This window comes from Paralichthys olivaceus, chromosome 22 (genome assembly GCF_024713975.1).
Source record: "Paralichthys olivaceus isolate ysfri-2021 chromosome 22, ASM2471397v2, whole genome shotgun sequence".
NCBI classification, from domain to species: Eukaryota; Metazoa; Chordata; class Actinopteri; order Pleuronectiformes; family Paralichthyidae; genus Paralichthys; species Paralichthys olivaceus.
Window position 1 is genome coordinate 12,392,230 of NC_091114.1, and position 121,896 is coordinate 12,514,125.

A 121,896-nucleotide genomic window follows, 5' to 3' on the forward strand; every position below is an offset into this window, starting at 1 on the left:
CTAATGTAACCGGTCCATAAAAAACAACAGGGTGCTGTGAGGGAGGCCATTTGGGACACAAGGAGTGTGATCTCCTGGGAAGAGGAAAAGAAAGACAGGATGATCCTTGTCAGTGGGGAGAGGTGGTGCTTCATAGGCCTGGCAATATTGATCTTGGATAATTTCCCTTATGATCAGTACTGACTTGGAAAAAACCCAGATTAAAAAAAACCTCTTACTTACATTCAATAAGTACGGAACCCCATTTCTACCATTCTTGTATCTCATTTCATCTTGCATCTATTTCACATCTTGATCCAAAATGGCCACATTTGGGCAGCTGCTGCAATGATTGCATTCCACAGCAGATAAGGTTGATGTTTGCTAAATTGCTTGGCCCCTCGAATGAGTCAAGCTCCAAAAATACTGGACATTTTCCAGAATGCAACCTAATAGCATTTTTCAGTAATTCCTTTCTAGACTGTTAAAGTCTGACTTTTCAAACTCCTTCAGATTTTGAACCCAGGCTTTTTGTTAATAATGTTTACTTACCAAGGTCAAGCGGAGATAGCCCGGACATCACTGTGACATCACCAAGGTTACGTTTTCAGACTTGATAAATCTCTGCCCGATTACACTGCTGTCATACCTTTGAGAAGTACTCCACGTATCAAGTACCTTGACCTCCATGGGTATAATTAGATGGAGTGCCCCTTTAACTTGGTGAGCGCAGTCTAATTATTGCTAGAAATGATGATGAGCATCTTCTAATAAACCAGAAATATCTTCCGATGAATGGAGGTTGTGTTAAATAATCAGGGTCATAGTATTAAATTCTAACACATTTAACATCTTGAGTTAACGTGGTTGTTTACGTGGTTTGTTTGGTGCAAACCCTCTGACTAATGAGAAGCTTTACCATGTCCGACTAAAAGCTCCTGGTCATTCATGCTGAACTTGAACTTTCTTCTTTTTTTTACCATTAAGTTTCTGGAGTGTATATGACTGGGAGGAAATCCAGCAAACCTCAAATTATTCTCCTCCTTTTCCTTGGTCTTTTCATCATTTCGGCTCCCTTGCAGACCGTTCTTTTACTCTCGGACATTTTACCCACAGTTATATCTGTTCTTGCTCGCACATTATTTTCTTGCTTTCTTCTTCCCTCCTCGCTCCGGTCTCTGCTTCTGCCAATTTCATGCCAGGCCAGTCCTTGGAGAATCACCAAGGGCACTGGAAACAATCAGACGGCTCTTCCCTCCTCCCCAGAAACAGACCCAAGTTCTTCATAATCAACCATTTACATTTTTTCCCCTGTCGCAATTAAAACACTAGATACAAATTATTTTTAGACATGGCACTCGTTTCCTATTTCGCTTTTCACAGTTCAAGATTATTTATCTAAACACAGCACTGTGCGAGTGTGCATTCTGTGGCCCGGAGCTATTTTCCACATGGGCAACCGTGAAGTCATATTGACACTAAACATATGGTCGGCCCTGTTTTGAGATACACTTGCAGACTCCCAACGTTTCACTTGTCTTAATGAATAATACCATGGTGGATTCCAGCGTCTGGAATCAGTGGAATTTTTCTACAGCACCAACAATGCTTTCATGCATGAATTAACGCTCTGCATTTCCATTTTTACATGGTGCTGGGGAACACAAGGGTTTGTAATTTCATTTGCAATATTGTGAGGGCGGGCCCTAAAAGGAGACCCATCCTGCTTGTAATAAGTGGCCCATTTTATGTTGATTTCCATTCCAGTTCAGCCAAGTACATCCCAGCACAGTAAAGGAATTGAAGCATTTGAGCAAAATCAATGATATTTTACGGTACTGAACCGCCAATCCTTAGTGATACATCCCTTTGTTATTGAAATGCATCTCTTTCAGAGAACCCTGGCTTTGTATCAAGAGCTATTTCCGTGCACAAGGAATGGAAGAAACCTAATACTAAGTGACAGGATAGGAAACGAAAATAATGAGGTCTCATAAATATAGTTTGGAAGACAAACTGTCTACCGCTGCTCAGACAAAAGGAGATATTTCTGTCCGCAGGCCTAATTTCAGTGACCTCTGAGATGCAGGGGCAGCGAGAGAACGAAGGGCGAGAAGATTTGTGTATTTGTGCACGAGTATGAAAGGCAAAGTTGTGCTTTTTTCTTTTGCTTATGTTTGTGAAGGTCATGTTAAGGGGCAGAGTGACGTGGTTACATTCATCTCAAGCTGTGTGTTTTCAGACACTCCAAACAGCCGAATGGAGATTTGTTGAATAGATGAGATGAGCTCACGATCTAGAGTTGTTTTGTTTTTAATAAGGGACCATCCACAACATTGGACTGAGCAGACAAACAAGACTAATGGCACAAATACACTCTTTTGGAGCTGTTTGTTGCAGAGTTGAACATCTGCAGAACCACCAACAATGATCTTAAGTGGTGGTCTGAGTGACGTCAGATGGTTAGAAAGAAACTTTTATGCATGAAAAAATGCAGCTCCTCCTGTGTTTTTTAACCACATTTCAAATTGTCAGCTTAAATGATTTAATGGCACAAACCCTCTTGATGACATTCCGTGTTTAATGTTCTCAAAGTTTCTCTTCGCCAGCTCAGTCGATGAAACTTGATGATGTCAGTGGACTGTGTTTTCCTTGATCTTGACGACTCATAACTCCGAAACCTTATTATGGTTGATTAGCAGTTTGTTGAGCTCATGCTTCTGTGTGCATTTCTGTCACGCATAAATCTTGACAAATGGCCTCTTGGCTCGCCACGATATGCACAATGTCGTACACACAGATTTCACAGCTCTGCGGCCACAAAGCCTGCTGGGTTTAACTTTGATAAACTTGACTGATTAGATAACAAAACTGTAGAAAACTACAAACTGAAGGCACAACTTGGAGCAGCTGCTGATTAACTATAAAAGCAAGTGAGATTACATTACTTATACAAGCTATTTGACACAATCCACACCATATTGCTTCTATGTCTTCAGAATCCAATCACAAAAACCGTTATGAATACCTCACTATCCCATCTCCCACAACACTACAGCTGCAAGCATTGCAAAAGTCAAAGCATGCAGCTGACATTTCCAGTTTAATATCACCCCACAAGTTAAATTTTCAGTGGGAGAAAATTGTTATGCGGACAGGTTTTGAAATTAAAATGAGATTTACTAGACACAATGGTTGTGACCGTAGATGTAGTGCTGCCCCAGCAATCCACCACAACTGAGGAAATAAAACATTAGCAGTTTGCATAATCAAGTTGAAATTCATATTCATTTCTTAAACGCTCCGAGATCCAATCATCGCTAAAGTGTATCTCATGCGAGCCGATAAAAACAAGTGGAATGGTTGAGGTTGACATTGAGGATGTATTGATTGAGTCAAATCATCAACTCGTGCAGCACAAGAAAACATTCAACTCAAAACTCACTGGGAGCTGATGGTAGCTCCAGCTTGGTGAACTTAGTATTTTTCCTGTTAATGTTAACTTGTTAAGATCACAGACTGGACTGAAAGATGGACGTGATCACGCCCCACAAGTGAAGCCATCTTTCGGCTGGCTGCAGTAAAGGTCATTAATCCTGCTTCCTCCATGTTGTTGGATGGGAAGTGGGCCAAACCAAAAAAGGTTTTATGGATTTCGTGTAGTTTTAGGTCGTTTTTTTTTTTTTTTAATGTTTGTTCAAGGCTGTAATTAGTACTACAAAAAATCCTGGTTGACCAGCATGAAAATAACATAATTAAAACACAAAATACTACAGGAAAAATATTACACGTTAATGGAATAAATTCTCCATTTGACTCGAGACTCTGAGATGAGAAGGCGTCAGCTCGGCTCGTCCTCTGTAAGTCATCTCATCCCCCAGACGTTAGATTGGTGTCGGCCCTGCTCACCATATGCTTCTCAAAAGTTTCCAGTCAGACGCAGCTGACTCGATAACCCCAGAGCTGATCGTAACTCCATCCTGAATTCTACTTCTGCTCATTAAGAAAGGACGACAGAGCTGGTACAGTAAAGTTTTGAGAGACAAGGAGCAAACATGAAGGTGCAGGTTACGTGACGGGCCAGATGGCCTGAGATTTCAACCAAAGTCACTTTACCTGGTTGCACTCTTCTCACCTTGCTCTGGCCATACTGTACTCCAGGTGCTGTACAGGCAAATACACAGAGTGCAGATACGCAAATACTAGATTGTACAAGTTTTATGGTCATTTTTAGTTAGAAATGGTGTGAAAACAATATTGTAGGAATTGGGAATATTTCATTCTATATGATAAAATGATCAGTGTGTCTTTATTAGACGAGGCTACATTGATAGAGAAGCAGGCAGCATTGTGAAAAATCAGTAAAAGTACTGGTACAGTAATGTAAAAATACTCCACTATCAAAGTTATTTGTTTAAAGTTAAAAGTACACACGTATTATCGACATAATCTACTTGGAATATCAAAGTAAAAAGTACTTTTACGCTGGGGAAAATGTTTTCTGTTACTGATATATATATATTACTATATATATATTTTATATGACATTTCTACATATTGGCTGCATAAATGTGTGAACAGTATTTACTGCTGGTCAAGCTGTATATTGGCTGTATATTTTACTGCTTAAATTAGGAAGTTTAGTCAAGTCATTCCCAACCTAGAGGTCGGATCCACTCCACAGGCTCACAAGATAAACCCGAGCGGTTGTGAGATGATGAATGGGGTCGGAAAGCAGGAAAAACAAAGATATACAAATATGTGCTTTTCTGTAATCTTTTCTTTTTTTCTTGAAACAAATACGTCTCTGTGCCCAAAACAGTAACGTAAGTAAAAGCAATGTACAGAAAATAAATCTCCCTTTGGAACCGAAACTGATAACCCCCAGACATTTGAAAAGTACTATAACAAGGGGCCCAAACAATAAACTTGAAAGTTATATTTGCATTATCAGTAAAATAATTGTTTAAATTCAGTGCACGTTGAAACATTATTGATGTCGGTTTGGTTTTATTTCAGACAGTGGATTATTTTTTTACAATGTTAAATGTTAATTTCCTCTGAGCTGTTGTGAAGTAGAAGGAATTGGCTCTTTCCTCATTAGAAATAACTGACCCTCACAACCTGCCTCATTACTGCGGCGTCTCATATGAGGAGTATAAATGACAATCTGACAGTTTCACATGATTCTGAGCCATTTTCTATCATGTCCATTCAATTTGTTAACATTTATCAGATTTTCCAGACACAAACATTAAGCTAATGACTGGAGCCGAAAACCCCCTGCAGGTTTCGCCACTGAGTATGAATCCTAAATGCTCAGAGCATCATAACACCGTCCTGTCTTCCTGGAATATTTTCCGATTTACTCATGTTTTTTTCTCTCCTCTGATATGTTTGATTGATGGCTGGGAATACGTTATTTATAAGACAAAAATAATCAAATGCGGTGCACCAAATCTAAACTTTCTGAAGTTACTGTAAGTTTAAGGTTTCTATATATTTTTTCTCACAGTTGAGAAATTAAAAGGCTTGAAGACAGAGTTGTCTGGCTGCAGGGGAAATAATGCGCACACCCACAGGTTCTAATGCAGACAAAGACGGTCTAGACGAGTTCCGAGAACACATTATCGCATTGGCAAGGTTCGTGGGATGCAGAAAACGGGAGGGCAGTGTCTTTAAAGCAAGCGGTCACGGCGGAAACTCCCAGTGCATATCAGCGCCGAACACTCTCGCCCTCTCGCGCGGGCAAAGTGCATTTTACTGGCGAGTTTGCTTTAAAGATGAAATCATTGCTCTGTGTTTCTGTGCAGAGCAAGCACTTCACTATCTCTGCCTGGTCAGAGTGATGCACACACATAAACACTCTTCTGCATATAGGCTCGAGCACAGATGGATATTGATGACAGTGCAATACCAATTGGTGTAATTAATGCCCAGGTTATATTGAAAGGACATGGACAGCGATGTGGGTCATTTATCACCGGTGGGCTTGCTCACTCTCGCTCCATTGAGCCATTGGAGTTGGCCGGCTGAGCAGAATCTTAATTATGGGCTCAACCCCTCACACCCTACTCCCCACCCCCCGCAATGCACGAAGACAGGGGGACAAGACGGGAAAGCCAAATAGATAGCCAACCCTCCCTCCCCCTCCTCCTCCTCTTCCTCCTTCTCTCTTTCAGTCCTCATCACTTCTGCACAGCATGCAACAGGGGAGAGGAGGAGAAATACATGTGTGACGGCAAGAAAGGCAAACACACTTACACGCGTACACACACACACACCAACTGCTGGATAAGTGAGTGAGATGGGTGGGGGGTCCGTCACACACACGGCAGGACTCAGAGTAGATTACGGAGCTCCCGAGGAAATATTTCTTAGCCCCCAAACCGACAGTGGAAGAGGATTGACCTCTGCCATGCCACAAAATAAACACTGACATTTCTACAATACACAACATCGTGTCAAGAGATGGAAACACAGAGCAAATCAAACCAAAACCGCAAAGAAGAAAAAAAAATCACATTCTGCCAAATGGAAAAATCGACAGGGAGCTTGCGGTCTGCATTTACCCCAATTGGTGCGAATGTCAAAGTCATTTTGAGGAAGATGTGCCATTTAAAACGTGTTTCTGCAGGAGAAATCCACATGGGCTCCACTTCCAATATCACCTGGCTGTCTCTCACAACACTTTTGGAAAAGTCCCAGGGGGTTTTCCAGTTAATGCATTATTTTTTTTGAGGAAGTGGTTTAGTCGGAAGCGGTGCGTGACCTACGAGGGCAAAACAAAACATGTAAGAGAGGTGGAAGAGCGGGCACGCTGGGAATTCTGAGGATCATCCTCACCGTGTTTTGATGGGGCGAAGGGGGAGACGACCTGTGAAGGAGGAAGGAGGCAAGGAAGCAGAGGAAAGGGGGAGAGTCAACATGCAGAGGCCAGAGAATGATGTGAATGAAAATATTAAGAATGCAGGGAGGGAGCTTCTGGGAAATGGCAAGAGGTGATACGCAGTTGACAGGTGGCCGCTGAGGGACGTGTAGAGACAGACACCATGTTTGCACAAACGGCTGCGGTGTGTTTCCAGAAAGTCGTCGGCTAATGTGCACAGGGAGATTTTAGCCAAATGCTTTGGAGCCAGAAAGACAAACACACTCCTCTCTTCATTGTTTCTGCACGTCGTCACATCTCCGTCGTGTTGTTTCCTCATCACTCCGCAGCCCCAGTGACTAACTGTCCAAGTGAAAAATGCAAATATTTCAACTGCACTCCATTACGAGATGCATCGCAAACAAGAGGCCGCGCCTCCCCCAGCCCTCCCTCGCCAAACCACTTGTGTCAATACAGGGGAAGGGGGAGAGATATAATATTATAAGATAGACTGCTGACCTTTCTCCGTGATCAGAGGCGTTGGCGGGATGACAAATAACCCGTTAAGTCAGGCACAGGATGCTGACGGTGAGCAATACTGACGCCCCAGACTTTCCACTCTTGCCTCGTTCACTCTTAAACACTGAAAGACGTTCAGTCTGTACTTCCATGCACAAACAGAGAGAGAGCAGGAGAAGAAACGAGCTCAGACAAACTCCCCGGCTTTGTCTGAAAGCTAATATCCAACTATGACTAACTATCAAATACTTTATATATTTAAACACAGTTTTAAAAAAAAAGGATTGGTCTCTGCAAACTCTGCAAGAAAATAATACAGGAATTAACTCAGTTTAACCCCAATGTCAGAAACTATTTCAACAGTTGAAATAATTTGCAGACGCAAGAGGTTTGACAGTTTGACTCAAGATTACAGGTCATTTGTTTTCTTCGTGACCTCATGCAAATCCAAATAATGGATTATTTAACCCCATGATTCTCTGCACACAACATTCCTGACGGTGTGGAAAACTAAACCATGCCAAGCTCGACTTCTCTCACCACAGCAGATGGAGGGAGGAGACATCTGCAGTGTGAGTAACGAGTGCACAATGCATCTCTAACTTTCTCCTGCTCACTCCATCCTCCCAGTGCGTCTGTCCCTCCAACCCTGCGGCTAAACACACTCCATTGTATTCCTCGTGTTGACTCTCAAGAAAAACTGTCACCAGCGCTCCCGTCCTGTGCCATCGTCTGGCTCCTCGGAGGAGGAGTGGTGGCTCGTGTTGTTTATACATGTGTGTTTGTGGGTGGCTGCCCCCCCCCCCTGCCCCCCCCGTCTCTGTTGAGGTGATTGGCATGGCAGCAGTGAAGGGAGACGCTTATCTCATGTGTCAGGTTGAAGGCGTCGCGCAGGCTGCTATCACTTCAACAGAAGTAATGCTGCAGCAGTTAGTCAGGTAACCCAATAAATGACACAGGTGCTGAGGGGCTGCCACTTTTACGCAGGGGCCGTACACCGAGGAGGCAGCTGTCTGTTAGACCACAGGGTCACAAGTTCAACTCCAGCTTTTGTCTTAAAGTTAGGATCTTATTTCTGGACACTATCCACAGATCTGACAGGTGAAGTAAATGTCTTTGTACGTTCTTATTTATTCTCATTTCATTCTATCTCTACTGAAAACAGCTATAATCAACATTTTTGTTTATGCAGTATATGAAAACACAAAAGATTTTCACTGAAATCTGTCGCTCCACTCAGCTATACAGAGCTTTATGTTGAGATTGTTCTTCCGCGCTTCGTCTCCAACAAGATGACAACGTTAGCGAAGAGCAGGTGATCATAGACATTTCCTGTCGGAGTTGGCAGAGACCAAAACCAGAGTTAGAAGAGGAGGAACATTGGATTTAAATTCAGCATGTGGCCGGAAACATACAACTTAAAATGAAAGATTTTCAATTAGCAATAAACTTAAAATGTGATGATATGACATAGTTGTGTTGGCAACTTGTTTCCACTGCCTCCTGCTGGCTGAAAACAACACCAATAATTGCAGCTTGAACAAAACCATGAAACTGTTACGATATTGTGACAGGGAAAACAGATGCATTCAGAATCAACATTTTGAGACATTTGCAGACACACGCAAACGTTTCCTCATTATGCAAATCTATAATCTCGACAAGGCAGCGTGACATTTCTTTGTATTTGCTGCTGCAGATTAGTGGTGAATATAATCTCACAGCTGGCGTTCACTGGCTGAGCCACCTCACTCTCAGCACATTTTAATAGCGCAAAGGTAACAAATATTAATACAGTAATTCAAGACTATTTGTATTGTGATTATGCATCGTGTATTTATAACATGTTGGGGATGCACAGAAATTAGAAAGTAGATATTTTCGGGGGGATTAATAGTAAACCGGAAACTATTATGAATTATGAAGATATGTTAAATTTACAAAAACTCATAAAGATATTCCTTGATCTTCCCCTTTTCATACTCTCACCAAGGTTTGAATTGAAATTTTGTTCAGTAGTTTTGTGGAAAAACCTTTAAACATGTCACTGAAAGTATCCAACACATCTATTGATCAGGTTGAGCAACACACTGCTGCCTTTGGTTTTTTACATTTCCTGCTAATATGGCAGAAACCCTTCGCATACTAGAAGGCGCCTGGTGATTTTCTAGGTTGCAAAAAATCGACACATGAATTAAATATTTTTTCTCAGATACTTCCCGTGTTACCGCAGCACTTTGCTATTAACAGCCACAGTTTTTAAAGTCAATGCAGACTCGCTCACCTCAGTCTCATACCAGCCTCCCCCCTGTGAGACAGTTGAAATTCATAGAGGAAAGCTTTACTGAGTTATACAGTATATTATTTTTCCCTGCTTTAATGCACTCAGTTCCGTGCAGTCACTCAGACTCGAGCACAGTGTTATATACTCTTGGAGATCATGCAGCAGAGGAGGTGAAAGGTCTCGCTCAAGGGCACGCTGGCAGCCGTTGTCAGTGGTGCAGCAGATCCCCCTCCCCTTGCTTTATGAACAAGGTGTGTGAAATATATGTTTTAAACCCGACGACGTAAATCCTGCGCATTCCAGTGAAGACACAGGTGATTTTATCATGCGTTTTTATCACATGTGCCCCGACAGCGCCGAGATAGAAACATTAAATCAAAACAGAAACTGAGGATCTCGCGCTGGGAGCATGTGATTAATAAAAGAGGGCAGGAGCGCGGCTGCTGACATTAGGTGACATTGTGCACATAAACATCTGTTTTGTTTAGTCAAGACAGGATGCTCCCTGGGGTTCCAGCTGCTAGCATCATCAAATCCATGTGGATTTAATGCGTGTGCGCTTGTGTTTCTGTCTATGTGTGTGTTGCATTACTATACATGCAAGAGAGAATTTGTATGCGCGGCGTGGGCACTTGTGCTTATGTGCAATGGGCTAATTAACTGTAGCTCCTGCACTACGCACACACATTTTCTCCTTGAGGGATGAAAGCAGCCAGCAGAGGTTTTAGCAAAGGGTCCAGACTCCTGGCCTCTCGTGGGACACACTGTGTGGCTCCCAATCGCCCTCTGCTCTCTTCATCTCACGAGGTGCAGCGAGAGTGGGAGAGGCAAGAAGTAAACAAGGCGGCCACAGGGACCGCACGGTTCACACTTGGACTGTGCGAGTGTGGCTGAGGAAGAAGAGAAAGATAGAGAAAGGACGCAAAGGGCAGATCTGATGGGAGGTAGATGTTGTTGTTATTGTTGTTTTTTTCCTCCAAACTACCTTAAATCACCTATCCTGCCTTTAGAGTGAATCTGCGGCAACACGGTAGATGTGCAAAGCAGGGAATCATGGGAAGGACACCTGGAATAACAATGTGCGGCAGTCCTGCAACCCCAATGCATCAATCAAAAACAACCAGTGTGATTATGGCGTGTTAGCAACCTTTTGATGTAGCACATGAAAATGGCCATATATTCCTCTCGTGCTTTTCTTCCCAGCTTCTAACCTAAATACTTCAACAAACAAGCCAACCCTCTTCACAGCGCAATCATATCTATGCAAATCAGCAAATAAAACATGCACGCGAACATGCTTGACTGATTACATTTTGTTTTGTTTTTTTTCCTCCACAACTTCGCAGTGTCTCACCACGATCAGATATGTGGGATAATTATGCAAAAACATGCGTGGGAAATGTAAATACAAGGAAGCCCATCCACGGTAAAACATCAAAGACAAAGTGCCGTCCTTGTCAGAATAATTCATGCGTGAACAAATATTTTATGTACATCACAGGAGTATTTTGTTCGCTGGTGACTATATAGTGGAGATTCACCACACAAAATAGGCAGCGGGCCAGAGGCCACTCTCCCTGGAGATTTAGCCTCCAGATCTCGGCTTCTTCTCCCGACCCTCATTCGATGAATTGTATTAGCGTGCATGGATAGCCAAATCCATTGATCTTGGCAGAGGCTGAGATTAATTAATTAGTGCGGGGGACGAACAGGAGACGGACGGCTTGATGCACGAGTCATCCACAAAAAACAAAGACCCATCTCGAAGTTGCTCCTGTCCCCGCGGAGCCTTCAGGTCGTGGCTGTGCTCTGTACCTTATGTAAATACACCTCCGATGAATTATTCATCGGCCGAGTGTCTTGGACAGTGTTACTTTGGTATGCAAATTAGATATGTAAATAGACGGCAGCGTGTCGGACCGGTGGTGGCTTTAGGAGATCACTGAGGGATCAATAGTTGAACGGTATGGAGTGAATATCATTGTTTATGTATGTACACATGTTCTTGTCAAGCATCATACATGTGGGCGTGAATCTGGTGACGTGGATTGCAGTGGAATTTTAAAAAGTCAGTGTTGTTGATGGAAAAGAACGATGCTGTGAGCAAATGTGTTTTAAAGAACAATTTGATTCCAAACGGAACATTTTCTTTTTAAATCAAATTTTGCTTTTTTTTTTCCAAAGCTTCCTCTTTTTTTCTGATAAATATATAATTTAATTCTGTTCCTTTCTGAACAAAAATGAAAAAGCACAAAGTTTCCAGTTTGGCTTTTAAGCTGCTAACAACCACCCACACGTTATTTCACTTGCTGCCTTGTTAGACCTCTTCCAAGGATAATATGACGTTTCAAAACTGAATTTGATCGACATCTCCCTGCGTCTCCATGGGTGTTTTTACACTTGGTTTGTCACACCATATAGTCTATACATGTTTTAAACGGACATAGCAGCATTGCATTTCTTCTCAATTTAATTTGTCAACATTCAGCCTGGAAAAAAAGGATGTGAGATCATATTTTCTGATAAAGATAGTCTCAAAAATTGATCAGAGGGATAACGGGCTGCAGCAGAAATGTTAAGGTCAATAAAATCGAAGCTATAAAAATATCTGGACCATAAACTCTACATAAAGACAACAAAATGAAGCTGAAGCATCTTGATCACCATATATATAGGTCATAAACCCTGCCGACTCGTGATTGGTTGAGCTTTGTTTGTCAGAATCTCGCTTCTGGAAAGTGTGAAGTGGAGACAAGTTGTCCATCTCTATGTCCAGTCTATGATCTGGACGCACTTTGACTGAAACTATCCTCGCTCTTTTAGCTATTCTGAACTTGTTTGTCTCTTATTCTGTTATTTGATGCTAGATTTATTGCAACTTTTTGCCATTTTGACTGATGCTGAGATTGAGAGTTACTCTACGAATCAACCTCACCACGAGGGTCATTCCGTAGGAGTTCCAGATCTTTTGATTTTAACCCACACCAGCTTCCTCAGGAGATGAAGCTTGTTGAGTTGCACTTTATATTGTTGCTATTCAAAACTTTCAGTACTTCTGAGGACTGTAAAACTCATTTAAACGCAATTTGTGGTGAAACTGACTGATGTGTTTATTTTGACCAAAAGATCTCCTGGTGTTTATGTGATGTCCGTCACAAAGCAAACTAATGATAATTTATTATATACACAGTGTCGCGCTCTTTTATTTCCATTTCCCTAATCATTTTGCTGTCTTGCTGGCATCCTTTGGTCTAGCGGTAATGAGAAGTGCAGCGGAGTGGCGGAGCCGACCCGGCACAGTGGGATGGAAATGGCTCGGTGTCTATCAAAGTGTCAGAATGGAATATAGCCGGGCTGAACCCTGTCCTCGAGCCACAGGGTGAGTCAGGGATCCGGCGCACACACTGACACGCACCTACACTGTAAGGTCAAGACAATCACTGCTGAGTCAACCCCTGTATCCGTGATCTGCCATTCGAGTGTGAGTGAGAGAAGAAACTAAGAGACACAGACAGCAACAGCTTGAGAAGAGGTTGTTTCTGTTAGTTCCTGAGCTAGAGGGCTCTCGAGACGCACATGGAGAGTGCACTAATGTGTGTGTGTGTGTGTGTGTGTGTGTGTGTGTGTGTGCGTGTTAGTTCTGGCCTTTGCACACAGTCGCCCCGTATGTTTTACATTTATCCACATGGGAAAATAATGAGATCACTAAGATCATTCTCTTAGATAAAAAGGAATTCATTGGGGGTTTTTTTTACAGCCGGTGCCCCTGTGCACATTAACCGCTCTCTCTCTCTCTCTCTCTGCCCCCCTCCCCACAAGCTTCGCTTACATTATTTTTTTTTCCTCTTCTCTTGCTCTCGCTATCACCTCCGGTTTGGCTCAGTGCAAAAATTAGAGCATATGTAGTAAACGCATGAAAACTCCACAGACAATAAATACGGGAATGGAGGGCAGGACGGTAAGATAAAGAGAGAAAAAGAACAGATGTAAAAGCTTGTCAGATTTCCACTGAACAACAGGAGCAGCTGTACAGATTTTAATAACCTGTGGATGTTAAAGATAAAATAACCCTAATGTTCAGAACCAAACCACTTTTATCAAACCATCTGTAAGTTTTGCAAAAGTGATCGCAGTCGTAATTTCTATCAAAATTTTAGTTCTCAATACAAACATTCATTATCTGTGCTCTAAAAAATTATTAGCTCCACTGCTGCTCCCTGCTTAAAAGTTAATGAGCAGCCATTGTGTTGTTGCAGGTCCACACTGATCTTAAAATGATTCATACAAATCTGGAGTTTAAAAAAGGCTTTGAAGAAAATAAAGATGTCCAAGGACAAAAGTAGAACACATCTGCCAATATCAAATGTTGAATACGATATTGAATATTGATTTATTGAATCAGCACAATTGTTATTTTAATATATGTTATTTTATCTATAATTATAAAAAGTAAAAAGAAAGTGGGGAATCAAAATGTGTTTTTATGAAGAAGGAAATGCAATTAGTCTGGTTTAAGTGTCCAGGGATATGGAGAATGCAGTTTGTTGAGAAAAATAGAAACCCTTAGTTCAAAAGAAAACTCCACAGGGTGTGTTAGACTCCTACAATGGCATTTCGCATGTTGAAGGTTAATCCGGGTATAAATAACTCTGAACTTTTAAAACTGCATTACACTGCACACATTAAGAAATAAAAGCAGAGACTGTGATCGGCTTGGATGAGAAAAGCTTTGTATCTGTGCAAAAAGCCCCTGTAATTACACACAAGATGCCAATTCAAAGAACTCTCAGTCGGAGTGTTGCATCCCAAAAAGCTGAAAAGATGAAATAAACAAAATAAAGCTTTCAGAACGGCCTTTACAGAGAGGGTCCAGTCTGCAAAGGGGTCATTTTCTTTTATATTTCGTATTCTTTATTTATTTTTAAAAAGCACTTACAGAGCGTTGGCACCTGCGTGATTGTTTGTGTGTTTAATTTCTTAAGCAATCAATCATTTAATTAAGAAAGTCGGTATTCGCTCTCCAGCGTTACTCAGGTTACACCCTTGAGATTGGACGCTCTTCTTAATTAAGTAACCGTGAATTAAATCTGAAATTCGTGTTCATCAAAAAAAAATAACAAGAGCTTTTCAAAAGCACCAGCTGCCTGAAAAGGTTTTCGTCACTTACCACTTTCCATTTTGAATAGTTTCCCATTTATTTCAGCATGCCTGATTCAGTGGGCCTTGAAGTTACGATGTTGTGCAACAGGTCAAAGGTGAAGGTCTCACATGTTGTTCAATGAAAGTGTAGTTTTCTTCTCAACAACACAGACACAAGTCGGTTCTTACTGGATTTATGAGCGCACATGGTACATAATATCTCAATACATGTATTACGCTGAATGATGCTTTGCACCAACATTAAACAAAGTACATTGTACAGATTAAGTACTTTGTTGGCCACTTATTGTAAAAAGTGGTTTAAAGAACTTCCTTGGACGTCCTTTGATCCCAACCAAAATAAAAGATGTGAACAAGGTGCCACAGACCGATGGATCAAAATTTAGTTTCGTGGTCCAACACAATTAACAAAATGAACCAGTTTGTTGATTTCTCCCATTTAAAACGGAAAAACTTTCTCCAGTGTCAAGTAGAGGAATACACAGGACATCGGTTCGTGAACAAAAGTCTTCGGTCCAATTCCTGAATTACAATGTAGAGACATGAAACTCAGTTAATGTTTCTTGGTTTCAACATTCTCGTCATTTCTGTTCATTTATATCAGATAGAATATGTCTACGTTACACTTACATCAAATGTATTATTTAAGACTTCATTACATGAATTATTTGTCGGTGTATCATGAATTTAAAATAAAGCAGTTAACGGTATATTTTCTCCTTTGAGCCTCACTTTGCAAATTCCTTGTTTGTCTCTGGGTTGTTCGAGCTCTCATTTCCAGAAGTAAGCAAATTTTGAAAGTGGGAGTTTGGCTGCGATAAATAAATGTATTTGTCAAGGCTTATTTTTTGGAACATGACGTCTGGGTGTGAGGCGTGAGGGAGGCGTAAGGGTGTCGGATAGTCAATCAAGCAGTCACCTTTTTTTTCCTCAATCCCTTTCGCCCACAGTCTACTGCCATCTATTTGTCATTTCTCCGCCTCCTCCAGTTCTGTCTCCCCCTTTTTCTTCTCACCCGCTCACTTTCTCTTAAGTAAGTAGTTCTCATTAATCACGGCCCGAGCTGCGACTACTAAGACTTGTATGGATTTTTTTCAAATTGCTTCTGCCACATAAATCTCGCACATATAAATTTGTGTGCATTCAACTCGCAACTGATGTGTGATTAATGGGCGCGGGTGCATTTGCCTGTTCCACCGCAGTTTCTCGGGCCTGGCGGCGAGGAGCGTTCGTGCCTCGTCGAGGTGGGAGGGATCCCGTGAGCGGCTCAGTCGTGACTGTGGGTCGCTGTGGGAGATCTATCATGTGACATTCGGGGTCACGGCCAGTCTTGATGGTAATAACGAAGTGACCTGTACACACTTTAAAGATATCACTCATACCTCCTCTCTGCCAGTCCACTTCCCACCATCTCTGTGCCCTCGTTCGCAGGTGAAAACTCTTATTTTGGAGGAGTGAGTGCAAGAACTATGAACGATGGAGGGACTTCATGTTGCAGGCGAGAGTCATATGTGGATCAAAAGTTAAAGACTATTGATTCATATTGTTTTAATAAGTTGTCAAGGCAGCGGATTGTACTGCTGCTGTAGTTTACACACCGTCAATGCACAGCAACTGCAACAAATCCACTCGAATTAATGGATTTCCATCAGAAAACACTGACTCCAGCAGTTTGAGTGCGATCGCAGGGGAAAAGCAGCGACTACATTTTCTACACACGTGTCCATCTCTGCTTTCAGAGCAATAGAATCAACTGTAATGACTTCACCCTCCCGGGCGTCATCGCTGGTGAAAAAATAAGCGTTGATAGAATTTATGTGATCACAATTAAATCAAAGTTATTGCAGGAGTTTCCTTATGACTTTTTTTTCTTTCTTTTCCATCCACTACACATAAAAAAGTTCGCCCTCAGTCCCTCTGCGCATCGCTAAAATAAATATGAAATAGAAATCAATTTAACATAGCCCTAACTGCTATTCCTCAGATGCCATTTCCTGTGGTTGCGCAAGAAAAATAAAATTTAAAGACAATAAAAGGGTCATAAATTGTGGATATCAAACGCCGTCCTCTAGGTTTTTACGGTCGAGTTCCTCTCGCTGATTTGATTCCGAGTCGTTATTTCGCACCGCTGAGCATAAATGGGAATGGAATTTATATTAAAGTGGTATATTTCATGTTTGATGTAGGAGAAGTGATCAATGATTCCATTAATTAGCTTTACATATGGAATAGCACCTTTGATTTTCTCCCTGACTCCTTTGCCCTATCGTACACCGAGGCTGTTCCCGTCTTTATCCTGCTGCGCCTGCACTTTTATCAGCCCGTCCGTCCCCCGCTATCTTCCCTCATAGGCTGGAACACGACGCCACTGCAGAGCGGACCTTTGATTCAGGTGAATACCTGATGATTATCGAGACTTCACCTACGCCTCTGGTTTCCCTGTTCTCACAGAGGAACCTGTGTGGGAGGTCAGTGCACAGCCAGACCTTTTTGTTTTTTTGCACACGGGGCCTTTTGCATCTTTGCATGGAGACCAACGATAACAGGGCAAAGTCAGATACAATCGCTGGCGATTGCTGCCAAAGGGCGTTTGTGTCTGCCAATGAAAAGAGTATCAAGGTGCTGGTGAACCTGTTGTGCGGCACTTTGTTGTGATGCAGTTAGAGAAACGCTCCCGCCCACACTGTGAGAGCAGCCTGACCTGAAAAGACCCGTTTCACAGTTTGTGGGAAGAGATGAATATTTTCAGGAAAAAGTGCCAAAATTACTATAGGTACCATTTAAAAATTAATCTTTTATGCAAAACAGCTTTATTGCCTGTTGCTCCTGCCATCCAGAGATATTAATCAGTCGTTAATTCCCCACAACTTCCTCTTATTTATGGCATTCATCTCTCGCAGTCACTGTTTTATTCATTAGAAAAATCCTCACAACAATTCATTGGTATGTATTGCCTAAACATCACATTAATTACATTCAAATCCATCCTAATTTGACTTAATTTCCCCCTCTCTCAACAGAAAAATGAACACTACCCGCTAATTATTCCACGTCAGGCGACTCAAAATGCTTCAGAGAGGACAAGAAAACGAGCGAGGCTATTTGCATATCAACATGATTCAAACCTAGCATTTCTTAGAAGTGGCATCTTCTGAAGATAAACATGCAGATCGGGGGAGAAAAGACCCCGTAATTGTCAGACTTTTGAATTTCCAATTGAAAAACGAAAAACGAAACTTCTCGGCCTTGTGGAAATAAACAATGCTTTTCAGGTATTAATGCGCTGGGCGACGTGACACAACACCCCAGCGTCTCGTGTTCTTACCGTGCACCCTCTAATTTTCCCGAGACAGCCGAGGTGGAGAACTCTCTCCAAATTATCGAACAGCGGTGATGTAATTTTACAGTGCATTGCAGTTTCCTATTAAGACGCCATTAGCGGTTTGAGGGTGCAGGGAGAGACTGCGGCTCGCTGTTAATCAGAGCGTAGGGAGCGGAGCAGAATAGATCTCTAATCAGCCCGACTGTAATCGCCTCATACATCAACGCGGACATACAGGCAGGACGAGACACGCTCAAATAACTGAGAACACATGCACACGTGTCAACAAGTGTGCACAAACAGTGAACATACATGTACAGAGCAGATTGTCATGTTTGGACATGAATGCTTCAAATCAATGTCATTTACTTGATCTAATAAATTCTGTATAGTTGTCAAACTGTAAACACTCCTATTGAGTTTATATTGTTCTGCTGCACTAAAGCTGCACTAGTTAATATACAGATATTTATAAGTGTATTATTTTCAGTTCTAATGATCTTATGTAATTTGCTACTTAAATATCTATATGTGCAATCCTGTTTTCTATAGCTTTGCTATTTTCATATTTCCTAGTTTATTACTTTTGCTAGTTCTTGCAAATGTAAGCATAGTGGGACTACGTCTGTCTGAAATCTGAAATATTGATGAACCCTTGACAAGACACTGATTCTGATGGACAGTCCTTTCAGTCGTTGCTCATAGATAACAAATCACTGTTAGCCAAGTGTATGTAGGTTTCCGTTAGTTGTCACTTTAGCCTAAACTGCCTTGTAATCAGAGCGTGTTGCTGTTAGCTCTCTGCCCCCAAGTGAACAAACATATATAGTGGATAATAGTAGTGGATATATATAGGTAGATAGGAAATGAATCTATGGATATGGATTTGTATATCCTTGCATATACAGTATTAGTGTACTTAATGATGTATATTTTCATTTGGGAGTAAAATTGAATGATGAGACAGTTTGTTAAACACATTCAGATGTTGCTTGGCTGGAAAACAGTGTTTACATATGTACAACGTTTTAATTTGTTCTCTTATTTAGATTACCAAAACCATCCAGCTAATGCTGCAGTTCAAAGTGATTAGAGAGAAATTAGCCACAGTGACCTTAAATAATTACAGTTGTTTACGTTTCTGTTTTAATGGGAGCATAATTACACCCAGTGCTTCTTTTTAAAGTTTTTAAAAAACTTGTTTTAATCAGAAAACAAACACCAGTAAAAAAGCTTGAAGGAAGTTATTTGTTTTAACATGTTATATTTTAATTTCTGCAGAGACAAAAATGACAAGCAATTTATTTACACAAACCTGTACAAAAGCAAATTAAATTATGTAAAATATCTCATAAATAGAAGTGGACTTGCGTTCAATACACTTTGCCATGTTCAGCTAAGCTGCGTGCATAGTGACTCATATTAAACGATGATAAATTTGTTCCTCAATTTCTATATCAACATCCAAGTCGCAGGACAAATAGTAATGGTTAATATTACAAATCTCATTACACACTGTGAATGCTATATGAATAGAGGTGAGCACAGACTGAACACACACCCCGGGCAGCAACAGGATACAGACATTTTGATGGCAAGTGTTGCGTATAAAAAAAAGAATCTGACATAACGCCGTCTGCTGCTGTTCAGATTTCTGCAGCGTTTACCTCAGTGACAATCAGGAAAGGAGAAATTCGCTGCCAGTGCCTGGAAATGAACTTGTGTTCAGCCGAAAGCACAAACATGCGGCACGTTTTCTGCCATTGCCTCTTTTTGTCTGAGTCTTTATTCTCACTTCATCTGATCTGGAAAATTCAAAGCATCACCTTGCAGTATCGTAGCAAACATCATACCCCGCTCATGTGTTGGACGGGGTTTCATCATCTACTGATATGCATATACTGTAAATCTGTGTGTGTGTGTGTGTTAGTGTGTGTGTGTGCATGTGTGTGTGTGAGTGTGTTGTTGTGTTGCTTGGCACATCCTGAGGTGTGTGCTCTGTCAGCTACTCTCCTTTGCAGCCCCCCCTCCCCCCTCCCCCCTCCCCCCTCCCCGCACTTCCACTCTTCCCTAGTAAACTGTCACATTAGCATTTTTATCTCTAGGCTCCCTCAACTCTGAGCAGTCAAATGTCTCCAAGCAATTTTTTCACACCACCCACCCTCCTCCGATCCTTCTACGCTTCTATATTCAGTCCTAGAGCTTGTTTCATGCACAAAGTAGGTTACTTGACCTCTGATGTCATACATGTACATGAGTGGAACACGACAAAAAAAGAAATTCCTTTATATCATTATTATTACTACCAACAAGCAACTTTTGAATGCACCTGTACTCATTCAGTAATGCACTAAGCTAGGAATGGATACTTCATTGAACCCCAGTGTGCATCAGCCACTTGAAAATATTGGACCTATAGGCTCACTGACATTTGACTGGTCGTCCTCCCAGAAGCCTCTGACATCACGGGAATTCACCCGAAGATATGCAAATGTATTTTCAGTCCGTTCTCAAATTGCAACCCTGTCTACTTCAGTCAGCGTGTCATTGTTTATGCACCATTCCAAACCAACATTTCATCATACCGATTGGTATAAAAAGGCACAATTGCATATTTGCATTCACTCTAGTATGTTTTTTTTGTTTGTTTTGTTTTTTCAGAAGCACTCTAAATATACAAAGTGGCACCAGATAAAGAAAAAAAGTCAAACACATAGTACATTGTCGTGATCATTTCCATGGTTTTTGACCGTTATCGTGTAACAAATCAATGTGTGGGATTACAAAAGAAAAATACAAAGTAAAAAATTGCAGTTGTCATGGTAAAAAGTTGATAGAAATGAGACATATGAAAGATTTTGTAGTGATGTGAGAGACAACGGTGAACTTAACTATAAAAAATGTAAATAAAATCATGTATGTGGAGTCTTAACTGTACTAAGTTGTCTAGTTAATGGCTAATGTCTCTTCAGGTATAACAAAAGCAAGCAACAAGGTGGATTTCCATGTTCACAGCGATAACATTTTTTTGTACATTTTGTTTTACAGTTTTTTTTTCTTCTTCCTTCTCAGTAAGTGAAGTAAGTTCCCATTAAACGTGCAGTAAAAAGTAAATATTCATGTATACAGTTGATAAGTATAGGAGCACTTTCTTTCGAACGACGAGTACTACTTACAGACTATAGACGGCCGGAACGCTGGAAAAGGCAGCTCCGATTAAACCAAAGGGGTTTTTGCTAGCATACAAAAAGTTCCATTGCATCTGATATTCTTTTGCTTTATTACAGTCGTGAGAGTTAACGCCTCTGCAGCAGCGAGAACAGAAAAAAAACCACCGTGGACAAGGAGGCACAACAATCTCAACAGTTCAGTGTATGTGTGTGAGTGGTCATCAAGCGTGGATGTAAAAGACACCACAATCGTATCTTTCTAACTCAAGCCTTCAATCAAAAGGAAATCCCTTGTGTAATGTTAACTGAAAGCAAACTTCTCCCAGAAAGCAATTTCTGTGTGTTAATGGGGGGGGGGGGGTGCTTCATCCTGCAAGAGAAGCTTTGGTTTCCCCTTTGACACCATTTTTTTTCCCCGGCCTCAGTCTGTACCCCAAAAAACGTCCTGGTGCGATATCTACACGTTTTTTTTTGGATTGTTCTCCATTGAGCTGATTCTTACATTCGTGCTCAAAGACGCCATCATCATGTTCTGTGGAAAGCAACATCTACGAGTTCCAGAAAAAAGGGACTCTGGGTCGGCCGAATGCGGGGTCGACTTACGGAGCAGTAGTGAAAGGAAGTTGATGCTGGTTGGTCACGTGTACGTTATGATATTTATTGCTCAGTCTATCACACAACAACAACAAAAAAAAAGGAATGACAGTAAAAAGCTGTCCTTGCAGCTGTTGTAGGACCAGCTTGGCCATGTCTACGTCCTCCTAAGCCTATAATTGGTCTACAGTATACACTGGCTATGGCCTATACACACATACTAAACAGTACACCGCATATCTGGCCCCAACACTCATACATTTTCAATTGCGCCGCCGTAATTTTAATCTCGGCATGCCACAAACTGTGCTTACCCAGGATTTTCCGTCAGTGCCACTGGCCTCAGTTGAATGAATTCACTTCTCTGTGTGTTTGAGGGAAAACAGAGTAGGTGTGTTGACACACACACTCACACACACACATGCTTTTTCTAGCCAGAGCGATGACAAGTCATGGCTCTATAGATCTTGCATCTCTTATAATAGGGGTTTGTTTGCCAATTAAAAGACAGAACGAGAGACTGAGGGAAGGTATCGAGACGAAAAAGGGGAATGAGAGCAGTTAGCGTTGTTGCAATGGTTGCATGTTTATGTACAATGAGTGACTTGTCACCTGTGAGGAGTGTTCACACTGGTAAATCAGAAAGAGTCATCATGTGTTCATCATAGTTCCAGTGGGGTTGTCGTCTGAAACAAAGGGTTGTTGCAGCAAATTCCAATGTCTCCAATATCCATCCATTTCAAGGAGGGACTGAAATAAATGTCATTTTCTGGGCTGAGTAATTAAAGCTTAGTCTTTTCTGTCCTTGTCAGATTTGAATTGTCTGCATATTTAGCAACTTTTCAGTCAAGTTGACTGATCATCATCATGTCCATCATGTATTGTCGCAGCCACAGAAGCCGGAGCATTGCCCAGACTCGAAATAAAAAAAAGGCATAACCAGACACGTTGAAGTCAAAATAGTTCACATGTACACCTTTGTTTCTATAAAATTCATGAACACAAAAAAAGAAATTGTCTTCTATATAGTGTCATCTTCAGGGAACAGGGCCAGGGACCAGGGGGTAATGCATGCATGTACTGAATATGTAAAATGAGTTGATTATTGTACAGATTGACTGTCAGGCAGCAGATCGTTTCCCAAGAGCCCGACTCACCAGTAGAACAGCCTCATCCCAAATCTTAACAGTGCCTGCAAACACTTCTTCCTCCTCCTCCTCTTTTCTTCCAGGTCATAGCTGGAATAAGCACTTTAAAAGTTACTTTGTTTTGTCTATCCACTTAGATTTGTCGTTAAGGAGCTGTTGTAAAAGTCTTTGGAGAAAGTTAAATCCTACCTTGTGCAGGACAATGGAGGCTAAAAGCTTCAAGAGCTGTAATGGTGGTTGGTAAGCAGCTATGCTTAGTGTTGTATTTTAATGCCATACATGGTAGCACAGCAGGTGTGTTTAGCCCAACCAGCTCACAGGTACACCTCCCGCCGCGTCAGAGTGCCACAGGATGTGGGCTTGTACTCCCCAGTAGGTGCCAAGGGGATCTCCTCGGTGGGGTGGCCCAGCACCTCCTCTCCGCCTCCCGGGGAGCCATAAGAAGGTGAGCCAAAGGCCTCGTAGGAAGAGGAGGAGGTGGCCATCTTCTTGTTGAGCAGGTTGCGATTACGGTCGCCCATCATGTGAGCGACGGTGGGGTCTCCGTTGGCCATGGCGGCCATGGCGAGGGTCTCTTGGCTGCCGGGCTGCTCGGCGCTGCTGCTGCCGCTGCCAGTGCCGCTCATGAAAGTGGAAAGCTTTGGTTGTTGGGGGGTGGTGGTTGACTTGGATGGCCGTCGTTCAGGCGACGTGCGCACAGGCATCCAGCAGGAGTCCGAGTGGCCATACTCGTCACATTCCCGAGTGCACTTGCCAGTCATGGCTACGTCAGGCAAGGGCCGGGAGTCTAGAAGAAGCAGAAACGAGAAAAACAAAGTAAATTATATTGTTTATTTCTCTAATTTGAGATATTTAATGAAAAACTAACACTTTTGACTAAAAGAAAGAATCCTAACGCTAAGTGTTTGTTGTGATATGTGTTATGTTTTATGAATTCCATCATTAGATGCGTGAATCTGAAGTTTCTTCCTAATGAGGTCTTCACCGCATCTGAATGTTAATGGAGAAGGTTAAAAAAAATATAAAAACTGGTCACAATGGTTACCAGGCACCTGTTGTTCAGTTCTGAATTTTATCACTAGTGAGTGGCATAAAGATTTTGCAGATAAAATTTCTTTTCATGCAGAACCCAAACCACATGACAGCACCGGTAACAGAAAACAGCAATGAAAAGGAGATTCCACTGGCTACGGCAACAGCCTCAAACTAAAAAACAGTGGCGTGAATCAGAGTTGAAATAATGTCATGCTTCAAAACGTGTTTGTGCTGAGCGGGGAGAGGGAAGGGAGGGGAGGGGAGGGCCAGCGATGGAGAGAGTAGGGAGGAGGTCAGCTTGTGTTTTTCAGTTTGCCCTCATCTAAAATTTAAGTCGCACAATTAGGCCATAATGTGTGTGTGTGTGTGTGTGTGTGTTTGTGAGATGATTGCAGCAAAAACACCCTGTTTTCTTATCTGGTGACTGACAGACGGCAATCATATTCTGATCTAAGTAGCTTAATAGCTTTGTGTGGCTCAAGCGCCCTGATATCCTCTTAAATCCACTAATAGGGGTCTTAACCAATTACCTCGCTGGGAGCTGGACTTAGATTAAACTACGTCTCTTGTATTATTGTGGAAAGCAAATTAGATGCTTACAAATGCTACAACAGGACAGTGATAGTTGCCCTACACTGTCAATGCAATGTGGGGAAAGATCATTACTCCAAATCCAGAAAAACAAGACTTGACGAACTGAGGCAAAAAACTACAGCAGGAGGGAAAGGTGGAGTCTGCGCCACACAGTGCCAGATTTAAAAGAAAGAGTGCCAATGTTATAGAGATGCTATGTTAGATGTAATATATTCATGACCTGATGCGAGGTATGGAAAAACCAAAATCAAGCAGAAGCGAGGGTGAGTGCAAACCAAGCCAAGCATGCCTTTGCCCAAAAATAAATAAAAACAAGAGTTTGGACCATGGCTTACTTTTAATGCTCTTTTTCTCCTGTAAAAGAAAAAAATAGAAATAGAAATCACTCTTTTATGTCTTGCACTTATATGCAATAATATGTATATATATTTAATACTGTATGAGCAAACTTTGAGCAGCATTGAAACTATGACTAAAAGTCACGTTGACAAGAGCACCAAAAAAATGCAGACACATGACTGAGGACGCGATGCAGCCGAGACGAGGACAGCAAAGAAAGAGGAGACAAAACGAAATGAGGGTTTTTTAAAGCCCCTAACAGGTTTGTGTTTTTAATCAACAAATTAATCACTTGTTTCACTCTGAATGCCTCTCAGCAAAACATTCAATATTACTTCAAGAAGTGCCATTCATACGCTGCTAGAATTCCTGTTTCTGCTAAATACTTTGCGGAATCCATTGTTTTTGCTGGTGTCACAAATTACCTTTGTAAAGCATCCGATAATGATTGTCAGTCAATGTATAGCCAGTGCCTCAGGGAGCAACTTGCGCTCGATGGGAAAAATCAAATAACTTTTTGTCATTATCGAGCCAAACAACTGCACAGTTGTGTTTAATGAAATGTAAATAGCTGAATGAAGGCAAGGAAAGGCAAGAAAAACAATAGCAATCGAGAGGTGTAATGGCAAACGGTTAACATGCCAGCTGATGTGGTGAAAATGATACCGGCGAGGAAAACAAGCACCTCCTTCCCTTTCTCTCCATCGCAGCATCACAAACGCAGCCGTCAAGGAGACAAGCGGATACCAGGTACTGATTGTCTTGCTCATTTACACCTACGATTGAGCCATCGGGTAACCCCTCTGGAGGCCGGGGCGGCAACCCGCTCTTGGATGCTCATCCAATTGCCTCGATGCCGCCGCCACATTCAGACTAACTGGTAAAAAATCAGCAGGGAGGACCCCTTGCTTCCACCAGCTCTCGCAGGGTAGGCAGCCAACCTTCAGCATCGCATCTCCACTGTGTTGTTACACGCTGAAAGGAGGCTGATTATTTCCAAGCCACGGTCCACTGACTCTGCAGGCTTGCTCGGAATGAAGACGTTTCCCACTGAGCTAATGAATTGAGTTGCTATATCAAGGCAAAAAAAAAAAAAGCTTTCTTTTCCATTTTTGAAAGTGTCACCTCCCTGTGAGGTTGGGTTATCAATATGAGAACTTTTAAAACCACTTAAACCATGTGCCCTTAAGCCGGGATGGGGTTTTTGGTGATGGTAAATTCATTTCAATGCAATCCGCTCAACATCAAAAGATTATTTTAGAAAGAAATGCAAAATATCATGACTCATCCTTTGACCTTCAAAGTTTACTCAGAGTAAAAGCAGACACAATTACAATATGGCACAAAACAATCAACTTTAATTGTTTCAAACATTTCTATGGAGACGACACGCACCGCTGCTTCCAAACGTACCCATAAGCCCTTTCAAGACTCCCATCTTCAAAGAGAAGCCCTCAGAGCACACGCAGCACAGTAGCAGGCTTTTGTTACTTATTCACAAACAACCCGCAAGCCCTAACTATTAACCACAACATAACATAATACAAGTGGGTCACTCCGCTGTGTTAGAAAGCCTTCCTGCAACACTGAGAGTTGAACAAGGAGGCCTCTCCATCCCCTGGGGGGGGGGGGAGCTCAGGCTTTTGTTATTTGGGGATCTGGAGCCAAGAGAACGGTGACACAGTCTGGGTGCCATGAGCAGGTGCCCGCTATCTTTGTGCCGTGCTCATAATTCAAACCATTACCCTCTTTTACATAACTCAAAAGTTAATTCCAGAGGAGCAAACAAAGGGATGTTGTTGGTGGATCAGATTGATTGGCAGTTGAGTTAGAGGCATAATGTACAAGCGGAGGGTTTTTACAGAGATGTAATTCCTCCTGGAGAAGAGTCACGTGCTGCTGAGGTGGTGATTACGCCACCGTGAGGCAGTGCTCCAAGTTATTTGCGCCTCACACCGAGTGTGTTTGCTGGTTTTTCTTTAAAGACTCAGTATAACGAAGACTTCTTTCTTCATTTGTGCGAGGAAACAAGCTGAAAGTGGGACAGTAGCTGCACGGCTTGAGCTGCGGCTTTCCTTAGCTGGCTCTACTCAGCCACCCTATCAGCTGACTCGCTTACACTGTGGGATTTTTCAAAGAGCCTCCACTGCCGGGATACAGTAGCGATTCGATGCGGTTTCTTTATCCCTCGCTAAGAAGTTGCAGCGGTAGGGAAAAAATGAAGGGGTTAGACTATCAATGCTGCTGGGCATATGCAAGCTAATGTCTGTAGCGTGGGCATCTCTGAGCAACACAGTTTAGTGTGTTTGTTTATGTCGTTGTACTGCACGAAGTGCTTCCACTGTAGCATGTCAGCAAGGCCACTTGCCAGCCTGCGTTCGTCTATGCGACCAACTCTTTCACTTCTGATCTGTCTCGTCCTCTGCACTATCGCTCTGTCCTTCTCTTTTTCTCTCTATAATTCGCTACAAACCAGTGAAACAGACTGAAGCTCCATAACCTTTTGGCCCTCTCTTTGCCGGCCAGCGGATTCAACCCAAACAGCTGAGGCGTTGGGAGGAAGGGATGGAGGGAGCGGCAGAGAGAGAGAGAGAAAAAAACAATCAGAAGACAAAGAGAGAAGGGGAAACATGAGGGAGAGGATGAAGACAGGGATGATGTAGAGAGGGATGGAGAGAGGGAGAATGTGTGAGCTGAGTATAGCAGGGTCAGGGCCTGGGAGAAGGGAAACAGCAGATTGAGTGAAGAAGACAGCATGGCTGCCTCTGGGCCGTCACAGGCCAAACACACTGCCAAAGAGAGCAGTGGAGAGGAGAGTCGGGAAGACAGGACGGGCGGAGGAAGAATTGAGGACATTCACAAAGACAGGGGAAGGAGAGAGAAGAGTACAAGAGGAGAAAGAGCGATGATATAAGGAACTTTGATAACAGAAGATGTACTGTACTGTAAATAACTCCAACATGTGTTCCCAGGTCAGCACGACTCCTGTCCCACATGCTCACATTAACCTATCAATCCAAAGACCTCGATTTAGCCTCGTTAAGGTCTCAATTTATTTTCTTTAACAGTATGTCCTGTGTCCTGGGAAATGCCAGACGCCACTCACCTCTCCATTAGTTCAATTTAATCTACTTCGATCACATTCTGCACATTAAGAAAACTAAAAGAACACACTTTAACCTCCAAATGTCATTTACACCCAGCCGCACGGTTCCAATTTAGAGTTGAACATCTTATTCTTGATCAAGATGGAGAAAGTTTTCAAGGCTCGGATGACGTGAACGGCGAGTGAAGCTTTGAAATGAGCTTGTGATTGCCTTGAGCCCCTTGTCAATGACTCCACTGTACGGACAGATCTATTTAGCATGGCGGAGCAATCAGTGCGGAGATGACGGAGTGAATCGCTGGGTGTCATACAGATTACTCCACACAGCTGAGGGGGAGAAGATGAAACATTTATCCCCAGGAAAAAAAACAGGAGGAAGAAAGGAGTCAAATACGAAGAGACAGAAACAAGAGGGGAATGAGATCGGGATGAAACTTGAACCAAAAACAAAACCAAAGAGAGCAAGTTCTTCTCTCTGCAGTCATGTTTCTTGTTTCCCCCTTCTACTCATTCACACCTATAATAAGGTCCCATTTAATTAGGTGAAACTTGCCGGCAAATTAAGGCACGAAAGTGATTCTCCCCGTGTTCGTCTGTCTCGTGTTTCAGGGCCCCTGTGGCAACGCCTCGCAGCCGAGATGTCCTCAGCATCACAGACAGACACTGAATACATGCGCACGAATGAATGTGGCCGTAGGGAAGGAGAGGAACGAAACTGAGAAAAAAAAGAAGCAAAAGGGAAAAAGGCCTGCGAGGAGAAAAGAGACTGATGGGAGGAAGAGTTCCTAAGAGAAAGGCGCAGCAGGAGAAAAAGAATAGGTGCTAAATTATTAAGGCCGTGATGGCGAGTTCAGACGGAACAATATCCACAGGAAAGAAAACATATTTATCCTTCGCTTGCTGAGATGTTTGCCAGACAATTACTAAGGGGCGGGAGAGAGGATGAAATTGAGAACAAAAAGGGAGTCCTGCAGAGGGATGACCTTTGAAAAGATGTAAGTCATGGTGTGCACTTAACTGATGGCATTAATGTCAGTATTGGAGATTTTCTCAGTGGCACAGTAAATTCAATCCAAACCTCACTTCCGTCCCTCTTGATAATTGTTGTATGCATAAGAAATGTCTATGCATCTGTGACGCTTCAACACAAACCACAACCCGTTCTCGAGTCTACTTGACCCACATTTGCCCTTTGTCACAACCTGACATCCTTTCCACGTAGCGGCAACCTTTTCGCTCCAGCAGTGGGAGGAGTGCTGTTGAAAGTGGCAGCGGATGATCTATTCTCTGCCTCCTGAGCTTCTTGAAGTATTTACTGCCTGGCAAGGGCAAGTAAGAGAATAATCTGGAACCCCCCGCCAGGCCTGGAGAAGGGGGGGGGGGGCACAAAGAAAAGCGGAGCAAAAGATACCAGGCTCTGATCGAGTTTTGTAATGAGCTGTCACCCCGGTTTCCTCGCTGTCCAACCTGTGCTTGGAACAAAGCCGAGAGAAAAACACACATGATGCCACCGAGTGCTTCCAGGAGAAATTTTTATGGTAGATGATGACATCATATCCTTGTGCATCTGCCCAAATGCTGCAATTTAGCATTATGGGTACGATAACAGCTCTGTTCTCTTTCAGCAGGGTCAATACTCCTTCTGGAATAATGAATGTACTGCGGCCTGCTCCTGAGGTAATTAATTGAAGAGAGATTAACTGGCATAATTTCATTCTGGTGACGATCTCTCTGCCAATTATCAAATGCGGCTTGCTCTCTCCCTCTCCTCTACACATGTCCTCTCTCTGTGGGTCCCTGCCTCTCTCTGCCCATTTGGGACCCCATAAATAAAGTGTCCCCGCATGTCAAGCTCCCTCATTCATCTTCCCCGCACACGCATGTCGGAGGACATACAGCAGGTGGTCGCCATGCTCTATGGAAGCATATTTTCTCTCTATCCGGCGTACATGAATGCAGACCGTGTCCTCGGAGCACTTCTGACCCCTAACCCTCATCTATAAGTGGAACAACAGCAGCATGATGTGGAGCGGAGGAGCAGTGACTCATCCACTCTGCTAATAAGAATAACGGCACTTCCTTCCTGCCGCACACACAAACCGACTGAAACACTTAACTAAAAAACAAGAAACAAAGCAATGTTCTGAGAGCCACAAAATCTGAAAACAAAAGGATTTTCTCATCAGGCTTATTATCCCTGAAGCGCAACACTTATATAATCACCTTTACGAGCCACAACTCACATCTTTATTGTATGCATAAAATAAACACACTCATACAGAGTCACTGAGCTTACACAGTACTCAGAAGCCCCTTAAAGATTTGCTTTAGCTGCCCTGCCATGGTGCACACATGCAACACTGCTAGAAACCGATAAAACAACATGGCAGTTTCCGCTCGTTTTCACACCACACAGGTGGCGCCACTTTGGCCACTTCTTAAATTAACCATGCAGTGTGTGTGTGTGTGTGTGTGTGTGTGTGTGTGTGTGTGTGTGTGTGTGTGTGTGTGTGTGTGTGTGTGTGTGTGTGCGTGCGTGCGTGTGCGCGTGCGTGTGTGCGTGCGCGGACGCTCGGCATTGCCCCGCCACAGACAAGCAGACAAGCACACAGCATTATTTGATAAGACAAATAAGACAAACACAGAATTGCAGATGAAGGGCGGTGGGTGTGCAGAAAATGGTAGGGCTTACTGAGCTACAGTGAGTGTGTGAGCGAGGGGTTAAAACTGCTTTAAAAAATGTGTTTTAGTTATTGTTTATTATTACTCTAAATGCTTCCTCTCGCACACATGCACGCCATCCCTCAGCCGCTCTCTCTCTCTCTTCTCTCTCTCTCTCTCTCTCTCTGTGTCATTGCTTCTCCTCTGTTACTCTTATCGCACACTCCCAGGCACACTCGCACAATGGCCTGTTTTACACCATTAAATGGTTATTTGTCAAAATACAATTTCAATTAAATCCTCCCTAAAATAAAAAAGTCAAGAAAAAGAAATGCGTCTGTGATTTCGGCTTTTTACCGATCGTACTAAAAAGAGGGAAATGTCTAAGTCGTGTGTTTGTTTGAGGAAAACGATTGTTTGAGGGGGAGAATAATTTGGTGGAGTTTTTATCTGATTTAGTTAAAATGATCGGTGGCTGCACATAACATACTTAATGTTCAGCTCGTGTTCTGCCCTGAGCAGCACATGAACTATGCAGCTGTAATAAAAAGTATGATACTACTTAGTGCAGGGACTTGTAACACTAGGAGCTAATTTGCATCAGAATTTCATTGTGTCCTGCTTACCAGAAAGATTTAGTATGACCTACTTCCTACAAACTGTGTTCATGCATTACATAATTTTTATTCCAAAATAAAAAAGAAACCACCCAACGATTTACGCCCTCATTTTACATTTCAGATAAAAGAATGCACGGCAAAGTAAAACAATCCTGCGCTTCCAAATGTTCTCTCTCAGCACCTGACGTCTAAAACAAATGTTCCACTTGTGATAAGTAGGTAGCAGCGGCATGCTAGCTTGTTAGCTTGTGAGTCAGCCAAATAACACCTACTATATACCATGCTTGTCACCCTGAGTGTAGCAATTAGCACTCAGCTGCTAACACATCCTACGTCAGGGTGAGCTGGGCATGGTGAGTCACGACCTTAATGGAATTTGGTGCTGGAAATGTGGTGGGGGGTAATTATGTTGACCTCCAGGGACAGGCTTTCAGTTTTTTTTTAACAGCACGTTGGCGCATAAACAGCCACACTGAGCTCCACTCCAGGGCAGAGGGAGGCAAATTATCTGGGTCTATGCTTTCCAGAAGGATTAGTTTTGTGTGTTTCAGCAGCTTCGGGGTGAGCTTGATGGCCTTTTGTGTTGTACTGCAAAACAGAGTTGATCACGTTTGTATCAAGGTCAGTTTTAGAGTTTGACTCAAATGATTCACAGTGGTTCCCATTTGGATTCAAGATATTACACCTGTTGCAGTAGCCTTGCAAGAAAGAAGCAGTTTAAACCCTCATCATGGGTCTATTGTTGTTGTTTGTCGCTTCTAAAATGCTGCTTTTCAACACACACGTTTATTTATTAAGATATTGGGATGTGCCAACACTCCTGGACACAGTTTTACGGTGCACTGTCAAGGCAAACCTAAACAAGTGGGCTGACAGGTTTTAGAGAATCCTTTCTTCAGGACTGATAGAACCCCTTGGAAGGTTAAAAACAAACTGCTTCAAATGGCACTGCACAGTCCAGGCCCTCATCAAAGTGCTGAGAGGATGTGCCAGTCTGCAAATAGGTTCTCCAGCACCTCTTTTAATGTATCTTTGAGTCTAACCAGGATGCCTCCGCTGTGTCAAGCCTCCCACAGCGTTTTCTGTGTTCTGTGTTGGAAACAAAGCCGTCGGTGACAGCATGAAGGCCCCATCCTACACAATGACTCTTGATCAGTTCAATCTGCAAATGACTCACATGTACAAAACATGTCTCTATATCCCACATTATGACATAATGTCACCATCTCCACAAGTGGAGGCTCAGTGAGCTCAGTGAGAATGTGGATTTCTTTGATTTCGTCAGTGCCTTAAACAGTGTCCAGCCACTCCTGCTCAGGAAGAGGCTCAGAGTGATACGGCCTGATAATGCCAAGGTGTCCTGGATTACAGACTATCTCACAGATAGGCTGCAGTTTGTTCCCTCCTGGAGGAGTATATTGGATTTGCCGCTGCAAAAACTATGCTGTCACCTTCCTTATTCGCTCCCATTCTCTGACTCTAGGCTCCGTGGTCACGCCACCTCCAGATTTTGTTCTGTCGATTCTTTCATTACGGTATACATCCACGATGATCCGCATAAGGGTCTGGTGCAAAGATGTGCTGCGTGGAACAACTGATCATTAGTAAGATAAATGAGAGGATCAATTAGGCTTGCGACTGCACATTGTTTTCTTCTTAAATTTATTCACACTTTCGATTTGAAATGTGTGCATGCATGTGTCAACACAAGCACATTCCAGCTGTGAGTGCACCACTCACGGCCGCTCCCTATCCCTAAGAGGATTTGCATGTTGGGTCGGAGCGACACGGCAAAAGGTCCACCTGAACATTCCCACGATCCTCTCCTCCTTGATTTGCGTCACCAGCTAAGGGGTTGCACACCACATCTTAAAGATTCATCAGTGCATGATTCTGTTTCCAGCAACAAACGCCACAGGGAGACAACAAGGCTCTTTTCAGACATCACTCAGAAGTCGCTTCTCATCCTCGAGGCACCAAATCTAGATATGAATGTGAGTGGACACTTGAAAGCAAGTTACCCATTAACATTCACATGGATCACACGGATGAACAAGAAAGGGAGATGATTGGAAGTGAAATAAGCTCTGGATCTGAGTCACTAACCACTAACCTCTTTCAAACCACAAACACACGCCCTTCTTAACAGGCCAGTTTAGCAATATAGAACTACAGCACCACGGCTGGAGCCATACATAGTGCATTATTTAAAGCACCGGGGGCCCAATTTGTCACTCTGGCGGGCTCATCACAGGCGAACATCCTTTATGAAATGCACTTTTCACGCTGCTTGTCGGAGGGATCAAAGCAGCAGCAGCCATGCCCATTTCTCCCTCTTCAGCTCAGATTCCCACTGACAAAATGAATCAATTTAAACCAAATGGATCCCCTATCAAAATAACGAGTGTGAGCGAGGGAGGTGGACGGGGAGAGATTCATGTTGTGGGTGGGTGAGGTTTGGACAGGTGGGCACTAACTTGAAAATATGGACACTCAAAGACTCTTATGTTGACTGGAAATTGTAAGCCACAGGAGACAAATGCCATCAGAGTAGTGGACATGGAGACGGTTTTCAGCTAAATGGAATTAATGGTCAGATTTAGTGGGGAGAAAAATAAGTGCGCTAGAAATTGCTTCTCAGCTTTTTCTATGATAGCTATTTTCTAAGAATGTATATTTCTAAAGACAAATTCTGAGGAGTTCACTTCAACATAACTTAAAGGGTATTTTCAGTAAAGTGGATCCCTTTAGGAACATGTTAGGGGCGAGTTCCAGCACATATACTGAGCCAATTAATCCTGCATGCTCCAAATGATTTAATTTCTCATTAGCTAAAAAGCTAATCTAGCATTGATCAGCAATACTTCAGAACCCCTGCTGATATTTTGAGGGAAATATAAGTGATTGCACTTTAAAGAGTCACTTGAGGATGGTTGAGTTATACTTCATACGCTTCATGTTTGCCTCAGCATTTCTCATATGATGCTCAAGTTAATTTGATAACAAATATAAACCATGACTTGACCGTGACTCTTCATTGTCTTTGACGGACAGAAGACATGCATCGTTATTCACACTGCTCAACAGTCCAAACCCCCAGCCCCCTCTGTTCCTTAGCTCCTCTACACCAGCATCCCACCCCCTTTTTAGCAAAGCTCTCCACCAATTGATTTTTCCTCTCTCCTCTGTCTGCCCCCCCCCCCTCCACATCCTTGATTCTAATGCTTCTGAGTTGTGGGAAATATTTATTCATATTGATCGACGACAGGGCTGACGGGTCTTTCATGAGCGTCAGAGCTCAAACTGTTTTTGTCCCGCTGACGTCTCCAAATATCAATCACCAGCGGGAGAGGAGCAGGCCCGACTGCAGATTAGGCCAATAAGGGCCCAAAGGCCAGACTCATTTTCCTACAATTGAGAACAGACAAATATACACCAGACACCGATAGTCTGACCCGCAATGGGGTGTTTGTGTATTCTATGATGCTTCACAGGAGCTGCCATGCTCAGAGATGGTGTTTTAACAGACAAATAGATCCTTTCTACGAATGATTGAAATACCTGAAGCAGATCCAGACAACTTCAGCCTGGAGGTGCAATGACATTTGAGTTTTGTGCGTGACACGCTGAGGGCTAGGGAGCGATCCGGTTATAATTCCTGCATATTCCTCTGTGTGGTCCCTATTAAAAATGCAGCGCCAAGAGGATATTTTCCGCATCAAATTTTCATAGCATCAAGCGGTCTTGACGGCTCAGTCTTATGCACACGCTGACACGTAACAGTGATAAAGTTCTTAAAGCCTATGTACTGTATCTGTCCTCCTTCCCTGACTGGATGCAGAATGACTTATGCATGAGGGACGCAGACAGGGTATTGTGCCATGGTTCATAGAGAGTGGTATTCCTCAAGGGCCTTTGCTCGTAAATGCGTGCTATCCCCCAGATGTGCACCTTCAGCACTGAGTCACATCACTGTTCACTATCTCTCCTCTGTGCCTACATACAAATAAATATGCCCCTGTGAGGCTGAATTATCATTTTCCCAATATTGACAGAAAAAGATCTCACAGTTGTCTTGGTATCTAGTGACAGCTTGTCAGTCGCACAGAGAGAACAACACATGTGCTGCAGCCTCCATAACATGAGTGACACATATGTACATTTCAAGAGTCAGCAGCCCACACATACTGTACGGTCCGTTGATGTAACTTACAGTACAGCCTGCATCCAAACTAGTAAACACATTATGTCTAATCCTCATGAATATCACGACCTGCACTGACTCAACTGCTCTTTTCATATTTTCATATTCATATTCTGCTGTCACATCCAAGCTAAAAGCACATCATTCCAGCAAAAATAAAACTCTGCGTATCTCCGCTCCACCAATTGCTGCATGCAAGGTCATATGTAAATAGGCTTCTCTTGCAGCGGGGGAGACAGAGGCATCACCGTCCGTGTTAGCGTTGTAAAAAATGGCAAAAGCCGTGCTTGATAAATACGCCCGGTGCACTGTCACACACATTCCCTCAGCCTGAGCAAATAGTAGATCAGTGAATAGAGAGATGTGGAAATTTCATGGGCAGTGAAGAAATAAATCTTCATTATCAGCCTTACAATACGTGCTCCTACAATCTATTGTCATGTTGATCAGTAACAGCCCAATGACTAATTTTCTAATATAGTTATACTCTTAAGCTGCTCTATGGCTCTGAACTCCGGATAATCCCGACATATCCACCAACCCACTATTAATCGTGCAAATGAGCTTGTTGGTGACATTTCTAATGAGCCATAGATGTAATACTGGGAATAAATAAAAAGAAAACAAATATGCCAGGATTAAAAAGATGTCAAGCACGTGGAAGATTCTGAAGAAGATGTAAAATTGGAATTAAAACAAGATTCGAGAGCTTTTGTCAAAAAGGGCAGACGCTAGTGTCAGTGTCCTGTAAACTAAAATGTGATTTCCAAACCACCCCTCACCGGAACTAAAGAATTTCCAGCGGTTTTGAAAAAAAGTTAAGAAAGAGGTTGTAGTAAAATTATACTTTCTATGCACAGAGCATTAGAAAAAAAAGAAAAAATCCTTTTGATGACTCCTTACTTAATCCCAGCAAAGCTGACAGAGAATTTGCTTTCTCTCCAGTTCACTGGTTGAAAGATTAGCATTGTCTCTGTCCTTTGATGAAAATAAATCACCAAGAATAGGACAGGCCAGATGAGGCCTCACATAGGCAGCAAAGTAGTGAGTGAGTCATATGAGGGTCCTGAGCTGTGGAAGGAAACACTATGTCAGAACGTGAGTGTGATTTGGGAAAAAAAAAAAAAGCAATAATATGTATTTACTTGCTTTGTTTCCTCTTGAGAGAGGAATGGGAGGGGGCTCGCTGAGCTACAGTGGAGTGTGCCACCAAATTAAGAGAGAAAGAGAAGTATAATCAGTGAGTGGTATAAGTGCAAGTGTGTATGAGAGAGCGACGGAGCGGGTGAGGAGGAGAGAGAGTGACTGGTAATATGCTTGGGAATTTAATAAGGCTCAGCGCTCCTCAATAATATCACCCGCTTCACAGAGTCCTCTGGGAAACATGAAATGTGCCGATAAAGGATGATGCCTCCCTCTGACAAACGGGGTGTGCTAAAAGCACTGTAGGAAAGAAAAAAAAAAAACAGCCACACAGTGTGCCCCAGGCTACACTTTAAAGAATTATTCACTTTCTTCTCCTTATGCTGCGATTCTCCAAACCTCCCCTCTTTAAGGTCACACACACTGCATACTTATTCTGACTCCAGCCGAACAGTGTCAGCTTTCTTCACAGGAATGAAACTGGACATGGGGCGTGGGTTGAAGAGACTTCCTGTTTACAAGTGTTTTTGTTTTTGTGTGTGTGTGTGAGAGAGCAGTTGAGGCTGTCCAGTCATTTTGGATATACAGAAAACTGCAGGAGGATTTGTCACATAGATTTGCCTCTGGGAACGATAAACTTGACTTTCACAATAAGAAGCCATGGTTATTCAAACCGCACTGTTCGGTATGCTGAATGTCCAAAAGTATGTGGACAGGAATGATTCACACAGTATTTGGAACAAACTTGATGATGTTGTTGAGGTTAAAGTCTGAGTTCTGCACAGTCTTCAAGCACTTTTCTTTATGGACTGATATCCTCAAGCATCAAAAGGCCTCAACTGTTGTGTGTGTGTGTATTCAAATTTTTCTTATTCCTGGAATCAAAGATGGAGAATGCAATTATAATATATTGCGCTTGAAATTCTGTGAATATCTCCTCAACGTATTTTAGCTGTATGTTCTGTGTGTATGGACAAGGGAGAGGAGGAGAGGAGAGGAGCGATCGGGGGGAAAGGGGGCAGTGGTAGTATTAGAAGGAAAATCTAGCACTTGCTAAAGGATAGTGCCAATTTAAGGATTACCAGGGAAAGGACAAGGAGCACCGTCTCCGTCCGACTGCTTGGAGTTTTGAGTGATTGAGACAAGAGAGCAGCAGCAATGTGAAGGCAAGTGGACAAAAGGGTCATCTGCTGACTACAGTCTGCAGGTGCCTATATAATAAAATCACAATCCCATTGTCGTGAAGGAGAGATGGCCAAGAAACAGCCAAAGTGAAGAAGGTCAGAAGGACAGAAAACCAGACAAGGGCTACTTTAACACTAGCAAGGCTTTCTAACCATGGAGGCTGCACAGTTGGAATGGGAAAGAAATTAAGCCCTGTACTTATCTACTGGGACCAACCCCCGCCCAAATGAAAGGCACAAAGAGAGGGCCAGTAAAAAGACTGACGAGCCTGTAAAAACTTTATGGATATTGTTGCAGTGGCCCACCGGGATTTGTCCCAATCATCTGGATGGCCACTCTGAGAGTTGAAAGGCTTGAAGAGATGACGTGTGCGTTACAGAGCCAATAGGTCTGTATCATTTTATCCCATTTGCTCATGTCTGTGATCGTTAATCCCAACTGATTTGTTTGCAAGGAGCCGTTTTCGATAAATCACATGCCCACAAACATTCATCTCATTTTCTAGTGCGATGTTAGATGTAGTAGCATGGGGATTGTGAGTATCTTTGTCTGCAGCTGGTGTGCTGGCTCTGATAAATGATTACATCCACAGCAGCAGTTTGCTGCATCACTATTTGCTCTATATTCTGGTGTTTGCTCGTATAAAGTGCAGAGGTTCTTATGACCATGAAGATGTTTGATAGCACAGTGGATTTACGCAGCTAACGTCACCACGGCAACATACAGTCCTCTGGATTGCGCAGTTTAGTAATAAATATTTGTACATTTCTGGGCGGAGCTGGCAGGTCATGGGTGGGACTTATCAATGACCTCACAACCCCGGGTGCATTAAGTGCTCGTGCACATGCTGGACTTTTCTTTTGCTGATCAACCACAAACAAATTTGAACAGGATCGTTTTTGACAAACATGAGCTGGCTGCTCTTGGGGCTTCCACTTGAGCTACAGTATCCAGTGATGCTGATTTGTTTAGTCAGTCCTGTCTTTATTTATATGCACATGCAGATGTTTGGGAGTTTCCATAGCCTGAGCAAAGAAGCCATTTCCCAGTCAGAAAAAAAAAAACATCCCCTGACCAGTGTTGTCCAGATACTTTTGGCCAAACACTGTAGCTCTCATAACAAACTTGTACTTACAGTTACATTTGCTTCTGTATTTGTGATTTTTCTCATGCTACTTTTCCGGAGTTTTTCTGAACTTGCATCGAAATGCCTCCTCCTCACGTATGTCAAACCCAATGTGTTCATGTTGACACCAACACAACCAAAGAAACACACCCCATGGCCTGTCATGTTCCGTCAGACGAACAGAGAGAGACAGCCTCTCGCTCTGCTGAGTCCTATGACATTTACATACCACACTGCCTGGTAGTGCAGGAATCGCCCTGAGGCTGTACCAGGCCCTGAATTTAGGACAGGCACTTTTTCCGTTTTTTCGGCCGCCACTTCTGTTGTCACTAACTCACCGGGACCTGTTCACGCTTGACAAAAAAAGAACCTCAAACATGTACCTCGCTCCACTGCAGCCAAAACGGGCTGCTGGCTCGCGGATGGGAGACATAAAGTGTGAAAGGGAAGAAAAAAAAAAACATGGCCCATTCGTCTCCTCTCTCTCTCTTTCATCCGAGCAGACATTGATGTTCACATTCTTTCTTTCATGGCATCTCTGTCTATCGAGGCTCACCTGCTCTTTTGTTTTCACTAATCTGCCCTTTTTTTTACCTTCAATACTTTTGAATATTTCCTCCCCGATTTGTCTCTGTAGTCCCACACCCCCCTCCTCCCCTTGCCCCTCACCCTACCTCCCTCTCTCTCTCCCGTTATCTGTCTATGTCTCAGCTGATCGGCCAACGACTCCCTATCGGCAAATTCATGAGATTGATCATTTTTTACACGGGTGGGTGGATTTGCTAAAATGGTCCCCTCGCCTCTCTCCTCTCTCTTTCCCGATACACCCCTCCTACATGCACAGCACGCTATGTGGCACCCACGGCCCTGCCCCGCAAGACTCCGAAGCCCCTATCACTTAGCATGCACTGGGCTCAACTCCCAGGAGGAGAGGGAGAGAGAGCGCGAGAGAAGCTATGGGAGAGCAGTGGGAGAAGGAGAAGAAAGCAGAGTAGCATCTGAGTGGAATACTAATAATGATCAGCACTCGAGAAAAAGGGAGCGGGGGGAAAAGACGGGGGCAGCATTCCGGTGCCACAAATTTGCCACTTAATTTGATTCAACACTGTAGTATCTCCGTTTTCTATTCTCCATGTGTTTGCATGCGTGAACGTGTGCATCACGTTTATGTGAATATGTGTACGACTGTGTGTAAAGTGTGCCCACAGGCATGAGAAAGATACAGAGTTATAGAACTCTCCACTTAAGATATTCATATGTCTTCGGGGGCTTTGGGCCCTCCATTCTTTCTCCCTTCTTTTCTTTAATGTCTGTGTGCAACTGAATGTGCATTCACACCAATATGTGTGTGTGTGTGTGTGTGTGTGTGTGAGAGAGAGAGGCAACTGTGTGCAGAAAGAGAGAGCGAGAGAGACGTTGCATTAGCATGATTAAAAGGACAGTAACAAATGACTGCTGTCTCCGAGAAGCCATGTGACTATCACAACAGGATATAGGCCAAGTATATCAAGACACACACTCTCACACTCACACACACACACACACACACACTCCCTGATGACTTGACATTCCTTCTTAAATCAGAGAAGCAGGGAATTAGCAATGAGGAATAACATTCAAACAATAAAACATCTTATATATGGCAACGTTGAGATTTCACTCATATGCATATGCTGTGTATAGTATTTTAAGAGGCTGGGTGGGACCGCATGAGTTGTGTGTATTCAAATGCATCAAATATTTATGGGCACATGGTCACTGGTTGAAGCCTCATTATCACAATTTCTTCTGGGGGAAGAATACAGAATAGAAAGTTTCTTTTATTGCTACAACTGCTGAGTTGCAGGCAAAGGCGGCCTCTAAAAATAGCCTCAAGGTTTCCGTGTGCCGTAAACCCGTTTGCATCTCGGCACACTGGAGGGAGGAAGTGGAAGAAGTGTATTTTTACACAGGTCGGCTTATTATTATTCACCCGCTATATGGACTATTTCTCTTCATTACAGCTTTTAATCATTTAGCCCAAAATTGCTTGCCTGGTGCTGGAGAGTTCATTGGCTCAGCTTGCAGTAATACCCATTCTGAATGGATAAAGTCATTAATTCCTGCCTATCACTTGGCTAATGCTTACACATGGCTCTGCAATAAACCTTACGCCGGCCAAGTGTACTCTTTTCCAATTCCACTCAGAAAGAGGAAGAAGCAATAACCTTGTTCATGTTAGCATAGTGGAAAGAGCATGTTTCTATCTTTGCCCGTGGCAGCCTTCAACTGGCATTCATTAATATTAGAGGCAGAGGAAGAGTGGGAAAAAGAAGATTCTGTGGTACATTAGCGGCTAGATTTATTGACGTCTTTGCGCTGCGAATGTGGCAGGTGCTCTTAGGCTACATGTGAACAGCACAACTCCCCTCAACTCCTGCCCCAAGAGAGAAGTTTGGAGATACAACATGTACACATACACATAGTGCGTTCTGTCAAGGTTGCTGAGATGTTGCAGGAACTTTATGAATGTTCTCTGTCTTGTCAGGGCACAGTTTGCAGCCTCTCACTGACAGCAGGCACAAAATGATGGAGGGCCTGAGCACGGCGTTGCCAACGGCTGAAAATCAGCTGCTAGACCTGTGGCCAGACTTTGAGAAAAGACTTTGAAACACTTTTGCAGCCCTGAAGTCATATTTTAAATCTTTCCAATCATAATGGTCATCTGTGAACAGCTGCTGTGAGACTGAGGTTTAAACACAAGGACACATTGTTCTGGCTAAGGACAAAGACAAATCAACAAACCACCTGAGCAACACAACCTTAAAAAAAAAACACATTAAGATGAGATATCTTGTTGAAGCTCAGGTTCTCAGCTGTAGATCAATGCGTAGCTGCAGTGGAATTTTGATATTTTTTCTATTACTATTCTTTTACTTTTTCTAATACCTAACCATGTAGCTAGTTAATCAATCATGAAGCCTCTGTTTGACTGCCTGTCTCTCTTAATCAAATTCTTCATCAGGTCTACAGACCCATAAACATACTGAGCACCTCTTTTTTTAAACCCAACTACATACAGCAAAAGCAATATTACATCTCTGTTATCAAGCGTGCAGTATGCTTTATGAGACACTTGTGGTTTTATATGGTGTCACTATATGAATCTGCAACAACATTCCTGCTCAAATTACAAGAGCAGGCATGAAAATATGAGATTGTTGCCAGCAGATGAATGTAATGTACTGTATACAGTGCAGGTTCTATAATAGTCTTGGGTTTCTTACATGGGAGCACCGCAATATTCATTTCTTGGCCCTTCCCCGAGCCACAATCAAACCTTTTCACCCCAGCTCATATGTCTCTCGCAGGCCTGTGGCAAACAGCGGGCTCCATCACTCACTGGACGGGGAAATGATGTATGGAACGACGCATCGGTTCGATACCATTTAATTGTATTAGGCCTAAAGTATGAGATTAGTCTTAGAATCTGTCCAGAAGAAACGGGGATGCGATGTGAGCGCCGGCGGTAGCGTATTAAATTGATGTGAATCCGACACAGTCGGGAGGGGAAAAGCCGACTCTGGTCTCAGGAGATAATGACTGCCTGGTTTGTTTCTGTAGGTCAGCCTGACCATTGCAAGGCTCGGAAAGGTGTGGACATTGATGTGTCCAAACAATTTACCCCCACCCACCCGTCACTAAATATTCCATGCAACTTGATTTCCAATCCCATACCTTGCTCAAAGCTGACCAAGCTCTGAGACAACTTGTCTGGTATGATGGTTCTGAAATAAATTAGAAAAGGGAAGGGGAGAATAAATCACATTTTCATTGGATTTAGTAGTGAGGGATCCTAGGCGAGAATCAAAGGAACGAGCTTAGGCTATGAAACACCATCTATTCTTGGATTGTGTTTGTCCTATATTTTGGGGAGTTGCTCTGTTGCTGCATAGCATAAACAAATATTCTACGGTAAAAAAAAGTGCTATATGAAAGAAAAAGGAAAGGAGAACAAGCTTTTCTTCACAGTAATCTCCACAGAGCCAAAGTACAATACTTAAGGATCCATACAGTGCTACCTCATTTATCTGTTGCTTTATTTCTCCTCAATGCTTTATACAGAGCACATTGTGTCATCCTTTCAATTGCCTCAAACAAAGCTTTTCCCCGTTTGTGTGTTTGCACGAGTGGGAGTGCGATGACATATGAACGTGCCAACCGGTCTTCAACGCCATGCACAGATTATGTAATTCAAACACAGGAGCATTCCGGGGCCCTTAATCTTCACCAATCGATTGGCGCTGTGGATATCATAGCAAGACAGGGAAACCCACCAAATATTTAATGCATAACAAACATATCAGCCGCTAACAGCTGAGTATGGATTAGGCCATCTTCCTGAAAAGTGAGCGTGTATTTACTGACACAAACAAGCTAGGGAGCATATTACCGAGGTACACATTTCTCAGTGCCAGCACATGAATGTTAAATTGGACTCTATGGAGGAGCCAAATGGCTGCGGCGGTGACATTTTTTGAAAAGAGAGAAAGTAAACAATACTGTGTCATTTGAGGATGCTCAGGCAAAGATTACCAGATTTAGAGGTTAATCCCAACCCTAAATAATGCTAATCTTGTTTATTAGGGTTTGAAAGGCTAAAAATGTGTTCTTTAATGCTAAAATGTATTTAGTTACCAATTTGCAGTAAATCTTTTGCCATCTGTGCAACGGCATTTCTTCCCACGTTGGCGTTTGTTTTCTTCTTTCCCTTGTACTTTTTCTCTTTGCTATTTGAAGGCATTTTGATAGAATAGCACCCGCCACTGGTAAACAGGAAAAACAAATGGGCTCTGAGCTCATGGATGTTGATGGGTATTGTTTTTTATTGATTTCCATTGGCTGAGGAGCCGGTGACAGGGAGTCTCCACTCATCAGGACAGGTTATCGATTGGCTGAGGAGGAGCAGCAGGGGGTGTGCGAGGGGTCGAGCCTGCAGGGGGGGAAAAGAGCTGGAATGCGGCCGGCTGGAAAGTGCAAAGCACAGCCGTGATCTCTGACACCGGTAATTAACGTGTGAAATGTGGTCGGTTTTTCCTCAGAAGGAAAAGGGCACCTGCAAAGTCAACATTGTGCTTGTAAAAAGAAATGGTCTCACATCCATGAGCATTCACAGGATCCACGTATCCTGCTGAAGTCAATCTACCACACTGACTGCTACATCAGGTGGATGGTCACACTTTCTGCTCTGGTGCCCGTCTTCATTCATGAATAAAATACAGGATTTGATGCAGTACCTTACTCGCTCATGAACAGTGCGTATAATAGCTTTAGTTTTTATAGAACTCCATATATAAATCCATATACCGGTGTCCCTCGGAGTAACCATCACTATGTTGTAGAAGTCTGCACATAGAGGACATTGGTACACTCAGAGGTAGGTGAGACAGATGACATTTTGAACCCCCGCAAGGACTGAATCATTACAAGCACCTCCCCACTTGAAGTGTGGTGGGATCAGCAATATTTCACACTGACAGAAGGACCTGACAGCAGGCGTCCACACACAAGCCCGACTCCTCTTCTCCCTGAATCTCTCCCCCCCCTTATATTTTGGGAGTTGCCAGATTGGATCAAAAGAACAGCTAATTCAAAGGTACTCTTTGACACTATCACAAACTTTTCCACTTCACATACACACACACACACAAAGAGGACGCAAGAGTGTGATTAGAAACTCCACAGATTGTCCCGACATTCGTCTTCATGTTTCTAATCAGTAGCAGAATGTAAATGTGTCTTTGGCTCCAGCTGGAGTGATAGGACCAGAATCAGTATGTGTCTGCTCAACACCAGCGTGTTTAGAATGCCCGCTGAGTGCCCCTCTATCTTTCTCCCTCTCTGCTCTTCTTTCTTTTCCCCTGACTTGGTTGCTGATGTATGGGGTGAAGGCACAACATTAGGGCTCTGGTTCAGCTGATTGAACCCATTAGCTGAAGACTCTTGCTTTCATCCCGGCACCCATTTGATAATGCCTTATCGCCCCAACAGCTCGCTTGTACCGCCCTTGCATTCCACAAAGAAGATGAGCTCATTTGCCCTGAATACTAGGATCTTACTGCATTTCATTCTGTGCTGTATTTATTTTTATTTGGGCCAAAGCCTTTCTTCTACTTCAGGACCCATGAATAGTGCATCGTTCTTTGCTGTGAGCGCTTTTACGAGAAACACAAGGAGCCTCGGAAGTTTACACTTGACTCTAGACCCACCACCCGCCCGACACCCTGCAACCCACGCCCCCCCTCCCTGACTCTCACTATTTTCTTGCACCACAGAAATTAAATGAGTTGGAAATAACGGCTCTGTCTTTGGCAGCGTGTCTGTACATTGTAATTCTCCAAACTATCGAGGCGTGTTAGCTTTGGAAGCTACTGACATGGAATGATGTTTGTTGACAGAGATCACACTAAATCACTTAGGAGGAGACCCTTTTTTGTCTCCATTGCCAAGAAGAGGGCACCATCGCTTGGGTGGCCTATATCGCCCTTTGAATTAAGGTTTGCATTCAGTCTTTCCAGGGCTGTCTTGCCATTTTCAGACTAGAAACCTTCAACAAAACATAAGGCTGGATGGTATGAAATGTTTGACAGATTAATTTGAGGTTGTGTTTCACTGAGCTTATCGTGTCATAACAACTGGCAAGAACTGGCAAGGTTCCTAAAGAATTAGTTGCCAAAAAAAAGGAAATAAAATATTTATTCATTCCTGTTGGTGTTCAAATGTAATTTTAAAAATTTGCCAGCACTTCAAATCATCCTTATTCATCAGAACTGTTTGAAATTAAGCATTTAAATCATTCTGCACCCCCCAAAATGATTCCACTATCAGCAACCATGAGCGGTGACTAATACCATTTGCTGGGATCAATTAGGCTGATTGGCTTAGGCTCTGTCTTGGCCAGCCCAGGGGGTTGGCAGTTGCAGACAAGTTGTCCAATTAAGTGAGCACAAGCATTTGCCAATAATGGCTGAATAATGGGCCTTAAGGGGAGCGTGATTCATCTTGAATGCTAGGCACCGGGGAAGCAGCCATTGAGTGTGTAAAAACCATAGATTTCTCTTTTCAGATCACAATCAATATCACCCCCATGGATTTGACAATGGCCTTGATGAAGGATTAGACTGTAAAGATGTTGGTATCCGGGGTTGAAGCCAATAGTTATTTTCAGACCCGCTCCACGTGTGCATGAGTCGACAAATGTCAATCTGCTTTCCAGAAAAGGAAGACACAATAAGACTCTGTTTAGCATTTTTTGCTTTGAGTGACAGATGCTTGGGATATTTAGCTGTCACATGCTACATTTGACTACCTGTAAATGTAATGCATGGTTATTAATTTTAAGAATCACATATACAGAGCAAGAGCTGGTCCCTGTTTCCAAAATGGGAAAGAAGGATCGTTCCAATTGTTTCATGCTTGATAGGCAAGCTGTCTGCCAGTGACCCAAAACTGCCTCAATGTTACTTTCTCAAAAGGAAAATTACTTCTTTTTCTATTTCTCCCTCAATCTTCTATTTCTGAGTCCAGAACAATAGTCAATAAGTAGTTGAAAGGCTTTAATTTCGCCTGACATCACATCCAGCTCCTCATTTCCCACCCCTCCCTTTCACTCTCTGTATCTCTTTTGTTGACGTGTCTAATACTGTCTAATGTCACATGTGAGTAGCTGTAATTTAATGCTTCGGGTGTGGCGTGTGACATTCGCATGATTAATCTCTCCCTGTCAAGCGCTGGTTAGTGCCACCACCAGATCGTAGCCCCCCACGGTGTGGGAGATAACAAAAAGATGGACAAAAAGAAAGTTATGGGAGAGAAAGACAGAGACGAGCTGGATGAGTTTTCTTTTCCCTTCTCTATTTTGGCACTTGGCTGAAGTAGTACTACACATTCACTTCACTTGTGCCTTCTTTCGAATGGAGCACTCAAACACCTGCCTCTCTCTGCATGTTTAAAATGCTACTTGGTTACTTTTGATTCTGCCCTAAATCTCTATTTACAGGACCACGGGAATGCACACTTGCACATTTGTGTGAGCTTGCCCCTTCCCCCGTGCACACGTTCCCTCGCTGATACCAACGCTGTCAATCATGATGGCCTGGGAAATGTGAGGTTTCAGTACAGCAACAGGTTGGAAATAATACAAATCCTCTGTGCAGCTGAAGACACCCCCAACCCCCTCTCCACTATCCTCTTCTCCCCTCCATCCATCGCTCACCATCCTCTCTACCTTCGCCTCGACCAGACATTCTGTCCTGTCTCCTTGTTTATCCTCCTCTGGAACATTCTATAATCCCTCTTTCACAAGAGGGTACTTGTTTCTTTATGTACCTACTATATTGGTTGCCAGCAGATAATTGTTTAGAAGACACATTGTCGTTTTAGTGAAGATTTAAAACCCAACACACAGTGGGGAGAGAGGCGAGCCGGTGACATATGCAGCCTGAATCTCATTAGATATATTTGAACGTCAGGGCTGCATGAGATTTTGCTGACCATAATGCCATGCAGTTACCAGCGGGTCATGATGGGAGAAAAAGCAATTTGCTGCGGCAAGGCTCAATGGCCTCATGAATCAAGCCAATATGGACAAGGCGAGAGCAGTTAAGAGACCAGTACACGATGCCTGGAGATTTCACTTAATGCTGTTATGCTGTTGTCTCAGTGTCGAAAAAACAGCTCACTCTCCACAGGTTTTGGTGGTTTGCAAGGAAAGTTTATTGATACAGATCATCTTTAAATGTGTCAGAGGAAGTATGACACAGCAGGAGGATGCACTGGCTTGTTTGCCTCCAAAAACCTGTTGGCTACTGGCTGTCAACAAGACCTGAGTTAAAACACCTGTCATACCCCCACTGCCAATCCCTTCCTGGTAGGTAGCAGTGCTACTCAAGCTGCTAATGATAATGATGGCAATCAAAACATTGGCACTAATGCTGTTAATAGCGATGATGGCGCTAATGAGGACACTACCTGGGAGGCTGTTTGCTTAAGCTGTTTTCCTGGCTTCCCCTGTGGGACCAGAGAAAGAGGGCCTGATATCCAGTTGCAGCAGTCCCCCGGTGGTCTCCTGGATGTCCTGAAAGGCCCTCATCTACGCTGGCTATCTGTTAATATGCGCCGCTAATGACAAACAGGGGAAATGAGGTAACACCATGAGTGTCACACAGGGCTGGGATATGCACCCCTGACTATGTTCCCTCCCCTGATGCAAGCCCTGAACCGCTTCCTCTCAGGAGGCTGACAACAACTTTCTAAACAGCTATTTTCCAAGTTTTCTTACTGATGTGATGGTTTTTTATTTGAAAACACACAAGGCTGAGGAAGTAGGAAGGAAATAGGCATGTTGTTATTCTCTCTAGTGCTCATTCTCTCTGTGTGGCAATTAAAACGGAAATATTAGTCTGCAAAATGTCTGCTTAAATCATCAATGTGCCAGTGGAGAGGCGAAAGCAAAAAAGAGACAGAAAAGAGCTCTGAGGCTTGTCTGTGTTGATAAAAGCTATTTATACTCTGTATTTTCTGTCTCTTAACAAAAGTGTTAGGGAGGAAAGGGGTTGGGAGATTACATTGTAGTGGGACCACCTTTGTAATGCTAAATCCCATTCCTAATCTGCCAGTATTGATTGGCCATCACAAGCACCCATTTACAAAACAGAGGATTGTGTGGGAATCAAGGATTGGGGAGAGGGAGAGAGAAGGGAGGGTGTACGAGGCAATACAAGGCACTCCCAAATGGCAAACACTGGATCAAACCAAAGCCAGCTTCACTGAGCCTGTGCAGAAAGAAAACAGAAAACTGAGGATAATGCCTCTCTCCTACTCTCATCTACTGTTTCCACTGTCACAGGCATAAGGGAGAGCATAATCACCAGAGCAAGACAGACCTTAAAAAAAGAGAGAAAAGGGTAAAAATGAGCCCTCCTGCCTCCATTTTGGCGTGAATATCTGGCAGTTGCCCTTTAAGAGTGAGTGTCTGCAGGGTCCAATTGGAGACTGGAGCCCAAAATCCCCTGTTTGGTCATTAAAAGCAGTTTCTAGAATGGCATCCATCTGCTGCTCCCTCATTACTGCTGTGAGTGATGGTGGTAATGTTCCTAAATACAGCGCTGGCAAATTGTCATCATGACCCTTGACTCAGGAAGTGGACACAAGCCGGCTAATGATGCCAGAGTGTGGACAGAAGTGAGCTGTGGGTTTGTGACTTGGACTTGATGCAGGTGGTGCATGCGGTCGCATCATTAAGCCCGAACGACTCGTCCTTTCCGTGGCGCTCCTCTGCCACGGTGTTTGCGCTCCGGGTCGATTGTGCAGACACCTGCATCAACATGAAAGGGTCACTAACGTGCAGGCGAGGATTTGCCCATCGCAGTCAGAACGTCAATCAATGCTGTCTGGTTCTCTTCCTACCGCCCAACCCCCCCCCCCCAACCCTGCGGACCTGATTCTTTTCATCGCCGCCTCTGACAGATGGAAAACTCTCAATGTGTGAAATGAGTAATAAAGCGTTGCTAAAGAGCTAAGCTGTGACTCAGCAAACGGCACATTCACAGCACAAAAGCCTTTTTCCACGGCAGCCATTTTGATTTCACATCCACGATGTGAAGTTGAGGCTGGCGTATTTGCTCCCCGACAGAATCCAAATCTCTCCACTGCTCCACCGAGTTTTTTTTTTTTCTCAGCTCTCCTCTAAATCAGCCCCCTCCTGCCTCCGCTCTCCACCCAGAGCTGCAGTGTTCACTCCCATTAATTACCTGCTTACAGAGGCTCTACATCAGGCCTGCCAAGACACCAGCAGAAATAGAGCGCCAGAGAGAGTCACCCATGTTTTTTGGGGCTTGTGCAGAATAACTTACCACCACAGGAACACACACACACACACACATTTTCAACTGCTCCTCGTTGTTTGCTTCACACTCACAAGCGGCGCTGACAACAAACAACTTCATATGCATGCAGCTATGAATCTGAATATGCAAATAGATACAGTAGAATCTAAAACAACACAAACAGACTTGTGCATGTGCGCACACACCTGGATATTACTCATCACTCCGAGGTGTGAGGTTCCCTGACTGTTTACCTGGAAGAGAAAGAAGAAATATACAGTACACTAAGGACTAATGAGCTCATCATCTGCAGCCCAATCCCCCAAGCATATAACACACAAACACATCCACACAAACATCCAAACCTCCTCCTCCGCCGTCTCTGTTGCTTCCCTTATTCCACCGCCTGTTTCGTCACTTTTGCAATTCCTCCTTGTGCGTGTAATTCTCCTCCTTCTCTCCTCTCCTTCCTGTTTTTTTTTTTTTTCTTTTTTATCGGCCTCTCTCTCCCGAAGGCATATCCCAGGGAGCCTGACTGACCCAGCGGCTGTTTGTTTGGAGTGCAGTTGATAGGGCACACGGGTACCTTGGGGCCAACGAGATGGAGGACAAGACAGAGGCGCGCAAGGTGACAGGAAGGAAGAAAAGAGCGTGCATGCTTGGTCGTGGACGTCAGAGAGCGAAGTGGAGTGTGTGTTGTGACTTTTTAACTGAAGCATGAGGGACACCGGTGCAGCTGCAGTCATTGATCCTTAGTTGTTGCCATGTTCTACCCTGGAGCTAAAGTTTGTCAACCCCACAGCCAAGGTGACCTACAGTTCACCTCTATAAGAAATGTAACGGCAGATAGAATGTGGGAAGTGAGTTTACTGCTACAGGCTGCAATGTGGTTTGAATCCTCCATCAGGATACACACACATTCCATAATACTATATGAAATATTGATAGAAATTGGATATGGAACATTTTCAGGAAAATCAAATTGAAATCTGTTTATTGGGTGAAATAACTGAACATATTGTCAGTGGTGGACAAATTTACTTCATATCAATATATATACAGTATAAATATACATACAGCTCAACATTAATGCAGGTCAGGGCTTCCATAAATCTATTAAAAGGGAAATAGCTTATTTTAGCCATAATGGTTCAAATAGTATTTAAATTTGAAATAAAAATTTTCATCAGCCCCCACATGACCCCTTTTTTGCAGCAGCACAGGAAACACTACATCATGTGCATGGGTGTTTTTTTTTTTTTTTGCAAACGTGCTCAAATAAATATCCCACGTATGCTTCAACCAACTCTGAGGATAACAGGAGTTGCGAGTCTCTTTACTTTGAGGGTCAGAGGCGTAACATTTTTGGAACCCGTGATTTATAGGGTTTTTTAGCAACTTTAAAATGGCTGGATTTCCTGTTGTAGCCTTGAAAATTGTCCCCCATGTGAGAGACGAGTGAACAAATCAAGTTTTAGGAGGAGGCGAGCAACGTGCACACGCATGGCTCTGTGTCTGACAGGCAAGCATCAACCAGCAGGCTGCATTTTAAAAGCTTTTATTTATCTCAAAGTAGCACAGAACCGCCCGAGCAGTGATTGACAAACAGCAAAACTCTGTTGGACATGGCGATTTGTCATGTTGCTACGGAAACACACACACAGACACACACACACAAATGCACACTTGTTCCACATGACGGCTACACAATAAAAGGGACACTCTAATCCCATAAAAGGTGTCTTTGTGGTATATGAGGCTGCTGCACTGCGGTCTGCTTCACTTTGCTGGTAATTATCAGCGTCTGCCGGGGGAGACGGAGACACTGATGCTCCATTACAAAGTGCAGGAGAAAGACCGAGGACACGGAGGAGAGGAGAACAGACCGGGACCAAAGTCGGCAATGAAGGATATCATTATGAGCAAAGGAGGGAAGGAGTTTTGAGGAAGAGAAGGTGCACTGAATGGCTATTTGTATGAGAAAGAAACCCTTCAGAAACTAATCCAGCTCCGTCCCACGAGGCCACTTCCTGTCAGCGACAACCAATTGGCGACCGCGGAATGAACCAAACCCAGTTCTGAGGAAAAAATGTAGTAGACTCTCCAATTCAATTTCATTATTCCACCTTTAATTACTTGCCCAATTTGGGGGCTATAGCATGCCTTGATTAAAATGGACACTATTTAATAACCCCAGCCCCCTCAAAGAGGAACACACCTTGAAGATGGAATAATTAAAGCGGTGGTGAGATAAGATTCATATCGTCCCCTTCTCTTACTCACTTCCCTGCAAATTGGATGTGCTCTAATGGGAGAGGGAAGCAAGGGGGGGAGTAAACGGAAAAAAATGGATTTGAGGGGATAAAAGTGCAGTGCAAGGATTTGATGGACAAGGACCAGGCTTCAGAGAGGGGGAGACGTACAGTGTGAAGAAATGTGAATCGCGGAAATGGAGAGAATGATCTGATTTGACCCATATGAGGTGTGAAAGTTGCGATGATTAACGCCATCACTTGGAAAAGTACTCCCTGTGTTGTGAAGGGTAAACAGGAGAATGTGGGCAGGTTAGCAGGGTTGACTTTGCATGTGTCCAGTGGTGCCCCCCCCGGGGAAGGCTATTTAAAGAAAGGGACGGGCGGCGGTCTCCCTCTTTACTCTCACCAAGAAATGAGGGGAGAGAAGTGGGCCAGGACGTTTTCAGTGTCCTCCACGAAAAACACACACACACACGTATGAGCTTATGAGGAATGTGCATCTGTAGCTCTCATTTGCTTTTTAAGGGCGCCGTGTGTTGGGAGGGAACCAACTGGACATGTTCCTACCTCTGCTTGATCGTACCCAGCGGGCCCGAGGTTACGAGCCAAAGTGCTAACAAATGTGTGGGATGTACTTTCTGTCACTGCTTTTTATGAATGTTTTTTAACAAGGGTATCGAATCCATACGTTATCAGGGCAGCATAGTTTCCAAAAGTGTGTGTGTGTGTGTGTGTGTGTGTGTGTGTGCGTGCGTGCGTGCGTGCGTGCGTGCGTGCCACTGTAACAGCTACTAACCTGCACGCCCTCGTGGCCTCACCTAGTGAGAGCACCATGGCTCGTTAAGCTGGCAGAGATGATAGGGCCTGACATGTATTTACCGTACCCACGCAAACGCACACAAATGGCCCACTTTGGCCAACAGCATCCCCTGCAGCCATTTTACGACTCTCACTCTTTGACTCCTTTCGCTTCCATTACACTACACCCCACCAACCCCCCCCCCCCCCCCATGTCTCCTTTTCATCCCTCGGTGCTTCCTTCCTGGTCTGAAACTATTAGTGTCATACCTGGCTATGAGGTTAAAAACATGGGGGAGTTTGCACGTTTCACGACCCTGAAAACAGCCTTTATGTTGTCTAATCATCTTCACACATCCAAGGAAGCGTAGTGTTTTGAATTTGGTGCATTTTAAGTTAATCGGCAGATAGCACTCTGGGACTAATCGACGCAAGTGACGTCGTCAATCATGACAACAGCGCGTTTGAGACGGTCTTGACTGAACTTTGAATAAACAGGCGATCGGCTGTTTGTGCAGCAGTCGGTTTTTACTTAGTCACGGCTCAATTGCTGCAGGTCACTTTTACTGTTTCAGAGAGAAGCTGCAGCCACAGGCCAAAAACAGGCAGGGTAAGAACAGGATCTGCATTAGGAGGATATTAAATGTCCACATTTATTGGGTAATTATCATAACATGGCAGTCCTCATTAATTCAATTCACACAATCCACAGCTAAGGGATCTAGTGCAGCTTTACACCACTTCATCACATCACTCGTCGAGTCGTGAGGCTCTCATTTGCAGATGTGTCTGTGTGTCAAAGGCTCGTATTCAACACTTCAGTCTGTGTAAAAAGAAGGGTTCTAACACTTGCAGAAACCTTGCAGATGTGCATGGAGCTGCTATAACTACTGTTGAGAGCAAGCAGAATCCAGCTTTCAGTTGAGAATTTAGAGTCAAGGGTCCTTGAAAGCAGCGAGGAGCCTGTGTTAATATTTAAAATTATGTACTTGTTCTGTTTTTGATTTGCAGACAAATTATAGAATCAGGAACCGAATTATCCGCCTTCAGATGCATTACAATTGCATTTGAACCTAACATTCATCTGTGGGTTTGTGTGCGGAATAATGTCCCAAGAAAAATCTTTTAAAAAAGATTAATTCAAATTTCATACGTGGTATTTAGCCTGCTTAGACATTTTTTAAAAGGCCTGTCAGAGTTCTTTTAGAAGATGATCAAAATGAATGAAGCAGGGGGAGAGACTAATGTGGAGAGATGGCTGGAGCAAGTGAGGGGAAACACAGCAGGCAACCCTGGGCTCAAGCAGATCAGCGCTGTCTAGGTCAGCACATCTGAAGTTAAAGTCAGTCCTAAATGGGTCTTCAAACGCCCTCAAATAAAGCCGACAGACAGCACTGACCTTTACAAACTACTGTCTGCGATGAGAAGAAGGGGGAAAGAGACGGAGCTCAGAAACTGCCGCAGCTCCAACTCCCTCTAATTTACTAACTTTTCAACTCTTTTTCGGAGTTTAGCAAAACTCTCGGGAGGAAAAATGAAAAGAGGAGTAGGTTCTGTTTTGACTCCCCCACCCATCACACTTCCCATGTTTGCAATGTGTTTCAAATCTAGGTTGCTGCTAGTGTGGGAGTGGGAGAGCGGGGTGTTATTTGGAGCTCAGGTTTTTTTATTTTTTCCTTCCCCTGCTCTGCGCAATTAAATTTAATGACACGAGCGCTTGTCTAAATTGTTTGAAGTGATTTAGATCCGCGCTGGCGAAATAAAAGCGGGAGAGGGCCAAGGTCGGAGGCCCGAGATGTCATATTTCTCCTCGCGTTACATAATTTAATGACCCAGAGTGTCCGTTCATCCCAAAGAGTCTCTAATTCATTTGAGATTTGCGAGCGAGACAGACGAGGAAGGGGAGGAATGACGATGATTGCGCGAAAGAAAGAAATGCTTTGGAATGTTTTTCATCTGTGCTCCGCTGCGAGAGTCCATCATTCGTGCCTTTAATTGGACGGCGAAGAGGATATTTTTGGCCTCTCTGACCAATGGGTTGGCTTAAAATATGCCAGAAACATTTCTTCCGTGTCAGATTATTCCCTCCTCATTGGGATGAGACGTAAGTCGTTGCTTTGCTATAACCTCATCTTATCTCTCGGGTTTAACAGGGATGTTACGAGGAGTGTTTTCTTTGGGAGATGGAGGCTCGGCCAGTCTTCATAAATCTCGCCCGAGCGGGTGGTGCATGAGTTATTTGTTTATGCGTGACATGTCTTGGCTGAGGAAATGCGTGTCAAGCGAGCAGGTGGGGCGGTCATCAATTGAGACAATTAAACACCTCGGAGGCACTCAGCCAAATCTTCCCTCTGTCCCTTGTTCCTGTGTGTACCCTTCCTCACTCCCCCCCCCTCTTCCTCTCCGCCTGTCTCTGACAGATGATAATTCAGTGGGAGCACGGGGTCACGGCCTGACAGGGAAGGGCATCATCAGCTGTGATAACCATCGCCGGACACAGACGGTCAACAACAAGTTGGCAGCTGAAAACAACAACAGACGTGGAAAGAACTTTTCAAAGGCACGCACACACTGGCCCCGGGGGGGGTTTTAGTCACAACCTCAAACACCACGACGCTCTTCGGAGTGCGTGTGTGTGCATTAACGCTGAATCAGCGCTTTGCAGATGAAGGGTGGCACGGGTACACTTTGTGATTCGGCCGAGGGACACTGCTTACTCATCCTAACTCGACTCCCTTGTGTATAGTGAGACCCAGAGACACACAATGCGCAGGAAGACAACAAACGTATCCCAGCTCGGTCGCCCCTGAGGTCAAAAGGGTTCTCAGTTTCCCCGGCATCGTCTCAAATGCTCGCTAATTACAAGGAGTTGATGGGTGTTATTGTCGCCTCTCTAATTGCTGGAGGATTCTAGAAGGACAAAAAAAATTACTTGTGTCACTTGCACAACCTCAAAGGAGGGATTACAGTCCCAAACTCGAGTGGGGTGGGGGCGGTGGGGGTGTCACGGATGGGGATCGACTGTCAACGCAGCTAATTATCCCTGTTGAAAAGAGCAAGCTTCATTTCCCGGACTTACGTCGAGGGGAATCATTTGTGGCGACCTCATCCCCGACTTCATGAAAAGAAACATTACATTCATAATATAACAAACCCCTCCCCAACCCACTAACCCTCCCACGCTCTTTTGTAACCCCCCACCTCACCCCACCTCCTCCATTCTTTCCAACTGTCTTCAGCGTGCCTCTCATTTTGACACCTAATGCCAGTGTTTTCATTTCAGAGGCACAAGCTTAATTCTAATGCATAATTTCGCATTACAAGGGGTATTGGCAGCAGCAGCCCACACGCGTCACACTGACACGTCAGATAAACCGTGTAAGCTCTCAAAACCCTACCGGTTACAGTGGAAAGCGAGCGATATCTTCCATGATGGTTTTCACGTATTAAGCACTTTTTTCATGACACTGACACTCATGTCTTTCCTGAAGCGAGTTCTGAGTTCCAAGTGAATGCAACACACCAAGGTCAAAACCAGGGCACTCACATGATCGATGCTAACGTGATTAGTGACACACTAGCACTCAACCAGAGGCTACGCAGGCGCTCGTGGAGGTGCTGGTAACGGGCTCCCTTTCCCGTCACGCAGAGCTGCATGTGAACCCGGGAGCAGACGTGTGTGCAGGTTAACGTGGAGCTGCCCATGGACCATAATCCATTTAGGACTGTAAACACGGAGGAGGGGGAAAACATTTACTGTCATACAGCACTTGCCACAGCCGCTACATCATCTCCCTTTCAGCAGCTCACACACACACACACACACAAACACACTCTGCTGGCCTCCATGAAACCATCGCAGCTCCAGTCGTAGTATTCGTCATATCGCCCTCAGGCTGCTGCCTTCTAATCAACCAAAATTACAAGACTCTCACTCTCTAATAAACAAGCTCGTAATATTTTTCCCGTACTTTGCGAAGGTGCACATCAATTTAAATGCCTCACCTGCATTTTATGTCCCTGCAAATGTTATGTTTCCAGCGGTGACTGATTACAGCAGCTTACACTAAATGTCTTTCGATGCAGACGGCTACAAAACTCTTCTGGCCGCTGAACGAATGAGGAAAACTAGCGGAAAGTGTAGGAGCTGCTGATTATGGGAGTAAAAAAAGGAGGAGGAGGTGGATTTAAATTGTTTCTGCTTTGTAAATTGAGTTTTGTAAAATCCATCCAGAATAAGGAAACGATGCTAATGCACCATCGTGATATAGTTTTTGGTATTTCTGCATTATGTCCACAGCTCCGACAGTTCAGTGTTAATCTGCTGGCGCTGCGCGAGGTAAATAAGGGCACGGCTTGGCAGAGAGCGGCAGCCAAGGTTAGAGACTTGTTTTTAAAAAAAGTTGACATTGACACACTCAGGTTCCTGAAGTCTTTGGACTCGCAGCAGTAATTCAGTGGCTTTGTGTCCTGCTGCTCCTGCTGTGGTGTATGGGTGACAGTGTAAGTCAATGTGATGTACAGTGCGTGGGTGGGAAGGGTTTAGATGTGACACAGGGAGATAGAAATAGAGTGGGACCAAGTTTCTTTTGCACTCACACACTCTCCCCTTCCCCATTATGCAAACACCTCTTGTCACACTACAGCGCTCTCAGACCTTAACTTCTATTATTGGAGGAGGGCTCTCCAGCTAACCCCATACTCCTTTCGATTTTCATCTGCGACGCCGGCCAACACAATTAAACATTTGAGTTCCCTCTTTACTCCTCCAGGAGAAAACATCATAAATGAATTCGTTTTTTTTGTGTATTCAGTGAGACAGAGACGAATGGGTTGTCGAAATATGTCCAGATCGATATTTTTCCTAGTAACAGTTGCTGGAGCATTCGTTCGACCTATATTTCCACAAGGAAAAGAAGGAGAAGTGAATAATCAAGGATGAAGGGAAACATGGGGTTTGTACAATATATGAATTTTTATAAAGAGAGCAATCGAAACTATTTGCAGCTTGTTTATCTCATATTGTGAGTCATGTGATGCTGGCCGGACGACATCACTGGCAGAAGCTTGATAAATATATGTATAATCGATAGTTATGACAATAATGGGTTGTGGTTATAGTAGAAGGACCAAACCACATCTAGCTTCGTAGTGTAATTTGATGAATGCATATTGTATTATACAATGTGTTCAGCTGTCAGAGACATCTGTGATCAAACACACAGACACACACATGCAGATCTCAGCCAGACACACAAGAAATAATAACCCCAAACTTTCCTCCATAGCTGAACATCTCACGGCAGCACAACACTGCTACAAGACATCGTCGGAGTTATTAGTCTATTATTAGCTGCCTCTACCCCACCCCCACCCCCCCACCCCCCTCTCCCATTCCTACCGACACAGCGCTGTCATCATAGATGACTGGCTTCTAATTGGAGAGAGAGGCGGCCATATCCGTGTTTCACACGCTGCGAACGGCCATCGAGTCGCGAGAATCAAATTTTCAATTAAATAAGCCCCAAAATGCCAGCAATAACATTTCTCAGGGAGGTGGCAAGCTGATTACTCTGTGAGTCATACTGAGGCTTTTGCATAAACAAATGATTACGACGAGACATCTGGGGGGAGGGAGAACAAAGACGGACCCTCTCTTCTCTGTCTCTCTGCGCCTCAAACAGTTGGCATCTACTTTTTTTTTTTTTTTTAATTTCTGCTCACACTGGTTAAAGAAAGAAGGAAAGAATAGTATGCAAGCACACACACACACACACACTCAGACACACAAAGCTTCACACTGGGAAAGTGGAGAAAAGAGAAAGTGAGGCAGCTGTGAAAACATTGCTTCTCGGTATCAGAAGAGTCTTGAGAGGAAATATGGTGCAATTTTTTCACAGCTCTCAGCCTGTCAGAGTGAGTAAGGAGAGAACTGTCCGGTGGACCTTTACACTCCGCACACACACAAACACACACATTACACATATGCTCCCACTATCAAAACCCCGGTGACACCGAGAGGGTGTGATCACTTGCTTTTTGCCTGGTTTGAAGCAACCGGTTGTGGATTGTTCCTGCACCCCTGCTGCCTATTTTTTCAGGGGGAACACATTAGTCTGTGGCCTCATTTTCACCACAACATAAGCTAGTGATTTCATGCTAGAAATAGTTGGGGGAACTTTGTGTTTTTTGGCCTATTCTGGCGGCAGACATCCCACAATTAACTTGTCCTGTTCGACAAGACACACATGTGCATTGGTCAAACATGTACAGTGTGTAACGTCCCCGCTCTCTATGAGAAACACAATTTAGCAGTAAAATACACATGCGACTATAGACGATACATACCTCCGCCAAGGCCAAAGGCGCCTTATGAAACCACATTTTAATTTTTGAATCAGGGCTGCACCAAATTACACACACACATGTCTGATTTTTAAAATCAAGATCCAATTCATATATGGAGAAATTTATGAAAATGTTGAAAAATGTAATGATAAAGAAAGTGAAACAAATGCAGATGAAAACATAACCTCCTTGGCTGAGGTAAAAATACTGACTGTGTGTGTGTGTGTGTGTGTGTGTGTGTGTGTGTGTGTGTGTGTGTGTGTGTGTGTGCGTGAAAACGTATCAGACATTGCATTTCATTAGGGGAAGTGCTCTCTGGATCTTAACTGTGCATTCTTTGTTCGTCATTATTTTTTGCCCCATTCACATCATCAGCACTTCAGATTAAACTGACACAATCTCCTGCCTGAGTACAAGGATACACACACGTACGCACACGTACACACACACATGTACACAATTAATCAAAAGAAAAGGGAAGAGGAATACAATCGCGTCTGCACACTCCCACATTGGCTCCGTCTCTCGCTCCATCCTCTCCTCCACCATCACCTTTGCCAGAGGATAAACTCTGAGGCTCGCAGGCTTTCTGTCAAAACCCGAAACCACAAGAAAGAGCTCCGTTTATTCAGAGACACTGTATACACTTTCACCTCTCTGCAGCCGACTCTGACTCGCCCCCTCCCTCGCTCCTCAGACCCTTTATAAACAAATTGCTTTGTCCTCGCGCAGAGTTCAGCCAAAGAACTCGGGTGTTGACAGCTCCGCTCTTTTTCAAGAAGAGATGAGGATTATGCCGCATGTATGCACTGAGGTGGATTAAGACTTTGACGCTAATGAAAGGTCCTGACAGAGGAGCATTTTGGGGGATTGGTCAGCGAGTCTTAAGCCCAGATAATGCGTATAAGATCGAAATGAAATCACCAAATGCCAGGGTTAGAAATAATAATAATCATAATGATAAAGCCGAGGAGGGAGGGAGAAAAGCACAAACAATCAAGAAATGTCTGGAAAGTGTAATTTTCACCCAGAAACCATCTGTTCTTGCAGTTTATAATCTGAGGTTGTTTCTGATTGAGATTAAACGTGGCTCAGGTCCCGAGAGTTATTAAATGAATGAAGCCTCCATTGTTTTTTTAAAATAAAGATGATTTGAAGGGTGATTTAAGGGACAAGGTGAAGGTTTTTGTGTGTGTGTGTGTGTGTGAATAAACTATATCTATATAAGTGTCTCAGTCTGCAATCACTCAGGGATTAAGACGATTAATGCGGCCCTGGCGTGAATTTACATTTACGTGTGAGGTGATTGAACCATCGCTCATCTCTGTCTTTTTTTGTTTTGTTTTTTTTTGCTCAGTAAAACTCAAACCTGTTACCTTGATTAAAAATGTTAGTTCCTTATTCAAAATCATATATTTAGCTAATGGTATTCAGCAGAACCCACAGCACAGTGTTTTTTCTTGTCACCTACATTACCCACAATCGATTTAACCACCAACATTTCATAAGGAGAATTCGACCCACAGACAGACTTTGAGTAAAATCGCTTGCGTTTCCCTTTAATTGGTTCAAGGCCAGAAACAGTGATGTTGTACTTACACACAACTGTGTAAGAGCAAATGGCATTTAAGCGAGTGGCAGTCTTGACAAGAGACAACTACCCAAGGAGTAGTTTGAGAACAAGTTCATCACAACCACCATAACTGGATAATGACTGTAACTTGTTTCCCAGCGCAGTGGGTGAACCCAATCTGTCACTTCCAGGAGATTTTCAAATCCGTGCCGTACATTGTGTGTGGGCGGCCGGCTAAACAGTGCTACTCCTACAGCTGCTGTGTACACACAACGGAACAATACAGTAGCCTGGTGCAACCAAAGACGTGGTCTCTTTCTGATGCAAGATCCAAACGTGCAGCAGAAAGGATTCTTCCCTTCCTACGTACACACACTGGTGGTTTGCCTGAGGTAAGCCTCTTCCCAGTGGCGCCACCTCCGACACAATCACACAAGCCCATTCACTCACGGCGAGTTAGAGGCGAGACAATGTTGGCTGAAGCTGCCAAGAGGCTGATCCCGGGGCATTCACTTAAAGAGATGCAGAGATTTTTACATGTGTTTTAATCCGGTCCAGCACATATGTACTGTATCTATAAGTGTGTGTGTGTGTGTGTGTTTGTGGGCTTCGAGAGTGGATTTGCTGGCACATCATCTGGATTAAGATGCTCTGTTTTGTCAGGCCATCGGTGGCGGGGGTGCATGCAATGGGGGAGGTGGGGGTGGGGGGGGTGTCTTTTGTCATTATTTTAGCCTCTTTCTCTTTACGCCTGATGTGAGTTGAAGTGTTGATGCATGACGCTGTCGACTGAACATAAAGGACGAAGTGTCTCCGCTTCCTCCTCTTGTACATAAATGAACCTCAATCGTCCCAGATACGGGTGGTGCCATATTTTGCTTTGGTCTTCCTTTGTAGCCTTGAGTCTTTCTTGAGTCTGATTGTGCTGAGTGGCCTAGATATCGAAGTCGTGCTCGATGTCAATCATGACATTTCACCGCGTTCGTGTAAATCCAAATTTAAAATGCTTGGACAGACACCAGTGTGATGAGAACTAACTAAAATAACAGAAACCATCGTTCTCCATTTAGTTTGGTTCCATGTCCCATTTATTAACTTAGTTTCATGACCTGTACTGCAGCTACACACTGTGTGAGCAAGATGATGTGGCTTCACTTTCGGGGGAGCCTGCATGTCGTCCATTTTTATATGGGCCTACAAATCTTCAAACACAATGTGCACAAAAACACAAGAAGCTTGAGCTGAGAAAAAGGTTAAGAAGAGAGATTCTCAAACAACTCCTCCATTCTCTGTTGATCAGTTGCTCATTAGTTAAACTCAATCCTTTGTGCCCTGAGGAGACACTTCTGTGACTAAAGTTCCACAACCTCTTGTGAAGTGATTTCCTGAGAGTGAGCCGCAGACAAGATAAATGCTATTGTTTTAGCCTTGGAGGTAGCCATTAGTCTGCGGGCGGGACATGCAAACAAAAAGGGCAGGAAGCAAACACAGAGTCACACACTCAAATTCACAGAAACAGGTGTGCCCCCCCCCACCCCACCCACCATGCATTTGTTCAAGGGGTTAATCTTTTTGAAACCCCCCCCAGGGGACAGGAAAACAACTCACCTGGCTTTTTTTTCCCCCTCCATCAAATCTCCCACAACGTTTACCTCCATTGTTTGGGTCCGGTGTCAAGTTACTTTCCTGCGATTATGTCCGCTGATGTGTTTTGGCTCTCGGGTGCTTTACTGTTGCGGTTTGAACGGAAGCTTTTGTCTGCCACTTTGTGCGCTCCCCATCCCTCACAGGAAGTCGTGCTTATAAGTCCGCAGTCACCAGAGCAGGGCGAAGCTGAGCCGCAGCTTTGTGAGGTGATTGCAGCGTTTCATAGGCTTTCAAAAGGCAGCTGCCACGGTGAATGGTGCACAAAGGATTGTTGTTTTTTTCTGTCTCCTTGTTTTGAGGCCTTGAGGTGGTGGAAACACAAAAAAAAACCAATCCACACCTGGAGGCAGGGTGGGCCGGGTCTGCGCGTGCTACGCTCCCTCGCCTTCACGACCAGGTGCACCGAAAATTACCAACAACGTGGAGGAGAGATGATGGAGAGAAACGCGGGTGAAATTTGTCAAGTCAAGGGCTCAGGTTGACGTGGCACTTCAATTACTGGGTGCCAATGCATATTCATCCCAGCGTGAGCAGGGAAATGGCGCGTGGTGGCACCTCACTACCACCCCCCCTCCCCAAATAATTCCCAAGCTGTCAGCCGGTTGTTTTATTTCTCGACGAAACCCAGCGATGGATTCCCTGCTCCGGCGTACAGATGCTGACGACATTTCATTTTCAACTTTACAATTCTTAAAAATGGAGAAATGACGGAGAATGAAAAAAGAAAAGGGAGTGATGATGCATTTATGGTTAAAAAAAAAAAAAACATCTTAATACGTTTGAGCCTTTGCTTTGTTTTGGTTTATGCAGGTGCTACGTATATGAGAACAAACCATTCACAGTGTGAGCTAAGCGAGGCGGCACAATAGCGAGACACACTACAGCCCTTAAATGGGTCAACAACGCATAAGAAAGCAGATTCTCTCACAAGAGAGAAGCAGGGAGAGTGCAAATATTAGCACCACACACGAACACACACACATTCATAAAGATATTGCTCCTCTTAATGCACACACCAGCCTCACTGGTGTGGGAATGGTTCAGCAAGAGGTTCAGCTCTTGGCCTGCATAAAACATGTATGATGCTAATGCTGACCATTATGTGAATTTCTTGCCTCGCAGTCGCCAGGGAAACCGGTTCGATGGACTAAATGGACAGAAAAAAAAATCTCTCAGAAAATGCATTTAGTCACTCACAACACTAAGACCCAATCTCTTTTTTTTTTACTTCTGAAGGAGGCACAGAAAGATTGTTCAGGGTAAGTAAAAATAATGAGCATCCTACTTTTCCAGCTGAAATGGAAAAATATATATATATATAAATATATATATCTATCAGACATCTGCTTTTGGAAGCAGATCTTTTTTTTCATGAATGCATATATGACCCAGAGTAATTGTGTCCATGAGCGGGGGCCTTTTGAAAATCTCTGAGCCGAAAGGAAATAAGAAGAAGAGAAAATAATGAAATCCCTCAGCTCGGGGAACTTAGGAGGATATTGTCCCTCCAGGTGAATGGAGGGTGCACATGTTGTGCAGGCAGGCGTACAGCTGTGTGAGGGGGTTTTTGTGACTGCTCCTGTGTGCGTCAAAGCCTCCTCTGTGTGTCTTTTGTGTGTGTGTGTGTGTGTGTGTGTGATGAAGCCTTCCAGCGTCACAGTGTCAAAGGTCACATTACGAGCCACTCAGAGACCTTTTAACACAGCTCCTGCCACAGGGCCGGCCAGAGATCCCCCCCCCTTTCTCCATAAAGCGTGTTAGCTTTTCATTTCAATCCTTCCATCTCTTTATCCTTTACTACCCCCCCCCCCCCCCTCCCTCCATATGAGACACATTAACTGTGTCCTCAAAGAAAAGGGAGGGAGCGGGAGGATAATCCCTTCCTTCTTCCATTGTTACATGCTTTCATCTATTTTTATAAGGCAAAGAGCGAGGGAGCAGCGGGGCAGGAGGGACGGGAGGGTGGGAGGGGGAGGGAATTGAAAGTAAGTTTTGGTGGGTTCTTCGTATCAAACTTATCGTGTACACGCATGCTTGAATGTAAACACACTTGTTTCCTGCCAGCTGTCAGTATTCATACACACCACCTCCTGTATATAACTTATTCTAAATAAACTATAATCCGGACATGTAACGAAGTACATTTACTGTGATAATATTTAGATTTATCTTCAAGTTGCTTTTACTCCACCACATATATCTACACATTCATGTTCTTTTAATGTACATTTTTAAAAGTAATCAATAATGACAGAGGAGCTGGTCCATTAATCTGATCAGAGTGAACAGGTAACATAGGCAATAAGCTAAACTCAGCAAGTTCTTTTATTATATTAAAGCAAGTACTTACTTAGGTTTACTCAAGTAGAAAAGTTAGTTTGATGCTTTTGCTTTCTTACTCAGTCCACTACCGGATCTCTATAAGCAGAATTTTAAGTGACGGATCTGCAAACAACTATATCTCCTCTAATGAAGCGTCTGCAACTGCTGCAGCTCTCACTTATTGTTTCTCCAGTATTATCATTATTATTATTAATAATATTGGAAATACAGACAGTGTGAGGAAGGTGACTTGTTGGATTCTATGTGTGTTTTGCAGTATAAGCTGAAAGCTACTGTGCCCCCCCCCCCCCCCCCTGCGTATCCCACGCAACACACCGATTATCATTAGCTTTTTACATAATGCCTGCAGCAAGCAAGCGATTGTTTGCCTGTGTTTTGACAGTTTTACAGCATTTAGCTGCGCGTCTGAGTCATCAAACCGCCCTGATTAAAGACGAACATGATGTCAAATTCCTAAATAATACGACCTAATTGGTATCAATTAGTGGCAGGCAGACGCTGTTGCTGCCGCTGCTGGCAGGATCCCTTCCCAGAAGAAATGCCAGCACACAGCCATGCCTGCTGGAGACGTGGCACAGCAAGCTGTTCTGTAAATAGGCACATGTGGGTGAAAGGGTGGCAAAGCAAATCTACAGAAACAAGTTTGCCGATATTCGTTTTGTTGTTATTTTTGAAGTTAGTTGGAATCAGTGTTAGGGTATAAAAAACATCACAATGTGAAGTGAGAGGTCAGAGGTCAATCTGCTCACAGGCCACATTCCACACACACTTAACGATCCGCAAAAAAGAGTCCATCCATCCATCACCTTGTTTTTTTGAAGGTCGCAAATGTGTTGTGCAGAATCGCAGTCATTAAGCGAGAGGCGCGATTACACCCTATATCCTCTGGAGTTTTCCTTTCACATATGAAGAATACAGCAGGAGATTCCCCGATCAGACGTGTTCACAGCAACATGGAAATCTCCAGAGCCGTCTGCCAAGTGGTGGCATCTGGTTGGAACATACAGGAGGAAGTAATGTATGAATTCGACACTGGCGTCGCCCCTCATCACTACAAGCTCTTAAATCTATTTTTTGTTTTTTTCAGTTTTGCATCTGTCGTGTTAGAAACATCATCAACGTGTCCACTCACTCACAGTGCATCCTCTGTGGGACAGAGCTAGAGCTGGCTAGCGCACCACCATGCAGCCTGTCAAAAAGAGTGTCTCTGAAACACACACTCAGAAACACAAACATATCTCCGTCCAACTTTGGCAAACCCTCACTATAATGAAGTCTCATTTACAGTATGTATTTTGGCTTCAAGTAGGTAACATCTGGACCCAGTTGTTTGATTTGGGCGAAACGTGTTCGCCATTTGTGCTTTTTCTGAAACTCCTACAATCATGTGAATGTGACGTGTTAAATAATCAGCGAAGCATTCCTCGTGTGCAACAACAAGCAAGTTAGTTTTTAATCCAGACGTGTGGAAAGAACGTGTTGCTCCTGCAGAGTTGCTATGCATGAATTTGCGTATGTGCTTTAACCGTGAGATAGAAGGGAGGAGGGAGTGGTGAGAGGTGGCATTTGCACATTAACTATAGTGTGTTTGGCGAACGCATGAATGAATGCATGAGCAGCTTGGTGTCGGCCTACAGAATGTGTGAACACCTGAATGTGTTTTTCTGAATTCTGTTTGTTTGTGTTTTCACAACAAATTTCCTGAAGTGAGAAAAGAAACTGAAAAAACGAGAGAATGCCTTCATTCTTTGGCGTTGTCAGTGTTATTCTCAGATATGCTCCTGGTGTGAAGTTGGCATGCTGCAGCATATGCATACATACACACACACACACACACCTCTGGCCCCTGTGGTGGTTTTTCTCATGATGCTCAGCCGACTTTCCCCGATCAGAGAACACACAAGTAAATAAATAAACACTTGCAATGAGCGAGTATGATTATTGGCATCGCTCGCAGTTTGCCCCTCCCAAGCTTTTGGCCTCACGCTGGGAGAGACATGGCACCCACTGTGTCCCAGTGCTGTACACCTGATGTCGAGCATGCACCGGCAAATGTAATCCCTCGCTCTGCACAACCTGTTCGCCTCGTCCTCTTTGCGATCATGTGCGGAATCCTAACGGAGAGGAAAGTTGCGAAAGGGAGGGAAGCGCGGGAGTCGTTGCTGGGATCCAGCGGAGGGAGGAGGGACAACAAGCAGAAGACAGAGTGCGTGGGAGGAGAGGAGGGACAGAGGGAGAGGAGGGCGGCAGGCTTTGGCTGTGTGCCTCGGAGGTGTTAATTGTCTTCATCGCAGACCGCCCTACCAGTTCCCCCCCGTATATGCTACACCTGACACAGATACCTCAGCCGGGGAGTGATTATATCATGAGAGAGGTGGAGAAAAAAAAGCAGATGATATAAAAAATAAGAGGACAGTTACATTCCATATTAACAGCTGTCGGAGAAAGTGGTTTTATTCCTAACATAACAAATGTCATTTGGAGACCAGCCAAATTGCCAGTCGCTGCTTCGTTGCACCTAAAAAGACTCGAAATGCACATGGCGGAGCGTATGACTGTAGGCCCTCATTGAAAATACAGTCATGTCGCTGCAGTGCCATGAAACTCTGCTTTCCCCCTCTCTCTCTCTCCTACTAGTGCCAGCTTAAGCATTTTGAGCTGTGCATCCGAACTGCAGAAAACATAGAAACACAATAGACGATCATCTTTGAAGTAAGGACATGAGGACATGAGCTTTCAATGCAAGGATTTTCCAAAAACACATTTTAGATATATTCCATTCCCATTTTCACATCTCTGAAATATCCTCCTGTCAACCCCTCCTCTCCTGGATTATTGCTGAAGTTGGGGCCAGTGACCCCTTTGGCCCTATCTCAGGCTCCGCCCCTGGATAGAAGAAAGTAGTCCAGACTAAAACTGACCCCAGTAAAGTCTGCAGATCATCTAGAATAAGCCAGGGAATTGTTTAGGCAAGAGAATTTGCTGCTACATGTTTTGTTATGTATGTTTACATTGAAGTGGCTGCAGGGGTAAAACCACAACTGTCTAATATGTCTGATGGAGAAATAGCTTCTTTTTCCATTTGGGTGAACTGATCCTTAAAAGTCAGTTTCCATTCCCCGCATGTTCTTCGAGTCTATTATCTGTCTGGAGCAGGTCTATTTTTCAAGTGTAATTCTGTCCATGTGCCGTGTGGTGAGAGTTAGGGTTGCACTGGGTGGGCTTTATAGTTCATGTGAGCCCATGTGGAGAGACAGACGGGGAGGAAGACGGGACTTGTGGATGTGACACTGGGGTACGATTTAAATACCTGCCTGCTCCGGCTGAGCGGTGATCAATCATCTCTCTGTCAACTGCCACTCCCTGCTGGCCCACCACCCCCCCCCCCATCCTTCGACTTTTTCCTTCTGCTTCTCATTCTATGTCTCGCTCCGTTTCTGTTTTCCCTTATTATTAATTTTCTCTCTCTCTCTCTCTATCTCCTGGTCCCTCTCCAACCTCACATCCTTCGATCCCGTTCTGGGCTCCCTTTCAGCGTGCTACTCATTTACTCTGCCCAGCCATGCTTCCCTCTCTTCACCTTCCCCCTCAGTGCTTTTTCTCTCACATCATCTCACCGGGTCTTGTTGTTCTTTCCTGTCGCCTTGCCCGAGGATGTCACGAAAAAGAAATAAGGGTGCGAGGGGCACGGGGCACGGGACAGATGGAAATGAATGAGGGAGAGAGACAGAGGACTGTGGGCACACACAATACTACAAACCTGTCTCACAGTCTACGAGCATCCGATGGTTAGCAGCACTTTTTTTTGGATTCCTGTCCTCATTTCACTTTTCCTGTGAAAACAGTGGCGATTTTAACTCACACGTGGACTGTGACCTTGGGGGAAGCGAAGGTGAGCGGGGAGCATGTGTAACACACTGATTGAAAGTGCGAGTGCCTTCCACTGGGCAATTTTTCACCGAACTGCTCTCTGCCGGGTAGTAGCACACCACACCACACACACACACACACACACACACACACACACAGACTCACACTCACATCCTTGCACCGAGTTGGGGGAAATCAGACCTAAGACCAGCGCTGCTGCCGCTCCGCTCTTGAAATATGAATGGTTTTAATTAAACAAACTCGCTTTGCCATCTGGCCCTACAATTGGGCTTGCCTAATGAACAGAGTTACACACAAACACACACACATACACACACACACACATTATTAACCAGGCTAAGCAGCATTCCAACGGGTAAAGCTGGGAAATAGAGAGAAACAACAACAGCGATCTAGTGAGGTGTTTCACAAAGCTGGAAAATGATGCAGTGCCTCATTGTGCGGCATTAAGTGTGTGTGAGAGAAAGATGCCGAGAGCGACTTCCGTTTTCATGTGACAGCATGTGTCCACTGTCCGTCTGTACTGCCTGATAACTGCTGTGATGTGCCACTTTGTTGAGCCGGCTATTGCCAACATTAAATCATGATGTTTGTAACCCAGTGGTGGCACCCTGAGAATTCTCAGCAGGAGGGACAGGACGGAGATAGGGTCTGGAGTGTGTGTCTGCATGTGTGTGTGTTTGTTTGTGTGCTGTAGGGGCGGCGGTGGTTGTCTGGCAGCCAAAGCACAGGGACGTGGGAGGCATGCTAACGTTAGCAGCCAGTGGGACGTGCTATTACTCTCTCAGAGGCTCCAATAAATTTGCACAATTCAGCCGTCCCAGCAGCCAGCATAAACTAAACCGGGCAGCGGCCTCTGCAAGATGCACTCGGTGATGTAGTGGAAGATAAAAAGTTGAGAAAACTAATGTATATCCTCCTGTCTGGTGGTGAGCATCACAAGGCACTAACAGATGCCTTAAAGAGTCCCTCTTCCTTTTAAGTCAAAACTAATTTCAAATGTGCGAAAGTATTTCTTTGGAAGTATTTTCAAAGAAATACAACATCATTTAGAGTACCCCCCCCCCCTCCCAAAAAGCACATATCTCCCTAAATTGGTGCCACCAAAAGGTTTGATGATATGACATGGAATCTCGCTTTTGCTTTAAATATTAGCATACAGTAGCCCCTGGCAATCCAGAATAAACTGCTGTATCAACTCAGGGTTGAAAACAAGATGCTGTTGTAAAATGTGATGGTTTGCATTTTTTCAGTAACACGATATATAATGCTTCATGCTACAGATCAAAGCCGTGACCTACAGCAGCACTGATGCACTGATATTACATTTCCAGCGCCGGAGGTTTTCACATGAAAACGCTTCAGACACCTTACTCGCGATTAAAGGGCAAATGCGGAAGCGTGGTATTTTGAGTTGTATTCGTACTAACGTGGGAAAAAAAATGGAAAAGAATCCACTCCCACCACCTGCTGGCAATGTGGTAATCAATAATGGAGCACAAGTCTTTTGACCCTCGGATAACACTGCACATCTGGAAGGGCTCTTTTCCATCCGTAACGGCCCTAATTGTGTGTTTGACTCCAAACGCTCAGTGTTTATGAATATCTGATGAGCGCTGGGGTAAGCTTATGAATAAGTGAGGGGCCAGCTGTGCATCAAAAAGATCAAGCCTTCATGAAAGCGTATCAAGTGCCTCGTCTGAGAGATGTGCTGTCGAAGAATTATGGTCGAATTGATCTATTTTTCGTCTGTGCCGTGGGCTAATACGTCATGTTTTCATCAAAGTTAAACTTGACGAATGCAGGACTACAAACATGCATCTTTTGACTATTTTAAACAAGATCTAAGATGGAACTGCAGAGGCGTCTTGTATGGTAATTTGTGCAGCACAGAATGGATCAAGAATGTGTTGATATTCCCGTGGTGACCCCAACACTCCCTGTTTTGTGTTGGTTCTGGAAGAATCTGTCTTGGATAGAGAAGGTTGGTCTTCCTTTTTCTTTCTCTTTTTCCTTTTTCTGACACTCCCCGTGGAAAGAAGTCAACCAGTGGAAAATAATAAAGTTTGAAACATGACCTTGATGAAGGAGATGAGAAAAAGAAAACACGGTCCCTCGCCACATCTGTGCCAGGGCGAAAGGGAAGGAAGGAAGGATGAGAAGCGCTGATGCAGAGGGTGGAAAACACAGTCTGTTGCCTGTTGTTGCGTTCACGTGGGTTTGTCTGGGTCGATTGTTAGTACTGGTGCTTGCGTATGTGTGTTGGGGGGGGGGGGGCTTCTTGCGTGCGCGCATCCATGTGTGTGTGACAGACGAGCCGCAGCGGAGGACGATTGTTCCTGCAGGAACATCGATTGACAACAAGCAGAGTCAGAGCTGGAAAAAGCACGGAATGAAAAAAATGAAGGAGTCGTTAACCTTTGTTTGGTGTTTCACCCTGACACAAAGCACGAGGCAATCTGACATGATTAATTTAGTTTGATTCAAAGTTTTCAAACTTGGAATCGTGTCTCAGGGAGCAAGGTTAAGATTCACACTGTCGCACCTCCTCTGCTAGTTCTTCTTCCTCCTGGTCCTCCACAACACAAGAGTGGCCCAAAAGAGACTCTCACCACGGATCATTGTCACATTACGCACGTAACCGTCTGCAATTACCTGTCGCTAATGATGCCCACGCCAGCGCCGAGCACCACGGCACGCCATCTGCCAACTTTTGTGCTCCCTCTCTCCTTGTAATTCCCTGATTTTTGCTAAAAGAGCCACAGCTTCACATACAGCGAATGCTAGAACCAGCAGAGTCTGTGCAGTCTGTGCTCTGGCTATAACACAAGAGGGAGTGCTAATGACTGTAGTTAGCGTCCCCCTCTAGAGGCTCGGAGCACTTTGCCAATATTTGCCCTAACCTTAGATGATTGCATTAACTTTACACTTAGGTATTTAGATGCTGCCCTTATTCAGAGTGACCAAGCAGGCGCACAGCGACGATAAAAAAAAAATATGCAGCTTCTCTCTTTCATTTTTTTTTTTCTGGAATTGGCCGATTACAGTGGCTCAGACCACAAGGCCACCCTGCCGCCCACCTAAATCCAGTTTATAGCGCCTCGTGGCCTCAGTGAACGAACTGTACGAACTCGGAAATGTTCAAATGTGCTGCAAAAAAAATGTGAGATTGAAGTAAAAACAATACCGGCCCACATTCACATGCACTCACTTCAAGTCTCAGCTGCCTTCACACACACACACACACACACACACACACACACACACACACACACACACACACACACACACACACACACACACACCGTTCAGCTGATCTCACTAAAGATAGCGAGCAGCAGCAGAGACTGTTGTTTCTCTTGGATGGAGACTGATTCATGAATTGACCTTGACTCTGTTCCTTCAACAAATCTCCTCCAAAGCTCCGGTGCTGAAATCTGGAACCGTGGAAAAAGAGGAATTAACAACAGACGCACACGGAGCTGAAACTCAAATTGACCGGGGTTTTATTAGCATTTTTTTTTTTTTTTTGTTCTTAAAACGTTTCAAATTTGACAAAGAAAAGTTAAGAAACATGAGCTTGTTCTTCAGAATTTTATGTTTGGGTTAATGTGTTTGACTATTTATGCTGCTTCGGTTCCCGAGGTATTTGCTTGAAGGACTTTTGATCACACTGGGTCGTGTGCTGTCGTCTGCCGCTCTGCCCAATTACTTTCAACAGGGACCAAATTGAAATGAGCCTTTTAACTGCATCTCATTTGATACCTTTTTAAATAGTTCCACGAGGCAGCACTATCCGGTCACACCAAAGTGCTTCAAATCCCTTTTAATCTGCATTAAGGCCAAACTTTTGAGAAAAGGTCACAGTGGACACCTGTGTGACGATCTGCTTCATCACATGGACGTTTAACCCACTCAGATATTCCCTCGTTAACATTTTATTTCACCTTTAGATTATATTCACTCCACTAATCTGCCATAAATGACGTTATCATCTACAAAACAAGTTTGTCTAATAAGGAGGATGTGAATCTTTAAGCCATTTTAATGTCCTCATCCTAAGCTGCAATGCTTGGAGAGCCTCTGCACTTAGGCTCAGCACTCTCAAGACAGCTCCTCCTTGTTAAGCATCGCCTCAGCCTCCAAGACTATGAATGGGACCATTACCCCCATCTCTCACTGCACACACACACACACACTCACACCCAGATACACACACACACACACTCATACAGATGAGTATATTTTGGCCTCTGTGCTCAGGCTAGCTGTAACTGCAAGGGAATCTGCAGTACTGTACCGATGGGATTGCTTTTACAATAGACTCTGTTTGCATTGCTCCCACTCACTCCCTCTAGGCTAAAGCCTTTCCACATTACAACCTACAGAACATCAATTCTATCTCTCGGTTGGAGCAAAGTTAGTTCCTTCTTTAGGGCCTCAGCCAAGCACAGTTTGCAAATCAGCACAGAAGCTCTCCGTATAGATTCTAAACTAACCCGTCTGAAGGTTAAAGCCGACGTATCTCAAAAAATAGAACAGATATTGAGATCTTACTCAGAATCTATCCTCAGTCAACGCAGGACCTGAACACCGAATCAAATTCAATGGGAACTTGAAAGAAGTCCATAATGGCAGTAAAACAATGGTCTGAAAGGTGCTGATCTAAAAGAATGGTGCATGTAGCACCTTTGATCAAAACAAGCCTTCATGCTATTTCTGAAAAAGAGACTTAGGTCTTACAATAAATCCCAGACCTCGTCTTCACATAATGTACATCGGTGGAAGGTCGTTATCTTTAATAAAAGTTGCAACAGCTGCTGTATCACACCATCATACCTGATCGCCTACGCTGCTGAAATAACTAATCAATATCTGAAATCATCAAACACGAGGAGGCATCTACGTGATAAGAGGAATCCTAACAAGAGAGGAGAGATGAACTCATGTTCCTGCATGTTTGTGCAGCTGTCTACTATCGGACGAGCTTTGTAAATGCTCTGCCCAGTATGTGTGTGTGTTTCCTGTGTTTTCTAACGTTTTCTTAACCTCCTTTCAGTGTTTGCCCCTACCATTTTCCATGTGCTCTGCCTCACCGACACTGCCATCCGGCGTTGTCCTCTCGTAGCTGTCCTCGGGTAGGGGTAGGGCGCCCAGCCGGGGACCCGATGAACTCTTGCTGCTGGGCGTCTCCGACTCGTCCAGGCCACTGTCGTAGCAGCTCTGCAGCGATCCCTGCTGGTGAGGGTCCTGGGGCTGGCTCACCACCGAGAAGGTCACTCGGCGAAACGGCTACAAGAGAAACCAAACGGCCGGGGGTCACTATTAAAGGGACTTTTATTGTTAGACGTCAGCTAGGGAGTTGGGTCCTCTGGGTTTCAGAAAGGGGATTCGGGTCAGGGTGGTAGAAAAATAGGTTAGAAAAAAGGGGGTTAGGGTAAAGAGGCGTAGATGTGTGCTCGCTATACTTTACTCTCAAACATACCATTAGAGAACCCTTCAATCTACAAGCTCACTGTGATGTCCCTTTCCTGATCCAAACAAACAATACAGACAACTGCATCACAACACAGACCTTTAATCATCACTCATTTGTTTGACCACTAAAAAGAGGACGAGGCTCTGCACGAGTCCTGCAGAGCTAAAGCGCAAAGACAAATATACGTGTGCACACAGGCACTTCCCTTCCTGTGAGCTCACGCACAAGCACACACACACACAAAAGGTTTTTCTACATGAGCCGTGGGTTCACACTGTCAATATGTGTAGCCCCACACATTATCGAACAGCGTCTTGCGTTAACCAGTAACAGAGCATGTCATTAAAGCCGAGGCCTCTTTCTCACTGTCTCAGTACGGTTCCTTTCCTCTCTCTACAATCTCTCAATCCCTGTCTGAGCGCCGTTCAAAGGTAACAGCGTAGGAAGGGGGGGATGAAAGAGGGAGAATGAGCATGAGACGCGGAATGAAAGACCTGACTTGGTCATTACCAGAATAAATGGCATAACAAATGGCTAATGCCATTCATTAATTAGACACAAACACAGTGAGAGCTCGCCTGTGTTGCTGCTGCATCCTCTTTTCCTGCCCCTTCCTGGACCTCATCACTTCCTCACATTTGCCTTTCCTCCCTCTGTCCTTGTTCCGTTCTTTGCATCACCAGAATATTAAACGGGGTAGAGGCCCATTACTCAAAATTGTCTTTTCTTTCTATCTCCCTATCCTTCCAAGTGCTCCCACAGCTGTCTCACCTGATGAAGTAAGAATCAGTTATCGTCTGTGATTAGTAACTGCATCCTCAATTTGTACATTTATCTATGGTCCATCGAACCCTGTCATCTGCTCTGACGTGCAGACGTCAACACGTCAAGCTCCTGTCATTTTCACGGGTGTGTGTGAGACGAATGCAACGTAAACACACCTACGTTACCACAGACACAACGGAGCGTTGACAGGTCGTCTCACAAAGGTGAGGCTCTTATTTTGCCGTCCAATGTCACTTATTGTAACCAACTCTGCGTCTCTGCCAGGAGCACACTGTGGAAGATTCTCTTTTCTGATAATGAAATTTCCCACAAGCCATCCGGAAATCGGGCTTCCTTTCAATATGTGTGTGTCTGTGTGCAAATTTGCATTTATTTAAATATTTCTTCGAGGTTCTCTCTCTCTCGCTCTCTGGCTGGCTGGCTAACACAGCAATCTTGGCAATAAATCATGTTTCCATGTAATTACAGTCAACACTCAACAAATGAATTGGTATAAATATTCATGCAAATTTCACTTGGATAGTCAAACATTTGTTGCATAATTAAAATCAGGACCCAGAAGGAGAACTGCTCTCTATAAGTGTAATAACACTTGAAGAGATGTTGAGATATTAAACTGTGTTTTTCAGGGTTTTTTTGTTTGTTTGTTTTTGTTCGCTTGTTGGGTGTGAGATGTTCGTTAACAAGTCCCACTGTGTGTGTGTGTGTGTGTGTGTGTGTGTGTGTGTGTGTGTGTGTGTGCGTGTGTGTGTGTGTGTGTGTGGTTGGAAAAAAAAAAGTACTCTGTCTGGATCAGATTTAGCCGAGCTCCATATTCCTTGGGACACATGGTGTTGTAATGATACAGATTAAACAACTGTTGCCTAATGAATTGCTGGCGAGGCCGCTGCAAACAAAAGAAACGCTCGAGCAAGTGCGCGCACGGAGGGAAAATTGAGTTTCGGAAAGAGAAAATAAGCTGACGGGAGGAAAAAAAAAAAAGTTAAATGAACAAATAGATTTTATTCACCTGAATTTCCCCTTATTTTCACTGGAGGGAGAGCGAGATAGAAAAGAGGAGAGAAAAAAAAGCTAATTTGTTTGCAGACTAGAAATGGAGTTCATGCAGAGATCGCCAGAGGCTTTGGATTAGAATCTGCAGCAACCACCGCATGCACAGCGACCTTCACTGCCTTCATTCTGTCTTTAAATAAATGAATAAAATCAAAAGCAACTCTTTTTTTAGTCATGTCTGTGTGCGCGTCTAGGTGTGTGTTGTCTGTAGAATCCAGGAAAGACAAAAAAAAAAGGAATTGTCCAACACTCCAACAAGTAAAAGGACATTTGTTTTTTTCGTCTCTGTTTCAAGTATGCGTAGGGAAAACGATTTGGGGAGGTTGTCACACGGCCAAACCACAGGGAAAGATTAATGAAATTATCACACACACAACTGACGAGGTGAGGTTTTGCTGCTCCAAAGATATTTGAATGCATGAGCGATGGAGATTTTACACCTTGAGAAATAAAAGCAGGCTGCTCCCCCCCTCCAATCGCTCTCAATGCTGTTGTATGGCACAGAACTAACCCCCTCCTCTCTCCCTCTCACCAGATACTGGTCATTTCCAGGCCCGGTGAGTTTGTCGAGCCTGACTGAGTACATGCCCTTTGATTGTGGCCCATTTGCCTCCCACCCTGACCTCCTGACTTCACGGCCCGCGCAGCTGCCAATCACTCCAGCGGTGACCAGGTCAGAAACACTGGCGCACACATACACGAAAGCAAAGAGATGTCATGACCCCAGTTACATTAAATTTTTGAGAGGAGATCCGCATGATGGCCGTAAAAATTACTTTCAGTTCAGCTTAGTGATCGTCTATAACGTGATGGATAGTTTTTTATAGCCTTGGATTTTGAAAAATCTAAACAAGACTAAAACCTTTCAGATTGTCAGATTGTCCCGATTAAATATGCATGAGTACAAAACTCCATGTTGTAATTTTTCAAAATCGTGTTTGAGCTCATTTTGACATTTTCACCAAATCCCAATTTACAGGGAATAATTAAATGGATCTAGATAAAAAATAAAATCTATAATGGGACTTGGGTAGTGCAGCTTTATTGAATTTAAGAAGACGGTTGGGCCTCTGTCTCAGTATGCACTCTGCAGACCTCTAGTTTGAATGTATGTATTTCATTACAGGTTAGCACTAGTTTACTTTAAATCCACCAGATGCTGGGACTCCTCTCGGGGTCCCGGACAGCAAAAAGCGGGCCTCTTTGGGGGGTGCCTGTGATTCAAAGCCAGCTGGTGACAGTCACGGGTGACTGAGCGAGTCCATCACCCTAAAAAATGAACAGCGCAAACAAGCCACAGGTTTATTGGGAGCACTCCGGCCGAAAGCCTGGCCAGATCTTTCCCGGATGCTAAAGGGAAAACATATGGGCCGCCTGACTCTAGCAGAGCTGGAGCCAATGAAAACAGGACGGTGCCACTCATGTCAATAATGTGTGACCTCTTGCATTTGATTTTCATTTCCTCCTCCTTCAAACTTAACGTTGAGCTGCTGTCAGACGCACTCTGTCTCAACCTTCTTTATTTTTTTTCCCCCAGTAAATCTTGAATGGGTAACACATTGTTTAGTGGAGCGCTTTGCTTGTGCAAGAAAACTCGGAGTCAAGAAGTATTACTTAAGGCTATGCAGTAATTTCAGTGTCACTCATGAATGCTCACATGATGCAGTACATACACAGTGGTGACTGTGTTAATGCTCTGTGGCCACTCTCACCCTTTTATACCAGTGCTTCTCGTCTGGATTTGTAATTAAGCCCACCTTTACCAATGCCTCAAGGAAAAGAGTGCAGGATAATGGGCGGGTGGAGGTGGGTCTGGTCGGAAAACTCAGTGTGTGTAATTTCAGCTGTAAGTACCTTTGGCGGATGGCAGTGACCCACCGCCGTGAACCTCAGGAAGTAATTGTGGCTGGGCCGGACTTGGGGAAGGGGAGCAAACTTGAACTGCAGGGCCAGTGTCTTATTGCAGTCAACCGAGAGAGATGGAGGGATTCAGAGCAGGAGGTATGAGATGCAAAAGGAAGTTAAAAAGGGCAGTCGAACGAGGGGGGCAAAGACACTCTGAGAGGTTAAGAGAGGAGGTCAACACACGAGTACGGCCATGATAGCCAAAAGTGCCAGTCAGTAATTAAGAAGGCATGTATCATATTTAATGGGCAACCAGACAGAGACCTGTTATAGTCCACCTGAGACGAGCGGAGAGTGCCAAGTAGCCACGGTACACCAAACAACATCCGTGCTGGGATCGAATCAGGGCTGCTTACATTGCAAAGCTCCAACGCGGGTGAAGCTCGCTGTAACTCCAGTCCAGTGAATTAAAGAGATCACGAGATACGCTGATGTTGAAGCGATAAATGAGACAAATGCCCTCGAGGTGAATGTCTGTCTGGAAATCAATTGGAAACTGATCCAGGTGGATTCGAGTTCTATTTGGGTGCTGCTCAGTTGCACTTAATTGCGACGTTACGGGGTCACCTAAGAGCAGGATTCTGATGCCGTCAGGCCTCAGTCGTCAAAAACAAGGAGGGCCTCTCAGGTGTGTTACACCCCTCCTTGAGTGACCAGGGGGAATTTCAAAAAGGGCCTTTGGATAGGGCTGAGTAAGTTGTGCGAATGCTGGCTGCAGCTTTGTTAGTGCAACCGCCTGCAGAGGCTCAGGTATCATGTTCTGGCCTGGATGATAGGTTTGGCCCTGTCAAGCTCCAGCGCTCCTCTTCGCTTCTTCGAACTTCACTCCTCCGCACACATTCCTCCCAGGTCACTCTTTCCCAGAGAACAAAAGGCAGGGAAAGAAAAGACGACAGGATGAAGAGGAGAAAGTGGGGTAACGGCTCCAGAAGAAAACACCCAAGTTTCCAAGAGAAAAGAAAGACAAACAAAACTGATATAATAGCAGCACTTGCGGGTTCATTCTCTGACTTTTTTCAATAGTATCTTCAGAGGCAACAGAGATGCAGAGCATGAGGTTTTTTTCTTTTTATGTTCTCGTCTGCTGAGTTTGAAAGAAAAGTTGTTTTTTCACATCCTTTTAGACAGCCGGGGCACACAAGCCTATTCAGCTGCCAGTTCCTCACCTGAACTGTGCACGAAGCAATTGATCTGAAAGTAAACAAGAGACAGAGGAAGACTGATTCGATTGATACGTTCTGAATGCTGCTCTCTCATTTAAAATTATGAGAGCTGTGAGGTCTTAGAAATCCGCATGGGCACAAGGCTTATTAATAACGTTTTTTAAACACCTTTAAAAAGCAGTTTTATTACGGGAGGTGCAGACATTTTGGGCAACACAGTCTCATTAAGAGCCGATGAAAGTTATTAGCGCTCTTTTTTAGATCTTTGAAATCGTGAGGGTTTTTTAACCATGTGGCCATTTTATGATCTGACAGCGCACCAATCACTTGAATGTCCTCCGGCGCTTGTCCACTGGCGTTCTCCAGAGTCTTTACTGACCCTTTATTGCGCTCTTTGGCAGAAGAAACAGCTAGTATAAATATATGTGCCCCAGAAAGACGGGACCGTTTAAGACATCCAAGAAAAGACAGCAGGAAACCCAAAACATGAGCTCCCCGATGCCGCTGACGGTTGTATGGTCGAGCCTGTGCCATAAAAAGTTGTTGCACGAGGGGTCCGCCGAAGGAACTCTGTGGGGATCGGTTCTTAGTCTCAGCGCTCTGTGCCATGGGAACCACTTTGGAATGAGCAAAAAAGGGGAAGTGGGAATCGAAGAGGGAGAATAAAAGATGCAAAAGTTGGAGAGAGCTTAAGAAAGCAGAGGAAGGGAGGGAGGACAGAAATAAAAAGGACGGGAAACGGATGATAAGAAAACCATAGAGTGGGTGATCCTTCCATTCCAAGTTCCATTCTCTTCCTTCACCCACCCCCCCCTCTACAATCTTTTTCTTTTCCCAGTGTGTTTGGAAGAGTGCCACGCTTAGCGCTTTCTTATTAGCATGCACCCCATGCGCTAGAGAGACAGACATGCAGAAAGAAGAAGAAAAAAAAAAAAAAAGGAGAGGAAAAAAAAGATCACACATGGTTACTTTCTTAAAGTCTGGGCTAAACTTTTAATTGCTCTTCAAGTGGCGGATTAGGCCACTGGTGAAACAGAGATACTATTCTTGGGGGATGCGTTTGAACATCTTCAGAAGCTTAGTCCAACCCCTGACCTGCTCTGAATAGCAAAGGAGAAGTGCCTTTTTTTATTTTGGTTGATGGGATGGGGGGGGGGGCGTTCATGTTGAGTGGCAGTGGATTAGCTTCAAGCTGACAAATAACAGCCTTTGTGCTTTTCCACAGGGCTGCAGGAACTCCATCGTGGCAGGCGCTGTGTCATGTAACTGAGGCTAAACAGAACAAATGAAAGCTTCCTAATTCATAAAGGGAGCCTTGTCATTGTCGACCAAAGATCTGGTGTCTTTTCCGTTTATGCTGTGGTAAGATTTTTTTGCGGATTCCATAGCAACGTCCGAAGATGTGAATTATGTTACATCCCCTCATTATGAATGGATGGGCCCTTCTCCTGTGTCGCCATGTTAGAGCCCCTGCTGCTGCTGCTGCTGACACGGGCGTTGGCAGACGGCGCAGACGAGTGTCAACCAAAACCCAGACTCCGGTGTTCCTTACATAGAGTCTGCTTGAAAATCTTTCGATCGCATTTCCTACTTGTTTTTTTCCCCCTTCAGATTCAGCCCTTGTTAACACACTGACAGCAGAATGGCCTACCATTCACTCGTGCATGTACATGTGAGCACATGCACGAGTGAAGTGCGCTCAAGCATTCATGTGCCTTTTGCCTATCCGTGAGTGTGTGTGTGTGTCATCTCTTTGGCATTGTCATGTAATTTCGCATGTCACAACGCCATCGGCTTCAGGTTCCCAGATCTGGAGTTTGGTGTGTGTGTGGGGGGGGGGGGGGGGGGGATCCATCACAGCACTGGCAGCACTGTGTCTGACCAACGACCTACTCCTGTCAGTTTGTGACGAGCCCCGGGCTGGCACTGTAACGTTAGCTTGTTGTGACACAGGTTCGGGTGTCAGCAGAAAGCATGACATGGCATCAACAACACCCGGGAGTCGGCGCAAAAGCGGCCAAACGCTATGTGAGAATATGTGCGAAACAGCACGTTGTGCACAACACCTGTCCCACACAGAGGTTTCCTTCATCTATGGAAATTAATGTCACCACGGAGAGAGAGAGAGAGAGAGATAGAAGAAAGGATATGCTCTACAGGGATAGACAGATGGAGGGGGAGAAGGATAAAGAAAGACAATGACAGAGATAAGGGAGGGAGAAGGAGAGCAGTGTACAGGCTTTAATAAGGCTGATAAATGAATCTTTATTTACCATCCTGAGCCACTGATGACAGATAACTTGCATTTAGGGGATCAGGCAAAGGAGAGGAGAGAGATGGATTGAGGGAGGTTAGAGAGCATATCCAGCTTATCCACTAATGAGGCGTTCTATTTGAGTATGATCATGCGGGCATGTATCATTCATGTGGGATAAGTAGTGTGTGTCCCCCTGGTGTGTAGCGCCCGGCCTTGTGTTTGTGTGCGTGTGTTTGTCCTCGTGTCGTCTTTCGGAACGTCTACACTCGCCTTGTTCGGTCAGGACCGCACCACCAGGTGGCGCGTCTTTGCCTGAATGCCAACTGTACGTCCTGATCATATCCCTTACACACACACACGGGCTTCCCTTACAGGTCCCATCCACCACCTGTTCCTGACAACAGCAGCATAGGACAATTATGATCCGAACAATTACGAAAACAATTATTACAAATGAGTAATTAAGCCCTAATGTCAGGATAAATAAAGTGACAGAGAGCGGAGGAAGTGAACAGGCCCAAGGCAAGTGAGTAATATAATGAATAAAGAGAGAGGGATAGAGTGTTTGTGTGTGTGTGTGTGTGTGTGTGTGTGTGTGGTCGCTACACTTTACTGGTGCAACACGAGGATCACCTGAGATTAAACACACACACATTTAGCGGACCTCCCAACTTTGGCAGGTGGAGATATTTCACCTTCCACATTTCCCCGCCGTCATGTCTGCCCCATCCCTCCGTCCTCGTTCATCATCTCAACTCTGCCCCTTATCTCCACCAACTTCCCTCCATCCCCCGTATCTTCATCTCTGTCACTCTCTGCCCACGCTCCCTCCCTCACACCCTCGCTATCTTCGTCGAGATCCCGCAAGGTCAAACCTCCCCGACGTTTGATGGATGAAAATGGAATTAAGATGAAAGCACACTTTCAGATAATGAAGATATGCGGCGGGAGATTAGGAAGCTGGGGAGGCTCGCCGAGGTGCCGACCAAATTAATATTGAAATTTATGTGTGTTTGGCTCAAGCCCAGACAATCCCCATGTGTTACTTTCACTGGGGGGCCAAAGTGTAAAACATAACAAAAATTTTAATAGCGTTTGAGGGGAGAAAGCGGAAAGGCGGTGCTTCTTCTTATTCGCCATCAGTATTCATTTTGTGTGACAATGCAAAATGAAGTGGCAGCAAAAAATATTCCGGAGCAGATGAGGTGTTGTGCTGGAAACATGCACAGCTGTGGGGGGGCTTAACTAAAATGTGGCTGCGATGTTTGCAGGTAGACTGTGTGTGTGTGTGTGAAAGCGTACAGGCGTATTGACATGTACCTGTTCAGATATTTGCATTGCACTTTCAACAAAAGCACATGATCTGCTTTAACAAAAAGCGACACATGCATGCTCATGCGTCGCACAATCCAATCTCACCCCCCCATCTCTGCGGCTCTACAGGGCCGGATCAGCGTACGTGTGTTTGAGGAGAGCGATGCAGAAGATTGGCGAGAGGGATAAGGCCCCCGCGCCTCAGAAGGCATCAAAAGACAGACAGTCTATCAAGGCCCCATATCACAGTCTGATGGCAGCGATACGCACACTAATCCGCATGTAAAATAGTCCTCTCCTCCGAGGCGTTTCTTTGAGTGCACTTAGCTACTCGCTCCACTCTGGGATCCGTTCTTCCTTCTCGTCTTCTCTTTGACATTATTCCCACTGAAGGGGAAGAAGAAAAGAATTAGCCGGAAAGATCCGCAACGTGCTATTAAGGTCTCATTTTCAGCTCCGGCTCTATTAGATCTCATTACTCAGTTTGTTGACGAGGCAGCCATTTTGGGCCGCTAATGGGAAATTTGATAACGGCAGGTTGTTGTTGGTGCCCACTGTTACACACTCTGATCTCACAGCGGCACTTTGGGAAACTTTGGGAACAGGAATGCCAAAAAAACACAATTAGTACGGCTTGTTTGCTCCCTGTCGTGTTTCTGCAAAATAAAGAAGAGAAACTGGGAATAGTGGAGGAGTGCAAAAGGAATTCATGCATAGTTCAACCAGGCCCTGGTTTTGTTCTCTCTAAGCTGCTCCCCCTAATTGAATGAAAAAATGTGGTCATGTTACATAGGAGATTGCCAACAATGAAGTTCTTTGTTGAGACATTAGGGACTTGTCTACACTACTGTGGCTATATTTTAATTTTAAAAAAATACCAGAGATGAACACTGTGGTCCAGGTAACATCGGGCAACGCCATGTTTTACATGTGCACACGGATAAACAGACTTTAGAGTGTTAAAGCATTCCTGTGTTTAAAATGCTGCTTGCATGAGGACAAGAGGCAGAAACACAGAGGAAAAAGTTTGTTTTGTAAAATATGCGCATTAGTAAAAACAGATGGAAAATGTTATCTTATTTTTTTGTCTTTAGCCAAAGGTTCCAGCGAGGTCAAACAGGAAATAATTACCGGACACCTGTGCCTGCCTGGTACCAGTGTACAAATGCTCCCTGTGCCATCTATCCCCGCCTTCGTGTGTGTGTCTTCTGTGTGTGTGTTTGTGTGCGTGTGAGTGAGTTTCACCTATCACCTTACCGGCAGCTGCTATCCCAGGAATAAAAGAATCGGCGAGATGGCCAGCGGAGGCAGAGGATGAAGGAGGACAGTGGGTGGGAGAGCGGCAGCGGTGCAGCAGGGGTAGCAGATGGAAACAGATCCTGTGTCACGCTGAAAATACCCCCCCCCCCCCCCTCCTCCTCCTCCTCCTCCCCCTCCTCCTCCTCCCCCTCTCAACACGTTGCAGGTGAAAGCACCTGACTGTATGTATGACCCCCACCCCTTCTCCGACCGCCTCCCTTTGAGGGAACAGCGCAAGAATGGTCGCTATTGAGGTAACCTAAGCTACCGGAGAGAGATAGCCGCAGTGTTGACATGGCCGCACGAACATACACACAGTGTCTGCATTGACAGCGACCCGTTCTGCTCGCTGACTCCATGAGGGAGCTGGTGGCGAGTGTGTAAGTGTGTGTGTGTGTGTGTGTGTGCATGTGCGTGTGGCGGGGGAAGTCAATGACACCGAGATGGTTATTGATTTGAAGTGACATCAGCTTGGCAGATAGCAGCGACGAGCGCTGAGAGCGGCGCCGCGCATCACGTGCGGCATCATCAAGGCTCTATGATGCTGGATCGATACTCTGGCATGAACTCGGGTGAGCGATATGTTCGCAGTGGCTGTGAATTTTCAGATGCAGGAGAGGAACTAAGCTTCCCGTCTCAATTTTTTTTTCACTCTCTCCATTTTGCCCCCTCCGTCACCTCGCCACAATACAACCGCTGCGTTAAAAAAACAAAAAACAACCTGACATCAAAACTCAAGGCCAGAATTGAGGCTGTCACATAAAAAGACAAAACATCCATTTAATTTGAGCTCGTATTACATTGCCACTTTCTCTCGCTTTGATCTGAGAACAATGGCCAGGATTTGCCTCAGACATGGGCTGTTTCCAAAAGCCTCGTCTGTACACCTTCTTTCTGCTGAACAGGTTTTTCTCCTCTATTCACTGCCTCGTAAAGCCTCAGCCGACCGCGAGCAGCCCGGCACAGAACCCCACCGCACTAATGATGGCCCTCATCACGCCGGCTAATTTAACCCCTGGTGTAAATTGAGAGGTAGGGGTCGTGGTGGTGGTCGGTGGGGGGGGGGGGGGTGGTTTGGACATGGGGTTGCAATTAATCTAAAGCCGAAGCAGTTTAAGCTTAAAACAATAATCAGCTCTCTAAAAGTAAGAAAGAAAAACAGCCGCCTGGCCCACATTTCTATGCTAACAAGAGAATTGGGTGTGTTTTATTTATCTGCAGTGCAGACCACATTATTATGAATTTGGGGCATTGGGAGCGCTTTTATTTAGACGGCTACAGTTTCTGTTATTCCCCATATATTTATTCTACCCTCCCTCTCTCCCCTTCGCTACGCCTCTGGTCCCCTTCTTCAGCCAGAGTGAAAAAGCAGGTCAGGCACAAATGACAAGGCGATGGTCTGTGTATAATAAACCGTGAGCCGAGTGGTGGACGTTGTTAGGATGCAACACACCGCCACGACGACGAGGCACAATATGCAAATCCGAATATAATTTAAAGTTCTGCGTAACGACGCCTTTGTAGTAATTCACACTGCTGACGTGCTCTCCCCGAGGAGCAAGGGTTTTGAAGATCGTTGGGTGGTGGAAGGTGGCTGTGCTGTTTTTTTCCCCCCCATGATGCATCTGGTGAGTCTTTGCGGTACATCTGTGGTATTCTAATTGTGCTGTAACATCTGACAACAGTTGTCACAGCTGTAAAAACACACACGCACGGCAAGTGTCCTCGCATTTCGGGCTGAAACGCTGCGGTTCGTGTTTTGCGGAGGTTGTCGAGCTCCTGTCAAGTGGTCAGTGTGTGTGTGTGGGTGTGTGTGTGTGTGTGTGGGTGTGTGTGCGTGTGTGTGCGCCAGGTATCGACCCATCCAGATGTGATCATCACCATTAGCGAGTTTTGTTTTCTCAACAACTTTTTTTCATTCATCACCCATCTGTCAGGAACGTCAAGACGCAGAGTCATCCATCACACTCAATCCACTCCCTAATTCCTCGTGATGTCTCCCCGCTCCGCTTATCTCAACACTTTGGAGTCGAGGCGTAACACTAACAAGGTGGGGAAAGACGAATGGCTTGTTGGGTCGTAAATCCACAGATAAGGTGAACAGTATGTTTCACGTAAGTTTTTTTTTTGATGCCACGTTAGACCTCGGAGGAACTTTCTGGAGTCTTCACACACACACATGAATAGAGGCTCCTGTCATCCTTCCCTCTCTCCACTAATGAGTTCCATTTCATTCCCACATTCCTGTACACGACCCCATCAACCTCAGCCGTGTTCAGTTGCGATGCCACCATCTCTTCTCTCTCCTCCTCCCACCCTCCCTCTCTCTCTCTCTCTCTCCCTGCATGCATTGCTCTCCAGTGCAGCTGATCTCCGTCAAGCCTCACCATCTAGTTAATATTTCATCAAGTGGGGAATTTCACATCTGTAGGTCACATTCTGGGCCCCGGCAATTAGAAACTCAAACAGCGACCTAGCTTGCCTTTTTAATTCTCCTTCTTCTCCTTTTGCTCCTCAACTCTTCTGCAGTGGTACCATTTTTTTCTGCTTTTCATTTCAAAGGGAATTAACAAGTTGATATTAATTTGAGCCCTTGTTGAGGTCCTCATAGCGCAACCACCGAGGGCGTCCGAGAGCGGGCGTGAGGAGGAGGAGGAGGAGGAGGAGGAGGAGGGATAGGGTGGTGGTTGATGAGCAAGAGAGAGAGAGAGAGTCAGACGAGGAGACCACCCGATTCCACATGAATAAAATAACATTCCTGTTTTTTTTGTATGAGTCGTTTGTCGGGCACAGATTCCCTTTGGTCTCAGACAAATCCCCCTTTTGGGAAAAAGAGAGGACGCGATATCTCCATGGTTACCGGAGACACAATGAGCTGGACGTCGTGGACGCTTCTTGTCGCGTTTACACCAGCGTGTGCAATTTGGACTTAAATATTTTATTGCGCAGACATAAATGTGTGTTTGTTCGTTTCAATAATGAATTTGGGTGTCTGCGTGTCTTTTCCGCTGTGTTGTGTGTGAGGACATGTGCGTGGGCACATTAAGTTTACGCTGTGTGAGTCTTAAATGCATCCGGATTCTGGAGGTTTACCCTAGATACGGTGGCTGAACTGGATTAACTGTGCCTCACTCATCACAAGATCTTTGATTAACCCCGTCTATAGTTTGTTACGAGGCTTCACAAAAAGACGCCGGGTCCTGTTCGTGTCGACGGTGACCCTGGAACAAGATGGAGAGCAAACGTGAAGGGAATCCTCACCCTTCTGCGTCGCTGTGTTGAGTTGATCAATGAGCCATTTGTTGTTATTTCCACTGGGAAGTCACCAACAGCAGCTGTGGGTTGGATTTAAAAAGATCAGCGAGCTCTTATCTGCTTAAGATGCCGAGCGGAGTTTAAATAAACACGGAGAAGGGCTCATCTTGGTTTTATAGACCACAAGACAGTAAAAAAAAAAAAACGTTTCCATTTAATGTGATTGTTTGAGCAACGACATGGGTCAGGAGCGCGTCTCCAGTGATTATCAGCAATGACCATTCAGAGCCTGACCTAACGTTGCACTCTAATACCTGACCTCACGACCTCTCTGTCTGCGAGCCTGCTTAGAGCTAATGCGTATTGATTGCTTGTTGAGGAAGGGAGAGACCGAGGAGGAGATATTGATGGAATTCATGTTCGAATTTGACCAAAAGAAAATAAAAAATAAACTCGCTCTGGCAAACACAGGTCCCTGCTGGGCTAATTTAAGCGGGCAAACAAGAGAGGCAGGGCCGGCAATCTGGCAAAAATAAAAACCATGGCTCCCCGCTGCACCCAGCTAGCCAAGGCCATCGCATGGTGGAAAAAAAATCCACAGAATCTTCCTCCTCAAAAATACAGCACAGTGTTAAAATGAGAGCATGCATCTTTTTTTGAGAGGCACAGGTTAAAAGTTTGGTACGAGCGGAGTGCGATCAGCGCCAGAGGGAGAGAGAGAGAGACGGGGACACACCCATCCCACACACACACACACAACCCAGATCTGTCCGTCAGCAACGTGTTAAGGCAACCTGCAAAACTGCCCCAATCAACACAGACGACGAGGCTTGTCAGTCACACATTAGCAGCCAAGTCACCACAAGGCAGAGGAGGAGATGAGGCTGAATGCTTATTAGTGGCTGTGAAATCTTTGCCCCAAAGCTCCTCTTGCATTCACAGGCAGCACTGCTTTTTCTTTAGGATGATTTCTTTTGCAGCGTTTCTGTTTTGCACAAAATAAACCGGAGTGACAGCAGCAGAGAATCATCATTATGGCCTAAATTTTAAAGTCTTCCACTGTAAGAGTTAGAAGAGAGGTGGTTTGATGGAGGAAAATACCACAAATCAGGAGGTTTCTCTTCTCTGCACATTTAAATTCACAATTGAAAGAAAATTCTTCGGAATATTTCTCCTCCCTCAAAGTGATATGAGGTGGTAACGCTGATTTCCTGTGTCTTCTGATCATGTGTCCCCACAAAGGCCCATTCGCCCGTTTCCTACCTTCACCTCGTCCCCTTCATCACCCAGAAAAAAAAGACCACAATTTGCTTGGACACCTCAAAAAATACGAGCCACTTCACAAACAAGCAGAGAAAGAGCACACGCACAAACCTTCATACATTTATAAAACACACACTCCCACACACACTCGGAAGCACGGAGGCGAGCTCCCTGCAGCCGATGGACGTGGCGTTTAAATGGATGTGACATTAAAACAGGCAAACCCCGTTCGGATCTTGCGGCTGGTGCACAATCGCTCTCCCCCCTGTTCCTCTCGCGCATCAATGTTTGAAATAACGACGTCTTAACATATTTGTCAAACAGATGCAGCTGCTTTGCACTTGTTGGAGGAAGATGCAATATGCATAGCTTTATGCTAAGATGCTTTTCATCAGCGATGCACAGCAGCTGTCAGTCAGAGCTTGACCAGATTTTAAAAAAACATACTCCCAGCCGTGGGTCCATTCGATATTTGCTTGTGGTGGTTACTGTACTATGGACCTTTAAATCACCAAACTGTTGCAGTGTGCTGATGTGCACACACAGATCAGGTTCCTGCAGCAAACTGGGCAGCGTGATCACGATAGCTCGCCAACAGAAAACAAAACATATTTTTATATTTGCTGCACAGCGCAAGCATGCGTGCCTTGGATTAGATTCCACAAGAAGCGGCGAGGCACGTACCCCCGCGAGCGTGTTTTACTACTTCCTCCTGCCTCTCGGCGTGTATCAACCCGAGGATTGACCATCAATCGCGCACCGTCCCCGTTCAATCTGCTCGTTGTTTGATGTCGGCGAGGCAGAGCCAAAGAATAAACAACTCTATCACAGAAGGATTTTGCATACAAGAGAGAGGCAAAGAGATACAAAAGCAAACAAATAAATGTGCCAGGCCGTATGAAGAATTCTGGGCTGCGTAATTGGGCAGCATTCATAATACATGACCGGAGGGAGAGCGGGAGGGAGAAAGGGAAGGGGAGGAGAGGAAGGGAGAGAAGAAAGGTAGAGGAGAGCATTTGAGCGTGGAGGCAGGAGTGGTAATGCTTGATCCACTGTCATTGATCAGACGTGTGTGTGTTTATTCCTGGTTCTTTCCGTCATGTGGCTATTCATGTGACTCCTGCACCTGTTTGACTTAGTGTGTGTTTGTTGTTTTCCCCATTGTGTGTGTGTGTGTGTGTGTTTGTGTGCACAGTGAGATGGAGGCAGCGGGCCTGTGGCAGGTAGAAAATGGCCCGGCCTTTTTATTTGACACCACCGCGCCTTCAAACAAACTACCTAGGGCCTCTGCGCACACCCATAATCCATTCAAGGCAGCAAGCAATTTTCATTATTGACTGGTGAGAAACAGGCAGAGCAACGGAGAGAGTAAGAGAAACGCGATGGAAAACAAAAAGAGAATATCGTAGCTGAGCGGAGGGAGAGATTTAAAGTAGTGGAAGAGATAGAGGTTGAGTAAAGGGGAGAAAATAGATTACAAAAAAAAGGAAGGGGCTCAAGAGAAGAGGAGAAGGGGAAGATGGGAGGAGAGATCCAGAGAGATGTGTGTGATTTAGAGTGATGCTCGTGGAGTGGGAGGGAGGGTGAAGGGAGAGCAATGGAGAGATGAAGGGGGATGCAATCATGGAAGGTGCTAAAGTATGGGCGCGCATAGAGGAAGTAGATGTTTACCGATGCTGGAGGCGGAGAATATGCGAGCGACAGCCCGTCACGTTTTCTACGTATATGAACACACGTGGCGAGAGACTTTTTCACCGCTGAGGTTTCGGTCATCTCTAAAGTAAGCGGGGGTGCAGAGGCATTTGACGATATGCTAATCCGGGCCTTGTAAAGGCGGCCAGGGCTGGTCGCGGCAGACGTGGTCATGACCATGAGGCTGATGGATGGCAGAAACAAATTGTCTACACACACATAAATACACACTCTCCCTCTCCCGCTGTTGCACTTTTCTCTAAATCAAAAACCCCTAATACAGATTTAAACTCAGGTGAAACTCCGCCACCACTTGTCATTTCCCCTGCAGTTTTACAGTAGCAGGCTTTAGAGATCTGTCAGGAATATTGACAGGGCATTTTGGGACGGACTCATTGACATGCAGCTTGGCGAAGACGGAGCCGCCAGAGGGAGAGACAGGGAGATAGATAGAGACAGGGAGCGTGATGGGGGAGTTGCGAGTGCTTTAGAAGAAATCCCTCTACACGTTCTATAAAATCACACCGATTTGTTCTGTTTAACCCAAACTCCAACCACCAATAAAACCTTTTTTTCCCCAAGCACTCTCCAGAAAAACATTTGAAAATATGTTTTATGATGAGGACTCTACGTTATCATCACAGGCCTGGGCGGTCGGAGCTGCAGCCAGCGGGGGAGCATCCTCTACTTTTATTTACAGGTATATAAAGAGAAGGGGGGGGGATGTTGAGAGAAATGTTTTTATATTCCCTCTTGTTCCAGTCAAGTGTCAAATCCAACGACCTCGCATCAGCAGCCAGGAAATTTACCTTTTTGAACATATTTCTTTACTTTTCTTTGAATCAAAAATTTCACCTTATTTGTCTTCTCCAGTTTTTTTCACGTGCAACTTTGTGTAGATGTTTGTCGTGCATCCATCAAACCTCGACAAATCAGTAACACCCGCGCCGATCGCGTCTCCCTCGCTTCACATTCATGCCCACACAGCTCCCCTGTAGCCACTTCCTGCGTCCAAAATCCCTCATGCTAACATCCCAGTCCCCTCTTGCCTTATCTCTTCTCCTTTTCAGCCTCCCTCCTCGCTCTCTCTCTCTCTCTCTCTCTCTCTCTCACATACATACACACACATTACTTAAAATTATGAGTCTTTTTCTTCTTTCTCTCTCTCTCTCTCTTTACGGCTGGGGCCAGGGCTTGAAGTTGCCTCTGTCAGCACAATAAGGCCCCATAATGGATGGTAATCATTCAGAGAGCGTGGCGGCTACGGCTAGCCCGGAAAAAAAAAAAAAGAAATGAAGTGAGAGAGAGAGAGCGAGAAAGAGAGAGAGAAAGATGCTTGGTTCCTACGCCTGCTAATCTCAGCTAATGGCTTCTGCAGAGCCAGGAGAGAGCTATACACACTAATAATGCAGTGGGGGGAAGAAAGTGAGGGATTGGGGGGGTGGGGTGCCGGGTCAACCGAGTGTTCAAGATGTGTGTGTGTGTTGGGAGGGGGCAAGGGAATGTAGAGCGATGGAGAAAGGTGGGGAAGGGGGGATGAAGGAGGAGGGAGAAGGAAAGCAAAGTCAGCTTAAGCGCTGGGTTTAATAGCATCATTATTATGGGGAGGCACCCACTGTGGGATTTAGAGTCAAACACACACACACACTTGCATGCACAGGTCAATTTAAAGACTCACTCACCCAATGTGATATATTACAAAGCCATTTTGGCGAATAATGTTCAGGTATATTGTGTTAGAAACAAACGCTTTTTTCTTTCGTCATTTTTAACCCAGAGATAAATAAATAAATCCTTTGAGTCAATATAGGAATGTCATTAAACTTGTCCACTGTATTAGGGGATTGGCAGAAAAACACTGTGATGGATTTACGGAATCAAAGTTATTAGCTTAGCAAAAACCTCAGCTTTGCTCATAGATTGTAAAAAATTGGATTATTTGTGCCGTTTCAAAGATTTTAGGATCCGTGGTGGATTGGCTGTAGGTCCGTGAATGTTTTCCACCACCCGTCACACATAACATCTGACATTTCTTATTTAGAAATAAAAAATCCATTGCCGAACCCCCTGTGGCTGTACAAGAAGGAGAGTTTAAAAGATGCTAAAAGAAATGGATTTATCAGAAGAAGAAAAAAAAAACACCAAATATTTAAATGCAAGACTGTAAACAATCATTTGACAAAGCAGTGCATTGGCTAGTGTTGCAATGAGCTAGTGTTGTAATGCTTTGAGGGATTGGACGTTCGTCTAAAGGGATTAGCTCAGGGGATAAGCACAATGTTTCCCGTATCTCTTCAGCCGAACTGAGCAGACAGACAGCAAAACAGCATTTGTTTGTGCCTGGCTCATTTCACATTCCCAAATTTATATTTATCCTTTTATCCAGTTTTCATCATCTGCAAGGTTATGCAAGCATGAGCAGAGCCGGGGCTACGGGGTTGAACGCATCAAAAGCCGATACTAAATTACTGTTGTCCAGAGCTCGTGCACATGCACAACAACTGCGGCTGTGGAGGAGGAGAGGCCAGCGGGCATTTGTCTCTCATTACAACGCCAACAGGCACAGATGGCTGCGGCCAGAGCGGGGGATCAAATCCGCTGGACGGCACCCAGTGGGTGAGCCGTGAGCCTTCCCGCGGTCACAGACCACAGTAATTAGGAAAAAGAAGCTTGAGAGAAATGGCGAGATCAAAGTGTGGCGAGTTCACATTCTATGGCGACAAATGATGAAGAACTTAAAGTATTAAGTTTGTTTTGAGACACGGCGGTCCGTGCTGTCAATGTCTCCGCAAATCAGGGGCCGAGCAGTGGGCTTCAGTGGTGACAGGAACATTTATCCATATCAACTTGGCCAGTCATCTCAAATAAATCTCACAGACGGATTCACAACGATGATGTGCAGAGGATTTTTAAACAATTTGCTTTGCTACAATGGTCTGAGTTGAAAGAGTGAAAAATCTGCCACTGAGTCTTTCAGCAAAAATAGGTCAAATTTTCAGTATCCGGCACAGGGACAAAACAGATGTCTTCTGTAAAGTGTGAATAAAACGCCACACAGAAAAAGAGGAGGAGAAGATAAAGGACTTATGCGAGTGTGTCTGTGTGTGTGTGTGTGTGCGTGTGTGTGTGTGTGTATGGTGACTTAAAGAAGTGAGAGGAAATTAAAGCAGGTGAAAAGAATGAGATGAAGAGATAAACGATTTAGTAAAAAAGATGAGAAGGAGGAGAGGATATGGAGGGAGAGGAGTGTGAAGGATCTGACAGAGATTATGTTGTGATGTGAGCGGTCACACACACTTCTTTAGCTACGCTGTGGGTGGCAGTTACAGAATGGCGGTCGGTTGGCCCACTATTACCTCAGCTGTATTTGCCAGTTTAAATGTTTGCATGTTTATACGCTGAACTAACAATAGCTGTGTCTGAAATCATTATTCACTCCTACTCATCAACACGTTGGAAAAGAAAACACGGCCCTGTCATTGTTGTCTCACAATTTAAACGAGTCAATGTCGGTTGGGGTGTATTATTTCCTAATGAGCGTATTTTCCCAACATGAACAATAACAACTATTAAGTATCTGCTACAACTTTCATTTCTTTTCAATCAAGGCATTTGTGTTTGCTGCTGTCCCAATTCACTTTATTGTGTTTCTACTTCTCGCATTGCATTGTGGGATACAAATGAGTCAACTATATAGGGTGTGAAATCAGCCACATAAACTACAGATACATTTTTTTCAAATATATTTTGTGCTGCTTTTTGCCGCCATTACCTCTTTGCTCGGGGTTTGAAGGACACATTTGGAACAGTCTAGTCGTGCCGCTGTGATGTGATTGGTCTATGAACGCGGCTTTCGAAGGATGCGGCCCCTGAATTTCAGACACATCAGCAGCGTTCCGCAGACGGCAGCGACCGCAACATAACTGATGGAACGTGTTAGCACATTTGCCCAAAAGGCATTTCATTAAATGCTTTAGACTTGTTTCCCCTTCCCTTCTTCCTTCATCAGTGTTGTTCTAGTTCTGCTCTCTCTTTCTTCATCATCCTTGTCATCATTTCAGTCCCACTTTCTCCTCCGTTCTCTCCATCTCTGTCTGCCTCCCCGTTCTCCTTTCCTCCCACTCAAGTTTTGCTGCTACGTGAAGACGGATGCATGCCTGTTTAAGCGTCGCGAAAAAGAACATTCATCAACAAAGAGTTGCCTCATCACTTCACTTGAAGTGTGTGTGGCTGAACGCGTTAACAGCTAATACTATCAGAGGCATTTGACATCTGTGTGTGTGAGTGTGTGTCTTGGTATAAACACACCTCCTTGAACCTGCTTCCACCTGCCGTGACTGACTGGAGGCAATGTGTTGAACGCTCTCAGTTTCTTTGTTGTTGTTGACATTCAAACAGTGTAGTAGGTTTTATTGCAAGTGAAGTGCCAGAGGTGGAATCCATCCGGCATTATAAAGAGATGTGTTGACAAAAGAGTGCATTTCTCAAATGCGAGAACAGTCGAGAGCATGTGCAAACATTCATGTGTATGTGTGCAGGACTAATAGCCACAGAGGAGCCATGAATCATGTTTACATCCTCGGTGAAAGACCGTTCATCCATCATCGCTGTGTGTTTGTGCGTTTGCTGCACTCCTAATTTGACCAGAGAATGAGCGAATGTTATCATTTTCCTGCCCTTGACCTGTTCCCGCACCAGCAGACAGAACCACCAGATTGAGAAAAGATTGAATGAGGGGGATCGGAGAGAAAACGAAATAAACAGGTGCAAGAAAAAGGTACAAGGGGAGACAGAAATATGCTTCAGGCATCAGTAAAGTATTTTGAAAAACTGTTTTATTGTCTTCTGAGGCTTTTTCTAACCACAGTGGAAAATCTCAATTTCAATAACACAGCATGTTGCAGATATTAGATATTTTCCAAACCCCGGATGTCACCATACTCATCACAGAGTGTTGTCAGAAAAGTCTTATCCTTGGCGGATGGATTAGCTTCAGTCTTCCTCATGCAGACTTTGACCTTTAGGTGGTAAATTGCAGATGGTTATCAGGAGACAAGCAGAAAAAAGAATGACAACCAACGGGAATTTGATGCTTTCGGCTAAAACTTTGGGTCTGTCAGAAAAGTTTGAACCCTGAAAAGTTTGTAAAAATGTGTCCATGTCAAGGGTTTTCATCTCTTTTTCCCGTCAGTTTTTGACATTATCTGGTTTTCTAATAGGATTCCGGCTGATACACACAGACATGTGCGCGGGCGCGCGGCGCGAGCACGCACTTCACACAGCGTTTGATCTGGCTCGCACTGAGGTGACATCCTGCTGCCAGTAACGAGGCATGCTCTCGAGGAAGGAGAACCCGAGGTCAAAGAGGCAACTACAATTCCACAGGCTTTCATTTAGTGCTCAGCTCAGCCACCCCACCTGTCTTTGAGCCCAGATTAAAGATCTTCAAAAAACATACAGAGAGAAAAAGAAAACGAGGGGTGAGATGGAAAGAAGGAAGGAGAGAAAAGTTCAATGACAACAAAAAAAAAAAGAGAGAACCCTTCAGCTGTCAAAACTCAATGTCATTGCACCTCAAAAGGGAATTGGTAATTGGCTGGCAGAGTAGGGGGGAAAGGGGGACTGGAGCAAAGAAGGGACCAGGGTGAAGGTTCTTCAGCTGCTGAGGTATGCTTCACACGTCATCTCTAGCCCCGGGCACAGAGAGGACAGGTCGGCTATAGAGGAGCCGTGCCTCAACAACGTAGTTCTGAAAGTGTATTGATGTCAAAAGGGGTATAGAACTCGGCACTTCCTATTGTTGTTGGGTGTATAAAAGACAAAATGGTCGATCCCCCACGGGGACAGAAGAAAAAGATGCTGGCGTGAGTCATAAAGAAAAACCACTGGCTGCACAATGGTTCACCTAATCACAGGGAGTCCTGTGAATAGAGGCAGAAATATTCCAACATAACTCTGTGGTCAAAAGCAAATGTGAGCACTTACTCTTGGCGACACAATGTCACTCTCTTCAATTTGCATGAGCACCTGTCTGGAGAAATGCTTCTATACCTCAGTAGGAGGCTTTTCAGCAAGACACTGACCACTGCAGAGCTAAATGCTCCATCGCCCCATGGAATAATAATGATAGGGTGATGGCCTCTATTTATCCCTGTCCATTCAGCCTGCTCTTTAATTCCTGTGGTATGTGTAGTGTTGCAGAGGGAGGCCAAGGCGAGCCGATCAAAGGGCAGCGTGAGACTAAGCATCACTTCAGAGGGACAGTTGTGTGGAGCTATATGTCCGACAATAGCCCAGCAAAGTGGGGACACTTAACTGGGTTTGCGGGACCCTCTTTGCAGCTGATGACTGGAAGTTTAAATCCATTTGTTTAGAAAAGCAACACATTTTGATTCTTAAAACACAATTTAGAACACAACGTAACTCTATCGAGCCACGTGACGACACACGCACAGAATCGTCCCAGTGCGGTGGAGGACACATTTCTTTACAGCAAACAAGCTCCACTCCCACCGCAGTAAAAGAGCTTCTTATTAAACGACCATCGACATCGCCTTGACAGTCCAGTCCAAACAAAGCAATCCACTCTATCCGAGACAGGGCCCCTGATTAACTATTAAAACCTCTGTGTAAAAAACGGTGTAGACATAAAAATCTGTCGTTGTCTTGCTAAGGCCTGAGCTCTAAATCCACGGAAACAAAGAAAAAACATTCCATGATTAATATTTCAGCATCAAATGCAGGCAGGTTGAAAATCAGTGTCTTTACTCCAGCGACGCCAGATTGTTTGGGTTAAGCCAGTCACTCGTCCGCCCCCCCGCCCAGTACTTCACTGGTAGATTTACTTTTTTTGGCCATTTTTTTTTTTGGAGACATTACTTAATCCTGCAAGGTTTATCCAGATGGTCAGTATCCAGTGTGCCACTGTGGAAAAATGGAGTAACCGGCGAGGAGAGGATTCACCCAGATATTTATACAGCACTCTGCCTTTAATATTTCAAGGTTGTGAGCATAATACTTGCATGCTCTGGGACGGAGAAATCCACTTCAAAGGAAGGGTGTGTTTAACCCAGAAAATACAGCAATTCAGTAAAATGGACAGTTTCAAAGAGTGTGTATCTGTGATCCCAAATTTAACTCCTGACTCTAGGACCAGGCGAGGTGGGCACGCAGCGGCACAACTGTCAACAGCAAAGTGTTGATTATGCTCTGTATGTGGGATACGGCAGCGTCTTGGCTCATGTGAATGTGCACATGTGTGTGTCAATATAAAGACAACGGTGCATAAGCTGCGCTGCCGCTTTTCAGCAGAGATGTAGAAAATGATGCGGTCTGTGTGTGTTCGCTTTCTCTCCGGCCCTGCATCCGCTGCCACATCTTTTGTGCCTTTGACACGCTTGTACGTTCTGGGTTCTTTTTTCCACGGTTCTGTGTCATGATCAATTTACCGCTCGGTACATGACGGCCCCTAGCGCCTCCGAGGATTTGAAGGACTTTGTGTGCAATCCGGGTCTGCTTCGCTTTTTCTCTCCCACACACAAAACGGGCATTTGTATTCTTATCCCTCTCTTTGGCCGCCGAGCGAGATTGTGTCCCAGCATTCGCCTCCGATTCCAGGTTATTGTTTGGAAGGGAAATCGCAGCAAATCTCACCGAGCAGACACCAACTGGCATCTGCTATTTTTAGGCAAATCTCGCTAATTTTTGCTTTTTTACCAACTGTTTGAGGTCGGGGTCAGTGGGGTAAGCTCACAGAGCTGCTGTGTGTGGTGTGAGTACCTGTTTGTGTGTGACAGAGAGAGAGAAGAGGCGATGGAGCATTATGAAAACATCGGGCTCAATCAGTGCTCACTTGTTCAGAGGCCCTGAGAAACTGAGCTCATTGTGTGTTGCTCACCTGCCTGATGTTAAATGTGCGTCTGTCGGCACCGAAACAACTCAGCACATATTAAAACTTATACAATATCTCCAGTGTTTCCAAGATTTTCTGCATTAGTCAAGCTCAAGCCGCAGCTACAAATGGTTTTAAACCTTCCGCGAGAAGCATTAAAACCCAGCAGAATGCTACCTCTCAGTATTTCTCTTTTTTTTTTTTTACTACTTTTACTTTAAATGCAAAGTAGCATGAACATGCCGTTGAGGACATTTGCAATTCCACAACTGCCATCAGTGCTAATGCTCGCTACGCCAATCCAGAGAAAATATTATACTATCATTCTGCCTTCATATGAAGGTTGGTGCCACTGGCAAGGCTGTGGTTGTGTGTTACTGTGTGTGTGTGTGTGTGTGTGTGTGTGTGTGTGTGTGTGTGTGTGTGTGTGTGTGTGTGTGTGTGTGTGTGCTCACATTATTAACCTGGCCATGGATCAATCTATTTACGTAGCTTGCATCATATTTTGCGCCGCTCATTCGCTTTCTCCTCCTCCGCCTTTCCCCTCTCCATCATTCTACCCTCCCTTCATCATCCTGTCTTTCCCTCTGTGGTCCTGCGGCCACCTGGCGCGTGGCCCACGGTGGGGACATTTCCATCAGACCTTTCCTTACTCTTCTTTCTAATTGAATAATGCAGTGTGCTATAAAATCCCCCTCATTAAAAGCTTCTTCTGTGGATTAAAATGCTGAGGCGAACACATTTTCCGCATGCAAAGGTAACTTAATGTATTCAGTTACCTCCAGTAATGAAGTGAAAATGAGAGTCGAACTCCGATTTATTTATTTGCTCAGGCTGGTGGTGCACTTCGCTCCTAAAGGGACATGAGCAGATTCCAGGACACGTAAACAGCGTCGCTGAACGATGTGGTTTCCTGTATTCTCATGAACATAATGCACCTCAGCGCCTGATAAATACTGCATTCACAGCCCTGCATCTCCTGACCTTTCAGACACACCTCCATGTAGAATCTATATTCATGTTTAAGGAATATTAATGCGATCAATACATGACGTGGCTTTGACAGGGCTCTCGGTTACATCCCTATGTGATGTATGGAAGCTTCATAGACATCGATACTACAGCACATTATCTTCTGTTCGTGGTAAAGCAATAATTAATAGTTTGGTGAAGTGTTTGCTCTATCTTTCTCTTTCAGCAAGCGTAATATCATTATTTATCCAAACCTATGGGGCAGACAGGAAACAATCCATAGAAAACAGTGTCAACAATCTCATGATAAAGATTATTAACTGAAGTTCACTTCTTCCTCCCTCTCTCTCTCTGCCTTCTTATTTGGGAAGAGAGAGGCCGTAAACCCCACGGTAGAATTTCAAATTAAACCTACTTCGCCCTCGTGTGAGATTTCTTCGGCTAATGTTGACATGCAGAATTTTCTCATTATCCCAGGCGAATGAAAACCGCAACAAACAACACTCGGGCAACCGTGTCTCATGCGAGGCGTGGCGAAAAAGAAAAGACAAAAAAAAAAAAGAAAGAAAGAAAAGTTAATGTTTAATTTGTGAAAACAACACCCTGACTAATGAATTTCTCTAAGTTTGTTGCCTCGCTTGCAGCTCCTTGTTTGGCTTTGTTTTCATAGAGCATGCTGATTTCGAAAAATGAGGGGCAGGAGAGGAGACAGGAGACCTCAACAAAAAAATTGATGTTTGTGCAGAAAACACCTTATTTGGACTTTTCAGAGGGGATCCGACCGCGCTGAGCCAAAATGAAACGTTGGAGCTAAGTGTTAGACAAGAAACAGCTTAAGTGAGGAGTGCAATGCCAGAGGCATTTAAATGATCCAGGAGTCTCAGGAACGTGAGCAACAGACGGCCCTCCCCCGAGCCCCAGACATGAACTGAATTATTACTGTATACAGAAGCCAACGTCTCCTCGTAGAATCGTATAAATCTGGGAGAAAAGAGACAGGTATAGCCAGAGTGTCACTGTGGCCTCAAAGATGTGAGGATATGAGCCGAAACGAAGACAGGAATTATTCTGCAGGTTCAGCTCGAGTTCATTTCAAGTGGAGTCAGTGTGAATATCCGTTTGTCCGGCAACCATGTGGATAACACTTAAAATTTAAATAAAGAATATATAGTAAAGTCCTATCACATAATCTGTACATCAGGAATAAGGTCATTTTTAATTGTTTCATCTTAGAAGTCTCTTCCCCCTGATATCTCATATGTCTCTTTATTTCACACGGTGTGATTTTCCTACTCTTTCCTTAAAATATGCAACACCAAAATGCATAGGTGTCTCAATCTCTCCTCTCTCCCTGCGATATGAGCAGCACGCCCCACCCCCACTCTCCAGCTCTCGAATCCTCGCTGAATCCGGTTACTAGAAATACTGTACTTCTGAAGTGGAATAACTTCGCAGAGTGCTGTGACCTTGTTGCGTTCATGAAAGGATACGCTCTTAGAATCTGCAGCTACAGATGTGAGGAGATGCACACACACACACACACACACACACACACACACATATTGTAGTTTTGCAGAGGGCGTTCGAGGTGACGGGAGGGAGCGGCGTTTGAACTGCTGGGGCACTAACCACGTGCAAACCTTTTCAGCCCGAGTGACAGGAACAGAAGCCTGCGTTGAATTCCATTTTGACAGCACGTCATCAACACTCACACAAACAGGATGGACACCCTGTCAAACACAAACCACACAGAAGCAGCAGTATCAGTAGCTGAGGTTGTGCCATGTGCCAACTTGGCACCAACCTCATCCTAGTTAAGGCGCCGTGGCTCTCATCAGAAGCGTCTGTCAACATGAAAATCCTCCTTGTTTATTACCATCATATTTTAACAGCTCGTCATTCAGGACTAATTTAATATATAACTGTTTGTTTAATGACAGGAAAGACGATCCTATCCATGCACACACACACACACACACACACACACACATACACTCAAGTCCCTCGAGGATGAGAGGAATGTGTTTGTTCCAACTTAGAACAATAATGATTACGCTGCGTATTCAATGTGTTGTTTTTTTCCTTTTGTACTTTTAAGGAGAGCCATGTCAGTCTGTAATTAGTGATCACTGAGAGGAATCAGAAAACAAGAAAGACTTGTTTTCATGAAGCTCCTCATTCTCTCTCTCTCTGTCTGTCTTCCTTCCCTTTCTCCCCGAGGGGGTAAGATGCCTCACACGCAATTTTTATGATTTTAATGGCGAGTGCCAAAATTCAAACTCACTTGACTTCAGACAATGTTACCTCTCGGAGACTCACGCCCACATTCCCACAAACCTGTGAGATTTGCTATTAATAAAAGTCGACGTGGTCACTGAAGGGATGAAACGTTGAATCCTGTGGGTGTGGTTGATTTTTTAAATCAGAAACAGAGCAAAGACCCAGGCAACTTCCAAAGGCCTTTATACTTTATATATATACATATATATATATATATATATATATATATATATATTGCTGTCTGCAGAGTTGACACCGACTGATGCTCAAGTCTTGAGGATGCCCTAAAACACACTTTCAAATCATTTTTTCGTTGGAATTTATCGGTTATTTATTTGCACAAACACGACTTCAAGGATTAACATTGAATTACATGGAAGGATGCAGTATGAGTCAGAAAAGAACCCATTACATTCTTGTTGCAGATACGAATCAGGGGGCAGGTCCAGGATTTTATTTTCTCTTCTTTTAACATGTGGCATTTCTCTGTAGTCCTGGATCTTAGTTTTTTTTTAATCTGACATATTTTGGGAATTTATTTCTATGAGTTTGTGTAATCTGGTGCAGCTCCATTGAATTTAAAGGGACTTTTGGGCCTTGGGCCGTATGCGCTCTGTTATAGTTTTTTAATTTATTGTGTATTAGAATTTAATTTTTCAGGGTAATAATGTTATAAAATGTGAAATTATTTAACATTTTTCATATTGTATTAATATTTTACATCTCACTCTTCACTGTGTACAATATAGATACCCCACTATAGCGCCCTCTAATGTATCTTCTCGCAACAGTAACCCAGACATCTGCTTCGCCCTGAGACGCTTCTGGCTCAAGTGATTGTTTATTAAATCCAGATCCCTGCAGAAACAACACTACAGAAAAGCCTTTTTTTGGACTGTCACTGTATACAGCGATGAGTCTTTGACTGCAAACAAAACAAGGCAGAGACGCACAGTCAGGACTTTTGGATTTTGTTTTACGAAAAAAGGAATAATTCAGCCGTAGACGTCTGAAGCAGCCATAACATCGTGTGGAGGGGGTAAAAGCAAAGCGAGCGGCAAAACTAGTGCTTTATGAATTTGTGTTGAAGTGCTGTTGACACATCTGGCGGACATGAGGGAATGTTGGAGAAAGTAATAACAGCAGGGCCGCAGAGAGAGGAGAAGTTGCGGTTATATCAAACTCAGGGTGGACGCTCTAAGGAAAATGTTTAGTTTAAAACAAAAATTAAATGCAATAGGTTTCTCTGTCATGACCAACAGGAAGTAAGAACGTCTAGACAGGGTGGTGGTGGTGGGTGGGCGGGGGGGACTCCGAATAGAGCCAGGTGGTCTTTACAAACACACCCATTAAAGATTGGAGCCGGCGCTTGTTTGAGTGGCATTCAAACAGCAAGGCCTGGTGTTTATCCACCATTGATCCCCCTCCCTGTGCTGATTGTTGTCAGTAACCACCATTACAGGAAATCCATACCTAATACCCATCTTATTATGAATCCTCATTTTGAAATTTCAATAACAGGGGAGCAGCAGCGTGGTCACTTATCGCTTTTCCTCCAAGGGGGGGAGGTGGGTTTCTGTGTTTTACTCTGTTGTTAATAATGTTCTTATCCTCCATCTTTCATCCCTCAGTGAGAATCTTGCAGATGTTGTGTAATATGCGAGCAAACATGTATGCACAGCTCGTACTTCTGTAAACGTATGCCTCATTGATATGCTAGTGCACAAAAACAGACAAAAAAAAAACAACACATCACGTCTCCTGGTAGCTGCAGGGGTTCCCGGGTTGCGACTGCAGCGATGCGTGGAACATTGGGAGGAAGGCGTAGCTTTTTAAATCGAAATTCACATTATAGATGTATAGATATACAGACTTATAGAGTCGCGGCGAGCCCTGCAGCCATTCTGGGCTGTGATGAAACAATGACCCAGGAGCTGCCAAATTTAGCGACGAGCCGGGTCTCCCAGGAAGCATCTCCATTTGGGCTGCGATGGCAAGTGTGACCCTCATCTCTCTGCTCCTCACCTCCCACTAATTGAATCAGGCGGCCACCCAGGATAATTCTGCGAGTGTGTGTTGCAGTGTCTTTGTGTGTGAGCCTGTTAAACCAGTTCTAAAATCCTCAAAATGCGACTCTAGCTTCAGATACCATCTGTAATATTGGGAATATTCCGTGCGCACACACATGAAACCCACCGAGCCTCATGCCACTACCCATCAGAAACCCTGAGGGCAAATATGTACTAACACTGAAGGAAAAAAGTCAATTCAGAAAATATCTATTAAAATCCCTGGTGCATCATAAAATTTCAAACCCACTTCTGATTCTTGCCTTTTCACTATATTCTGATGCATGGATTTCATTAAGAAACTGCGGAATAAACATTAAAAATGTATGATTGAAAATTGCTGCAAGTTATAAATTAAATTTTTTCCCTTTCTTTCTCCTTTTGCCGTCTTCCGTTGAATACACAAAAACAATGTTAAAGCACCGAGCGTCCCCGGGTTCATTAATTAGAGGTTTTTTTCTCGTGTGAAAGACCAATGCATCGGCAGACTTGGCATCATCAAGGCCAGACATGGACACAAAGAGGGGCATGCTCCAGGGGTGGAGGGGGTTGTGGGGAGAGAGCCACGACACCATCGTTCTCTCTCTCTCTCTCATCAGCATGAGATTTAACCAGGGCTTTGAGGAGCTTGTGCCTAATAATTAGTCAGAAGTCTGCTTTAAGAATGTTGAGGTAAACAGGGTTTAATTAGGAAGCGCGGAGCAATCTGGGACAGATGTTTGTGCAGGAAAGGATCACGCTGTGACTGTTTTCCGTTTGTGTCGTGTCCTCGCGGCTCCCGGAAGAGAAAGAGAATAATAGTTTGAAACAATGCAACTCGCGCACACATGACGAGTCTGGTCTGCAGGCGTGATTTTGTTGTGTTCTCGGAGCTTAGGTTGATAATCGTGCACAAACGCAGCCATGAGAACAGAGCAAAAGAAGAAATTCCGACACTGAGTTTCTCGCCGAGTTAAAGAGATTAGAGCAGCCTGTGTCCACAGCCCTGCAGGGAGGGTCAGTGACTGTTTTCCCTCCGGGGGAAGGGACGTTGGGACGAGGATCCTGAGAATGTCTTCCGGACTTCCATGCTAAGTGGCGACTACACTACTTAAAACCTGCTGACGGCAATCGCAGGGGGGCTCCACCTCGGCTTAAGTCGCCGCTAAATCCGCACGAAGACGGGCAGTGGCTGAACGTGGATCAACAGCTGACAATGTGGCAGTCAGTGCACCATTTTGGGAAAGTGACAAAAGCAAACACACCTAAGGCAGGTTTTATGGATCCTAAGCCTTAAATAACCACGTCCGCTAAGCTGGAAGAACAGAGGAGAGGGGGGGAGGGAAGGAGTGTGAGAATATGAGGGGGAGAAAACACAGAGGAGAGATGGAGGAGGGTGTGTTGGTGAGAGGATGGAGTGTTAAAAGAGAGATGATGAGAAGAAGAGAGAGAGAGAGAGAGAGGGAGAGAGGAAACGCAAGCTTTCTTTTGAGGGGCAGATGATGAGGATGACAGCAAGCGGTGGGAGAAGAAGGAGAAGAAGAAGAAGAAATTCACGCGTTCTTGACAGAAGCAACATGCCAGGATCACACAGCTATTTTTCATTCACACTCCTCTGCATTCGCACATGATTCCAAAGGTACCCAAGCCCCAAGGAAGCCTTCCAGCAAAGCGCTGTTTGCCAATTTTTCAAACCTGTCACTCCCTTTCGGTGTATCAGCTTGTGCTGAACAAAAAGGGGGGGCCCTCCTCCTCCTCCTCCTCTGGTGCTGTCGCCGCTGTTGTTGTCATTGTGCCGACGCGAGGTAAAACACATGAGGCGGTGTTGTCCATTTCCCCCCCACAATGCATCACTCTCTCGCGTTTTGGCTGCAAACGTTACCGTGGGTGGGGATGAGAGCGTCCCCACCCCGCACTTTGACAGCATGCAATATCTGTGTAGCGTGTCACAGTGGGTGTTGAGAAATCACACGAGCGCCTGAAAATACAACTCGAGCAAAAAGGCGTCTGTGGCTGGAGGAGACGACGTGGCAGTTACGGCGGTTGTTTGGTAATCCAGGTCATTTTGTTCTTTATTTTCTCACCCTCCTGGATTTAATAATAAAAACAGCCAGACAGACAACCACCGGCAGGTAAAATGTAGTCAATAGCGGGCGTGAGTGTGGTTGACGCCTGAGGAACATGTCTCCCACATGAAAAGACATACATGCCCGGACAGTGTTCATTATGAGCTTTGACTCAAAGTCCACAGGGACGCTGAGGCTAGTAATCAAACAGGAGCTGCTGATTTGTCTGAGAGCGAAGTGTCTCCGCTGTACGTAAAGATGGCTGAATATTGGATTTAAAAAATATTCTTGCATGCAAAGTGAATGTTTGACGTTTGATGAATTCATAAATATGCATCAGTTAAAGAATTTTTCCCTGAGCGTGCCAACGTGCTCATACTGGATAAAGGGTGTGAAATAACTGCCTTTGTGGAAAGTCTGGGGTTAAAAAGAGGTGAGTGTTTATTGTTAAGGTGGGAGTATACACTGTATGTGGAGCAAACACATTCTCAGAAGCGCTGCAGGCGTCCTCTGAGGAATTCCAACAGAAACCTACAATCATCACAGACATTCATGTTGTCACACAGGCAAACTCTTACTTCATTAGGTCACACGCATGCCAAGAGTCATTACAGTGACGAGAATCACTCCAGTTTGTCATCACTGCCTCTGGTTTTAAGCTGATGATTTGCCTGCGCACCTCTAAATATGAAAGAGTGCTTTAAATTTCACACACTCACTTGGTGGTTCGCTCTGTTCCTTATGCATTTACTGTATTTATTCAACATTCTGCCTTTTTGATCCCTGACACCGGCTCCTTTAATCTGTCTGTATGAATTCATTGCTATTCAGCTGTCGCGCTCCTTAGATTCGGGATGAAATAGGAGGACTTGTGTCATCTGTCCTTAAGATTCATGGCTATTTGATACTGTGAAATGTTTGAAAAACACCAGATTCCAATGTGACTCATCACATCTGTAAATGTCTTGACCTTGCAGGGCCGTGTCTTCTCTTAAAAGGGGCTGTGATTCAAATCTTTCTTTCTGTTTATCCACATCAAGCTCATTCATTCTTCTCCCTCCTGGACTTGAAACCGCTTTCCCAGGCAGGAATAGAAGTAGGAAATGGTTAACCAGCAACCAAACCCGACTCAAAATGCTGGCCTCGCGTGAAAGAGCAGCTGCCACTGATGTTCTCTCACTGTCTAATTTGATCTCATGAATCCAGAACTCAAAGTGAGGAGGGCAGTAAATTGCGGATCCCCGAGGAGCCGTGACACAGAGAGAGAGATGAGCCCATTGTAGCAAAGCAACTGCTTCCAATTTAGTGTTCGGAGACCTTCAACTTTGAAAATGCTCCCCCGCTTGCCCAGGTGGCTTTTTAAAAAAAAATAAAAAGAGTTTAGTAGAACATGACGTTCCCACGCCTCGCCCGCCAAAGCTGTTAGAATACCACGACTTTCTCCGGAGAGGACGTGACCCCCGAGCCATGCTTTTGGCAGTGATGTGTTAGAATTACCTGGTGCAAGCGAGATAAAAGAGCCGTAATAAAAGAAAACTCAGGCATATGGCCATGGGAGAAGTCTCAGCGGGTGGTGGGGCGAGTGCTGCAGAGGTATATCGCCATAGTAACAATGGATAGCCCACCAAAGATTCCTGAGCAAACACAGGCGTACGTTTTGAACAGCGGTGGAGGACCAGAGCCAGCGCGCCTCCTTGTTCAAACAGACTCACGCTGGCACAGATAACGCTGACATTTTCAACATAAATTACAAGGTCTTCAGTTGTCATGTCATGTCCCCCAATTCAACAAGAGGGGAGGCCGCCTCGGCACAAGAGAAGCTCAGTCAAAGAGATTTTGAAAGAGCCGACACACACACACACAAACACACACACATGCACCCACCCCGACGTGAATCTTTCAAAAGTGCAGAGGCTGGAGCGCTTTGCATGTTAAGCACATTTGCGTAGACATCAAATGATGGCACCGCAATTGGCTTCACGGGGGGAAAGTAATCTGCACTGCTCAAACATTCGCTGCGGCGCCCGCAGAATCCTGATGGCGATTAAACAGAAAGTAACTGTCTCCTCTCCGAGTCCAGCTGGGGATCTCCACGACGCACTCGTAAATGTCACCCGCGAAGGCACTTTGCTGCCTGTCAAAGGCGCCGTGCGCTCCCCTCCCGTCGCCCGGGTTCGCAAGAGCTCTCCACTGCGCGGTGCGGCTTCCTTTGTGCGCACACGTTCCCGACATTTTCCTCCACTCTGAAGTTAGTCATTAATATGTCATTACGGACAGATTACACGTGATGAATCTGATGTTAAGTGACGCTTACTAAGCAAAGGCTGGGTTCAAAAAGAAAGCTGAGGTGAGATATGAAAAACCTTTAGGCGGCTTTGTTTACCATTATTCTAATAATTTTACCGCCTCCAGGCATGTCAACGTGATTGATACCCTTGCCTTTCCCCCAATCCCAGACCTCATCAACCTCGAACCAAACAGCAACAAATGTAACAGCATTGCCTCGCAACCCCCCCCCCCCCCCCCCCCCCCCCCCCCCCCCCCCGGCAGTTTCTCACCGCTGAATTTACTCTGGAATTTACAATTGGCTATTGTGTCCCAAGTGTTGCATCGGACCAGCTCAGGGTAAATGAACCGTGTCAAAGGCCGCTCTTTCAGTCTTGATTACATCCCCCTCCCCGTTTCTCTCCGGTCGTAATTGCAGCAAAAACGTCCGCAGCCGCCGTTATTCAAGCACCTGAGCTCGCGGTTAAAATGGCCGCCGCGTTCTCCGCCACTGGCCAGTTTGATTGACTGTTTGTATTTGTTACTTGGAACATTGTTGCTGGGAAAAACAGAGAGAGACAGTGAAGGGGAGAAATGGAGGAGAAGGACTCCATCTCCTGAGATTCTGTGAGAAAAAGAGTAGAAAAGGTGAAACCAAACCGAGATAATAAACAGGCTATAGGGCAAGGTGCCGCGAATCAATACCTGAAACCATATTAAATGTCTGGAGTCTCTCAATCCACAGTAGAATTTGTCTGCCATCTCCTCTTCATATTGAAGTTTTCAACGTGATGGGCCGGAGTGAATATACAGAGTTTTATATCCTCTAATATGCAGCACAGTTTATTCTGGTGATGCAGGATATTCTTCTACTAAAGCACGATTTTGCATTTTAACAAATCATGTTTTTTTGATGAAGTCAAATCCGCCACTGATTTATCATCAAAGACAGACTGTGCCCAAAACCTCATTTTAAAACCTGAAACATTTACGTTTATTTTGTGCTCATTTGCTGTAAAGTTGAATTTAATCAGATTTCTTTCATGCAAATTAACCCCCCCCCCCCAAAAACACACACACACAGTCATTTTTACTATTCCATCCTGGGAGAAGCTGTAAGGCTGAAACCAGCAGTAATCATCTGCCTCTAGGTGATTTCCAACTCAACCAAGATTGTAACCTTATTCAGATTTTAATTGAATCACTGGTTGCAGTGTAGTAAAAGAGTAAGTACACACCACTGAGGAGTCAAGATGAAAAATTAGCATTTCCCCCCCAAAAAGCAAAAAAACCACTGCATGGCCAGACTTCATATTTCAGTTTGATTTGATAGCAGATACCTTGCGAGGCCGCTCTTAACTCCAGCTGCCCCGTGACCTTCATTCTTCAGCAGGCAGGAAGACTCTTCCAGCCCCTGACAAGATTTATCGGGCCTGGCTAATAGCCTGCTCTCTGCCAGGTAAAGCTCCATCGATACAGGGTCTCCTCCTGCCCCTGCCAGCCCTGCGCGCTCGCTAATGAATATTTCTGCTTTTTTGCACACATCTGCAAAGCTTTGATACATGTGGTGTGTTCATGTCAACACTGAATCGGGTTTAAGTACAGGTCTTAGCAACAGCGGTGTCTGATAAAAAGCCCGGGTTGGGGCAGAGGAGCTCGTAGTGCCTTGCTTGTAATTACTGGGAGTGAGGAGATCGCACCGCAGACCACTCGAGCTTGAACAGGTGAAGATGGAGCGCCGCTCTCGCCTTCAGGCTCCATCTGCCTCCGTACGCATGTGTGTAGAGAGTATATGTAATAACCAGACACACATACAAATATAATGAACTGCATTCCTTGGGTAAACACAGCAGCACAGGCGCACAAACACCCGCACACACAGGATATTGAAACCCTCTCAGGCATGTCGCAGCGCGTGTGCCTGCCGTGCAGGATGATGGAGAGGCTGAACTGTGGAGGCCCCCGTTTGCTCTCCTCTGCAGCCCTCACAGGATACACAAACACACACACACACACACACACATGCGCACTGTGCACCCACATACTTTATCACACCCTAACACATGTACGCACGCATCCACACAGTGAGCGTACCCGCTGAGTAGACTTGCACAAACTTTCACAAAGGTCTCCCCAGGCTTTGATGGATGGTCGGTGAGTGCTCTGCCTCCTGTTTCATACACATATAATCTCATTTGGGGGCCACACGGTGGGAGCCGCACCAAAACAGGGCTAATAGAAGCAGTCAAGCTGTCCTCCCCCCCCCCCCCACCTTCCCTTAGTCATATCCATTATACTCTGCTGCTTAGCAAATATGTATGAGTGCTCCCTGTTAATAAAATGGTATATTCTTTGGATTAGAAAAAACACACACAAAGCTTTCAGATACATTATTTATCGCAGACGGTTCTTAATGTGTCTTATGCAGTCATGAGATCTCAGCGCGTCTTAATATTTCAGCAGTCGCTTCATACAAAAGAGGGAGGTCAAAGTCAAATGGGGGGGAAGTATGTGCAAAGAGAGACAGAACAGGTGCATGTCTGTCTGAGAAAAAAGAAAAATCAATGTGAACCTGAACCCAGGGTGAAGGTTGTATTAAATACGCTCCAATTACACTGCTCGACTTGTTAACTATTCCCCTGTCAACATCATGGTGTCAACGCACTCACTTGCCCGACTTCATCCATACTAACGCCAGCATCTTCCTTCTCTCTTAAGTTGAGATGTTCTTGTCTGTGATGGTAACTTCGGCGAGAACATTAAAATGGCAGCGAACAAACAAAATGTAGGTTCAGATGCCGAGAACGAAATCAAACTCCTTCTGTGTTTTGTAATCGGAGCGTCTCCGCTCTTTGTTTTCATAGTCAACCGGTCTGGCTGCACATTCATCTCAGTGCATGTGAATTCCTCCCGTTGAAACCTTTTGAGCTGGACTCGCTACCCTTCGCCTCTCGTCCTGTGACGTCTTTCAGTGCTCACGAATACTGTAAACACACCTGGCACCTGTCCGCCACGGTGCTGCTCAACCACAAACACTGTGGCTGCATCTTATTCTGACAACACAGGCGAGAGGCCACTGAGAGTGTGCTGCGCGTAGAGTTTGCAAAAATGAGTGCAGTCGCGTGAAAATGGGTCAAAGCATCTTACATGGCGGTCCAGACAATAACAGGAGCGTGAACATGACAATGAATAGTGGCCGTTGAAACCACTGGAGGTCAACTCACTAATCTTCACCCCTCAGTATGTCACCGCACACAAAAACTGTAAACACACCTGGTACCACACTGTGGCTACACAAAGTGTGCTATTCCTGGCCATGTTACCTAGCTGCTAGCCACTTTGCAGGCCCACTGAGTACAGCCCTGTGCTAAACTTTTAAGTGCAAACATTTACTGCTGGAAACATCTGAAGTCAAGGCTCCGAGCTGGATTGCTCTTTTGTTTGCGCTCCGCGCAACACCCACAGATTGTAGAGGCAACACCTCGCTGAGAGCAGGTGAAGTGTGAATGTACTTTATTTGCTAATCTTTTGTCAAGCAGCCAAAGTTTTATTTTGAAAAGTCGTAAGACTTTTAACAGAAAAAGTTGTACATGGTTAAACGGAGTACAAACGGTAACGTAATATGATAAACGAAGTCAAAGGGAGCGAACACAACAATAGTTCAGTCTGTTTTGCTTTGAGGCTAATTTTATGTATTGATTTGCCTTCTTTTGTGCTTCTTTTAGCTTGTGTGTTTGTTTGAAACAGATAAAATACTAAAGATCCACATTAAACAGCGTCAGAACATCAATCCAGGCTACAGGAAGCGAGGGAGCAGTTATGGCTGTGGCGTTGATTTTCCTGCAGCGGTATCGGATGTTGTATTTATAACCTTTAATAAACAAGTTCATTTTGCAATAAGGAGCTTGGCTGCCAGAGCAAAAGGTGGCACTTAGGGATAAATTATGGACCAATGTGTCTGGCTTTCATGACTCTTATTCTCATCTTCACGAAGGCCGCTGCGTGACAACATGGCGTGGATGCTGGATATGGTTTAAATCGCCGCCCCCTTGACGGGGGGCCACGGACCCCGCTGGCAGTTCCCTTGACATCCTGCACCCGTGTGAGCAACGCTGACAGCGAGTGATTCATCTGATTCATCACAACGTTTCCGCCACAGTGAGGGAGTAAAAAGAGAGAGAGGGAGGCACGTACACACACACACACACACACACACACACACACACACACACACACCTAAACACAAAGAGAGAAGCGATAAACAGAAACTTTGTTCATCCGAGAATCTGCCGTAAAAAGCACGAAATGCAAAGAGCCCCTCTGCCACCTGTTTGAATCCATATCAACAGAACAAACGGCTTGTGACCTTTTCTGCAAAAACAACAACAGAAAAATTACATTATTACGGACCTGACTGACATTTTTGCAATTTTGATGAGGTGCAGTGTCACAGTAAACAAAACACTATCGCCTATTAGTCTCACAAACAACACTTACGTCTGATCTGTGTTGTGATCCCGCTCGTCGACGGGGAACTATTCCCCAGGGTTGTAGTGCACTACAGCAAAGTGATGTTCTCATTTAGCCGGCTCTAGTTTCTGGAGTCTATACACGAGGACGGCTACGGAGAAAACAACAAGGCTGTAGCGTAGCACATCATAGACCTTGGGAGCCTTGTAAAAGTCAATTTACTGTACAAACTCCTCCTAACAATCGCCATGAAAAGCAAGTCTGCAATATGGCGAGGGAGCAGTGATTGATAGTGCCACAGGAAAGGGGAATCTGCAAATATGAATCGGCTTTATCCTGGCGAGCCCTATCTAATGCGATCGCCGCCGGTATGAAATGAAATTCCATTTTCGATGACATCAAATTGAACGAAGCGGCGAGAAGAAGGTGGCATCCTCGACACTGCCACTTACAATCAGCGGCGTGGAGAGCAATCAAGGTGGCATGCGGCTTACATTTCTTGCACGTAACCCCCCCCATCTCTTTTTTCTCTGTCTTTCGGCATCTTATCATGAGTCCGCGGCTCCTTCAGTTTATTTGATCAGGAGTATTTATTTTCCACCGGCATATTTATTGTATGTAGAGAAGAGAGAAGCAGGCAAAAGAAGACAAACAGATATAAAGCTTTACTTTCCATAGTTTTCCCCTATAGGTAGCATCTCCTATATTAACATATTATGCAGAGTAACATAGCAGAAACCGGGCTCCCTGACTTTCTCACTCAATCTCCTCCATTTCTGCCGGCGCATCAGGTAAGTCTAATCCTGAGATTAGTAATTGCTTTAGAGCAAATGCATTCAAATCACCAAACCAAATTATACCAGAAAATGCTGCCCGCTGCAGAAAATGCTGTTAGTATTACTGTGCACTGTCAGTCCTTTCATTTTCCTTCCAGAGCATAAACAACAACAAAATAGAGCCTAAGCAGCCATATTGAATTAAGCCATAATGGATCCCAAACAATTTTGATAAAATTAGCCACAGTTGGCGGTACGCAGCACCACACAAAAGACAAGTGCTAATGACAATGTGGCGATAAACAAACCAGCTCATTGCACATAATCTCATTTCTTACTAAAACACAACATTTCCAGATTGTGAGTTTTTTTTCACCTTTGCTATCTGATGCTGAATATCAGTAAAGCTCTATTCTATATTTTGTGATGTGATCATCTTACTTGTTGCAACTCAAACACAGATGACAAATAAAGAAAAGTTTTTGGACTTTCTCTGCTTTCTGCAAAAGTAAACTGATTGGTACCAGCAGCGGTGGGAGGGTGGAGCGTGATTAAACGTGTTTAAGCTCATGTGGCACCTCTTATCAAGTAATTATCTTATTGAGCTCAATGAGTGACTGACTGCCATAACAATTTCACAGATAAAATCACACAAGCGGCATCAGGGGACTTTGGTGCTAGCAAAATGCAGGTTGCGATAGATGCTAAGGAAGAAAGTGCAAACGGTGGAGGCACGGTTGCTTAATCTGATGCACAGAGTGTGGGGTGACTACAGCTTTGCAAGTCTAGATTAGGTCAGTTGTGGCTTTTCATTGGTGTTTAGGCAGCTACATTTTGTAGGTTGAAACAAATTAGGCTCCAGGCAAAGTATTACATTTCCATATTGGTTTCCTGATCTGCCTGGAGCCTGAAGGGCAATCAAATCTTATGTTTTGGCTACAAACACCAACCGGGTGACTCCCATTTGCATGGTGATATTGTCTCTCCCGTCTCTCGCGAGTGCACCAGGGTCGGGGGTTTGCCCTATGCAAATCAGGTGCTTTGCGGCTCGGTGCAGGGAGAGGTTGTAGCGCAGGAGGAACAGCTGGCCAGAGCAAGGGAGGTGAACACTGTGGGCTAAGTTAAGGGCAATGTCCAGTTATGCTTGCTGCATCAACCCCGAGGCAAGATAACCAGGTACAAGTTCACAGACTGGGGGGGGGGGGCTTTGGCTGCCCTGAGGGCCTGCGCCTCCCCGAGCACAGAACACAAGCTGCTGAGGCTCGCTGCTTATTAAAAGTGATCCACCTGGGCACGCGCTGCGCTTTGAAGTGCAATGATTAAACAAAAGCCTGATGGCTCGTGATAATTCGATGGCTAAGTGATTTCGTTCCTCGCTACATCATGGTCGGACAGCGTTTATTTTTCTGGCACTGGATGGAACAGCAGCTACTGCCAAAAGTAATAATGTTAAGTGTTCTGTTAAGTGCATACACTACTCATCAGCCTTCAGATGCAAGGAGTGGACACAGGTTTGTTAAAAGCAGTTACACCATATATATATATATATATATATATATATATATATATATATATATATATATATACATATGTAAAATGGTAAAAGAAAAATATGAATAACACAAGTTGCAATTAATCAAGCAAGAGACAGAGGTGATGTCAGGTCTGCAGACCCCCGTGTTCAAGCCCTCTTCAGCCGAATTTGATTTGGCAATGAATCATTAAGATAAATTGCCTGAGGTGTTGCGTGTGCTAAGTAGTTGTGATGTTTTAAACGGTGGGTGATGGTGACAGCAAGAACAGTGTAATAGTGCGAAACTGCCGGTACACTGTAGCACTTCTAACACTGGGGGGGGAGCTGATGGAGTCTCAGTTGGGGGATGAGAGGAGTTGTCTAATAGCTGGGAAAGAAACATGAAAACATCTTTGGTCACAGCTCTACAGCGGGGGTCCTTGTCAGATTGGGAGAGGTTCTAACTCTAAACACTTGACAGTCACCATCTTCTAAATTCATCTCAATCACTGTTTAAATGTCTGAGGGGCTTAAAAGAAAATCCTCACCTCACCAATAAACAACCTCTGTTCCCTGGTTACCTGCCCGAGCAGGTTGCCTGAGCAGTTATTGGAAGATTAGATGGGTGAGGAGAGAGGAAGACGGAACCTGATACCTCAGAGATTACAGTCAGCCCTATTCTCTCCCTCCCTCCCCCCTCCCCATCTTTCTCTTTCCGACCGACCCCAAGTCCCTTGTGAAACAGTAGGGGCCATTCTCTATACCGCTAACAGGGCCGTCTTTCTTGTGCCTGTCTCTATCTCTTCCCACAGAAGGATAAAAAGAGAGGGATTGTGAGGGTGCAGACATGTATGTTGTGTGTGTGTGTGTGTGTGTGTGTGTGTGTGTGAGAGAGAGAAAAAACACACACAATGACAAATATCCCTTATCAGCACGTGTCGTAAATCTGACAAAACAACAGGAATAAAAAACAAATTAATGCTATTCTTTCAAGTCAGAATTTTCTACCACTGATTTCAGTCCCTTAACTGAGGCACACAAGTGTCCCTGAGTGTTTTATTTTGCCTTTAGCTGTAGTGGCACTTACCTGACGACAGAATATTTTTAGATGACCGCTTCACTACCTTATCCACTACAGAGGTTGCTGTTTAATGCCATAATTGAAGCACATGAACACACACCTTCTCTTCAATCAGCTCTCTTGTGCCGCTATTAAATCACGCTCTGTTCAGCCCTACTGGATCAACAGCGAGTATTTACCGAGCCTGTGGGATATAAAAGGCATTTAAATATCAGCTAGTTATTGTATATTAAAGACCTAACAGGCAACAACACCAGGGATGATAGTTCCCAGTCAGCCACTAAACACTTTCTTCAAAAAAAAATCTCTATTTTATTACAATTCAAGTATTCAAGCTGAGTGCCCTCAAATCACAAGAAAATACTCTTCATGGTCGATGTAGACTGAGTTTTGTCTGAGACACTGTATTCTAACAAATGCACAGTCCATAAAAGTTACTGCAGCTTTAATGTGGAGAGTAAATAAATAATTATATAAGTGGAGCATAGTGACACACAATACATGCTGCTGCCGCAGCAGCAAATAGAGTGCCCTTTTAATTATGCACGAGACATCCAAAAGCAACAGCACTCCTCACACCCTGGGAAGCAGCTCAGTGAATACACCATATTAGAAGCTGTTAGGGAAGAGAGAGGAGGAAGGGTAGTGAAATGATTTGAGAGGAGGCATAGCAAGAGAGGGCAGAGGAATATATAGAGAGAGGAGATTAAAAAAGAAACCACTGTAAGAAAAAAACAAAAGGCAGAGAGCAGCATTGTGAGGGGCAAGATGTGGTGGAGGCCGAACAACACTGAGAGAAAAAGGAAGACAGAGGGACAACAGACAGCGAGGAATTCAAGGATGTACTACACAGGGCCAGAGGAGAGTTTGAAGGTGTGTGTGGGGGGGGTGACAGTGGGCACAGAATATAAAAACACAAAGATATCGAGAGGAAAAACAACAACAGAAAGTGAAAAGAAAGAAAGAAACAGTCCAGAATTCTAAAGGAGTAGCTGCTGACACCAAGTAAAAGTAAGAATCAATAATTCATTAGAGCGCCAAAGAAAACACATAAAACAACAGTGTTCTGCTTCCGGGAAACGCAAATCAGCTGACTTCATGTTTATGCATGAATATCTTTAGTTGTTGCATCTGAAAGTGCCGAATTTTTATACAGACTGATCATATGAAAGCGCACATTTTCTGGAATTTGAATGCCACATTGTGCCACCTACACAGAACAGGACTAGCAGATGAGAGAGACAGAGAAGGGAGGCAGGTGGAGGATGGCAGACATCTATATATGAAGAAAAAGATAAGGGGAGTAAAAGAAACCGAGGCTTAATATGGGAGGTGATATAAAAATGTCAGATTTCACTGCAGGGTCAATGAATTGATGCAGACCCTGAAGTGCAGAAGAATGTTAATATGACTTCCTGGCCAGATGTTCCTACTTAAGCCAAGACTGTAAAACTGACTCCCAAACCTTACAAAGGCATGTTTGTGCTGCATTCAACCTACGTCTACCTTTCTCTCCTTTCTGCTTTTGTTTTTTTTCTCTCTCTCTCTCCCCCCCCCTCTTTCTTGAGAAGAAAAGGTAGCCTTGTCACAGACAGGGAGCAGGGCAGGGCTTGACATGGCTAAGGGGGAGTGTGGCCAGACCCCTGCCACACTCCCCCTCTGGGATAAAATAGCTGCAAACCAAACCCTTATGTGAGCGGTCTAGAACGCTCAGACACATATTTGCCGAGGCAGCCTCAACACATGCCGTGATAAAAGTGAAAAAATTGGACGTGTTTTGGTCGAGTGGTAACAAAACTCCTTCCGTAGCTAATCTAAACCTTACTCTTCTCTTTTTTTATTACATGTGAATGGCACTCCAAACCAAAACAGATCAATACTGTTAACTTGACACACATTAGCACCATAAAGGCGACAAGACTACTGAGACTAGCCCTGTCAGAAAGCATTATGGTAGCGAGAACACTAAGAGGAAGAAACAGAAGACATTTAAGAGTAGTGGAGGGGGGGAAAAAAAAAGACATTTCTTCTTACCTGTTTGTTGTACTTGTTGATAGTTTGACTGCTGTATTCAGAGCAGTGGTCAGATCCAAGGGAAATGTTATCTCCGGTGCCAACAAAGGTGTTGGCAGGGGGCAGGTCCTGAACTGCCTGGTGCTTTTTTCCAGCTGTTGGCGACTGCGGGTGAAGCTGGACAGTGGGGAGCGGCGAACTGGACTTGTAGTGTCGGGCCAGATCTGGGCTCCCGGGCCCTCCGTTGACTGAACGGTAGCGGCCCATGCCTGGACTGTCTGACAGCTTCTCGTTGACGCCATCGTAGCGCTGCCCGTTGGGTTTGGAGGCCTCAACAGTGACAATGCTGCTATAGAGTGGCTGTTTAGATTTCTGTTTCTTCTTATCCTTCTTGGGCTTTTTGGATTTGTCATGCTGCTGTGGTGTAAAGAAGTCCTCGTGATCCTTCTTGCCGGCCTCGTAGCCATTCTTATTCTTTGGACGGCAATAACGGGCCATGACAACAATGAGAATGATGAGGATGACCGTCATGATGCCTGAAACGACGCCGATCACAATGCTTAAACGCTGTTTGCTTAGATCATAGTTCGGGTCACCAGCGATGTTTGTATTGAGAGACGTGCTCAGGCTCTTTGCCACCTGGGCCTCCACGACTGTGGAATTCGAAAGAGTCTCATTAACATACACGTGAACCAGTGTGGTGGTGGTCTGTGAAGGCTGCCCCCTGTCGCTCACCTGCACCACCAGTCTGTGGAGGCCATAATGCTTCTGCTCCAGCTTCCCTACCAGTGAAATAACCCCAAAACTGCCATTAATCTCAAACAGCTTGAAGGGGTTTCCCCCAATAATGCCGTAGTTCAGGTCTGCATTGACGCCACTGTCAGTATCTGTGGCTATGACTGTTCTGACTACTGTTCCGATGTTACTGGAGGGGGGAAGAAGGGTGTAGGAGCTGTTTATTGGGAAAGTGACCATCGGTGCATTGTCATTTTCATCCATGACTAAGAGTGAAACCGTGGCGGTGGCGGATCTCGGGGGATCACCGCCGTCCACAGCTTTGACTCGGAAGGTGTATGTAGTCTTCTGCTCTCTGTCAAAGGACAGGGTGGAGAAAATCGTCCCAGTGTCATTTTCAATTGAAAACATGTCTTCCTCTTCTTCAATGAAAAGACTCATCTCAGCATTTTGGCCTTTATCTGCATCAATGACTGTAACCATGCCAACGGGGCTGTTTGGCTCAAGGTTCTCTTTGACATAGAAGGTGAACACATCCTGCATGAACTTTGGCTCGTTGTCATTCTTATCGGCCACAAGGACAACCACTGTTGCAGAGCCCTGGAGGGTGTTTACGCCCTTATCTTTGGCTATCACTTTGAATTCATAGCGCTCAGTTTGTTCTCTGTCCAGAATGGTGTTTACTCGGATGTCTCCACTGTCTGCGTCGATGGAGAAAATCCCATTTACTGATGAGTCAAGGGAGTAGGCAATTTCAGCATTTTTCCCACTATCTGCATCAATGGCCACCACTGTTGTCACCCTCTCGCCAGGGGCATTGTTTTCTGGGAAAGACACCTCAACGACGTTCTGGCTAAAGATAGGAGGGTTGTCATTAGTGTCGCCAACTTTGACGATAAGAGAGTTATTACTTGCCAGACTGGGGCTTCCAGAGTCCACAGCCACTATGACCACATTGTATTCCTGTGTGGCCTCATAGTCCAGTGGTGCAGACGTGTGGAGGAAATATTTCTTTTTATTCTGCTCACCCTCCATTTCACTGGCTGGTTTGAGCTGAAAGGGCACATCCCCTACCACTGTGCAGGTCACTATACCATTTTCCCCCTGGTCTCGGTCTGACACCTGTACTAAGGCAATGGGTGTGTCCACCACCACATCCTCAGCCACATTGGCTATACCGTCTTTTAAGAAAATGCGTCCAATTTTCCTTATCTCTATAGCAGGAACGTTGTCGTTTTCATCCCTAATGTTCAACACCACAGTAGCCTTGTCCATTTTGGGTGGCTGGCCTCGGTCACGGGCCATTACCGTGAACCTCAGTTGGCTCACTTCTTCACGGTCAATGCGGTGCAGTACACTCAGCCACCCTGTGCTCTCATCCAACCTCAGCAGCCTCCTCACTGACTCTGTGGCTGCCCCGAACACATACTCTATCTGGCCGTTAACCCCCACGTCTGCATCCGCCGCTTTGAGCTGGAGTATGGGGGCACCCGGGGAGCTGTTTTCTGGTAGATCAGCCTCATACACGCTCTTCTCAAACCGAGGGTTGTTGTCATTCACATCAGTTATCATCACCCTGAGAATGGCCTGAGAGGAGCGAGGGGGATCTCCTCCGTCCCTCACACGCAGCGTGAGCTCATAGGAGTCTCTCTGCTCCCTATCAAGGGCCCCTTTAATGATGAGTTGAGGCTGCTTCTCTCCATCAGTGGTGTCAGCAACTTGCAGTTCAAATACGCTGCTCCTGCTCGCGCCTTCATCAAACCTCCTCTTCCCAGAGTATGAATCCCCTGTGGAGCCCAGGCGCCTTGAGTTCTCACCATTGTCCTGGATGAGCTCGTATCTCTCTATTCCATTTCTGCCAAAATCTCTGTCTGTGGCGGTGGGCAGCAGATAAAGGGTTCCAATGGGTCTGTTTTCCTCCACAGACAGTGTGAGGACAGGGGATGGGAAAGATGGGGTGTTGTCATTGATATCTAATATGATGACTTTTCCCTCAAACAGGTCTACCCAGCTCTGGGCTGGTCCGATGACTGACACCTCAAAATCTATAAAACACTCGTTCTCATCAAATATCATTTGGCACTGCTGCAGTTTCTCGCGGTCTATCCGCCTCTCGTTGGTGCTGAGCTCACCTGTGATGTTGTCTATTTTGAAGAAATCAGAGCCTGACTCCAGCGTGAATGTCACCTCTCCGGACCCGGCGACGATGCCCAAGTCGGCGGCGACGTTTCCCACTCTGACATCGGCGGGTCCCTCCTCAGCCAAGCGGTACCGGAGCACTTGCTTGGCGGCGGGCTGATTCACGAGCTGCAGGATGAGCATGCAATAGTACAAATAGTCCACTGCACCAGTAGTCCTCATTGTTCCACTTGGGTTTGAAGAAAAATTTCCAAAAAAAAGAATGTAATCACTGATGGAAAGTCCGGAATATCGTTTTCATTCAGTGCAAAGCCCTCGGTTTGCGCAAAGACTTCATCCTCTGGACGACTTCCGACATCGCTCCTGCTGCAGTGAAAAGCAGCAAGTGCACGGGCTTCCCTCTCTCCTCTCCCTCCTCCACCGCCGGCGCTGGATTGCTCTTTTCTTGTGTTAGTAAAAGAAAAACCGCAATGGTGTTGAAAAAGAAAAACCACACACACACACACATACACAAAAACACACACCAGGGAGGCTCCGTGCGCCCTGGACGTTGCCACAAACGGGCCTGTGTGGATTATGCGCGTAAAAGCCAAAATGTCACATCACCAGAAAGTGTCACCAGTCCACGTCGCGCCGTTTTACGCACAGGTTGTGGATTATAATCTCCTTTTTTTGTGTGGGTGAGGCTGCAATATTCCTCTGTCCGACGATATGTCCACATATGTCAGAGGATCATTTAAATGCCCGCGCGTGCAGTTTCCAAACTCATCGCACGGCTCGAGTGTGGATCAACTCTCCGATCTCCGAGGATGTGGATGTGAAATCACCTGTCCGGTTGCCTTTATCCCTGCTCTCTCTCTCTTACACCTCCGAGTCACTTGCAGCCAACAGGGCTGTATAGTTCTCTCTCCTTTTTTTGCGAGCCAACTCCACAATGCATGACCCTCCTGGAAAAAAAAGAATCAGGGTTGCGTTTGGAAAAAAAAAAGATTTAAGCGGAAAAATACAAAAACTTGAGAAAAATGTAAATCCGTTGTAGTTCTTTTTTTAGGAAACGTTGGTTGAATTCCTCAGTTCATCCAGCATATTCTGCCTGTTCCGTCACCTGCAGACGCGCCGCATGTGTTGGCAGCCCCTATCTGCAGCACTGTGAGAGGGATCCACAAATGATATTGCAGTCTCTCTCTGCCTCTTCCTCCCGCTCCCTCTCTCGCTCTCTCTCACTCTCTCTCTCTCTCTCTCTCTCTCCACCCCCTCCGGTTCCTTCTCACCCAGCAGCAGCGCACTTAAACAGGGTCCGACTTTAGTCTTGATCGCCGGGTCCTGAAGCCAGCAGACATTATTTTGATTAGAAATAACACGAGGGGGGTAAAGATGCCTTATAGTATGGGCCGTGTCCACCGG

General features: G+C 44.7%; 1 protein-coding gene across 6 annotated transcripts; it reads right to left on the reverse strand.

Moving 5' to 3' along the window:
- Positions 1-19,913: 19,913 nt before the first annotated feature.
- Positions 19,914-121,688, reverse strand: pcdh7b (protocadherin 7b). 6 transcript variants are annotated; one of them, XM_069518807.1, is made up of 4 exons: positions 117,640-121,687; positions 73,874-74,069; positions 25,009-25,027; positions 23,691-23,831 (listed from the first exon to the last, which is right to left on the reverse strand). In XM_069518807.1, the coding sequence occupies exons 1-3, from the start codon at positions 120,712-120,714 to the stop codon at positions 25,011-25,013; spliced, it is 3,288 nt and encodes a 1,095-aa protein (XP_069374908.1). In that variant the 5' UTR covers positions 120,715-121,687; the 3' UTR covers positions 23,691-23,831; positions 25,009-25,010. The 6 variants fall into 6 exon arrangements, with proteins under 6 accessions (XP_069374906.1, XP_069374905.1, XP_069374904.1 ...); XM_069518806.1 differs by having other exon boundaries at positions 73,850-74,069; XM_069518805.1 differs by lacking the exon at positions 73,874-74,069 and having other exon boundaries at positions 19,914-23,831; positions 117,640-121,688.
- Positions 121,689-121,896: the final 208 nt, after the last annotated feature.

What these genes read in the sequence shown, in the direction of transcription:
- pcdh7b (XM_069518803.1), bottom strand. Translation starts at nt 120,714, where the DNA reads ATGAGGACTACTGGTGCAGTGGACTATTTGTACTATTGCATGCTCATC. An exon ending in TCAACAAGTACAACAAACAG is followed by an intron (nt 74,070 to 117,639) that starts GTAAGAAGAAAT and finishes TTTCTCTTGTAG; the next exon opens with CCGTTTCGCCGAGTGACCTT. An exon ending in GGCAGAGCACATGGAAAATG is followed by an intron (nt 23,832 to 73,849) that starts GTAGGGGCAAAC and finishes TGCTTCTTCTAG; the next exon opens with ACTCCCGGCCCTTGCCTGAC.